The sequence below is a fragment of the Schistocerca gregaria genome, chromosome 5, assembly GCF_023897955.1.
Source record: "Schistocerca gregaria isolate iqSchGreg1 chromosome 5, iqSchGreg1.2, whole genome shotgun sequence".
Lineage (NCBI taxonomy): Eukaryota > Metazoa > Arthropoda > Insecta > Orthoptera > Acrididae > Schistocerca > Schistocerca gregaria.
In genome coordinates, this window is record NC_064924.1 from 71522605 (window position 1) to 71666783 (window position 144179).

At 43.3% G+C, this 144179-nt stretch overlaps 1 protein-coding gene across 1 annotated transcript; it reads right to left on the bottom strand.

The window, feature by feature from the left end:
* Nucleotides 1-9595: 9595 nt before the first annotated feature.
* On the bottom strand, nt 9596-92267 carry LOC126273228 (uncharacterized). The gene is made up of 6 exons (XM_049976772.1): nt 92065-92267; nt 63648-63815; nt 45951-46118; nt 16208-16240; nt 15098-15380; nt 9596-9691 (listed from the first exon to the last, which is right to left on the bottom strand). The coding sequence occupies exons 1-6, from the start codon at nt 92265-92267 to the stop codon at nt 9596-9598; spliced, it is 951 nt and encodes a 316-aa protein (XP_049832729.1).
* Nucleotides 92268-144179: the final 51912 nt, after the last annotated feature.

Sequence of the window (144179 nt, forward strand, 5' to 3'; positions counted from 1 at the left end):
GGTAGCATTAATCCCCATCTAGTATTATGTGAACTCAAATTGTCCAAAGCTCTTTTTCGTGAAAAAAACAGCACTGAGAACACACATATATAGTCAACAAAACGTAAAGGAAAATAGAATTTGTACAGTTAGATTCTTTTCTTTGTGTAGCTCTACTTTTTGTTAGTGGCACTAGGTATCTTACTGTGTGTGCGTCTTGACAAGAGAGATACCGAATTCGCATGACCCCCTTATAAGCAATAAGCAGCCCAGAGTCCTGATAAACATTTAATAAAACATAATGAATCAGAGTCTAATTTGGAAGAGGAAGTGTTCTTGAGATAATTACAGCCCACACCCATGAAACCAAAGTGGTAATTGTCTCAGACTGTAAGTCAAATCTCGTATTTTGTCATAACACGCCTCGAAATTCATAATCACTTTACGTACGTGTTAAATAACTGTTGCGTCGGAGACCCATCGTAGGTAATATCATACTGCCATTACCGATGTATAGTGGAATCGTAACATATCTCGAAGGACATTGTTTCCAGCAGCCATAGCTGTGAGGGCATTAGAAAGCTAGTTTCGCAAGCCTTTATTCTGTAGGAAGTACCACGGGCAGGTTAGATGGTTTCAATCATCCGTCGGAGTAACTCTGAATTACACCATCAGATTGGTTGTAAGTAGCTTTGTTTCTTTGCGTAATTGGCCTCCTATAGGCCAGAGGCATTAAATTTATACACCAACATAGATCATTACTGTCCTTCTGTTAAGCATTGTTTCGAGGTATTACATCCTGTCACTGCCGAATAATCTATTAAAGCAAGTCTTTCACGACGCGTTAACATCCATCAAAAAATACAGCACTTACATATTTGAATTTTAGGGTCATGAAACGCCTTATAATCAACGTCATCTAAGCTAGTATTACTTCCTGAGTAGACAAATTGCAGGATGATCTTAGGATTGCATAAACGATTATTTTAAAGACACTATGTGATCAAAAGTATCCGGACGCCTGGCTGCAAATGATATACAAGTTAGTGGCGCGCTCGATCGGTATTGATGGAATTAAATATGGTTGTGGCCCACCCTTAGCCTTCATGGCAGCATCCACTCTTGCTGTCATAGGTTCAGTCAGGTGCTGGGAGGTTTTTTGGGTATGGCAGCCCATTCTTCACGGAGTGCTGTACCGAGGTGAGGTACCGATGTCGGTCGGTGAGACCTGGCACGAAGTTAGGGTTCCAAAACATCCCAAAGGTGTTCTATAGGATTCAGGTCAGGAATCACTGTAGGCCAGTCCATTACAGGGATGTTATTGTCGTGTAACCAATCCGTCACAGGCCGTGCATTATCAACAGGTGCTCGATCGTGTTGTAAGATGCAATTGCCATACTCGAATTGATCTTCAACAGTGGGAAGCAAGAAGGTGCTTTAAACATCAATGTAGGCCTGTGCTGTTATAGTGCCATGCAAAACAACAAGGGGTGCAAAACCCCTTCATGAACAACATTACCACATCATAACAGAACTGTCTCTGAAGGAGTCGTTTGGCATTTGCTGGCGTGATGCGTGGCTTATGAGCAACCGCTCGACCATTAAATCCGTTTTCTCACTTCCCGCCTAACTGCCGTAGCACTTGCAGTGGATCCTGGTGCAGTTTAGAATTCCTGTGTGGTGGTCTGGACAGATGTCTGCCTATTACACAGTACGACTCTCTTCAACTGTCGGCGGCCTCTGTCAGTCAACAGGTGACATCAGCTTGTACGCTTTTATGCTGTACGTGTCCCTTCACGTTTCCACTTCACTATCACATCGGAAACAGTGGGCTTAGTGATATTTGGGGAGTGTGGAAATCTCGCGTACAGCCGTATGACACATGTGACATCCAATCACCTGACCACGTTCGAAGTCCGTGATTTCCGGGAAGCGCCCCATTCTGCTCTCTCGTCATGTCTAATGACTACTGAGTTAGCTGATATGGGGTACCTGGCAGTAGGTGGCAGTTAAATGCATCTAATATTGAAAACGTCTGTTTTTGGAGGGTTCCGGATACTTTTGATCACATAGTGTAGGCCTCCTCTACGTAATTATCTCCCTTACGCATCAGGAAGGTATAAATTATGCCTACTTCTGCCAGCAAGACAGTCACTTCCTCTTGAGACGAATAGTTGTTCCGTGGGTTCTCATATTTGATGTCACTAGACTCTCGTATATTCTTAACACTATCAGAACAGCCGCTGAGAAAGTAATGCGTCACATACTGGTTTGCTTTCGACAGAAAGACAGTCATCCATCCTACGTACAGTACACGGTAGAGGTGTCAGAAACGCTGCTTGGTGGCTCATGTAATGGGTTCCCACGTTAAATAATTAGAAATACAATCAAACAGAACATGGACTCTGATCCTATGGAACATAGCACTACCACACAGGTTACACTATTTAATACTCCGAAAAAAGACAGTCTGGACCTTACCTAAACCTATATTTGTGCTTCTAAAACTATGTAGGACAAACACTGGAATGCCTCTTTGTCAGGCAATACGACTACTAAGAGCAACTGCTTTTTACTAACGATGATTATTCACAATAACAGCAGAATAGTATCGGATATTGGTAATTTTAGCTACAATATCGATCAGTTAAACTTTTAAAAGTGATTGGACTCACACTATATAGTTTGCACCGTGAGTTGGGGGTGTAGCGTCCAACAGCAACGAACAACATTCACAGTGCTACGCAGCACACCAAAAAAAGCATACTTAGCTGCGTCCTCGGAGCTCAAGCGCAGCGACGGCGTAATTCGTAAACTAACTGATGCCTCGCATGTAGACTGCTACAGATGTCGCAAGCAGACAGGCAGATACAGCTATCTGACCGGCCCTGATTATTCAGCTGTGTGACAGACTGACCTCCTGTACAGAATCGTAGCGAGGAGTAGGCAAGCAGTCGGGGTTGTAATCATCTGAGGATCGCCAACCCTAATTCCCTCTCCCTCTCTCCCTCCCTCCCTCCCTCCTCTCTCTCTCTCTCTCTCTCTCTCTCTCTCTCTCTGTCTCTCTCTCTCTCTCTCTCTCTGTTCGCTCGTTCTCATCCATGGTACATGCATCCAAAGCAGTAAATCTCCCTCAACTGATACCAACTTATAGAACAATCTAAAAAAGTTCAATGTACACTAAATGGTATTATACATTACACATACACCAACAAATAACACAACAGCTTCCTCACAAATACAGAATTAGCGGGAGAGCGGCAGTTTCGTTTTCTATCTCTAGAATGGTCCATCGTTCCACTAGTAATACAAATGCGCTGTGGTTCCCTCTGTCTACTCCTTACAGGTACTATCGACCGATTACCCCATCTGTAAAGTGATTATGTTTTTTTTTGATACTTTAATAGCGGCAAGTATCTATTTATAGCTCATACAAAATAGATACATGTTTAAAAGTTTTACTGACCTTCAGAGTTGTCACTAGCATTGTGTATAACCCGTTGCCAGCGGTGTGGAAAGTGTACGATACTCTTAGTAGTGCAGGAGTGTTGACAGTTCGAGCGGCGAGGTCTATTGCCCGACGAATTTGTAACAGTTCTGAAGCGAATGCTGTGAAGTGTTTGCTTCAGTTAAGAAATCTAGTTAACTCACGAGGGCTTAAGTCAGGGGAGTGCAGTAGGTAGTATAGCACTTAGCAGCCCCATCAGTCAAATAAATCAGTAACAGCTTGCACTGTATGTGCTTGAGCATTGTCCTGCAAAATGATGATCAGGTCCTTCCGAAAATGTCAGCTGTTCGTAGTTTGTGATTTCTGCAAGATGACATGGATCAGAAAGTGTAAATGTCAGTTCGGAACCTGACACAGACCCCGAAGCCGGGGCGGAAAAAGAAAATGTTTGGCAATGTACAAATGGTATTAGAGCGGAACAAAACAATATTTCAGACAACAAGACAGAGTCACAGGATCTTGCGACTTGCAGCGTAATCCGTGAGATACGATCATCCTCTAACAGTACAGGTGATGAAACATTGAACTAGTCTGTGCAGTTGATCAATACCTCTATATTTAATAGTATTGGGAGGAGAGAGACACGGTTAAAATCTTATCGAGTTCTCTAGCAGATGAAAGTAGTGGAGCATTTATAGTTAGTAACTTTTCTCTCTTGGATGGTACAGAATAATGAAGATAGCATGTTGGGGAGATAGATGTGAATGGACACGGATCTGTTGTACTTGTATGTAGTTTGGGGGCACACAACACTGCAGAAGCAAAAATCGTTGTCCTCCAACCTGTTCCCGTTTCCATCGAATGGTCAAAACACAGTAATGTCACAGTATCGCAGCTTAGCCTGTTTCTACACGGGATGCAGAAGGTGGTAGATATAGCTTCCTCTGACTTCTGCTCAGTTCCGATTTTCATTGGAACTATCATATGCGCAAAGTTGCAGGAATGGTAGCGCAGAAGCTTAGGGGGCAGTTTCAGGATAAGTAGTGACTACCTAAAACGACACTGGAGTTATACTGTAGCAGATAGGTTCGAGAAAGGTGGTCCATTTTGAGGTATGAGAGTTTCAGAAACATGATTCACTAGTGACTGTAATCTTTAAAGGACTTCTCCATAGGATCCAACGCAGGTATGTGCTTGAATGGGAAGACTTGACTCCAAATCCCAGACAACATTTCTAGAGGACAGCATAGCATTAGAGATCTGAAAAGTTAGTGGAGATTTCTTATGACCTCTATCATCAGCACACCACCTACTGTTTGTGATCCTTCTCAATCAACCATCGCCTATAGCCCAGCGGACATATCACTGAACGTCTGACATGGCATCGAGACAGAATGCATTACAAATACTAGAGAAATATGTAGTGGAAGTGGCGCGAGGAAGTTAGAAATACTGGTTTCATTCCACGTTCCTTAGGCGAATCACTTTCTAAATGGGTAATTTTATTTCGAGGTTGCACCGTCGGCGACGTGTAACCACACTGCCGGTCTGATACTATATATTCCAGGGATCACCGTCTATACTCAGTGTCACGTTATTTGTCTGGACAAAAGAACCACCTCATGCAGAGGTTATGTCATACCTCGATTTATAAAGACAGAATAGCTTCTTCTAACATGGATACTTGTATGCACCTGCAGAAGCAAGACTGCTTGTGATGGTAATATGGTAGAGTTTTTTTAACATCTGGCGGTTTGTAAGACGATTACGACTCGCTTTCTAAGACACAGTGGTACCACTCGCAAGAAGAACTTACGAGACATGCCCAAAAATTGTTAATTTTCATCCAGTGTTTATTCTGTATCGTCAGCAATCAGCTACTGATTGTGTTCCAACATGTGCAGAGGAGATGACTATGTCCAGTCATAAGGAAGGTATGTAATTGACGTCAAATACTGTGATAACAAAGGGAAGAGAACGTCAAGTCATAAGAATGGTATAGACATTTCTATTTCCAAGGCCACAGCCGTCAACAGGGTGTATTTCCGATGCTTTGCTCATTGTTGAATGTCACTCAACTGAAACCGCAATGGTAACATTGAATTGTAAGTGTAGCTATCAAATATATGTGTAACAGATTTCATAGGATGATTCTGTCTATGGGTGGCTTTTGGAAGGAATGATTCACGTTTCCCGCTAATGGCAGGTGCTGTCCAAATGGAGAGTGCTGTTGCAATGCAGGAAATTAGTTAAGTTAACCGTGTAGTCTTCGAGACAGCCGAATAGCGAACTAATATTTAGTATGTGTAGGACAGCTTTCGTGATCAAGTAGAAATTTGAGAAGATTGAATATGGTTGTGTGTTGGCGCTAGGCATTATTCCCTCCCATGTAAATTGTTCTGCTGGCTGCTTCTTCGCATTTCATGTTTTTATTGAGCTGAGAGAAGATCCATGGTGGTGTGTGCATCTAGCACGTGGAAGGCACATTTGCTCTTTCTCTAGGTATGAGAAACATCTTATTTGACTTTGTAAATTATAGAGGTGATTTTGAATCTGTTACATCACCGGCATTAGTATTCGTGAGTGAAAATATCAGTTTTTTCTGGTTTCTCTATCGAGTTTCCATGTAAGTGTATTCCCAGACATGATACATTTCTCAGTCGAACGTGAAAAACTATACAGATTTTGCTCATAAAACTGAGTGAAACTGGACTTTGTCTACTTTCGTGGCAAGAGAACATTTATTATCATTGTGAATGTGTTTTTCCCTCCTTTTGTTGATAGCTGCTTTATTATAGGAGTTGAGTTGATGTTAAATAATCTCTCGCAGTTCTCTAGGATGCTGTGACTCTTGTCCAGTCCCTTCTGGAGTGCACTACATGACGTGAAACAAAAGTTTTTATTTTTCTCAGATCTAGAGGCGTTGGGGCTGTGATTGTACATGGTGGAGAACACATGTTCAACTGCAGTATTTTAGGACTACACTTTCCCCAGTACATGTGTGATGCATTATGACCCGTTCAGTACGTGTGTTAGTTTTTTACGCGAGAATTTCGAAGTATAGTTATACCTATGACGCATTTTTTTCCATCAGCTGTGATAGCGTGTATTGGCTTCGGTTATCCAGCCAGTACGGTGATATTTAGTAGGTGTGTGTAGTGAACTTTGATGTATAACAGCAAAAGAAGCTATATGCTTGCAGGTAACACACTTTTTTTAAGCTCATCTGTCCGACACCAGCATATAGACGGTAGAAAATATTTCTCCCCAAAAAGAATAAAGATTGTATCTTAAACCCGAGCCTTTGACCCCATAGCTTGTAGGTCTACAGTAGAATTTGAGTGTTTCTGTCCCTGGTTTCAAGTGGTATTGCGAGAATTTTTTTTCCCAGCAGGATAACACCAGTTGTATGGTATCAACAGATTTTGCGAAATCTTGCCATCCTTGTGAAGCGCTATGCTTATATTTGTGTAATTAGGTACGCTCTTTGTGATTAATTACGTAATTAGGATATATATCTGGGTACGTTTGGAGTGGTATTGTGAAATCGTTTCCCAGCAGGATAACACCAGTTGTACTGTATGGTCAGTTTTTGCGCTGTTAGCGATTTTAAGACATTCTTGTGCAGCTCTATGCTTAAAGTTGTGTAATTAGGGCGGAACTTTGTGATTAATTTCGTACTTAGGACGGATATATGAGACAATTTCCCGAGCAAAATAAATAAAGTACAGTAACCTAACATTCCTCTCCCGCGTCTGTACAGTTTCCATGTGTTTGGGGGGGGGGGGGTGCACATAGGCTTTCCATCCAGTATGATCAGTGTCCGAGTCGCTGATAAGTTGCGTTTCTTACGTGTTTGTGCTCTGAATTATTTTCGGATGCTTAAGCATTGGGAGCGTGTTTGCGTGTATTATTTCGCTTATCTAGGAGTAGTTGGCACTTCTGTAAGGGTTGTACTGGATTATTTGGAAATTTTACCAGTTCTCTGCGTCTTTGTACATCAGTGCAATGCTTTGTTTGTGACTAGTTTCCATGTTTGTAATCTCTATATTGTGACCCCAAACACATCAGAGTGAGTGTTTGTCATCAGTGTAATAAACAAACTAGGTGAAATCTGTCGCTAAATAAATTGTCCCAAAAATCAGGCCGGTTCCGTTTACCACCAGTTTTCCCCTCCAGATCGACGGAGGGTAGGGGGGGGGGGGATGAGATGGCTGTGGCAGATGTGCAGCTGCGAAAAACACGTGAGGTCATCATTATGATGTTCTCCTATGGACTGAACGCACGATCATCTGATCCATCGCCGCACCCTCTATCTATGAAGTCGCAAACTAGGTTAGTTCTTTGGTCTGGTGGATGGGAGGCAGTGGTGTCTTGTGTGTTGGGAGCTTATAAGTAGGTTTTAGAAATGACAGACAATTCCAGCAGACTCAGATGTTTCCATGCATTGTGTTATGCATCTTTAAAGCAAAGCATTGCAGGATGGTATTCTTATATTCTTTCTCTTCATATGTTCAAGCACTAATGCTTCCTCCATTCTTCATGCTGTGAGCTGTCGATACACTCCACATCTGAATGAGTGCATGTAATACAACTATAAAGACTCCCCCTGTCTGGTACCAACATCTCGCTAATTGAACACTGACAGCTCAACGAGAACTGATATCAAAGCCTCTTGTGGCGGTAACACGACACTAATGCTGTAAGTACATAGTAAATTTCAACAAATCTAACAAGATTTCAGTAAATTTATACACATTTAAAGATATTTATAGAAATTATATTCGAAATACTGAGGTGTCAAGTATGAAAGGAATGCCACTGATTCATGCCTGTGAGACCCCAACGGACACCTGTTCACTGCTTAGCAGCTGACAGACGCATCGTCACTTCGTGGGGCCTACTGGTGCACCCAGACTCTGCCAATGGTATCACACGTCGAGTGGTGGGATGTGTTTTTTTACTAGCGATCTTTTGTTTTAACTATATTCCATCGATTTAACTGATCAATAGGGTGCTACAATTTTTTTAAAAAAACTACCCCATACAAGTGAAGAATATCGATTTACTTAATTTGCATAATGTTTTGTATCAACGTGGTGTTAGTAGTACAAGAGTTAAGGGGACGGTGTGCGTGGTCGGGTGACATGGAGCAGAAGAGCAGGCTAAGTGCAGAACAATAGGTTAATTTGCATAATTTTTATGCAAGCAAGACATAGTACAATAGTTTAAGGGGGTTCAAAAGCATACTACCCTTCCTCCCCACCAAAGAGACACCAATTTCCATATATTCCATACACTGCCTTGAATCCTCTAAATTGTTGAAATAACCAATAATCCACAGATTGTCTAAATTGTTTAAACAATATTTCATACAACTATAGAGTCACATCTTGACCTTGAATATAACTCTCACAATTCCCGCTATGCTTCCCCTGTGTGACCTTGATCAACTCAAAGTTCCCCAGGGGAGAGGGAGTGGGAGAACCAAAGAGCAGAAATGTATAACCTGACAGCAGACGTTTTTATCTTATCTAGAGGTCACAAAACAGTTATACCTTATCTAGGGCCTCAACATGCAAAGCTGCAATACTCATGTGCAAAACTAAAAGTATACTCCTCCAGAACAGGCCATGGTAGCCCCACGGTACAGTCCAACTGCCGCTGCACCCTCAGCCCACAGGCATCACTGGACATGGATATGTGGGAGCATGTGGTCACCACACCGTTCTCCCAGCTGTATATCAGTTTATGAGACTGGAGCCGCTACTTCTCAATCAAGTAGCTCCTCAGTTTGCCTCACCAGGGCTGAGTGCACCCCAACTGTGCTCAGCAAACTTGATGGCCTCCCATCCAAGCGCTTGCCCATTCTGACAGCGCTTAACTTTGGTGATTTGATGGGAACTCGCAAGGCCCTTGGCACTCATATGCACATCATATAATAAACTGAATACTGTTGTTGCTTATCATAAAGGAACAAACACACAGCATAATGAATAACATGATTTCCTGTCCACCTGCTGCTCATTTGCCTGAGTATATCCTCCCATATATACATAAGTCATCGATTCTCATATCCCATCCATTCTTCCATGCAAAGATAATTTAACTTCTCCAACCCTGGACATTAAAGCTTGCGAGATGTCCCGAAATGCACTCCATAAGAAGTCAGAAAACTACTGATGATGTTTCAGGCTGCACACGATCTTCAGATGCCGTCGCTGTAAGAAGCTTCAAAACTTCAGCATGTTCTCTGTGCCGTCTCTGAAAAAATAGAGCACCACCTGGCATCGAAGCCACGTTACATGGTTCGTTTTAGTGCATGGAAAGTATGTCCTGTGTGGGAATGCTAGTCCAATGTCTTGTCGCACTCGCAGAAAGAAATTGATCATCTGTGTCATTAAGCTCCACATTTCTGCCTAGCTACTGGCTGTAATTCAGTGTTCATCATTGTCTAGAGTATGGCACATAGGGCATAATGATAAATCAATCAGATGAATCTCCAAGTCACAGGTATACCATGTATGACAGGTACAACACTAAACATGTCTGTGCCTCTGAGTCTAAGGAAACACACTGTACTGATCGGCATACCACATGCCAATTGGTGTGTGGATATCTCCTCAGAATGGGGTTGTTAGGCTGTCCTGTAGTTAGTATCTGATAGGCCATCACCTTGAGTCGCAGGTCTGTTTCCTGGCAGAACTATCTGAAAAAAGCTGTATTTGATATAAAAAAGACTGTGTATAGGGTGAAGTGACTGTTAAATGAGATGGAAAGCCACTGGTGGTAATTCTTCTGTTAAATTTCTAATCAGTCATGTCTCATATCTCCACAGTTATGACATTGTCCTGAAGCATATCACCACCACTCTTTCATGAACATGTATAAGACCCAATCAACTCATACTAAGACAGGGGTCTGAGATTTGTATCTCACTTTAAAAAGTAGAACTACACTCATAAAGGAACCAGAGGATGCCAATATGAATTGCGCTACTACCGCCAACATGTGAAGTACTTGGGCAAAGTGCAGAATCCGTAACACCAGATATGTGTTTACATGTCTGACCTGCTGGAGGATGTGTAAGGCCTGTGTGATGTTCCTTTGACACTTGTGTGGACTGCTTGTAGCAGTCTGTTGCATTTATACGCTGCTGTGCATCATGTGCCGTTGGTAACAACTAATTCTAGGCATTCCAAGGTATCAATGAGTCATAAACGTGCTACATATTCTTCCAATAGCCTGACACCGATACACATCACCAACCAACTTGTCCACATTTATATGGCTGCTAGTGGCTGTTACATATTTTTGGATCCAATCTAAAGCCACATGCATGTCGTTATCAGTCCACACTGCCACCAATAGCCCATTAGTATATGCTTTACACTTAAATGTATATCACCCCAAAGTCAATGCTGTCAATCAGTAGCAACAGCCACAGAGTAACCGATCAAAGGCTAGCGCATATAATATTATAGACGGGGGAAACAATTGTCTGTCGTATCTCGATATGATGAGGAATTTCGTCGTACACCCATTGAGAAATACTACGGAGAAATCATGGTGGAGTAACCACGTCACAACAGTGATAAATGCCATGGAAACCACATGTCCATCAAGACTCAGACTCACTCCATTGAAAGCTTGATCAAAACGTATTGACAATAGTGCTCCATAACGGCGGAACGTCTTTGCTAGGGCGATCATATCGTGATAGTCACCCAGCGCCTTCTAGATGCTGCTATGTCCGCCGCGCTCCATATGGTCGAGTGAGATAACATGGCGCAATTTTCATTGGAAACGCTCTGCTAACAGACTGTGATATTTTAAAGTCGCAGTTCATCAGCATCAGCTATCATTTGTCCGGAATCTAGGTGCCACTTGAAGATTTGTGTATCGCAATAATCAGCCCCTCCACAACGTTTACGGTAAGGGCACGTCAGGAGACATTATTTCATGGCAGATATCAGTCCATCGGGCTGCTGTCGTATAGCTGGTGATCCTATAAAATTTCAAAGGGGAGCCATGTGGTCCCAGTGATTTATTCACTGCTATCCCGTCAATAGTCTTCATCCTAAATAGCCTACTCCACACACACCGGTCATTAGGTAGGTATTCATATTAATGTGGCTGACCAGTGTACACTCCATCGAGACGACTATCGGAATGACTCCTTACGTGGGTGTATGCCGGATGTAGGCCATGAGCATGCCCAAAAAATGTATATTATGTGACAACATTCTTAGTTCTGGGCACGGTGTGCATCTTTCGGTGCAAGTAAAAAAATAAATCGCCGTCTAGGATAAAGTAGTTGTGCTGTCCTTGTAACAGCGAGGCAATGTTCTCTGTGAAATACATAGATGTAATGAGCCGTACGTGAAGCACCGTCGCGTCGCTGATAATCCTCCCCTCCCCCCCCCCCCACCACCGCCACCACAGCGAATGGTACAAGATATCTCATACCCTGATGCCTTCAGTAAGAAGTTTTGTAATGTTGCTGCCAGTTTTGAAGGTACGCAATACTATGGCTTTGTACCTGCACATGATGGGAAATTCGTCGATGTACACTTCTTGTAGGAGGAGGATGTCTATGTCGGCCCTTTATAGCACAACTTTAAGTAAAGATATCCTTTTTTGCGACTGAATGATGTTGATATCGAGAGATGCAAGCCAATATGCTTGTCATCGTTCCTATGTCTACATATCTATCGCACATGGAACCTTATGTCATTTGAATTTGAATTCACACATAGTGTTTCTCTGTCGTGTCTGTCAGCGTTGGTTATAGTTCTAACTTCAAGGTGCGCCGACCATGGCGAATTGCCTGTTGCTACCGTCAGCGGATCACCTTCACAGTCAGCCCAGTCTATTTTCGACAAGTTTGCCGTCAGCGTCGTCTTGGCAGCCTCATCTCTCTGTGCTGTCTTTTCTGGTACCATAGATTGGTAATAGACTGATGGTAGCTCTGCGTTATCGAGCTCTTTAGGGCTATTCTACTGTCTATATGGTCGTGTTCGGACTGTAAAGTCTCTGTTCCCTCTGTCATATAGCGCGCTTCTCATCCTTTTTTGACGCTCGCCCTTCGTACATAGCTTCTTTTAGTCACGTTGTGGCTTAGAGCTCTTCAATTCCCGAATCGCTGCAGCATATATTCATCGGTTACTCGACTTACCTACACTGGAGAGCTAAACAAACGGCTACACCTGCGTAATATCATGTAGGGCCTCCGCGAGTGTGCAGAAGTGCTGCAGCATGACGTGGAATAGGGTCGAATACGGTCTGAATTGGTAGTGGAGGGAACTGACACCAGGAATCCTGCTGGACGGTCCATAGATCCGTAAAAGGACGAGGAGGTGGAGATCTCTTCTGAACAGCACGTTGCAAGCCAGACATGCTCAATAATGTTAATGTCTCGGGAGTTTGGTGGCCAGTGGAAGTGTTTAAACTGAGATGAGTGTCCCTGGAGCCACACTGTAGTATTATGGACGTGTAGAGTGTCGCTTTGTCATGCTGGAATTGACAAAGTCCGTCGGAATGCACAATGGACGTGAAAGGATGCAGGTGATCAGACAGAATGTTTACGTACCTGTCACCAATTAGAGTAGTGCCTAGAAGTGCCAGGGGACCCATATCACTCCAACTGCACACGCCCCACACGGATACAGAGCCTCCGACAGCTTGAACAGTCCCCTGCTGACATTCAGGGTACAGTGGTTCATGAGGTTGTCTCCATACTAGTACCTGTCCATCCGCTCGATACAGAATCAGGTAACATGTTTCCATTCATCAACATCCAAAGTCGATGTTGACGGGCCCAGGCGACGCGTAAAGCATCGTGTCGTGAAGTCATCAAGGGTAGACCAGTTGTCCATATCGATGCTGTTTCGTGGAATAGGTCCCACGCTGACATATGTTGATCACCCAGCACTGAAATCTGGAGCAGTTTGAGGAAGGGTTGCAATTCTGTCACATTTAACGATTCACTTCAGTCGTCTTTGGTCCCATTCTTGCAGGATCTTCTTCCTGCTTCAGCCATGTCGGAGGTTTGATGTTTTACCGGGTTTCTGATATTCACGGTACACTCGTGAAATGGTAATACGGGAAAACTGCCACTTCATCGCTGCCTCTGAGTTGCTTTGCCGATGTCCAACTGATACTTCGGTGATCATAAGGGCCGTTACTAAGCGGCTCACAGAAAGGGGGTTGAGTTCACGACACCCCTTGCGCCGACCTCCATTGGCCTCTGTACACCAAAAGGTTGCGTTATCAGTGGTGTCGGGCCACTCTGCCTGGAATCTCACTGACTGGAGTAGAACTGTCTTCAGGAGGAGTACTCCTTGTAAAGAGGCCCCAATGACCAGCGAAGACTCGTCTAGAGCTCATACGAACGTTGACGTACCGTCGTACAAGTCGCCCGCCAACCAGTAGTCTTGCTATTTTATTTCATAGCAGGACTCCTTTGGTTGTCACTCTCGCCATCCTTACACCACAGCTGTAAGTCAGCGTAATGCTATCCCCCGTTTTGTTGCCCTCAATGGTCAGTCATCCTGGGATTACATTTCAGCAAAATAATGCCTGTCCGCACTCGGCAACAGTTTCTATTGTATGCCTTCGTGCTGCTTGCCAAAAGCTCTGATGGCGATTAGTGTCGCTGGATCTCTCCCCTGCTGAGAACGTTTGCATCATTATGGGCTACAAATAAGTGCTTCTTTGCATAAGCGCCAGAGGTGGACCAACGCGTTGTTGTCTTGCCCAATTACAGAGGCTGTTTCTCTAGAATAAACCTCGCAGTTTTCTGAAACTGTAATCAGTTGTCTGCCTGCACATCACATCTACAGATTTCCTTCAAATTTGCATAATTCTTCGTCGTGCATCGTTTATTTATTTTGTTGTCGTGATGTCTATTTCAGAAAAAAACAGTAACCTAGTCTAATACATTTACTGTCTCAGTTAACATCTTAGTACCCATGTTCACTTTTAGTTACCTTCACCTTGTAACCTATTTTCTACCCACTATGCATTTCGTTGCAGTGATGTTCCTAATGTTCACCGCCCTCTCTAACAGAGTGACAATATTATCGCAAGCCTTAAAGGTTCTCTTTCTTCTCCCCATCTTTAATTCAGATTCCAAATTATCTTTGGTTTGCTGTATTTCTTCCCCCATAAGTAGGTGAATAACATGGGCAGGGATCGATTACAAACATGTGCCAGACTTCTTTCAGCCGATGCCTGTATTTCGTGTTCTCTCACTTTTACAAGTAAAGTCTGATTTCTGTCCAAGCTGTACACAACGTTTCGCTCCCTGTATTTTATGGAACCTCACATCAACATTTAGTAGTCAATACTGCCAAAATATTATGCCATCATTTTGCTAAAAATTGAAATTAAAAGTGCTCAATTTCTCAATGAAATGTTTGCTCTTTTTTTCTTTATGTTATAATTTTTACACCCTTTCTTCAATTTCCATAGACGAACATGGCGACTGCATAGAGATGATAAAATGACGAAACGACTTCTAGTATTTTCTGGAAGCTGTACACAGAATATGTACATTACTACTCTTTACCACTAACCATTCGAACATGGAACTAATAAAAACAGTATCTAAAATTAAGAAACGTTATTTATTTCTTGACCTAGTAAAGACTCAATGAAAGTCATTACTTTACGTTTTGGAATTACAAATTCCTTTACACCAATGAAATGTATTCGTATGACGACGACTTCTCGCACAGGAGAAGCGTCTTTGTCCTCAACCATCTCCCTCACATCGGCTAACCAATCTTCCTCTGGCATCAGTTCGTCAATGCACCATAGATCTGTATCTGAATAATCCATCTCGTCCGGGAAAACCTCGAAGAGGTCCAGCTCTTCTGCCAGGTCAGCCTCGATGCCCAGTACATATTCCTCGAAACCCAACTCCAGCAAGTCCATTTCCAATCGCCATCTGAAAAAATGAAGACTAAATTTTTGGAAGATATTGCGTGGACAGCTATCCTAAAATACATTACCCTGAAACAGTGTCATTCTAGCGTGAAGAGATTTTTCAAACTTATAAAAATTTGTGACTGTGTCATGGCACGTCTTTTAAAGAGTACGTATAACAAACCAACTTATCAAAAGCATTATCAGCACCAAAATAACTTATTTCTAAAATACATTATCTGATGACCTCACGTTAAGCGTCTGCAGACTACAAGTAAATGGTGCCAAATACAAGAATACTGCAACATATCGGAAGTGTGAATTTGTCATGTACTACTTACTGTGCCACAAGCGACATTGAACATATGTTAAAACGATGCTTCAACACAATTTAAGGATGTACGTCGGTCTCTCATGCTGGTAGTTAACTACTACTAAAGTGATTAGCTGCATGCGTATAGTGACACAACTGGCGTATCTCGTGAACTGCATGTTGGTACCCTATACGACCGTGCTCCCCACATTGATCATTACATGACGTATGCTAAGGGGACTGAAATCGGTCGTGTTTTAATTTGCTATCATCACCAAGAAGACAGATATTGTCGCGTGTCACACTGCAATGTCAGAGTCAGTTACGGACTGCTTCTACGTCAGTCACGTCACCAGTGAGACGACCAGCCCCACCCTCCCTCTACCTCTGCGCTGTGTCCACCCTGAGCACTGTGGTTGGCGACCTTATCTGTACCTGCCCTCTTTGCAAGCACTGACGGGATATCGTAAACCATTATACGTAACATATATAACTAAAAACTTATATGCTATTATTCAGAAAGTCTTGGTACTTACATTTCAGTAGAGAGTATGAGCTGCCATACAAGCCTGAAATAGAAAAGAGAAGAACTTGCATTTTAATTACGCTTTACAAAGGGTAAGTAGTTAGGTTTACTAACATTAAGCAATACTAAGAGGACAAAGGAGCGAAAGGTTTTTCGAAACATGTATTTCGGAGTGAAACTTTGTAAGTACTTCGAGACGCGGGAGCAATTGGTGTCTGTATGCATCGCCAGCAACACGACAGCTCGACTACAGCCAAAACATGAAACTGACGCAGCGATTCCGGCATACAGCGTTTAGAGTGACGAGTGTGCGAGGATGCGAGAGCTGGCGGCGACTTACCAGCACAGAATCGCGAATGCGACGCTGTCGAGCGCAGTGATAAGCACGGGAACAAGCATGTTGTCTGACTGCTTAGCACCAAATTAGTGATTCCTCGGTTACCCCGGCTGTAGCTCCATTGTCGATACAGGAGACAAGGGAGTCTCACCACTCACGAGTGTCGCACGGAAAAACTGCTCAACGAATCACTGTTTTTATTCACATATTTATTTGGCAGCTGCGTGATAAGAAAATATATTTAATGGTTGTTGCATTGACTGACATAGGTTACATGCATTTTTTTCAATAGTTTAAAGAATATTCTTCATGAAACTTTCTGTTAGAATAAAACTATGTGCCCGACCGAGACTCGAACTCGGGACCTTTGCCTTTCGCGCGCAAGTGCTCTAAAGTGGTAGAGCACTTCCTCGCGAAAGGCAAAAGTCCCGAGTTCGAGTCTCGGTCGGATGCACAGTTTTAATCTGCCAGGAAGTTCCATATCAGCGCACACTCCGCTGCAGAGTGAAAATATCATTCTGGATTGTTCTTCATATATCCCTAAGCGCGACATAAATTTAAGGTGAAAATGCCAACACTTGATATATAAACGTTGGTTTTGATAGAAACTACGCAGATATTCCGAGGTTCCTCTTTCGGTCGTCTTTTGGTATCCACCCAGCGCGTTCCAAAAATGTAGGTAGGATGACGTGTTCCGCTGTACCTTCCTGGCAGAGCATTATCGTAATAGACGTGTGTAGACAAATTCCTGCAGTGACTAAAAATGTATCAAGCATTTTCCGCTTATCAAGTGGTCGAGGCCGGAAAGTTCGTCTGTGACACACAATACGAAAATGCCATACTTTTTAAGTTCTACAGCTCTGACGCGTAACAACTGTTTCCAGCCTGATGGAAACTACATTAGATGTTTGATGTTTAAATAATCTAGCTTGAGAGATTATGTTTTTAGATTATTCTATAGAGTTGTTTCTTTGCCATTGCAGCGACTATCGAATTTGTTTCCATTCCAGTAAAGGGTGCTACTTCAAGGCAGAGACAACGTCAGTCTTATCAAAGTACAATAACGGTCACGTCCTGTCACACTCCACTGTACCACTTGGCCTGTTATTTCATGCTGTGTGATAGCAGTGTGTCCTTTGATCAAATATAATTGTGGACCTCTATATTGTAGAGAAATATCGCTTATACTTTGAGGTCGATTCCTCATCTGCTAGTAAATCTACAGTACTTCTAGAACCAGTCACTATAAAGCCGGCGTCGTCAGCAGTTTAGACGCATAATGAGGCCTTCTTCGTCGCTTACACTTCCCGAACACAAATGCTGGTTTCCGCCAGGAGTTTGCACATTTTCCCAGCCTGCGTACATCCGTAATATAAGTCGCACGAAATGAAAGGGTTTTGAGCGTTTTTGTCCGCGTGGAAGTGGCGAGATGAGACGTATTACCAGCTATGGTAGTTGGTGTAGACTGTCCTCCACGCTGATACAAAAGATCTGGTACTACGACAATAGCTTCAGAATGCTAGCTAAACCTACGTTTACAGTTTCATTTGCTGCAAGCATGATCAGATGTCTCATCAGTATAGATTGATATTATGCCAAGATCTTACACCACGGTGTGTGAGTTCTCTGTCTCGCTTACTAAACAGTTCAAGGCACTACCATATACGTAAAATGCATAGACAACTGGACGACGATTGTATAATGCCGTTGTAAAGTGTAAATAAAACTAAAACCTCGACACCTGAGTTTCTGCACTCACTATGACGAGTAACAGTCCAACGTCGCTTGCTAAGCATTCAAGATGTAGGTGCCTCCTCGGTTCTCAGTCAACAAACAGGCGAAACTGTGAGGGGCCTAGCTGACCCGTTGGTGTTGTTATGGTGCAGTAGTTCCCTGTGAAGACCAGAACTGCACAGTTAATAACAACTTGACTACGAACCGTTTTGTTCTTTCAGACAATATGGTTCTGAGCAATATTGGACAACTTCTTAGGTCATTATTCCCCTAGGACTTAGATCTACTTAAACCTAACTAACCTAAGGATATCACACACATTCATGCCCAAGGCAGGATTCCAACCAGCAACCGTAGCGGTGGCGAGGTTCCGGACTTAAGCGCCTAGAACCGCTGGCCACTGCGGCCGGCTCTTTCACACAAAGAGACTGTTTAATCATCAATTCAGTCACTGAAGTGTCATCCTCAGATAAATCGAGTAAGTATACAGGCACATATAACCGGCACATATCAGTACTTTAAGAAACACGCTTAATGTCGTTACTAGGTACTCTGTATTTACCGTACACAAAAGGGAACTGAATGCTTTCCTAACGGTCCCGGCTCGCGGCACCTCTGAAGCCGAAGATGGTGTGGAAATAAATGTGTTGGTTAAAAATTTACATGTGATCGTTATTCCAGGCTTTATTATCGAAAAGCTTAAATATTTTCTTCAAAATAATTTTTATACATTAGACGTTCTGATAAAACCTTACACTCTCCTCAGTTGGTATATTGCAGCCTCTCACACGGATCTTGAGCAGGTCCTCTAATCGCTCCTTGATGCAGTCGTTTGACGATTGAAAATGCTTCCAACAAGTCACCATTAGAAAACACTGCCCTGTATCGCAATAACTCAGGATGTAAAGTAATACCACGATACTAAAAATATCAGGGAACACCTCATCACAGATAAGACTGTCCTTAAGGCTTGTAAACTCGCATTTATTGCAATAACTGACGTACCTAAAATGTTAGCACTCTCATTATTACGTCAAATAGGTAATGCACGTACTAAGTTCGACGTATTCATGATTTCCTCTTCAAACTAACATACTATACTTGTTATTTAACACAAAATGTCATTAAAAGTTAACGTTATTCACGAGCAGCTAGTTGAGAATATGTATGAACTTCAAATGACACGACGAACCGACTCGTTCTGCATATGGATTCCAACCCAGGTCATGCAAAATAAGATTTCGTGACTGACGGAACTTAACAGTCATTCCTGACTATGCATAAACATAGTGATATATCTCGATTTTAGACAATATCAGTTAACAAATATCAACTTTAAATTACATAATGTAAACATTTTTAACGGACGCGAATTCCTACACAGCATCTATTGTCCCTAGAATGAGATTTTCACTCTGCAGCGGAGGTGCGCTGATATGAAACTTCCTGGCAGAGTAAAACTGTGTTCCCGAACGAGACTCGACCTTGGGACCTTTGCCTTTCGCGGGCAAGTGCTCTACCAATTGAGCACGACTCACGCCCGGTACTCACAGCGTTACCTCTGCCAGTATCCGTCTCCTACCTTCCAAACTTTACAGGAACTCTCCTGCGAACCTTGCAGAACTAGCACTCCTGAAAGAAAGGATATCAGCGCACACTCCGCTGCAGAGTGAAAATCTCATTCTGGAAACATACCCCAGGCTGTGGCTAAGCCATGTCTCCGCAATATCCTTTCTTTCAGGAGTGCTAGTTCTGCAAGGTTCGCAGGAGAGCTTCTGTAAAGTTTGGAAGATAGGAGACGGATACTGGCAGAAGTACAGCTGTGAGTACCGGCCGTGAGTCGTGCTTCGGTAGCTCAGATGTGGTTTGGCTTCGCGCGTCGGGCGACTAGGTTGTGCTCTTAGTTCCGCCTCTACCGTAGCGCAGCGTGTTTTCCTCCTGTCAGTTTAGTGCCGTGTTGGTCTTCGTGCGCGTCGCATCGCTGGTTGTCGGCTGGTGTTTGGTGTTCGTGCGGCCCTTCTTGTCGCGGCGTCGTCTCTCGCCGTGATGTCCACCATGGTTCCCACGAAAGTTCCGCGTACAGGTACAGTCAGTTTTACCTTTGACAAATCCACGCGTCACGTCCAGCCCGGTTCTTTGGAGATACATGACTGGTTAGTCGATACAGTTAAGGTCACTACTGATCAGGTGCATACCGCATATTTCGACAGCGAATTATATGTGTTTTTTGTTAAGTTTCTTGACCCGCTCCAGGTTGATAGGCTACTTTCTCGTCATGGTTCTCAGGTACCCTTTACGCACCGTGATGGTTCCACTAGTATGGTTCTCTTGGCAAATGCAGAAGTGATATATACGAATGTTCGGGTATTTAACCTTCCGCCCGAGGTTGACGACTGTTTTCTGAAATCCGTTTTGCTTCCTTATGGGGACGTACGCCATATTCGAAAGGAACGCTGGTCTGCTCAGCACCGCTTACAGGTATATAGTGGTATTCGGTCGGTGGAAATGGTGGTCAAGAAACCTATTCCTTCTCACCTACAGGTATGTGGTTACAGGGTCCATATCACGTACAGTGGCCAGGAAGGAACATGTTATTATTGTAATGAAACTGGTCATTTCCGTACTAATTGTCCGCGGCGTGTGGTGGTATTAAAACCTACATACGAACAGCGTAAAAAATTGACTTTAGCTGATCTTCTCCCGCAAGGATCTCGGACTGAATCGCTCACTGTTACTGAGGGACGCAGTGATCCGTTGCCCGACAACGGCCGTGATTTTCCCCCGTTGTCCTTGAGTAGGGATGTTGCTGCCCTTAATTCCGATGTGCCCGCGCTGATTTCTCACAACAAGCGTCGGCGAACACAGGATGATGCGGCTGATGAATCTTCCTTATTGGCTCGCCCTTCCGATGGGCCTCCGGTAAAGGACTCTCTTTCTCAGTCGGAAATCGTGGATGAGGACGCCACAGGTGCTGTCACGCCTTTGCAGAAGCTCCCTGACACCTTATCTGCCGTTGTTCCTGCTGCCGCGGCAGCCTCTTCGGCGACGCCCGTGACGGAACCTGCTTCTGGTTGCCACGTGTCTTCTCCGGTTCTCTCTGACATTTCTCCTATTGACTCTGTTTCGCAACCCCCTTCTGGAATTTTTGTCGCCCCCTCTGGGTCACAGCCTCCTCCCATCAAACAACTGATTGATTCTCCAGAGCCAGTGGATCCCGTTGTTATTCACCAACTGTCCCACCGTGAACCCATGTCTGCGGACGAGTGGGATGTAGAGGCCTCTCTCCCGCAATCTGACACGGAATGTCTACATGATGCTCCCACGCAGCCGAACGCTGCAGCGTCGGCACCGCGGAGCCGCAGTCGAATCCGTAAACAGCCACAGAGAGCCGCGTCACGGCCGAAGAAAAAGCAGTGGGAAGATGAGGGTTCTGTTTCGTAGTTTTTTTCTCTGTGGTTCAGCGCTTGTTTCTGGTATGATTACTTGTATGTTGCTCCGTCAGCTGACGGCTCCCTACCGATCTTTGTTCTTCTTTCTGGGTTGAAGTTCCATGCAAGCATATACATTTCTTACTCTGCATGTTAACAGAATATGTTCTGAGCTTCGGCTCGCCGCTTTGCGACAGTTTATCTATCAGTCTGGGGCAGATGTTGTTTTTTTACAGGAAGTCCTATTCGACCAGTTTTCCATTCCTGGGTTCTCGACGTTTTTTAATGTCGCTTCCGAACTTTCTACGGGCACTGCCTTGTTTTATAGAGAAGGCATTCCGTTGATGAATTTCGAAGTACTCGACAGTGGAAGGGGGATCGGGTGCACGTTTTATGATCTCAGTTTACTCCTTCTTTATGCCCCTTCTGGTTCGGGTTGTACTACCACACGTTCGAGTTTCTATAAAGAAGAAGTCATTTACCTGCTTCGTAAATCCCCGACAAAGATAATTTTAGGTGGGGACTTCAATTGTGTTCTACGGCCAGTAGATCAGTCTCCTAATTTTAATTTCAGTAAAGAACTCGACGACCTTGTGCGCTCCTTGCACCTGCGTGACGTGTGGGTTTCTCGCTATCCTACACTTGTGCGACATACCTACTTTACTCCCACGTCTAGCAGTCGCCTCGATCGCTTTTACCTTTCCGATTCCTTGTGTGGGCAACTTCTGGCTGTTGATGTGATACCAGCCTGTTTTACTGATCATTGCGCTGTAGCCGTTACGTTTAATTACGAGCGACAACCGGTAAAATTGTTTCGTCCTCCTTGGATGCTCAATATCGCGTATTTGCAAGATACCTCCCTTGGCATCGTCCTGGAGGACATTTGGACTCGTTGTTCTCGTACTATGAACAGTACCCGTCTATCGTGGCATGGTGGACACTGTATGCAAAACCACACATCCGTAGGGCTCTCATGCGTTTTGGGGCTGCGAAGGTGGCAGAAGATCGACGAACGCAAGAATTTTACTATTCTGTCTTACGTCAACTGTACGATAGTGCTACGCATGATCCCCTACGGGTTACTGATATACAGCGCATCAAAGCCAAATTGCTGCAGCTGAAACGCATTCAAATGGAGGGCCTGCGGACGAGGTCTCAACCACGTTCCCTTCTACAAGAGGAACTGACGTCACTCTACCATCTAGTCCGTTTACGGTCGCGCCGGAAACGTGGGTGCCTTGCCTCCCTCACAACCGCTGACGGCCGCGTGTTCACCTCTCACCGTGACATTTCTGACTTCGTTTACACCTATTTTACTGATCTGTACGATACTCATGTCCCGGCGGAAACCTCTCTTGACGACTTTACCTCCTTGCTGCCTCGCGTCGTCACTCCTCAATTAAACGACGCCTTTCTGCGTCCCTTTCAGAAGGATGACATATATGATGTTGTTGCAGGATCGCAGTCCCACAAGTCGCCTGGATTAGATGGTATTCCTAAGGAGTTCTATGTTCAATTTTGGCCGCTCATTGGTGACACCTTAACGTCAATGGTAAATGAAGTGATGCGGGGAGTCTCACTTCCTGCTCCTTTTCAGGAAGGCAGAATGGTCCTCCTCCCGAAATCCACAGGTCGACCTGCAATTGATTCCCTCCGTCCTATTACTCTCCTTAACTTTGATTATAAACTTGTCGCTCGAGCAATTAATATCCGTCTCTCTAAGCTGCTCGATACCATTATTGCCGCCCACCAAAGCTGTGTGCCTGGACGCACGATACTGACTTCCGTTCTCGAATGTCGCGATGTAATCTCGGTGGCGGCTCCCGCTAATATCCCAGGGGCTTTGCTTTTTCTTGATTTCCAAAAAGCGTTCGATCGCGTCAGCCATGATTTTTTATCGAGAGTGCTCACCGCTGTCGGCTTTAATAATGATGCTCGACAAGTCTTAACTACTCTTTTTACCGGTATCAGTGTCTCGGTGATTGTGAACGGTCACCCTACCCCCCCCCCCCCCCCCCCCCCCCCCCCCGGATATCGATCAGACGGGGGTTACCCCAGGGAAGCCCCTTATCCATGTCACTTTTTGTTCTATCCTTAGAGCCCTTACTTCGCCATCTCACCATGCAATTACGTGGCTGGAATATATTGGGGGAAATTTTTGCAGTCCGTGCATACGCCGATGACGTCATGGTTTTAGTACGACATGCCGAGGACATACCGCGGCTTAAGGATACCTTTGATTCATTTTGTGGTCTTGCTGGTGCTCGCATTAATGATCGCAAATGCACGTTCCTGCCGTTGAGAGGCTTTGATCATGTCGTCATTCCTTGGGCGACATGTTGTCGATCGCCATAAGACCTTGGGGATCATAGTGGATCGTAATCCGATCAAAATGGCGGCACTAAATTGGCGTGAGGTTACGAGTCGTGTTCACGGGGCGATCCTTGAACATGACCGCCGTTCCCTTAGCCTCCTTCACAAGGCACGGGTTTTAGAGACCTATGTCTTCAGTAAAATATACTACGTCGCGCAGGTCTTCCCGCTTCCCACGATGATGGCCCGCAGGCTGAAACAGCTGTCTAGTCGATTTCTGTGGCGCCGCCATGTCTTCCGTGTCCGGTATGAAGTTCTGGCCAGGCCTCGGAAGCTTGGAGGATTGGGTCTTTCAGATATCAAAGTGAAGACGTCCATCTTATTTGCCCGCCGCAATGTTTTAACCTGTACGCGGGCTCCGCCTTCAGTCACCTCTCGTTTATTTTCCCGCCTCCGGCCGGCCAGTCTGACCCCTCCTGTTGATGTTGGACGGATTAATCCTAAATTGCGGCACATTCGTGAATACTTTGTACTTGTCGGTATTCTGGGTGCTGATATACTTTCTATGACGCATATTACTACCAACATGCTACAAATCCGTTGGGGTACAGCATGTTTCCCTTCTTCTGTTGAACTTGCTTCCCCGTCAACGTCATGGGAAACGGTCTGGTCTCATCTTAGTCTTCCCATTTTGCCGATGGAGATTGTTTCAACGTGGTATAAGGTCATTTACCGTCTGATACCTACTGGTGATCGTCTTTTTCGTATTGGCCTTCGTCCGACTGATCAGTGTGAGGAATGTCATCAAACTGACACCTTACTTCACAGGCTAGTTGCTTGCGGACGGGATCATTGGCTCTGGGTCCGCCGTCAATTAGCTTTTCTTACTAGAGGACCTGAAACCGCATTCCCAGACGACATCTTCTTACATCCGGACATCTCTTATTTTCCTCAGACGAAAACGAACACGATTGTCTGGCTCTTGGATTACTATGTCCACTACGTCATTGAAGGCGGTAATGACCCAGATCCCCGCGTTTTTCACCATTATTTGTCAACTGCGCATTGGAAATGGCAGCAGTTACCACAATACCGAACGCTTTTTGCGAATATGCTTTTTCTTGTGTTTAACCGTCAAGGTGTTGGTTAAGTTCCCCTTTGATTCCTGTTTCTTCCCTGAGCTTGAGTCCCCTCCCTTGTTGTATTTTTTCGTAATTTTTTTTCTCTTTTGCATGTATATATATACACCCAAAATTCGTACGGGTGGGATAACGGGTTGGTCTTCCCCTTCAGAAGAAATGTTTTATTTGTGTTTCAACTAATTTGTTGATTTTCTTTTTGCAGCTAATATTGAATGATGATTTGACTATGGTTGTCTGAATTCTCGTGAAATATACCAAGTCAATCTGATAATAAAAAAAAAGATGGTAGAGCATTTGCCCGCGAAAGGCAAAGGTCCCGAGTTCGAGTCTCGGTCGGGCACACAGTTTTAATCTGCCAGGAAGTTTCATCTATTGTCCCTGTTAACGAACTACGAGAGATGTTAAATACTGCTTTTTCACAAGTAACTTTCTTGGTATTCAGTGAGGTAAAGCTTTGTGTTGGACAGGGATTCGAACCCATAACCTAATCGGATTGTTATCGAAGCACAATCAAATTTGACATATCGAATTTTCTCGGCAATTAGCTAGATGTATTAAATGAAATGACGAGACGAAACATTATTTTTTTTCCTTCCCAGGACTCCAACACGGCACATATCGCTGTTATATTCTAGAGAAAATGAACGTTAAATATGGGTTTGGTACACCAGCAGCGACATGTGAGCATGTTTGAACTAGAAATAATATGACCAAGAGTTCAGTGGTGACTAGGAATCGGACCCCACCCATATCGTTGTTGACTACACACAAAGACACGTCATCTACCGAATTTTTCTCCACCAGCAGCTCGGAATAACATCCTTCACTTACAGTGATCTCGCAAATAGTTCTGTGTCTCACAGGGAGTCAAAAACGTCAGATACCGTTACTGTTGACAACGAATGAAAATGCATTAAAAATAAAAATTATTATCCACCAGCAGATAGGTGCTCTCATGCTAGAGCTTGATAATACATCGTGAAAAGTTAAGTGCTGGACCAGGATTCCAACCCATTCATGCGCAATATGTGGAAGTTGTAGTTGAGCTGTATTGTCACGAAGGGATCAAATTCCGCGTTAAGGGCGGTCTGAGTTGCTTTCCCAATTCAGAACCACTTGATCGACATACAGAAGCTCAAATAAAAGACGGAATAAGTGTCCTGTGACCATACACAGGATTTGTTTCGTCACTAGAAATAAATAACTAGGTTACTGGTGATAGAGTTTCTACGTGTCGTCACTCCTTACTTTATTGTGTTTCCACCTAACGTCTACTTGGTAGAAAAGGAATATGATGTTTAATGTGATTTTCAGACCAGAATGCCATTATACCTTCTACACTTGGCGTAGCCAGAAGAGAATACAATCTGCCTCTCCCTATCAAAAAAACATTGGCAGAAGCTGGAATCGAACCCAAACCGGCATTCTATGAAACTACAATCAGTCTACCTCTATTCTACAACTCAGTTCTCTATCACAACACCATTGCGGCACACAAGCTGAGAATTCTGACACACAGGCTAACTGTAGCGGTTTGCAGGATGTTCAGTACATTCCTTTCCATATGAGCTACTCTATTGCGCTATCTGTTTGTTGAAACCATCGTGCAGTGCAAAAGAAATGCTGTAACTGTCTGTCTCTATCTGACAGCACTGTGGAATCCCGAAGTTCTGGAGGAACTGTTGATCACTTGCACAGGCGCTGTATCTACGTCACAGCTAGTAGCGTAACGGTAAGTGTCGCGTGTTCTATTACACTCGCTACTAATTTTTTTTTAAACGCAATTTTGCTGTCTTCTGAGGTTATCAATTTAATGGAACTTGGAATATAATTCTCTTCACTTCTCAACCCAAAATAGTCGCATGTGGAAAAAAGGCTAACTTCTGTGTCATTTTGTTCTTTTCAGGTTTAATTGACGGCCAGGCGGTAGATGCGTCTCGAAGATTTTGTATTATGAATGGGGAGAATGTATCGTGCCAAAATAGTCAGAACAGTATTTTCTACGTTAGCTGTCGTCTGGTAGTGGCACTTTATTCTTCTTCAAACCTTGTTTGACAGCTTTAACTCAGAACAAGTTTTCTACATGCATGTAATCAATAAACTGCATGTGCATTGTCAGACTGTTATAGATAACATCAGAGAATTCGCATATACCGTTGATGATTAATTTTTGTCTCATATTTAGTATTGTTTTAACAACACTAAAAGAAACCTTACGAAAACTGTGCACTGTATTGTAAGAAATGAAATAAAACTACCCACAATAAACTTACGACGAAAGTCTGTTTTAACAAAACTGAGTATCTGTACACAAGCGTGCTTCTATCTGCACGAATTACTAAAACACTACTCACTTAGGTTTCAATTGTGTCTGCGTTTAAATGGTATGCTCTGTCATACTCAACAGGTATTCAAATGTGGCATTTCATAAATAAAGTTTCGTATTCCTAGAAACCCAAAATTTGCTTGTCAGCGGCGGAAATAGGCTTTACCTGTTGTGCAGCATTGAAAGTTTTTCCCCATTGCACTTTGAGCTGAAAATATTTTCTTACGATTTGGTTATCGATGTTTGATCTGACTGCTTGCAGCTCCTACACAGAAGCGATAAACCGTTAGATTCAGCGAGGTTGGAACCGCGAACCATAACAATCGCGTTTCCACAATTCAGCACGTCAACACAGAGCTAACGGATAAATATGGTTCGTGATCTCCACTTAGGAGGCCAGTAGTGGCTAGAACTCGTAAACCGCTTTTCACAGGACTAGATTAGTTGCGATTGCCACGTTCAATGATTTTGCTGAGTGAAAACCGTAAATTTACAATCTGCTGTTGCACCTCAAGCGATAACAATTCAGGTTATTTAATGGAAGTGAGACGAGAAATCAAGTGAACTTTGAGGCTTAATTCCGTGCACACCAGGAAGTAACTCGTCGATCACATAGTTGCCAAACATACCTTGCGTTGTTGCCAAATCTCAGTTACATTACCACCAGGAAGAAGACGAACCGATGTGATCCTACAGCGGGCTGGGAAGAGACCATAGCTGACGCCTCAAAGACGCAGCTGCTACGGCCTGGAATACGTAATGCTTCTGATTCGCATTTCTGTAACTAGGTTTAGGGGCTGGAGCTTATTTACTAATAATACTCAGAACTGACTGCTACTAAGCATCATAAATCAGTAACTCTCATTGTTGTTTTATATTTCTTTCGTAACTGTACTCAAAACTAAGAAACTCATTCACAGACGTTTTCGTGCCTCGCCGATAGTCGAGCACGACAAAAAAATAAAAATAAAAAGAGAATGTGTGTGTGTGTGTGTGTGTGTGTGTGTGTGTGTGTGACAGAGAGAGAGAGAGAGAGAGAGAGAGAGAGAGAGAGAGAGAGAGAGAGAGAGAGGTAAAAATTTGTTGTAAAGAAATTGAATAATGGTATGTAAAGAAATCTTTCATTAAAATGACTCGTTCCACATCATTACCAAATATCGTATTCATGATCTATGGAACAAGTATTAATCTAATCTAATCTAATCACATCATATTGCTGACTATCTATGAAGAGTCATGAAGTACCAAAATTTTCGCCTATATCAGTAACCAAATCTAAACTTGAAAATAAAAGACGACAGTTTTTGTAATAAACCGGGCTACTGTCAAGACCCTTTCATCCCTGTTAACTTACCATGAAAGATGTCTGATATACCCCAATTCAGAAGTAACGAAGTGTGTATGAATTTAAAGATGAAGCGCAAGATGTGAAGTTCTCCATCGGTGATAGGAACCCAAGACGTTATCAGATTATTAACTGAGTAAAATCAAATGTTACGCATCGGTTTTTCTTGCCAGCTGCTTGGTGTTTAATCTAAAATAAGGACACAAATTTTTGTGCCTGAGCGACCATCGAACCGCACTCCTATCGTTCTTCTTTATTGTCCACGAATATTACTTAAGTATCAATTGCGTACTCACCAACAGTAAGATGTGTGCGTGTTTGTCCAGAAATTGTTGGCAACATGAACAAACATTATAAATGCACGTTAATTTTCACTAGCAGGCCGGTGTGCACGTGATAGGGTTTGAAATGAAATTATGAATATTTTTGTACTTGATCAGTATTCGGACCCACATATTTACCTTTTGAGGAGACCTAGAGAAGACTGCAGTCTTGGAAAAAGGAATTAAATGATTGAACTATACTGTTCCGAGAGATTCAGATCCTCGAAAGAGGAGATACGAATTCGAATTACAGTCCAGCACCAAATTTTTCAACGTTCTAGTTCAATCAAGTACAAGTAAAATAAGAGCCCTGTTCCTTAAGACGGCTATCAGTTCATCAAATAAAATAAAATTTTCTAACGTAAGTAAGTTTACTGGTGACAGTATTTCTGTTTACCCTGACCTCCAACTATGTCATTTTCCAACGTAAACCGGCTCTGCCCAGTTTGGAATGAAGGAACGTGATGTTTAATGCGATTTCTGGATTATAACAGCTTTCTCTTGAGGTTACTAGAGGTAAAGTAAATCTGTTTCTGCCTCTTAAAAGTAAATACCTGAACCCACGCATTGGACTTGTGATAGTTCGTTCCACCAGACCATTGTGGCCACATTTCCCAGCCCCAGGAGCGTGCTGTAATGGATGATGTGCTTAGCTTACTAAACTAGTCACGGTGGAAAAAAACGCGAGTCTATTAAATGGTTAAGTAGAAGCAAGTTTCTGGTGTGGAGATTATGCTATTATCATGTCAGCAGGATGTAAAGACTCTTCTAGGCGTCATAGCCTCGATTTGAAGCTATTTTGAAATTTTCACTGATTCAGAAAATTTCTTAGTTCGAGAAAATCCACTGTGAAGTGTGAAGTTACCGGATAATTCGATTATCACCGTCATTATTACTATCATTTTCTTCATGCCGCTGCTGGAACACATGTGCTTGAAGATAATTTAAGTCCTTTTGGTCATTATAGAAGTAGTTTCCCAAGAACAAGTTCTTTCCCTGTCTACGGAATCCGTTTCATGTTAAATCAAATATTAGCAATTACTCGTAGATCACATTAAAACTAAAGTAATTGATGAAGAAGTTACTTGATAACGAAAACGCGCTGCCTTTCTTCATTTACTTGCGCCTAGAAATGACTGTCGAATACTGCCAAACCAAAAGCCAAGGGATCTTACTGTCTTCCAATATATGTCGCTGTCTGTTCTTCCATATGATTTGGTCGACGTAACCTGTTTCAAGTTGTGTATGACACAGAATGTTTTAGAAAATCAATTGTTTCCCTTTGCAATAAACAGATAGATTTTCATTCTAAGCTATCCAAGTAAAAAAATTTCGCAATATTAGTTCAAATTTAATATTCGCTCCCATAATGTAAGGAAAGTATTTCACATTTTCAAAACGCGAATCCGACTCACTGCCCTTACACTTAGTCGCTGGCCATAAATTCTAGCTCAAAGTGATGGCAGTTTAAGTAACCTAATGTAGTGAAGACTGTTTGGCAGTGCTCTTTCTCACAGGAAAATATACAACTCACTCATTGGGCTCCATAAATACACTGTAACAGTAATTTCTGTGTGTGTGCAATGCATACGGATTGCAGAATTTAGTGGTGCTCTCTCTTCCACTTCTGTGTACAATATGCCTGACCTAAACGGGCCCTTTATCATTACAGGCCCTGGGCGGTGAAACATCATATTGACAACAGTAAAGTGCTTATACTGACAACCTCATTGTTCGTTTTACCCGATTTTGTAATCATTTAAGTAAAATAACATGACCTTCGAATGGGAGACGTTTTGTCCCCCTTTTCCTTCTGTGAAATTTGTCAGTTAGCTTTTTGCCTTCGAACCAGCGAAATACGGCAGAATACGGCTGGTAAACGATTTACAAATCACGATTTAGAGCCGTTAACACGATTTCTTTAAACATTGGCGTAGCTGAAGGAATTTAGTTTCTTCTTAAATCGTCTTATACAGCAACGTTCACAGATATCTCAAATAGAAAAAGCTCTTTATCCAGGTACGAAGGTTCTAAAACAAACTTCCCACAGTTTGTGTCAGGTTGATCTTTTCGTCTGATAGCACTGAGTAAGTATTTTGTGTAAGAGGTATTAAAGTAGTGTTCCTGTAGCTGTGGGAATCCACGGTAGAAAACGAGTTTCACACAAATGGGTACAGTACAGATAAATATTCAAGATGATTATCAGTTTAAGTCTGCGTTCATCAACAAACTGCGGCGTATTTGTAACATTGAAGCTAGACTAGGTATCCTTGGCTTCCTTGAGTGGGCATTGGAAGGCGTTTACACACACGTATACGAGGGTAATGCCAAAGGTAAGGTTTCCTAAGGGACACGCAAGTGCCAACCCAGGCACACACGACAGATCCTTAATTTTAATGGCAAACAGAAACCACAGTGTTAGCTGCATGGTGGAAAGGTGATAAAGAGCAAGACTATAGATATGAAGGTTTCAGGATCGATTCCACACCAGTAACACAATTTTTATGTGCCGTTTTACCCATATTTCCCCTTGGGCAGTGTTTGTTGATGTGAAAAATGCCGAGTTGTACTGTAGTCCGAAATCCACGTAAAACTGTAGCTTCCCCTATTAACTGGCTACGTAACTCAACTCAAAGGTCGGATGAAAGCAACAGCATATCACCTCCAACAAGACCGTGCCTATTAAAGCACTGTGGCGTTCAAACCACTCTTGCGACTGACGACTGCTTTACTTTCTATGGGTTCCAAAACTAATGATCTTCGGGTTATTAACATTTTTGTGTTTTCATGCTGTAGCTTTGATACCAGTAAACGTAAGTAACCGGCCGAGCACTGACACCGTTCGAGTTGTCAAGGTGGAAGACGACGATGCTGTCGACCCCAGTCACAATTTTGGTCATGGCTATCGTTCAGTCGAATACCTCTATGGGACTTCCTGCATATTTCAAGATATACTTTTATACACTTGGTACGCTTCCTAATTGATATCTGTAGAGCTCTGTTTAGCAACATGAATAAGATATGTTTCCTGTGCAATATATCGGACAACACGTCAGTGCAGCGAGATTTTATTTATATGTTGCGCATGGTGCAACAAATATTTGTGTTTTTCTTGCTTCTGTGATAGGTTTCACCCCACTGAATGCGAGAAAGCTCACTAATAGACTGTCAATAACTGGAATTACGCAACAGCACGCTTAAAAGTTGTATTTTTGCATTATGTATCCCGATGAAAATATCAGTAAGTAGATTATACGCCTACTTGCTTATTATCGCGCTTCTCAGTGCTTTCCTCAAAAAATGAAAATAAAAATAAAAAGACACAGAGAGACATCGAGCGCGGTTCTAGGCGTTCAGTCCGGAACCACGCGACTGCTACGGTCGCAGGTTCGACTCGTGCCTCGGGCATGGATGTGTGTGATGTCCTTAGGTTAGTTAGGTTTAATTACTTCTAAGTTGTAGGCGACTGATGACAACAGATGTTAAGTCGCATACTGCTCAGACCGATTTGAACCATTTTGTAGAGACATCGAGAGAAAACAGAAATGTATTTCAAATATCAGCTCAGTGACGCCATGTTCGTCTCGTGATGTAAAGCAAGGATAGTTGATCTCGTTGTAATGGCTCTGAGCACTATGGGACGTAACATCTGAGGTCATCTGTATCCTAGAACTTAGAACTACTTAAACCTAACTAACCTAAGGAGATCAGACACATCCATGACCGAGGCAGGATTCGAACCTGCGACCGTAGCAGTCGCACGGTTCCAGACTGAAGTGCCTAGAACCGGACGGCCACCGAAGCCTAGCTTGCATGATCACCCCTTGAAGGATCAAAAGTTACAGCTAACCTACCCAAGTCTGTAGTACAAACAAACGCAGCTACATCTATTATGCTATAACATGTGCAGGCACACCTACAGTTGACGATTTATTCAAATATTTGACGAACAATACTTTCAAAAATACATTAATTTTAAACGTAGCTACCACAAAATATTTCACCTAGCTAGCAATAGTATGATGCAGGAAACTATACTTTCTTGTAAGCGCTGTCCATTAGATGTAGTCTTAAGAAAACCTGTATTCAACCACGACAACTAAGTGGAATGTAAAAGTAAACAAGTTTGGCGGCAGCTACTAAAAATAATAGTATATACTTAGTATGTAATACATGTTTTGCGCACTTATAACATGTACTCAGTGTCCCTGAAACAATACGTGCAGCACGACTGAAATTACTTTCTGCCGAGGCACTTCATTTACATCTCAATGATACCCGACTACTAGAGAACATTGCTTTTTAAGCAGTCAATCCACTTGTAAATTAACATCATGATATCGCAGATATTAGGCAACACGTTACTATGGATGTGTAAGGCCCCTAAGGTTTGCAACTAAACATGCTACTCCTAGCTACTACTGAATATGAAGCTGATTATTAACGTGTCTTCATAACCATGGGTGCGGCGTTCGACTATCAGTCAGCATAGACGCTTTCGTCATCTTACTTCTAGTTAAACGTGTGCACATCTCGCTCATGGTGAACCAACATTGGACATTTCTCGTCTGTTCCTGGTTGAACAACGACGGCGGTAGTCGCCGGGTTCGAATCCCGGTCAGGCAATACAACTTCAGTCGTCATTTAAGGTTCCAACCCCACTACTGTTGACAAACTGTGATATCTACATTCTGATTTTACGTACTTATTCAACAATCCGATTAGGTGCTGGGTTCGCATCCTTGTCCCCAGAATTACATGATGGAATTTCAATTTTAAACATGTGCATCCTTTATTCCTTGACAATGCAACACTATATAACATTTTTCGAGGTTAATTATCAAGAAGGTAATTGTCATGTTAGGGTTTCTGCTTTCGTACCAACATTATCGTCATTTACGTCCAACTTCAGAATTGATAACTGATACTGGTGCAAAGGTCAATATTTTACGTCTCTTTCTGCCTAGTGATCGAGTCTCGCTAAGGATCAAAGCTTTGCTTGGTTAACAATGGCTTTACGTTCTGGGTTTGCATCCGGATCCAGAACAAAGACGTTGGTCATGTCATTTAAAGTACAGCTTCGTGTACAAGTAACTGTTGATGAGTAATGTGAACAATGATATTACTTGTGATTCGCTGTTAATGTTGGGATTTCTGTACAGTGGTTGCCGCCGTTAATCACGTTTTGTTTTAACTTCTTAGTATTACATAAAGTTGATGCGAAACCACTCCCCATTGAACGTTGACCGACGTTCATCATGTGTTGGGTAAACCTTTTAGACAGCAAAGAACTTGTTTCCAATTGCCATACAGCTTTATAAATCCATATACTGTCTCAAATATTTAATTGTGCCTAAGGATTACTGAACGATTTCTGTGACAAACCTAGTTGTCCCATAACATTTGAAATGTCACTTATTGTAATTAAGTTTAGTTTACAGAAGTTAAGGACTGTCTGATCTCTTCTGTACTATCGTGGTGTTACTTTACTTCTAGACGGACTGTCATAAAGACCGGTGTTCTCTAGTAGTCTCTAGCGGTACCCATTGTGTATCTTACAACGATTGTACTGTGGAGGGTTGCGACTATGTGCAACACACATATGCTATTTTGGTTGCATACAATCAGGTGCAGCCTACACGATGGAATTCAGTGGTGACCCATTTTTGTTGTTGTCAAGTGTACCTTTTTTCAATGTCGGGCGGTACTGTACCCTTTCATTCTTACAAAATTTGGAAAACAAGCACTGTGTTTTCTACGTGGACTCTTTTCCTGCACTTACACACTCCTTTCCTAAAATGCAAATCTGCTTTTGTCAGATGGACAAGAACGTAACCGTTCACCCATTATTCTGCCATTTGCAACTTTTAAACGGCCTCATCACTCACCCTGTTCTGAATTCATGCACAAGCAGTTTGTCTAAGCATCACATTTTTTGTGTACCTGGTAGCGGTAAGTAACCTCCACAAGGCGTACCTTCCCTTTTGTCGTACCTATTTTCATTACCGGCCCTATATAGAATTCAAATAGCTTATCCTTATGGATGTATATGGGAACAACGGCTGTGTGAAAGGGCACGGCCACAGTGATGGTGGCAACACTTCCGCTGTTGCTGAAAAACTCTTCCGCAGATGGTGGGCAACTGGTGCAAATCAGCAGGTGGGTCTGGTCGGAAAACCAACGATACAAAATGCTTGGCCGCAAGTCCCACACTACCTGCGACACCTACAAAAAGGTCGGAAAGGTAAGCTACAGTTCACTATCCTTCGTGTATACGTGACGTCATTTTGACTTTCGTGATCGTTCTGTTTGCAGCACGTGAGGCGACCGTGGCGTTCAAAACAATAACATTCGCCTCAAGTTGAGAGGACGTTACGCTTTTTCTTTGCTGCGGGGTTAATTAACCTGGTGGTTACTTTGTTAATAAGATTTGTAAAGTTCTGCATTCATATCGACTAGAATCTGAATAAGGTGTGCATGCATCAACTCCGAAACTTATTAAAGAAATTTTACGAACTATTTTCCATAAAAATCTTCATCAGCCCTGAAAGTGAGACGACTTGCTAATTTACCAGCAAAAAACAATATAAAGGCTGATTGCGTTTAACTCAGTATCGTATATATTCAACGGTGTTCATTAAGTTAATTTTTAAAATTATGAAACCAGTTTCAGGATTGAACTGTAATTACACTCACTTTTAGACGAAACAGAACACCGTGAACGACTCGAGTTAGGACGCTGATATTCACAGGACAAGTACAATAGTATGCTCTGCAGAAATGAGTATAATTTGATCCATGTCGGCCGGCGGCTTCAAGGTCGACATCGATATCGCGGCACAACACCACCTACCAGTAAAATTTCCGTGCGTCTCTCGTTGTCGCTGTAAACCGAAGGTAATGGATCAGTGTGACTTGAGCAGAGATGCCGGGCGCCTCGCAGGTGTATGCTCGAACTGTAACTTCAGATCAGCGAGTTTAAAAGAGGGCGTATTATTAGCACGAAAGATTGTGACGCATCCATCCAAGAAATTGCTGCTCGTGTGGGACGAAGTGTTTCGGCAGTGCAGCTGGTGTGTGCAGAATAGTTCACAGAAAACCGTGGAATACTACCAAATGGGTGAGGTCACACCAGAATAAACCATACATCCGAGAAGATTGACGCCTCATCCAAACGGCGTTGCAGGACAGATCTGCTCTAGCGCAACCGTGGAACAGTATAACACATCGTAAACTATCAGGGATGACAGTCCGTCCCCAAATATTAAGACATCTGTTACATGCTCGTCGTCCACTTCTCTGCCTATCTTTGACGAATATAGAGAAACATGAAAGACGGCAATGGCATTAGGTAGTGTATTCGATCGAATCTATGACAGCACATTTTGAAGAGCTCTAAAACCCTTCGATGTTGGTAAGATTTTTGTAATGAAAGGACGATAAACCTAAAATTGATAGTGAAAGGTGCACTTTAGTTGAAGACATTATTGTTTGAAAAACAAGTGTTGTAAAACACTTAGGCAATATGTAAGTCACCTTTTGATCCACTTGTAAATGTGTCAGTCTTGTTATGCTTTTTATTGTGAGTGACACTTTTTTGCAGCAGATGATCAATGCGTCTTGAATATTTATTCGCATTTGCATGTCTGATGCTAAATTTGTAAATTATTGATAGTAACAGCTCACCCCTGAGAGCAGACAGAGACTGTGTGTTCACTCTTATATGAGGATAACATCGATTGTTACACAGCATATATTTTTGTGATTACAGAACGCCTTGTATTGCTGCATTGTATTTTATGTTCATAGACGCGTTTCGCCTTTTTTCAGTTTAAGGCACATCTTTAGAATTTTTATTTAAATAAGTGACTAACTATGGTTCTTCCTCTTTCTTGTCGGCATCGATGTCTCCTCTCATCTGGTCAAATGGCGCTCGCACTATTGTTCCATGTGTGTGTGTGTGTGTGTGTGTGTGTGAGAGAGAGAGAGAGAGAGAGAGAGAGAGGGAGAGAATATACATGCATGGATTTTATTCCATTTGATTGAGTTTTGCTTAAATGTTCGCGGGGACGATCATGAACCAGTTAGTAAGTGGAAATCGGGTTGGGAGGCATTATTGCCATGGTAATAGTGCTCTGTTCTAGCATTCCTCTATTATTTTATTTATTAGCGCAGACAATAAGTTTTTGGTATGTGTGCTTGACCATTCTACAGAGTTTTCTTTTCCGCTTCGGTTCTCTGAATGTGGTAATTTTCTTGCAAAGTTATGAGACGTATTTTATTAATGATTGTATTTATTTTCAGGTCTCCTTCTCTAGTGGTTGATTTGTGATGGTGTTGTCTTAGTCGTTCTGCAAATGTTGAGTACCTCCAGGCTCTCATGTGCTACTTGTATGTCACATCAACTGTTCTGCCTGATTGTCCTATGTATTTGCCACTGTAATTGAAATATACCTGCTTTCTGGTATATATCCGTGTATTTTGACAGTTTTGGGGTCTACTTCGTGATACATTTGTCTGTTGTGTATGATATGTTTATTCCATATCTTTTGAAAACTTTGGTGATATTTTGTGTGTGTTTGTGTTTGTATGTCATTATGTGCCATCTTCTGTTTTCTCTTATGTTTTCCTAATAATTTTGTGTAGTTGTTATGGTAATGAGTGGCTGTGATTGTGTATGGTCCTGTTGTGATACTGTCAGTGGTTTTGCCTTTTTTGATTACATTTTAATTTTGGTTTTGTTGTTAAGTTTTGTGACTATATCACCATTGTACTCATTGTTTCAGGCTGTCTACATTATTAACTCCAGTTCTTTTAAGTAGTTTTCGTTGTTGAGTGAAACTGTAATGTGTAGAAGTATTGATTGCTGTTGTGAATGTGTGTTATAAAATTCCTGGGGGGTAATAATGTCAGTTGCTGTGGGTGTACGGTAAATTTCAAACGTATGCATATTGGTTTGCTTTTTGATTGTTATATACAGTAAGGCGATTAGATTGTTCTCTTCTCATTCCATTGTGGTTTTTGTATTTTTATGTAGCTTCTTGATGTCTGTATGTAATTCTACAATTTTTCTTTGTGGTTCATCTATTAAGCAGAGGACGTCATCCATTACTTGTAACAGGATAGTATGTTGTGTTCGTTTGCTGCTGTTTTTCTAAACACTGGGACAGTTATAACTGGGTCCCTATCTCGAGACATAGACAACCGGTATCAGGTTATGCACTGGAGGTCCTTGTATCCCCATTCGCTATTCCCCAGAATCGACCGGAAATTTCTCATGGTCACCTAGGTGATGCAACCAGGCAACTGTGCAAGTGATATTCAAGATCATTACGTAATTCTTAAGTCATCACATGTCATAAAAATGGCGGAAACCCCGTCTACATTTCCACACCCCACGCCTTTGAAGCATGAGGATTAAGCGCTTTTTTAACTGGGAGACTTAAGTGTGAGGCGTTGTTATGGAGGTGGACTGCAGAGGAAGAGCATGTGGCTATCTCTCAATAACATATTATGCCACCTGAGTTCTGTTTGTTAATTAGCGTGATACGCGACACTTGAAGAGGCCATATCGAGTGAGATCTGTGAGTACTCTCATTATACCACATTTTACGTATTTTTCACCTATTTCCCACATTGTTCCTGTTTTATAACTGAATGCATTCTGGAGCTGGGTAGCGTAGGGAGACGAGTTGTAGCCTGCGCCTTTTTATAACGTTATGTCACATCAATTGTGTTATATTTGTTAACAAGAGTTTTGTTTTAGCTGGAACCAGCAGAGACTGAACCCAGGTAGATATGTAAGTACTATAATTACTCCGTATAATCTCACAATTTTCACAAATTTTACCTATTTTCACTCTTTTCCGGATTTTCTTTTGTCCAATTACTCAAGATACACTGCTCTCTTCCCAAGGTCGCGACGACATCATGATGCTCTCAGGCAATCACAATGCAATATGGGCTTTAATTAGATATTACTGATATTAAAGCACAATTTCCGAAATCCATCTGTTAGAGTTGTGACACTCTGGAGTTGAACAGCATACCGTTAGGTTGTATTCAGTGTCCGTTCGTTAATAAAAAATTATGTTACTTGAGATGTATTTCATTTGTAACAGATCAATGTTTCGTCCTTACAACCACTAGCAGAAACGACACTGACACACATACGTAAGTAATCTCATTCATCCATATTTTATTAATTTTTTCCGTATTTTTCGCAGCTTTAAACATTGTACCCAATGGTGCGAGCTATGTGTCAACATGGTGTTAACGTCGCCTCGCGTCAAGAGAAATTGTGACGTCACATATGTCACGTCACGTCATGACGTCACATCACAGTGGCGCACCGTGTTGTGGCACGTCGTGATGCGTTGCGTAGACGTCGTGAATTTGTCAGTCGATAACAATACAGCACGTTGCCCATTTATTTTTCGTTGCTGAGACACCATTCTATTACTGGTGTTTGACCTCATAGTGTTATAAAAGTAATCATTCGTACAAATAGTGACTTGATAAAGAACTCTATACACGCTACCGATTTCTAGACAGAGATGCTTTATGTAATACACATATCACACAGCAAGAGGTAAAGCACCACTACACTAGTAGGTGGGACGTCAAGGTAACATTGGGTGCTTCCAAGCGAAGTGGTTGTTTGTGTGTAGCACAGTGCTACAAAATACACCTCTAGAGCTATAAGAAACGAAACTGAATTTGCCCACAGGGGGATCCGTCCCTCAGACTCGGTTGTGTTGGCGTGTAGCCGAGAACTCCGACGTTTGCGGATACACTACCCACGACCCTCTCCGGTCTGGCCCCAGACATTGCTGCTGCATCAGTTCTGTCCGACAGATCTCCTCCCCACGTTTATAACGGCAAGCAGATCATGACGCATCCATGAAAATATGTACGTCTGGCACCCACCTAGATAACGGAGAACTCTCCCAAGCATTTGCATATCGAACGAGTCAAGCGATATCCTGGTAGGATATACCACTCATCGTGCGACTGTGACCAACAGGTCGCGAATAACAGAGCTCCACATGCTTTCCTGACATTACACCAGACCATCTCAGCAGGCGAGGTAGAGAGATTTGCATAATATATGTGTAACATTCTCCACTCTGCCGGCTGGCATAGATGGTGCTCAATGGTTCAGTGAGAGGGTATCCCGCCACAGAAAACTTGCTGTAACTCGCCGGCGTCTTTGCAGACAAACGTTGCTAATAGTTGAAGCGCCAAGCACTGCCCTCCCCGCTGCATCAACTTTTCTCTCTGGACGACCTAGGCGAACCAGTCGCAACTCGCAGGCACTCACACGCACAGCAGATGACATTGACCTAAGTGGTTATAAGGTTGTAGCAGTATAAGGATCGTAGCAGTAAGGTTGTAATAATATAAGCTTTGTAGCAGCGAATTCCTTGTCGCTGTAACAAACTCCTTAGTGAGCGGAAGACTTCTGCAAGGCACTAGTAACGTAATGCTGGACTTGTTTCTGATAGGATTAATCCACATGCTAGTATTATGTGAACTCAAACTGGCCAAAGCTGTTTTTCCTGAAAAACAGTACTGAGAACAGACGCACCCAGTCAATATAACGTAAGGGAAAATAGAACCTGTATAGTTAGATGCTTTCCTCTCTGTAGCCCTACGTTTTGTTAGTGGCACTAATTGCCTTACTGTGTGTGCATCTTGAGAAGAGAGATAACGAATTCACATGATCCCCTCTATAAGTAACAAGCTGCCAAGAGTCTGGATAAGCATTTAATGAACCTGAGTCTAATTTGGAAGCGGAAGTGTTCTTGAGATGATTACAGCCCGCATGCATTAAACCAAAGTGGTAAGTGTCTCAGACTGTACGTCAATCCTCGTATTTTGTCATAACACACCACGAAATTCTTTAACAAATTACGTACGTGATGAGTCACTACTGTTTTGGTGACCAATTGTGGATAATACCATACTGCTTTTATCGCTGTGTAGTACATATCTGGAGGGACGATATTTTTTATCAGCCATAGCTGTGAGTACATAAGAAAGCTAGTTTCAGAGACTTGATTCTGTGGGAAGTGACATGGACAGGTTAGATGGTTTCAATCTTCCGGCGGAGTAACTCTGAATTACACCGTCAGATCGAGCATAAGTGGCTTTGTTTCTTTGTATAAGCGGCCTTCACGTTGAAATTATAGGCATGCAGCGAATAGTTTTATACACCATCATAGATCACGACTGTCTTTCTTTAAAGTATAGTTTCGAGGTATTACACCCTGTCACTACCGACTAATCTACACTGCTGGCCATTACAATTGCTACACCACGAAGATGGCATGCTACAGACGCGAAATTTAACCGACAGGAAGAAGATGCAAATGATTAGCTTTTCAGAGCATTCACACGATGTTGGTGTCGGTGGCGACACTTACAACAGTGCTGACATGAAGAAAGTTACCAACCGATTTCTCATACACAAACAGCAGTTGACCGGCGTTGCCTGGTGAAACGTTGTTGTGATGCCTCGTGTAAGGAGTAGAAATGGGTACCATCACGTATCAGACTTTGACAAAGGTCGGATTGTAGGATCGTGCAGCTACGTCTCTATCTCTGAGTCAACAGATGTGGCAAGACAACAACCATCTGCACGAACAGTTCGACGACGTTTGCAGCAGCATGGACTATCAGCTCGGAGACCATGGCTGCGGTTACCCTTGACGCTGCATCACAGGCAGGAGCGCGTGCGATGGTTCACTCAACGACGAACCTGGGTGCACGAATGGCAAAAAGTCATTTTTTCAGATGAATTCACGTTCTGTTTACAGCATCAAGATGGTCGCAACAGTGCTTGGCGACATTGCGGTGAAAGCACATTGGAAGCTTGTATTCGTCATCGCCATACTGGCGTATCACCCGGCGTGATGGTATGGGTTGCCATTGGTTATACGTCTCGGTCACCTCTTGTTCGCATTGACGGCACTTTGAACAGTGGACGTTACATTTCAGATGAGTTGCGACTCATGGCTCTACTCTTCATTCGATCCCTGCGAAACACTACATTTCAGCAGGATAATGCACGACCGCAAGTTGCAGGTCCTGTACGGCCGTTTCTGGATTCAGAAAATGTTCGACTGCTGCCCTGGCCAGCACATTCGCCAGATCTCTCACCAATTGAAAACGCCTGGTCAGTGGTGACTGTCACAATACGCCAGTCATTACTCCTGATGAACTGTGGTATCGTGTTGAAGCTGCATGGGCAGCTGTACTTGTACACGCCATCCAAGCTCTGTTTGACGCAATGCCCATGCGTATCAAGGCCGTTATTACGGCCAGAGGTGGTTGTTCTGGGTACTGATTTCTCAGGAAATATGCACCCAAATTGCGTGAGAATGTAATCACATGTCAGTTTTAGTATAATATATTTGTCCAATGAATACCCGTTTATCATATACATTTCTTCTTGGTGTAGGAATTATAATGGCCCGTAGTGTATTAAAGTTAGTCTCACAACAGGTTAAAATCCAGCAAAGGTAAAGCGCTTATGTATTTGAGTTTTAGGCCTTATAGTCAACGCCATCTAAGGTAGTATTACTTCCTCAATACATTCGTAGTTCTGGGCACGGTGTGCATCGAGAAAACTGATCTTTCGGTGCAAGTACAAAAATAAATCGCCGTCTTGGATAAAATAGTCGTGCTGTCCTTGTAACAGCGAGGCAATTTTCTCTGTGAAGTACATAGATGTAATGAGCCGTGCATGAAGCACCGTCGCTGATAATCCTCCACATAATCCTCAACCTACCCCCCCCCCCCCCCCCCCAAGCGACAGGTACAAGATATCACATACCCTGATGCCCTGGTGCCCTGATGCCTTCAGTAAGAAGTTTTGTATTGCTGCTGCCAGTTTTGAAGGTACGCAATACTAAGGATTTGTACCTGCACATGATGGGAAATTCATCGATGTACACTTCTTGTAGGAGGAGGATGTCTATGTCCGCCGTTTATAGCACAACTTTAAGTAAAGTTATCCTTTTCTGCGACTGAATGGCGTTGATGTCGAGAGACGCAAGCCAATATGCTTGTCTTCGTTCCTATGTCTACATATGTACCGCACATGGAAGCTTATGTCATTTGAATTTGTATTGGCACGTTGTGTTCCTCTTTCGTGTCTGCCAGCGTTGGTTATAGTTCTAACTTAAAGGAGCGCCGGCCCTGCCGGATTGCCTGTTGCTACCGTCAGCGGATCACCTTCACAGTCAGCCCAGTATACTTGGGACAAGTTTGCCGTCGGCGTCGTCTTGGCTGCCCCATGTCTCTGTGTCGTCTTTTCTGGTACCATAGATTGGTAATAGACTGATGGTAGCTCTGCGTTATCGAGCTCTTTAGGGCTATTGTAATGTCGATATGGTCGTTTTCGGGCTGTAAAATGTCTGTTCCCTCTGTCATATAGCGCGCTTCTGATTTTCTGTTGACGGTCGTCCTTCGTACGTAGCTTCTTTTAACACGTTGTGGCTTAGAGCTCTTCAATTCCCGAATCGCTGCAGCGTATATTCCTTGGTTACTCGACCTACCTTCACTGGAGAGCTAAACAGACGGCTAAACTTGCGTAATATCGTGTAGGACCTCCGCGAGTATGCAGAAGTGCTGCAGGATGACGTGGAATAGGGTCGGCTACCGTCTGAAGTGGTGTTGGAGGGAAGTGACACCATGAATCCTGCTGGATGGTCCATGCATCCGTAAGAGGACGAGGAGGTGGAGATCTCTTCTAAACAGCACGTTGCAAGCCAGACATGCTCAATAATGTTCATGTCTCGTGCGTTTGGTGGCCCGTGGAAGTGTTTAAACTCATATGAGTGTCCCTGGAGCCACACTGTAGTATTATGGACGTGTAGAGTGTCGCTTTGTCATGCTGGAATTGACGAAGTCCGTCGGAATGCACAATGGACGTGAAAGGATGCAGGTGATCAGACAGAATGTTGACGCACGTGTCACCAGTTTGAGTAGTACCTAGAAGTACCAGGGGACCCATATCACTCCAGCTGCACACGCCCCAAACGGATACAGAGCCTCCGCCAGCTTGAACAGTGCTCTGCTGACATGCAGGGTACAGTGGTTCATGAGGTTGTCTCCATACTCGTACACGTCCATCCGCTCGATACAGAATCAGGCAACATGTTTCCATTCATCAACATCCGAAGTCGATGTTGACGGGCCCAGGCGACGCGTAAAGTATCCTTTTGTGACGTCATCAAGGGTAGACCTTCTAAACAGGCCCAAATGACCAGCGAAGACTCGTCTAGAGCTCATACGAACGTTGACGTACCGTCTTACAAGTCGCCCACCTTGTGGACCCACAACCAGCAGTACTGCCGTTTTATTTCATAGCAGAAGTCCTTTGGTTGTCACCCGCGCCATCCTTACATCACAGCTGTAAGTAAGCGTAATACTATCCCCAGTTTTGTTGCCCTCAATGGTCAGTCGTCCTGGGATTACATTTCAGCAAAATAATGCCTGCCCGCACTCTGTTCTGTGCATTCGTCCTGCTTGCCAAGAACTATGATAGCGAGTAGTGTCGCTGGATCTCTCCCCTATTGAGAACGTTAGGAGCATTATGGGCGGGGCAGTCCTGTCAGATAGTATTATGGCGGTAAAACGAGCCAACCGGACGGAATTTGGCACGATATCCCTCAGGAAGTCAGCTCTCTCAATCAGTGCCCTACAAATAAGTGCTTGCTTGCAAAAGCGCCAGAGGTGGACCAACGAGTTGTTGTCTTGCCCAATTACAGAGGCTCTTTCTCTTGAATAAACCTCGCAGTTTTTCTGAAACTGTAATCAGTTGTCTGCCTGCACATCACTTCTATAGATTTCCTTCCCATTTGCATAATTCTTCGTCGTGCATCGTTTATTTATTTTATTGTCTTAAAGTGTATTTCTGAGAAAACAGTAACCTAGTCTAATAGTTTTAGTGTCTTAGTTAACACCTTACTACCCATGTTCACTTTTAGTTACTTTCATCTTGTAACCTATTTCCTAGGCAATATACAATTCGTTCAAGTGATCTTCCTAAAGTTCACCGCCGCCTCTGACAGAGTGACAATGTTATCGCAAGCCTTAAAGGTTTTCTTTCTTCTCCCCATCTTTAATTCACATTCCAAATTATCTTTGGTTTGCTTCATTTCTTCCTCCATAAGTAGGCTAAATAAATTGCGCAGGGGTCGATTACAAACATGTGTCACACTTCTTTCAGCCGATGCCTGTATTTCGTGTGCCGTGTGCTTTCACTTTTACAAGTAAGGTCTGATTTCTGTCCAAGCTGTATACAACGTTTCGCTCCCTGTATTTTATGTAACCTCACAACAACATTTTGTAGTAAATACTGCCAAAATATTATTCCATTATTACACTAAAAACTTGAAATTAAGAGTACTCAACTTCTCAATGAAATGTTTGCTCTTTTTTTCTTCATGTTATAATTTTTACACCCTTTCTTCAATTTCCATTGACGAACATGGCGACTGTATAGAGATGAAAACATGACCAAACGCCTTCTAGTATTTTCTGGAAGCTGAACACAGAATATGTACATTACTACTCTTTACCACTAGACGTTCGACCATGGAACTAATAAAAACAGTTTCAAAAATTAAGAAACGTTATTTATTTCTTGACCTAGTAAAGACTCAATGAAAGTCATTACTTTACGTTTTGGAATTACAAATTCCTTTACACCAATGAAATGTATTCGTATGACAACGACTTCTCGCACAGGAGAAGCGTCTTCGTCCTCCACCATCCCCATCACATCGGCTGACCAATCTTCTTCTGGCATCAGTTCGTCAATCCACCATAGATCGGTATCTGAATAATCCATCTCGTCAGGGAAAACCTCGAAGAGGTCCAGCTCTTCTGCCAGGTCAGCCTCGATGTCCAGTGCATACTCCTCGAAATCCAACTCCAGCAAGTCCATTTCCGAACGCCATCTAAAAAAAACGAAGATAAAATTCATTATGTTTTTGGAGATCTTGAGTGGATAGCTATCCTAAAATATATTACCCTTAAACAGTGTCATTATTCTCTGAAGCGATTTTTCAAACTTATAAAAATTTGTGACTGTGTCATGGCACGTCTTTTAAGGAGTACGTATAGCAAACCAACTTATCAAAAGCATTATCAGCACCAAGTTAACTTATCTCTAAAATACATTATCTGATGACCTCACACTAAGCGTTTGCAGACTACAAGTAAATGGTGCGACACACAGGAATACTACAACATGCCGCATGTGTGAATTTGTCATGTACTACTTACTTTGCCACAAGCGACATTGAACATATGTTAAAACGATGCTTCAACACAATTTAAGGAAGTACTCGGTCTCTCATGCTGGTAGTTAACTACAACTAAAGTGATTAGCTGCAAGTGTATAGTGACACTACCGGCATATCTCGTGGACTGCATGTTGCTACCCTATACGACCGTGCTCCCCACATTGATCATTACATGACGTATGCTAAGGGGACTGAAATCGGTCGTGTTTTAATTTGCTATCACCACCAAGAAGACCGACATTGCCGCGTGTCACACTGCAGTGTCAGAGTCAATAACGGACTGCTTCTACGTCAGTCACGTCACCAGTGAGACAACCAGCCCCTCCCACCCTCTACCGCTGCGCTGTGTCCACCCTGAGCACTGTGGGTGGCGATCTTATCTGTATCATCCCTCTTTGCAAGCACTGACGAGCTATCGTAAACCATTATACGTAACATATATAACTAAAAACCTTATCTGCTATTATTCAGAAAGACTTGGTACTTACATTTCAGTACAGAGTATGAGCTGCCACACAAACCTGAAATAGAAAAGAGAAGAACATGCATTTTAATTACGATTTACAAAGGGTAATTATTTAGGTTTACTAACATTAACAAATAATAAAAGCTCAAAGCAGCAAAAGGTTTTCCGAAACATTTATTTCGGAGTGAAACTTTGTAAGTACTTCGAGATGCGGGAGCAGTTGGTGTCTGTATGCATCGCCAGCAACACCAATGCTCGACTACGACCAAAACACGAGACAGGCGCAGCGACTCCGGCCTACAGCGTTTAGAGTGACTAGTGTGCGATTATGTGAGAGCTGGCGGCGACTTACCAGCACAGAATCGCGAATGCGACACTGTCGAGCGCAGTGATAAGCACGAGAACAAGCATGTTGTCTGACTGCTTAGCACCAAATTAGTGATTCCTCGGTTACCCCGGTTGTAGCTCCATTGTCGACACAGAAGACAAGGGGGTCTCACCACTCACGAGTGTCGCTTGAAAAAACTGCTCAACGAATCACTGTTTTTATTCGCACATTTATTTGGTAGCTGCGTAATAAGAAAATATATTTAATGATTGTTGCATTGACCGTCATATGTTACATGCAATTTTGTAGTAGTTTAAAGATTATTCTTCATGAAATTTCCTGGCAGATTAAAATTGTGTGCCCGATCGAGACTCGAACTCGGGATCTTTGCCTTTCGCGCGAAAGTGCTCTAGAGTGGTAGAGCACTTGCCCGCGAAAGGCAATGGTCCCGAGTTCGAATCTTGGTTGGGCACACAGTTTTAATCTGCCAGAAAGTTTCATACCAGTGCACACTCCGCTGCAGAGTGAAAATCTCATTTTGGATTGTTCTTCATGTATACCTAAGCGCGATATAAAGTTAAGGTGAAAACGCCAACACTTGATATATAAACGTTGGTTTTGATAGAAACTACGCAGATGTTCCGAGGTTCCTCTTTCGGTTGTCTTTTGACATCCACCCAGCGCGTTCCAAAAATGTAGGTAGGATGATGTGTTCCGCTGTGCCTGCCTACCAGGTCATTATCGTAATAGACGTGGGTAGAAAAATTCCTGCAGTGACTAAAAATGTATCAAGCATTTTCCGCTTATCAAGTGGTCGACACCGGAAAGTTCGTCTGTGACACACAATACGAAAATGCCATACTTTTTAAGTTGTACAGCTGTGGCGTGGAACATCTGGTTCCAACTGATGGAAAATGTTTTAGATGTTTGAAGTTTGAATCATCTAGCTAGAGAGATACATGGTTTCTAGATGCAGGAAGCTGTACTATTTTATGGAGTCGTAACTTTGGAATTGCAGCGACTATCAAATCTCTTTCCATTCCAATAATGTCTGCTATTTCAATGCAGAAACATGCAACTCCCACGCTAACTGCGACAGCTACAAAAGGATCGAAATTCCACAGTCAGCATCGTACAGTTCACGATCCTTCATGTAAATGTTACGTCATTTTGACTTCACACCCTGTACTGAAGAAGATAAGGGTGCCCATCGACTTTTATGATAGTTCTGTTTGCAGCAAGTGTGGCGAACATGACGTTCAAAACAATAACATTCGCCTCAAGTTGAGAGGGGGTTACACCTTTTCTTTACTAAAGGGTTCGTTAATCTGGTAGGTAAATTGTTAATAAGATGTGTAAAGTTCCGTATTCATATAGACTAGTCTCTGAATAAGGGAGAGATTGAAAGGTCTGCATGAATCAGCTCCGAAACTTACTGAAAACGTTGTACTAACTATTTTCCGTGAAACGTCTCCATCAACCCCAAAGTCAGACGACTTGCTAAATTATAAGCAAAAAAAAGATAAAGCCATTCAGCGTTGAACTCAGTTAGCATATATTAAAGGGTGATCATTAAGTTTATTTTAAAAATTCTGAAACCAGATTCACGATTGAACTATAATTACACGGAACACCTTGAATTATTCGATTTAGGACGTTGATATTCACAGAACATGTCCAATAGTTGTCCTGAAGAAATGAGTGGAATTTGCTGCATGTCGACCTGCAGCTCCAAGGTCAACATCGATATCGCGGTGCAACACCACCTACCGGCAAAATTTCCCTGCGGCTCTCATTGTCGCTATAAACCATAAGTAATGGATCAGTGTAACTTGAGCAGAGCTGCTGGACGCCTCGTAGCTGTATGCTGTAACTGTACCAACAAATCAGTGAGTTCGAAAGAGGGCGCATTATTGGCATGAAACGCTGTGTAGCATCCATCCAAAAAATTGCTGGTCGTGTGGGATGAAGTGTTCCGGCGGTGCACCTGGTGAGTGCAGAATGGGTCACGGAAGACCTTAGAACACTACGAGATGGGTCATGTCGCACCAGAACAGACCACACCCCCGAGAAGATTGACACATCATGCAAATGGCATTGCTTTACAGATCTGCATCCTCCTCGGCTCTACCGCAACGGTGGAACTGTTTAACATATCGTACACCATTAGGGATGACAGTCCGTCGACATATATTAAGACATGGGTTAGTTGCTCGTCGTCCACTTCTCCGCCTACTTTTGACGAATGTGGAGAAACATGGTAGACAGCAATGGCATCAGGTAGTGTATTCGGTCGAATCCAACTTCTGCTTGTATGGAAATGGTGGCCGCATATCCCCTCACTGCAGCACGGGTGAGGGGGGAGAGGGGGACAGCATCACAGTGACCACATTCACACTAGACAATCAGCGCCCACTCAAGGCCTTGTGGTGTGGGGTGCTGTTGAGTGCAGCCACAAACCACAGCTGCTGTGTGTCCAGGGCACTGCGGCCAGTGTCATCTATGTGAGTGACATCTTGTTTTTTACTGTGAGTGATAGATGTTCACAGACGCGTTTCGTCTTTTCTCATTTTAAGGCACATCATTGGAATCTAGCATGATACACTTATGGTATTTTTGTTTTTTGATAGTGATCTCGCTTTTCAGGTAGATACTAACTATAATTCTTAGTATTTTCAGTTGGCATAGGTGTTTCCTCTCATCTGGTCAATTGGAGGTCGCACTACCGTTCATTTGACAAAACATGAGCATATTTTGATGTTGCGAACATTTTACTTCCCATTTTTCATTTTGTTTGCGCATGTTCTTGAGATGTACTATCACTCTCAGTATTCTGTCAGTTGTATAGACAGTTATATAAACGTATAGATGTATCCATAGCTATTTTGAGTTCACTGTGTACCTCATTCTGTTTGGTTTATTTACGTACACGTACATGTCGCCAACCGAACGATGTATATGCTGAAGCTAACGGCCATTCGTTTCTATTACGCTTATATCTGTCGGTTGTGTGTGTGTGTGTGTTTGTGTGTGTGTGTGTGTGTGTGTGTGTGTGTGTGTGTGTGTGCAGGAGAGAGAGAGAGAGATAAAGAGAGAGAGAGAGAGAAGACAGATGCAATAATTTCTTTTCCATTTAATTTGAGTTTTGGTTTAAATGTTTTACGGAGACGTTCATGGACCAGTGAATGAGAGGAAAGGGGGTTGGGAGGCGTTATCGTTATGATAATAGTCCACTGTTGCAGCAATCTCTATTATTTTATTTATTACCGTAAAGAATGAGTCGTTTGGTGTGTGTGCTTGATCATTCAGCAGGATTTTCTTTCCTGCTTTGGTTCTCTGTATGTGGTAATTTTCTTGCAGAGTTATGCTATGTATTTTATTGTTGATTCTAATTATTTTCATGTCCTCTTCTGTAGTGGTTGGTTTGTAATTTTGATCTATTAGTTGTTCTGTAAATTTGGAGTGATTTGTTCATACTTTCAAGCTCTCATTGTTTTTTCTATGTCACATCAAATGTTCTTCGTTTTTGTCTTATGTATCTCCCATTGCAAGTGTTACACTGAAACAGAAATAAACCTACTTTCTGGTATATATCTGTCTTTTTGTCAGTTTTGGGGTGTATTGTTTAATAAAATTGCCTGTTTTTGCTATGTTTATTCAGTGTCTTTTGAAAATGTTGGTGATTTTTTATGCTTGGTTGCGTTTGTGTGTTATTATCATCCATCTTGTTTTTTCTCTTATATTTTCCTAATAATTTATTGTAGTTGTTATGGTACTGAGTGGTTGTGATTGTGTATGGTTCTGTTGTGTTGTTGTCAATGGTTTTTACCCTTTCTGATTATATGTTACTTTTGGTTTTGTTGTTTAGCTTTGTGACTATATCACTGTTGTACTCACTGTTTCAGGCGATCTGCATTATTATCTTCAGTTCTTTCTAGTAGTTTTATTTGTAGAGTGAAATTGTATTGAGTCTGTGGAGATTGTTTTGAATTATTGTCTATTTTTTTCGAGACATAGACAACCGGTCTCAGGCTATACACTGGAGGTCCTTGTATCCGCATTCCCTATTCCCCAGGATCGACCTAAATTGCTCAAGGTCACCTAGGTGATGCACCCAGGCAACTGTGCAAGTGATATTTAAGATATGACGTAATTATAAAGTCGTCACATGTCACAAAAATGGTGGCAGATCCCTCTACCTCTTCTCACCTAGTCTTGTTTAACTGGGACACTTAAGTGTTAGGCGTTGTAATGGAGCTGGACTGCACAGGAAGAGCACGTGGCTATCTCCCAATAACAAATTATGTCACCTGAGTTCTATTTGTTAACAACAGTGTTACGTGACACCAGCAGAGACCATATCGAGACAGATCTGTGACTACCCTTATTATAGCACATTTTACGTATTTTTCAGTTATTTCCCGCATCTTTCCTGTTTTATAACCGGATGAATTCCGGAGCTAGGTAGCGTAGGTAGACAAGTTGTAGCCTGTGCCTTTTTTTTACAACGTTATGTCGCACATTGGGGTCTCTTTCTTTACAACAGTTTTGTATTAGCTGGAACCAACAGAGACTGCACCCAGGCAGACATGTAAGTACTCTTATTAGCGTATGTAATTTCACATTTTCCCAAATTTTACCTATTTTCACCCTTTTCCGGATTTTCTCTTGTCCAATTACGCAAGATACACTGCTCTCTCTCCGACATCACAACAACGTCATGATGATCTCAGGGAATCACAATGCCGTATGGGTTTTAACTGATATTGAAGCACACTTTCCCAAATCCATCTGTTATAGTTGAGACACTGTGGAGCTGAACAGTATAGGGTTTGTTTGTATTCCGTGTCTGTTAATCAAAAACAAATTATGTTACTTGAGATCTATTTCTTTTATAACAGGTTAATATTTCGTCCTCACAACCACTAGCAGAATCGTCACTGACACAGATACGAAAGAAATCTCATTCACCCATATTTTATGAATTTTTCCGTGTTTCACGCAGTTTTACACATTGTACCCAATGATGGGAGTTATGTGATAACATGGTATCAACATCGCCTCGCATCGAGACAAAACGTCACGTCACACACGTCACGTCACGTCACGACGTCACATCACAGTGGCGCACTATGTCGAGGCACGTCGTGATGCGTTGCGTAGACGTCGTGAATTTGTCAGTCGATAACAATGCAGCATGTTGCCGATTTATTTGTCATTGCAGAGACACCACCCCATTACTAGTGTTGGACGTCATAGTGTTATAAATGAAATCATTCGTACAAATAGTCAGGTCATAGAGAACTATATACGCGCTACCGAATTGTAGCCACAGTTGCTTTATATAAGACAAATACCACACAGTAGTAGGTAAAGCACCACTGCATTATAAGATTATCGGACGTCACAGTAATATTTTGATGCTTAAAACCAAAGTTTCTATATGTATGTAGCAAATAGTTCAAATGGCTCTGAGCACTATGGGACTTAACTTCTGAGGTCCCATAGAACTTAAATCTAACTAACCTAAGGACATCACACACATCCATGCCCGAGGCAGGATTCGAATTCCAGAGTGTAGCGCCTAGAACCACTCGGCCACTCCGGCGGGCTGTATGTAGCACAGGGCTACAAAATACACCTCTAGAGACCTAAGAAACGAAAATAATTTTCCCACAGAGGAATCCGTCCCTCAGACTCGGTTATTTTGGTGTGTAGCCGAGGACCCCAATGTTGGCCGACTCACTGCACACCAACTGCCAAAAAAGTTTCGGTATAGTCCCATCTGAGATCAGTAGTCCCCTAGAACTTAGAACTACTTAACCTAACTAATCCATGCCCGAGGCAGGATTCGAATCAGCAACTGTAGAGGTGGCACGGTTCCAGACTGAAGCGCATAGAACCGGTCGCCGACACCGGCCGGCGAGGCTATCAGCAAGCACCTATGACAAGACCTCGATCGTTTGGACACGATATGGGGGTCACTCACCGGTGAGTCTGGGAGGTTTCAAGGGATGACGGCCAGCATCCATTCACTTTCCACCTTGTCCAAGACCTAAATCCTGTGGCGGACTGTGAACACAGGCTACGGTTTTGCCGGTAGTTTCTGCGACGTGTTGCACAAGATCCCGACTTCCCCGCCATTGTGTTGTTTACCGACGAGTGAACCTTCTATTGGGATGGCCCTTACAACACTCAAAACATTCATTACTGGGAAAGGGGACATCCTCACTTCACGTACGTTCACGGACATCAGGAAACATTTTCGCTCAACATTTGGACAGGCGTTGTGTGTGACCGTCAAATACAATAGTCAAATAGCGTGTATCACAGGTACTTGAATAGACACACAGTATAGTGCTGCCTCGATGGAAAAAATTGACTGCTACCCTGATCCCTTTCGCTTCCATGTCGACGTTTTCTCGGATTCCTCTAGCTGCCGCATACTTGTTCCCATGTACAAGTTATTCTGCACCAACTAGAAATATACAAGTACTTGCTCAATTTTTCCACATTTCGGTGTATATTCGGTTAATTTATACCTATTCTCCCGACATTTTTCGCAATTCTATTGATTTTATGAAACTTCCATCCATACGTTCATGACATAACCTCTCGTTCAGTAGTCTGAAGTTGCTTGTCAATGTAGTACAGCTGCCAACTCTTAGCCCAAATGCACTAATCGGGAGGCTTAGTATAATACTGTACTCGAATGTATCCAGTTGCGTACATCGATTTTGCTCATAAATGAAGCTGCACTTTGCCTGTTTTTGTGGAAAGAGAACGCTTATTATCGTCGCGAATGTTTCTCCCCCCCTTTTCTTAATAGTTCCTCTACTACAGGTGTCGAGTTGATGTTAAATAATCCCTTGCAGAACGGCGGGTGAGTTCTCTACAGTACTGTGGCTCTCGTCCAGTCGCTGCTGGAGCGTCCTACGTGACGTAAAACAAAAGTGTTTCCATCTCAGAACGAGAGGCGTTATGGACCTGTCTAGACTGTGACAGCGGCGCCTCCTAGCCATTAGGGGCGGCCGCGCCACTATACTTTAGACAACCAAAATGTATTTGAGGAACGTTGCACTTTTTATCTCCTAGTTAACTATACCTGCTTTTTTATTGGCAAAGCACTATCATATCAATGTAGGTTTCGGACAGCACCGCTGTTGCCTGTCGGCTGAGTAGCTCCATCCCATAGTTTGTGATTGTACATGGAGGCGAATGCACATTCAACTGCAGTCTTTTAGTATGACGATTTTTTCTAGTACATGTGATGCATTATGACCTGTTCAATACGAATGCTGTTTTTTTTTTTTTTTTCACGACAATTTCTAAATGTAGTTATGTGACGCATTTTTTCCATAAATTGTGATAGTGTGGTTAGCTGGGCTGTAGGGTAATTTTTAGTAGGCGCGTGTAGTAAACTTCGACGTCAAACATCGAAAGATGCTACATGCTTGCAGGTAATACGCTTTTTTTTAAAAACAAAATCCTCTCGGTCCAACACCAGCATCTAGCCAGTTGAACTTATTTCCCACTAAAAAGAATAAAGACTGTATCTTAAAGCCGAGCCTTTTTCCCCCTAGCTTGTAGGTGTAGGGTAGAATTTGAATGTTTTTGTCATTGGTTTCGAATGATATTGCGACATTTTTTTTCCCAGCAGGATAACTGCAGTTGCATAGTATCATCAGTTTTTGCGGAGTTCTGCCGTCCTAGGAAGATCTATGCATGTAGTTGTGTTATTAGGTCCGATGTTTCTGATTAATTAAGTAATTAGGATAGATATTAGGTTACGTTTGGAGTGGTATTATGAATTTTTTTTCTCAACAGGATAACACCTGTTGTATGGAATAGTCAGTTTTTGCACTATATTGCAATTTTAGGCCTTCCTTGTACAGCGCTTTGCATATAATTGTGTAATTAGGACCGATCTTTGAAATTAATTATATAATTAGGATCGATATTTGCGTAAGTTTGAAGAGGTATTGCGAACTTTTTTTCCCAGTTGTATGGTATAATTAGTTTTTGCGATTTTAATCCACCCTCGTACATGCTATGCATGAGATGGCTGGGGCAGATGTGCAGCTGAGAAAAACATGTGACGTCATCATGATGATGGACTGAACGCACGATCATGTGCCCCATCGTCACGCCCTCTAGCTATGAACTCGCAAACTAGGTTAGTGCCTTGGTCTGGTCAGTCGGAGGCAGTTGTGTCTTGTGTAGTGAGAGCTTATAAGTAAGTTTTAGAAATGACAGACAATTTCAGCAAACTCAGATGTTTCCATGCAATGTGTAATGCATCTTTAATGCAAAGCATTTATTTGCAGGATCGTGTTCTTCCTCTTCAGTTGTTCAAGCATTAATGCTCGCTTCCATTCTTCATACACTGAGTTGTGGATGCACTCCTCAGCTGAATGACTGCATGTAATACAGCTATAAAAACTCTCCCTGCCTGCTACCAACATCTCGCTAACTGAACACCAACAGCACAACAAGCACTGGTATCACAGCACCTTGAGGCGATATCACAACACTAATGCTGTAGGTATATAATAAATTTAAACAAATTTCCACAATTTTATACAAATTTTAACCACTTATATTCGAACTGAATGACATCATGAGCAATCTGAGTTAATTCTCAGGTGTCAAGTATTAAAAGGGATCCTGACGCCTTATGTTTGTGGGACCCATGCATCAATTCACAGCTGACGGCTGCATCATCAAATCGCAGGGGCTGCATCCGGACTCTGGCAGTGACATTTGGTGTCGAGTGGTGGAACGTGTTTTTTTGTTAGTAATCTTTTGTTTAAGATATATTCCATCGATTTCACTGACCAATAGGATGCTGTGAATTAAAAAAACTACCCCATACATGTGAAGAATATCGGTATAATTAATTTGCGTCAACGTGGTGTTAGCAGTACAATAGTTAAGGGGTGTATGTGCGTGGGTGCGTGACATGGAGCAGAACAATAGGTACAAACTTTAAGGGTGTGGGTGACAAAGAAGGATGCGCCATAAATGGCGTTCAAAAGCATGTGAAATTCGGTAAGTGTACCAGAAAATGGTGGGAGAACATAACTAACTACTTAATTTGGTATCAAAGGCGGTATAATAGTTTAAGGAAATGTGAGTGACATGGAAAACCGCTTAACAGAACAACAGGTTAAAAGGCCGAACATTAAGACACTGAGAGTACATTGACGGACATTAGGTGTTATGCAACATGTTTGTCCCATGCAATTGCTTCTTACAAGACCTAGATGTTTCCAAATAGCAGAGAATGATGAGCAAGAGAAACCAATCCCTCACAAACTGAATTTTTTATAAATAAACAATATAGCCTTGAATTACCTATCTGAGATACTTCCTCTCTACCAAACAGTCACGAATTTCCATGTATTCCGCCTGCCGCGGCGGTCTCGCGGTTCTAGGCGCGCAGTCCGGAACCATGCGCCTGCTACTGTCGCATGTTCGAATCCTGCCTCGGGCATGTATGTGTGTGATGTCCTTAGGTTAGTTAGGTTTAAGTAGTTCTAAGTTCTATGGGACTAATGACTACAGCAGTTGAGTCCCATAGTGCTCAGAGCAATTTTTCCCATATTTTCCATACGCTGCCTTGAATCCCGCAAATTGTTGAAACAAACAATATTACCCACATTGTTTAAATTGTGTAAACAATATTCCATACACAGCAGTCGATTTCCCTCCAAACATCCAATCAACTGAGTATTTTTCCCAACAATTTCCAGGAGGGAAGGTGGGAGGGGATTCAGGTTTACCAGAGATGGAGAGGTTAATTAATTTACTAACTTAATTAAGTAGTCAATCAAAATGATTAGTGTGAGAGATGCTATACCAATAACTCAAACTTGAAAGTTTGCCTGTATCAGCGAGGAAGACGGGCGGCTTGGAGATTTCCTGAGGAGGGAGGGTAGTGGCAGAGGGTGGGGGAACAATAGGTTAAGTGCCTGTCAATCAAAAGGAAGGATCCTTTTAGCACAACAATAGGTTAACTACCTGTCAATCAGAGAAGAACAATAGGTTTGACTCTAAGTGCCTACCTGCCCCTGACTTAGGGAAGCTGCACTAACAAAATGCTCTATAAATGGCCTAGCCCACCTACCTATGTTTAACATCAGGAGTCCTGGGAACTGGGCTGATGCAAAAATTTTGTTGATGTTTGTAAATAGACAAATAGATACAGCCTTTGACCTCTCTCTATGCTACTCAGTACCAGACAGCCTCCAGTTATAATATAGGAAAATATGATAAATGCTTGGAAACTATATAAAATATAGTGTAATGAGAGTACTTACATATCTGTTTCAACGTGGATTCTGCACGTGTAACGTAATACTGAACTCTTGTCAAGAACAGAACACAAAAGATGGAATTTGTTATTTACAAATAGACACAGGCTCTCTTATGCTGCCCAGCTCCATAGTAACTCTTTCCAGTGCTCCAGTTATTTAAGGTATGAAGGGAGTGCTCATTGGTCCTGAGGGGTTGGGAGGGGGGGGGGGGAGAGATGGGTTGCTGCCATTTTCATTACACTTGACAACTATAGAGTCACATCATGACCTTAAATAACGTCTCACACAATTCCCTTTATGCTTCCCCTGGGTGACCTTGTTCAACTCCTAAGGGATTCCCCAAGGGGGAGGGAGTTTAGAGACCAAGGAGCATAACTGTATAACCTGACAACAGATGTTTTTATCTTGTATACATGTCAGAAAACAGTTATGACTGATCTGGTGCCCCAACGTACAATGCTGCCCTACTCATGTGCAAAACTTAAACTCCTTCCAAACAGGCCATGAGGGCCCAACGGTTCAGACCGACCATCACGTTATCCTACGCCCACAGCTGTCACCAGATGCAGATATTTAGGAGCATGCAGTCATCACACCGCTCTTCCCAGTCACATGTCAGTTTATGACACTTAGAGCCACTACTTCTCAATCAAGAAGCTTCTCAGTTTGCCACACAAGGGCTGAATGCACCCCACTTGGTAATGGTGCTCGGCAGACCAGATGGAAACCCATGCAAGTGTTAGCCCAGCCTGACAGCTCTAACTTTGATGATCTGACGGGAACTGTCAAGGCCGTTGGCACTGATGTGCACATCACATAATAAACTGATTACTATTGTCACCTATCATAAAGAAACAAACACACAATCACCCTGCTGCTCATTCGCCTGAGTATATCCTGTCATTTATATATATATATATATATATATATATATATATATATATATATATATATATGTCGTCCTTGTAAGAAGCCCCAAAAGTTCAGCTTGTTCTTTGTCCCATCTTTAAGCAAATAGAGTACCATCTGGCATTGAAGCCATGTTACTGCGTTTGTTGTAGTGCCTGGATAGTATTTACTATCTGGGAAGAGTACAATTGCTGTTCAACTTGTCCCACCCATAGAAAAAAAGGATCACATGTGTTATCAAACTCCACACTCCTGCCTACTTTGTGCAATTCAGTATTCATCATTGTCTAGAGTTTGCACATAATGATCAATCAATTAGATGAATCATGTGGAGTCTGCATCATGTCGGAGGTATAGCATTTGTGTCAGATACAACATTGCACTTTCCAGTGCCTCTGTGTCGAAGGAAACACAATCTACTGATCGCCATACCAGATGGCAATTGATTTCTGGAAATCTCCTCATAATGGAGTTGCTAGGCCGTCCTGTAGTTAGTATATGATAGGCGTCTTCTAGAGTCGCAGGTCTGGTTCCTGGCAGCTATTTTTATATAGGGTGAAGTGACTGTTAAATGAGTTGGACAGCCACTATTAAATTTCTAGTCAGTCATGTCTCATGCCATCTCCACTCTTTTGTGAACATGTCCAAGACCCGGTCAATTCATTCCAAGACAGGGGCCTGGGAATAGTATCTGACTTTAAAAAGTCGACCTGCACTCATGAAGGAACCAAAGGATGCCCATAAGAATTGCGCTACTATCGCCAACGTCGGGAGAACTTGGGCAAAATGCAGAATCTCTAAGTCTGGGTAGGTGTTTACATGTGTGACCTGCTGGAGGATGTAACAGATCAAGGGGTGTCACACATAATATTATAGACAGGCGACACAATTAACAAAAGTGCTCCTTGGCGGCGGAACGTCTTTGCTAGGGCGATCATATCGTGATAGTCAACCAGCACCTTCTAGATGTCGATATCTCTGCCGCGCCCCATATGATCGAGTGAGATAATCTGGAGCAATTTTCATTGGAATAGTTCTGCTAATATACTATGATATTTTAAAGTCTCAGTTCAGCAGCGTCAGCTGTCGATAGTCCGGAATCTGGGTGCTACTTGATGTTTTGTGTATCGCAATAATCAGCCCCTCTACAAAGCTGACAGTAAGGGCACGTCAGGAGACATTATTTCATGGCAGATATCACTCCATCGGGATGCTGTCGTATAGCTGGTGATCCTAAAAAATTGCAAAGGGGAGCCATGTGGTCCCAGTGATTTATTCACTGCTATCCCGTCAATGGTCTTCATCCTAAGTAACCTACTCCACACACACCGGTTATTAGGTAGGTATTCACATTGATGTGGCTGACCAGTGTACACTCCATCGAGACGACTATAGGAATGACCCCTTAGATGGGTGTATCCCGGATGTAGGCCATAACATGCTCCCACAAGTCAAATAAATGCAGATTATGTTTCAACATTCGTAGTTCTGGGCACGGTGTGCATGGAGAAAAGTGATCTTTCGGTACAAGTACAAAATTAAAATCGCCATCTAGGATAAAATAGTCGTGCTGTCCTTGTAACAGCGAGGCAATTTCCTCTGTGAAGTACATAGATATAATGAGGCTGATAAACCTCCCACCCCCCCCCCCCCCCCCCCCCCCCCCAGCGAATGGTACAAGATACCTCATACACTCTGATGCCCCGATGCCTATAGTAAGAAGTTTTGTAAAGCTGCAGCTAGTTTTGAAGGTACGTAATACTAAGGCTTTGTACCTGCACATGATGGGAACTTCTTCGATGTACACTTCTTGTAGGAGGAGGATGTCTATGTCCGCCGTTCATAGCACAACGTTAAGTAAAGATAAACTTTTCTGCGACTGAATGGCGTTGATATTGAGAAAGGCAAGCCAATATGCTTGTCTTCGTTCCTATGTCTACATATGTACCACACATTGAAGCTTATGTCATTTGAACTTGTATTGGCACATTGTGTGTCCTCTGTCGTGTCTGCCAGCGTTGGTTATAGTTCTAACTTAAAGGGGTGCCGACCCTGCCGAATTGCCTGTTGCTACCGTATGCGGATCACCTTCACAGTCAGCCCAGTATACTTGGGACAAGATTGCCGTCGGCGTCGTCTTGGCAGCCCCATGTCTCTGTGTCGTCTTTCCTGGTACCATAGATTGGTAATGGACTGATGGTAGCTCTGCGTTATCGAGCTCTTCAGGGCTATTCTACTGTCGATATGAACGTGTTCCGGCTGTAACGTCTCTGATCCCTCTGTCATATAGCGCGCTTCTGACCCTTTCTTGACGGTCATCCTTCGTACGTAGCTTCTTTCAGTCACGTTGTGGCTAAGAGCTCTTCAATTCCCGAATCGCTGCAGCATACATTTATTGGTTACTCGACCTAGCTACACTGGAGAGCTATACAAACTGCTACACCTGCGTAATATCGTCTAGGGCCTCCGTGAGTATGCAGAAGTGCTGCAGCATGAAGTGGAATAGGGTCAACTACCGTCTAAAGTGGCGCTGGAGGGAACTGACTCATTGAATCCTGCTGGACGGTCCATACATCCGTAAGAGGACGAGGAGGTGGAGATCTCTTCTGAACATCACGTTGCAAGCCAGATATGCTCAATAATGTTCATGTCTCGGGGGGTTTGGTGGCCAGTGGAAGTGTTTAAACTCAGACGAGTGTCCCTGGAGCCACACTGTAGCATTCTGGACGTGTAGAGTGTCGCTTTGTCCTGCTGAAATTGACGAAGTCCGTCGGAATGCACAATGGACGTGATTGGATGCAGGTGATCAGACAGAATGTTGACGTACGTGTCACCAGTAAGAGTGGTACCTAGAAGTACCAGGGGACCCATATCACTCCAGCTGCACACGCCCCACACGGATACAGAGCCTCCTCCAACTTGAACAGTGCCCTGCTGACATGCAGGGTACAGTGGTTCATGAGGTTGTCTCCATACTAGTACACGTCCATCTGCTCGATACAGAATCAGGGAACATGTTTCCATTCATCAACATCGAAATTCGATGTAGACGGGCCCAGGCGACGCGTAAAGCATCGTCTCGTGAAGACATCAAGGGTAGACCAGTTGTCCTTTGGCTCTGAAACCCCATATCGATGCTGTTTCGTGGAATGGGTCTCACGTTGACACATGTTGATCACACAGCACTGAAGTCTGGAGCAGTTTGAGGAAGGGTTGCAATTCTGTCACGTTTAACGATTCACTTCAGTCGTCTTTGGTCCCATTCTTGCAGGATCTTCTTCCTGCTTCAGCAATGTCGGAGGTTTGATGTTTTACCAGATTTCTGATATTCACGGTACACTCGTGAAATGGTAATACGGGAAAATTGCCACTTCATCGCTGCCTCTGAGTTGCTGGGTCCCGTCACTCGTGCGCCGACTATAAAACAACATTCAGACTTACTTAAATCTCAATAACCTGCCATTGTAGCTGCAGTAACGCATCCAAATACTGCGCCGGACACGTATTGTCTTATATGAGCGTTGCCACCTGCAGGGCCATACTTTGCCGATGTCCAACTGATGCTTCGGTGATCATAAGGGCCGTTACTAAGCGGCTCACAGAAAGGGGGCTGAGTTCACCACACCCCTCGCGCCGACCTCCTTTGACCTCTGTACACCAAAAGGTTGCGTTATCAGTGGTGTCGGGCCACTCTGTCTGGAATCTCACTGACTGGAGTAGAACTGTCTTCAGGAGGAGTACTCCTTCTAAAGAGGCCCCAATGACCAGCGAAGATTCGTCTAGAGCTCATACGAACGTTGACGTACCGTCGTACAAGTCGCCCACCATGTGGCCCAACAACCAGTACTCTTGCCGTTTTATTTCATAGCAGGACTCCTCTGGTTGTCACGTGCGCCCTCCTTACAGCACAGCCCTCAATGGTCAGTAACCCTGAGCTAAATTTCAGCAAAATAATGCCTGTCCACACTCGGCAACAGTTTCTATTGTATGCCTTCGTGCTGCTTGCCAAAAACTCTGATGGCGATTAGTGTGGCTGGATCTCTCCCCCGCTGAGAACGTTTGGATCGTTATGGGCTACAAATAAGTGCTTGCTTGCATAAGCGCCAGAGGTGGACCAACGCGTTGTTGTCTTGCCCAATTACAGAGCCTCTTTCTCTTGAATAAACCTCGCAGTTTTCTGAAACTGTAATCAGTTGTCTGCCTGCACATCACTTCTACAGATTTCCTTCCCATTTGCATAATTCTTCGTCGTGCATCGCTTATTTATTTTGTTGTCTTGTGTATTTCAGAAAAACCAGTAACCTAGTCTAATACTTTTACTGTCTCAGTTAAGATGTTAGTACCCATGTTCACTTTTAATTACCTTCACATTGTAACATATTTCCTACGCACTATGCATTTCCTTGCAGTGATGTTCCTAAAGTTCACCACCGTCTCTAACAGAGTGACAGTGTTTTCGCAAGCCTTAAAAGTTCTCTTTCGTCTCCCCATCTTTCATTCAGATTCCAAACTATCTTTGGTTAGCTGTGTTACTTCCCCCATAAATTGGAGAATAACATGGGCAGGGCTCGATTACAAACATGTGCCAGACTTTTTTCAGCCGATGCCTGTATTTCGTGTTCTCTCACTTTTACAAGTAAAGTCTGATTTCTGTCCAAGCTGTACACAACGTTTCGCTCCCTGTATTTTATGGAACCTCACATCAACATTTAGTAGTTAATACTGCCAAAATATTATGCCATTTTTTTCTAAGACATTGAAATAAAAGAGTACTCAACTTCTCAATGAAATGTTTGCTCTTTTTTTTCCTCATGCTGTAATTTTTACGCCCTTTCTTCAAAATCCATTGACGAACATGGCGACTGCCTAGAGATGAAAAAATGAAAAAACGACTTGCAGTATTTTCTGGAAGCTGAACACAGAATATGTACATTACTAGTCTTTACCACTAGCCGTTCGACCATGGAAATAATAAAAACAGTTTCAAAAATTAAGAAACGTTATTTATTTCTTGACCTAGTAAAGACTCAATGAAAGTCATTACTTTACGTTTTGGAATTACAAATTCCTTTACACCAATGAAATGTATTCGTATGACAACGACTTCTTGCACAGGAGAAGCGTCTTCGTCCTCCACCATCTCTCTCACATCGGCTAACGAATCTTCCTCTGGCATCAGTTCGTCAATCCACCATAGATCGGTATCTGAATAATCCATCTCGTCCGGGAAAACCTCGAAGAGGTCCAGCTCTTCTGCCAGGTCAGCCTCGATGTCCAGTACATATTCCTCGAAATCAATCTCAAGCAAGGCCATTTCCGATCGCCATCTATAAAAACCAAGACAAAATTAAATTGTTTTGGAAGATATTGCGTGGATAACTATACTAAAATATATTACCCTTAAACAGTGTCATTCTTGTGTGAAAAGATTTTTCAAACTTATAAAAATTAATGACTGTGTCGTGGCACGTCTTTTAAGGAGTACGTATAACAAACCAACTTATCAAAAGCATTATCAGCACCAAGTTAACTTATCTCTAAGATACATTATCTGATGACCTCACACTAAGCGTTTGCAGACTACAAGTATATGGTGCGACACACATGGATTACTACATAATACCGCATGTGTGAAATTGAACATACGTTAAAACGATGCTTCAACACAAGTTACGAAAGTACGTCGGTCTCTCATGCTGTTAGTTAACTACTACTAAAGTGATTAGCTGCATGTGTATAGTGACACAACCGGCATATCTCGTGGACTGCATGTTGGTACCCTATACGACCGTGCTCCCCACATTGATCATTACATGACGTATGCTAAGGGGACTGAAAGCGGCCGTGTTTTAATTTGCTGTCATCACCAAGAAGACAGATATTGCCGCGTGTCACACTGCAATGTCAGAGTCAGTTACGGACTGCTTCTACGTCAGTCACGTCACCAGTGAGACGACCAGCCCCACCCTCCCTCTACCTCTGCGCTGTGTCCACCCTGAGCACTGTGGTTGGCGACCTTATCTGCACCTCCCCTCTTTGAAAGCACTGACGGGCTATCGTAAACCATTATACGTAACATATATAACTAAAAACGTATCTGCTATTATTCAGAAAGGCTTGGTACTTACAGTTCAGTCGAGAGTATGAGCTGCCACACAAGCCTGAAATAGAAAAGAGAAGAACATGCATTTTAATTACGATTTACAAAGGATAAGTAGTTAGATTTACTAACAATAAGCAATACTAAAAGCTCAAAGCAGCAAAAGGTTTTCCGAAAAATGTATTTCTGTATGAAACTTTGTAGGAACTTCGAGACGTTAGAGCAGTTGGTGTCTGTATGCCTCGTCAGTCACACTACAGCTCGCCTGCGATCAAAAAGCGCAACTGACGCAGCGATTCCGGCCTACAGCGTTTAGAGTGACGAGTGTGCGAGGATGTGAGAGCTGGCGGCGACTTACCAGCACAGAATCGCGAATGCGATGCTGTCGAGCGCAGTGATAAGCACGAGAACAAGCATGTTGTCTGACTGCTTAGCACCAAATTAGTGTTTCCGCGGTTACCCCGGCTGTAGCTCCATTGTCGACACAGGAGACAAAAGAGTCTCACCTCTCACGAGTGTCGCGCGAAGAAACTGCTCAACGAATCACTGTTTTTATTCACATATTTATTTGGTAGCTGCGTGATAAGAAAATATATTTAATGATTGTTGCATTGACCGTTATAGGTTACATGCAATTTTGTAATAGTTTAAAGATTATTCTTCATGAAACTTCCTGGCAGATTAAAATTGTGTGCCTGACCGAGACTCGAACTCACGACCTTTGCCTTTCGCGCGAAAGTGGTCTAGAGTGGTAGAGCACTTGCCCGCGAAAGGCAATGGTCCCGAGTTGGAGTCTTGGTCGGGCACACAGTTTTAATCTAGCAGAAAGTTTCATATCAGTGCACACTCCGCTGCAGAGTGAAAATCTCATTCTGGATTATTCTTCATGTATCCCTAAGCGCGATATAAAGTTAAGGTGAAAACGCCAACACTTGATATATATAATCTTTGGTTTTGATAGTAACTACGCAGATGTTCCAAGCGTCCTCTTTCGGTTGTCTTTTGACATCCACCCAGCGCGTTCCAAAAATGTAGGTAGGATGACGTGCTCCGCTATGCCTGCCTACCAGGGCATTATCGTAATAGACGTAGGTAGACAAATCCCTGCAGTGACTAAAAATGTATCAAGCATTTTCCGCTTATCAAGTGGTCGACACCGGAAAGTTCGTCTGTGACACACAATACGAAAATGCCATACTTTTTAAGTTGTACAGCTGTGGCGTGTAACATCTGGTACAAACTGATGAAAAATGTTTTAGATGTTTGAAGTTTGAATCATGTAGCTTGAGAGATACATAGATTCTAGATGCAACAATCAGTACTATTTTATGGAGTCGTATCTTTGGAATTTCAGCGACTATCTCATCTCATTCCATTCCAATAATGTCTGCTACTTCAAGGCAGATACACGCAACTCCCACGCTAACTGAGACAGCTACAAAAGGGTCGAAAATTCACAGTCAGCATCGTACAGTTCACGAGCCTTCATGTAAATGTGACGTCATTTTGTCTTCACACCCTGAACGTTAAGGGGTGCCCATCGACTTTCGTGATAGTTCTGTATGCAGCACGTGAGGCGAACATGACGTTCAAAACAATAACATTATACCGCACGTAGAGAGGGTGTTACACCTTTTCTTTACTAAAGAGTACGTTAATCTGGTAGTTAAATTGTTACTAAAATGTGTAAAGTTCCGTATTCATATAGACTAGTCTCTGAATAAGGGAGAGATTAAAAGGTCTGCATGAATCAGCTCCGAAACTTACTGAAAACGTTTTACTAACTATTTTCCATAAAACGTTTCCATCAACCCCAACGTCAGACGACTTGCTAATTTACAAGAAAAAAAAAACAAGATAAAGCCAGTCAGCGTTGAACTCAGTATGGCATAATTAAAAGGTGATCATTAAGTTTATTTTAAAAATTCTGAAACCAGATTCACGATTGAACTATAATTACACAGAATACCTTGAACGACTCGATTTAGGACGTTGATATTCACAGAACATGTCCAATAGTATGTCCTGAAGAAATGAGTGGAATTTGCTCCATGTCGGCCTGCAGCTCCAAGTTCAACATCGATATCGCATCGATATCGCGGTGCAGCACCACCTACCGGCAAAATTTTCCTGCGACTCTCATTGTCGCTATAAACCATAAGTAATGGATCAGCGTAACTTGAGCAGAGCTGCCGGACTCCTCGCAGCTGTATGCTCTAACTGTACCAACAAATCAGTGTGTTCGAAAGAGGATGCATTATTGGCATCCATCCAAGAAAATACTGGTCGTGTGGGATGAAGTGTACCGGCGGTGCACCTGGTGTGTGCAGAACAGGTCACGGAAGACCTCAGAACACGACCAGATGGGTCATGTCGCGCCAGAACACACCACACCCCCGAGAAGATTGACACATCATCCAAATGGCATTGCATTACAGATCTGCGTCCTCCTCGGATCTACCGCAACGATGGAACTGTTTAACACATCGTACACCATTAGGGATGACAGTCCGTCGCCATATATTAAGATATGGGTTACTTGCTCGTCGTCCACTTCTCCGCCTACTTTTGACGAATAAGGAGAAACACGCTAGACAGCAATGGCATCAGGTAGTGTATTCGGTCGAATCCAATTTCTGCTTGTATGAAAATGATGGCCGCATTTCCCCTCACTGCAGCGGGGTGGGGTGGGGGAGGGGGGGTGGAAGGGGATGGAGGGGGGGACAGCATCACAGTGACCACATTCACACAAGACAATCAGTGCCCACTCAAGGCTTTGTGGTGTGGGGCGCTGTTGAGTGCAGCCACAAACCACAGCTGCTGTGTGTCCAGGGCACTGCAGCCAGTGTGATCTACGCCAGTGACATCTTGCGAATCATTGCTATACCATGTCTGCTCAACATACCAGATGCCATTTTTGAGCAAGACAATGCACGATCACATGTTGTGGTGCAATGTCATATCTTCTGAGCATCACAGGATGTTCTGCTTTTGCAGTGGCCTGTCAGATCACCAGACTTGTCGCCAATTGGAAAACTGTGGGGTTTGGTGAAGCGAAAGTTTCAGTGCTGTTCCCAATTGCCAAACACCACAGGTGAACTTTGGAAGCAAGTGAATGAACACAAATGGCTGTACCACAGGACGCCATTCGCACCTATTATGAGTCGATGCTATCACGCATGGAACAAATTATTAGCGACAATGGCGAAACATGTGCCTATTCGACAACAGGGCACCTGCTGAACTGAGGTGACTCAATTGTAGTCGTAGTCGTAGTCTGTAGTCGTTGAAGGTGTTGTGATTGTTCTGAACATGAGTGTACAAATTGTGGGTAGCATTTCTAAGAGACTAATTAAACTAGCACGTCTTTTTCATATGTCCTTTCAATAAATCGTGCTACAAAATGCCAGCACATTTTGAACAGCTCGAAAACGCGTTCGTGTTGGTAAAGTGTTTTGTAATGAAATGATGAGAAACCTAAAACTGGTGTTGAAGTGTGCATTTTTATTGAAAGCATTATTGATTGAAAACAATTGCCCTAAAAGAATTAGGCAAAATGTAAGTCACCTTTTAATTCCTTTGCAATTGAGTCAGTCTTGTTATGCTTTTTACTGTGAGTGATAGATGTTCACAGACGCGTTTCGTCTTTTCTCATTTTAAGTCTCACCTTTGGAATCTAGAATACAGTTGTGGTATTTTTGTTTTTTGATATTGATCTCGCTTTTCATGTAAATATGTGACTAACTATGGTTCTTAGTATTTTCAGTTGGCATAGTTGTTTCCTCTCATCTGGTCAATTGGATGTCGCACTACCGTTCTTTTGACAAAACATGAGCATATTTTGATGTTGCGAACATTTTACTTCCCACTTTTCAGTTTGTTCGCACTTGTTCTTGTGATGCACTATCACTCTCAGTCTTCTGTCAGTTATATAGACAGTTATATAGACGTATAGATGTATCCATAGCTACTTTGAGTTTACTGTGTACCTCATTCTGTTTGGTTTGTTTACGTGCACGTACATGTCGCCAACCGAACGATGTATATGCTGAAACTAACGGCCATTCGTTTCTATTACGTTTATATCTGTCGGTTGTGTGTGTGTGTGTGTGTGTGTGTGTGTGTGTGTGTGTGTGTGTGTGTGTGTGTGTGTGTGTGTGTGAACACGAGAGAGAGAGAGGGAGAGGGAGAGGGAGAGAGAGAGAGAGAGAGAGAGAGAGAGAGAGAGAGAGAGAGAAGACACATGCAAGGATTTCTTTTCCATTTAATTTGAGTTTTGGTTTAAATGTTTTACGGAGCCGTTCATGGACCAGTGAGTGAGTGGAAAGGGGGTTGGGAGGCGTTATTATTATGACAATAGTCCTCTGTTGTTGCATTCTCTGTTATTTAATTTATTAGCGTAAAGAATGAGTCGTTTGGTGTGTGTGCTTGATCATTCAACAGGATTTTCTTTCCTGCTTTGGTTCTCTGATGTGGTAATTTTCTTGCAGTGTTATGATACGTTTTTTATTGTTGATTACAAATATTTTCATGACTTCTTCTCTAGTGGTTGGTTTGTAATTGTGTTCTCTTAGTTGTTCTGTAAATGTGGAGTGATTTGTTTATACTTTCAAGCTCTCATGTGATATTTGTATGCCACGTCAAATGTGCTGCCTCTTTCCCTTATGTATCTCCCATTACAAGTGTTACACTGTAACTGAAATATACCTACTTTCTGGTATATATCTGTGTTTTTTTGTCAGTTTTGGGGTGTATTGTTTAATAGAATTGTCACCAGAGTGGCACTATCGATATGAGCCTCCACGGCTCAGGGAGATTAATGTGTCTGCATGAATCAACTCGGAAACTTACTGAAAAATTTTTAAAACAATGTTCCCTAAACGTCTTCATCAACCGCAAAAGTGAGACGACTTGCTAATGTAGAAGAAAGAAACAAGCTAAAGCCAGTCAGCGTTGAACTCAGTATCGTATATATTCAACGGTGGAAATTAAGTTGATTTTTAAAACTCTGAAACCGGTTTCAGGATTGAACTGTAATTACACTCACTTTCAGAAGAAACAGAACGCCGTGAACGACTCGAGTTAGAACGCTTATATTCACAGCACATGTAGAACAGTATCATCTGCAGAAATGCGTAGAATTTGATCCATGTCGGTCTGCAGCTGCAAGGTCAACATCGATATGCGCTGCAACACCACCTACCGGTAAAATTTCCCTGCGTCTCTCGTTGTCGCTCTAAACCGAAGGTAATGGATCAGTGTAACTTGAGCCGAGTTGCCGGACCCCTCGCAGATGTATGCTCCAACTGTAACGTCAAATCAGTGAGTTTAAAAGAGGGCACAATGTTGGCATGAAAGACTGTCATGCATCTACCCAAGAAATTTCTGCTCGTGTGGTACGAAGTGTTTCGGCAGTGCAGTGGTTCACAGAAGACCTTGGAACACGACGAAACGGGTCAGGTGGCACCGGAAAAGACCGCACATCCTGAGAATATTGACGCTTCATCCAAATGCCATTGCAGGACAGATCTGCTCTAGGGCAACAGTGGAATAGTGTAACACATCGTATACTATCAGGGATGAGAGTCCGTCGCCGTTTATTAAGGAATAAGTTAGATACTCGTCGTTCTACCTTTGACGAATGTGGAGAAACATGAAAGACGCCAATGGGATCAGGTAGAGTATTCGGTCGAATCCAGGTTCTGTTTTTTTGATTGTGACTGCCACAGTTTGGTTCACTGCAGGCAGTGAGAGCATTCACACAAGACAATCAGCGCCAACTCAAGGACTTGTGGTGTGTGGAGCTATTGGGTACATCCACGAATCACAGCTGGTGTGTGTCCAGGTCACTGCGACCAGTGTGATCTACGTCAATGACATCCTGTGAACCATTGCCATACCATTTCTGCACAACATCCCAGATGCCATTTATTAGCAAGACAATGCACGATCACATGTTGCTGAAACATCTCGTGTCTTCTTAGCATCACAGGATGTTCCGCCTTTGCAGTGACCCTCTCAGATCACCAGACTTGTCACCAATTGGAAAACTGTAGGATATGATTTAACGACAGGTGTAGCCCTGTGCCCAATTGCCAACCATCAGAGATGAACTTATGAACTTCAGGACCAGTTTAATGTTGCGTAGATGTCTATACCGGCCCTCTGTTGTGACCGAGCGGTTTAGGAGCTTCAGTCTGGAACCGCGCAACCGCTACTGTCGCAGTTTCGGATCCTGCCTGGGCATGGATGTGAGTGATGTCCTTAGGTTAGTTAGGTTTAAGTAGTTCTAAGTTCAAGGGACTGATGACCTCAGATGTTAAGTCCCATAGTGCTCAGAGCCATTTGAACCATTTGTCTATACCAAAGGATGCCTTTCGCACCTTATACACGACAATGCCATCTTGCATGAAACAAGTTACTAGGAACCATAGCCGAACGTGCGCCTATTAGACAACAGTACACATGCTGAACTGAGGTGACTCGGTCGCTAATCATTTCTACAAAACATACTAATGCACATTTCCTGAGACTATGATTGTCCTATCTCTAGTCGCTGAACGTGTTCTGTTTGTTCTCAACTTCAGTGTACAAATGGTGGGTAGCCATCCTAGGAGACGAATTAAACCAGCAGCTCATTAATGTCCTACGAATAAATGCTGCTACAAAATGCCATCAGATTTTGAACAGCTGAGAAACGAGTTCGTGTTGGTAAAGTTTTTTGTAATGAAATGACAAGAAACCTAAAATTGGTGGTGAAAGGTGCACTTAAATTGAAGACATTACCGTCCTACTGTGTGTGTGTGTGTGTGTGTGTGTGTGTGTGTGTGTGTGACAGAGAGAAAGATGTAGATGCAGAATTAGGCAAAAAGTAAGTCCTCTTTTCATTCTTTTGCATATGTGTCCCTATTTTTATGGTTTTTATTTTGAGTGATAGTCTGTTGCAGGAGACGATCAATGTGTCTTGAATATTTACTCGCATTTGCTTCTTTGATGCTTAATTTATTCATAATGACAGCTCACCCCTGAGAGACAGAGAGACAGAGACTGTTAAATGTGCGTAACATTGAATGTTAAACAGCATATTTGTTTTGTAAGCAAAAACGGCCTTCTGTCGCTGCATTGTATTTTATGTTCACAGTCGCGTTTCGCATTTTTCCATTTTAAGAAACATCTTTGAACTCTATAATGGTACACTTATAGTATACTTTTGTTTTGATATGTATCTCGCTTTTTATGTAAATAAGTGACTACTTATCGCTCTTCCTGTTTTTAGTTGGCATCGATTTTTCCTCGTATCTGGTCAAATGGAGGTCGCACTAGCGTTCCACGGACAAAACATAAGCATCTTTCGGCGTTGCAAACATTTTTCCTCCCACCTTTCATTTTGTTTGAACTTTTTATACACACGTAACATTAATGTACTCATAACTATTTTGAGTTCACTGTGTATCTCATCCCGTTTGGTTTGTTTCCATACACTTACGTTTTGCCAACCGAATGATCTATATTCTGAAACTGACGCATATTTGTTGGTATGACGTTTATATCTGTGTGTGTGTGTATGTGTGTGTGTGTGTGTGTGTGTGTGTGTGTGTGTGTGTATGTCTGTGTGTGTGTGTGAGACAGAGAGAGAGACAGAGAGAGAGAGAGAGAGAGAGAGAGAGAAAGAATACACATGCATGGATTTTTTTCCATTTGATTTGAGTTTGGTTAAATGTTCATGGAGATGTTGACCAGTGAGTGAATTGAAATTGGGCTGGGAGGCATTATTGTCATGATAATAGTCATCTATTCTGGCGTCCCTCTATTTTTTTATTTATTAGCGTAAACAACGAGTTGTTTGGTATGTGTAATTGATCATTCAACACGGTTAATTTTCTGCTTCGATTCTCTACATGTGATAATTTTCTTGCAGGGTTATGAGATGTCTTTTATGGTTGTTTCTAATTATTTTGATGTCTTCTTCTCTTGTGTTTGGTGTGTGATTGTGTTCACTTAGTCGTTCTGCAAATGTGGAGTGGTTTGTCCATGCTTCCAGGCTCTAATATGTTCTTTTTATCCCGCATAAAATGTTCTGCCTTTTTGTGCTGTGTATCTGCCATCACAATTGTTACACTGTAATTGAAATATACCTGCTTTCTGATATATATCCGTGTATTTGGTCAATTTTGGGGTGTATTTTTTGACAGAACTGTCTGTTGTGTATGCCATGTTTCTTCCCTGTCTTTTGAAAATGTTCTTGATTTCTGTGTGAGTTTGTGTTTGTATGTCATTATGTGCCACCTTCTGTTTTCTCTTATGTTTTCCTAATAATTTTGAGTAGTTGTTATGTTAATGAATGACTGTGATTGTGTATGGTCATGTTGTGATGTTGTCAGCGGTTTTGCCCTTTTTGATTATATTTTACTTTTGATTTTGTTGTTTAGCTTTGTGACTACAGCACTATTGTACTCATTGTTTTGGGCTACCTGCGTTAATATCTCAAGTTCTTTTTGGTAGTTTTCATTGTTGAGTGAAACTGTATTGAGTCTATGAAGATTTTGTCTATGCAATATGTATTGAAGTATTGCTTGCTTTTGTGAATGTGGATAGTTCATGTACTGTGGGGTAAGAGCGTCAGTGGCTGTGGGTGTATGGTGAATTTCAAACGTATGCTTATCGTTTTGCTCTTTGATTGTTATATCGAGAAAGTTTATTTGGTTGTTCTCTTCTCTTTCAATTGCTGATTTCATAATTTTATGTACCTTGTTGCTGTCAGTATGTAATTTTTCAATTTTTGTTTGTGGTTCATCTATTAATCAGAAGATGTGATCGTGAACCATTATAGTATGTTGTACTCTTTTGCAGCTGTTTTTTTTTGTTATCACTAGATCAGTTATAACTGCTTCCTTACATCGAAGTAAGGACAACCGGCCTCAGGTAATACACTCCTTGTTTCGCCATTCCGTGTTCCCTGGAAACGACTGGAAATTGGTCAAGGTCACTTAGGAGATTCACCAAGGCAACTGTGCAAGTTACACTCCTGGAAATTGAAATAAGAACACCGTGAATTCATTGTCCCAGGAAGGGGAAACTTTATTGACACATTCCTGGGGTCAGATACATCACATGATCACACTGACAGAACCACAGGCACATAGACACAGGCAACAGAGCATGCACAATGTCGGCACTAGTACAGTGTATATCCACCTTTCGCAGCAATGCAGGCTGCTATTCTCCCATGGAGACGATCGTAGAGATGCTGGATGTAGTCCTGTGGATCGGCTTGCCATGCCATTTCCACCTGGCGCCTCAGTTGGACCAGCGTTCGTGCTGGACGAGCAGACCGCGTGAGACGACGCTTCATCCAGTCCCAAACATGCTCAATGGCGGACAGATCCGGAGATCTTGCTGGCCAGGGTAGTTGACTTACACCTTCTAGAGCACGTTGGGTGGCATGGGATACATGCGGACGTGCATTGTCCTGTTGGAACAACAAGTTCCCTTGTCGGTCTAGGAATTGTAGAACGATGGGTTGGATGTCGGTTTGGATGTACCGCGCACTATTCAGTGTCCCCTCGACGATCACCAGAGGTGTACGGCCAGTGTAGGAGATCGCTCCCCACACCATGATGCCGGGTGTTGGCCCTGTGTGCCTCGGTCGTATGCAGTCCTGATTGTGGCTCTCACCTTCACGGCGCCAAACACGCATACGACCATCATTGGCACCAAGGCAGAAGCGACTCTCATCGCTGAAGACGACACGTCTCCATTCGTCCCTCCATTCACGCCTGTCGCGACACCACTGGAGGCGGGCTGCACGATGTTGGGGCGTGAGCGGAAGACGGCCTAACGGTGTGCGGGACCGTAGCCCAGCTTGATGGAGACGGTTGCGAATGGTCCTCGCCGATACCCCAGGAGCAACAGTGTCCCTAATTTGCTGGGAAGTGGCGGTGCGGTCCCCTACGGCACTGCGTAGGATCCTACGGTCTTGGCGTGCATCCGTGCGTCGCTGCAGTCCGGTCCCAGGTCGACGGGCACGTGCACCTTCCGCCGACCACTGGCGACAACATCGATGTACTGTGGAGACCTCACGCTCCACGTGTTGAGCAATTCGGCGGTACGTCCACCCGGCCTCCCGCATGCCCACTATACGCCCTCGCTCAAAGTCTCTCAACTGCACATACGGTTCACGTCTATGCTCTCGCGGCATGCTACCAGTGTTAAAGACTGCGATGGAGCTCCGTATGCCACGGCAAACTGGCTGACACTGACGGCGGCGGTGCACAAATGCTCCGCAGCTAGCGCTATTCGACGGCCAACACGGCGATTCCTGGTGTGTCCGATGTGCCGTGCGTGTGATCATTGCTTGTACAACCCTCTCGCAGTGTCCAGAGCAAGTATGGTGGGTCTGACACACCGGTGTCAATGTGTTCTTTTTTCCATTTCCAGGAGTGTATTTATAAGATCATGACGTAATTCTTAAGTCGTCACACGTCATAAAAATAGCGGCAACACCCTGTACCGCTCCTCACCCTGCCTCTTTGAAGGATGAGGATTAAGTATCCTGTAAGTGTGAGGTGTTATTATGGAGCTGTACAATATAGGAAGAGGATGTGTCTATCTCTTAATAACAAACTACGTCACCTGAGCTCTATTTTTCAACAACAGTATTATGTGACACCTGCGGAGACCACATCGATTCAGATATGGAATTTCTCACATTATCCCACATTTTACGTATTTTTCACCAATTTCCCACAATGTTCCTGTTTTATAACTGGATGTATTCTGGAACTGGGTAGCGTAGGGAGAGAGGTTGTAGCCTCTGTCTACTTGTTTATAACTATGTTATGCCACATCAAATGGGTTGTATTTGTTAACAACAGTTTTGTATTACATGGAACCACCAGAGACTACACCAAGGCAGATTTATAATTACTCTTATTATTCTATTTTATACCACAAAGCCCCAGTTTTACCTATTTTCACCCTTTTCCGTATTTTCTTTTGTCCAATTACACAGGATACACCTCTTCCCAACATCGCAACGACGTAATGATGCTCTCAGACAAAAACAATGCAGTATGGGCGTTAATTAGCCCCCTCTCATATTTCTATCTTACTCTGAGTAATTCGATTTTCCTCTCTAATTGCATGCGTTCAAAAGTTGCTATTCCTTCACACGCGGACTTCCCACGCAGTGTCTCCGGTCACCCGGGTGGTCCGGTGACAGGCGGGCTCTGCTGATATTGAAAGGGTTAAGCCGACGGGTGTGAGGGAGTCGACTGAATGCTTTCCAGACGCCAACATGGTCATAATAGCGGCGGAGACACGACCGCAGGGGCCTGAAGGAACAGCTGGGCTAGAGGTTCCGTTACTTCTCAGAAACTTAGCGAAAACACTTTCTGGCGGGCTAACAGCGAGGCGTGGGAATGACTTGTGTACCCAGGCAGTCTTGGCGGGCAAATTCCAGCGTTTTCTGCAAAATCTTAACTGTGATTGGCTTGCTCACTGGTCAACATCACCGTGACGTAGCAAAATTGGCGCAGAAATTGGCGCCAAGAATCTCCATTGGTGGAATGGTAGTGCTTCAGCAATACAATGGAATTTTCCGCCGGTTTTCGAGTTGCTGATTGGAACGTTTAACCACAGCCACTGTCGTGGGGGCGAGAATGTTGTGTACTCGGTTTGTACAGGTGCTCTTGTGAGAGTTGGCTCTCGCCTTTCGGTCGGAGTAGGTTACAAGACTCAGATCAGAATATAGTAGTGATGAAGAGTAGGCTGAAGTTCAAGACACTAGTCAGGAAGAATCAATACGCTAAGAAGTGGGATATGGAAGTTCTAAGGAATGACGAGATACGTTTGAAGTTATCTAACGCTATAGATACAGTAATAAGGAATAGCGCAGTAGGCAACACAGTTGAACAGGGCCATCACAGAAGTTGGGAAGGAAAACATAGGTACAAAGAAGGTAGCTGCGAAGAAACCATGGGTAACAAAAGAAATACTTCAGTTGATTGATGAAAGGAGGAAGTACAAACATGTTCTTGGAAAATCAGGAATACAGAAATACAAGTCGCTGAGGAATGAAATAAATAGGAAGTGCAGGGAAGCTAAGACGAAGTGGCTGCAGGAAAAATGTGAAGACATCGAAAAAGATATGATTGTCGGAAGGACAGACTCAGCATACAGGAAAGTCAAAACAACCTTTGGTGACATTAAAAGCAACGGTGGTAACATTAAGAATGCAACGGGAATTCCACTGTTAAATGCAGAGGAGAGAGCAGATAAGCGGAAAGAATACATTGAAAGCCTCTATGAGGGTGAAGATTTGTCTGCTGTGATAGAAGAAGAAACAGGAGTCGATTTAGAAGAGATAGGGGATACAGTATTAAAATCGGAGCTTAAAAGAGCTTTGGAGGACTTACGGTCAAATAAGGCAGACGGGATAGATAACATTCCATCAGAATTTCTAAAATCATTAGGGGAAGTGGCAACAAAACGACTGTTCACGTTGGTGTGTAGAATATATGAGTCTGGCAACATACCATCTGACTTTCGGAAAAGCATCATCCACACAATTCCGAAGACGGCAAGAGCTGACAAGTGCGAGAATTATCGCACAATGAGCTTAACAGCTCACGCATCGAAGCTGCTTACAAGAATAATATACAGAAGAATGAAAATAAAATTGAGAATGCGCTAGGTGACGATCAGTTTGGCTTTAGGAAAAGTAAAGGCACGAGAGAGGCAATTCTTGTTAAAATCAATCACTGTACCGTCAGTGATTGTGTGGCGAGCCTTTTCGTCTCCCTCAGAGGCGCATTTGTACTGATAGGAAGTCTTTAATCTGGAACAAGCGGACCAGGATAATTTGTTTCGGTCTATACTCGCGACATTATCATCACCACGACGGGACGTCGCAGCAACCAGCCATCGATTCCAGTAAGCCAGATCGTGTTGTTGCAGTGAAGAATACAGCTTGGTAATGTATGTCCGCAGCACCGGCAGCTTAGGGAGTTTTGCTAGGTGATAATCAGAGCTCAACAGAGCGCCCCTGCTCGTCTTTTCATTGTCTGAGTTCTCACTACTGTAGCAGCAATTAATGTTGGGTTGGCTGTGTGTTTCTCTTAAGATTTGAGTGGCAAGGAATTGGCTCCACATACCAGTTCGTCATAAATGTCACAATCTAGTTTACGGACAACTTCACTTTCACAGCATTTATTTGAGTATCGAATTTGATGTACTACAAATGTTTCATGCGTTATGTTTATTATTTTGAGTTAGGCATAATAAATCTAATTGTTATTTTGGGCAGAACTTTCATTCTGTTAATTGGTAGAGCAAACCTTTCATTTCTCACCACATTAATGAAATTTTTCTTTATTTAATTAATTTCTAACAAATTACATTATTGCAGGTGCCAAACTCTTTTCTACTCCACTTGCAAGGTCGATTACAGGCAGTTCACGTTTCTTCTTAATCCACGTGCAACAGCAAAAGTTGGAGTTAGAGCAAGGGAGGGCTTAGAGCATCATTTACACATGAAAATTCTAGAAGAATTTCGTGTTAAATACACTGCTAGCCCCGGAATCTCGCAAGCACACTTTCTCAAATTCATTTGTTCTGGTTGTGACACTTTGGAGCTGGACAACATAGGGTTAGGTTGCATCCCAGAAGTATGTTACTTGAGATCTATTTCTTTTACAACTGTTTAATATTCCGTCCTTATAACCACTAGCAGAAGCCTCACTGAAACAGATGCGTCAGTAATCTCATTCACGTACGTTTTATAATTTTTTTCCGAATTTTAGGCAGTTTTACACATTGTAGCCAATGATGTGAGTTATGTATGAACGTGGTGTCAACATCGCCCCTCATGGGACAAAATTTCACATCACATACATCACGTCACGTCATCACATCATATCACAATGGCGCACTGTGTTATGGCACGGTGTGATGCGTTGCTTAGAAGTCTTGAATATGTCATTCGAGAACAGTGCAGCATGTTGCCGATTTATTTATCATTGCTAAGACACCACTCCATTACTAGTGTTGGACGTCATAGTGTTAGGAATGAAAACATTCGTACAAATAGTGACGTCATAGAGAATTCTACACTCAGTATCGATTTCTAGCCAGAGGTGCTGTATATAAGACAAATACCACTACATTACTAGATTATGGGACGTAACATTAGAATTTTGATGCTTAGAGCTAAAGTTCCTGTATGTGTGTAACACAACGCTACAAAATACAACACTAGAGACATGAGAAACGAGAATGAATTTTCCCACGGGGGAATTCATCCCTCAGACTCGGTTGTGTTGGCATGTAGCCGAGAATGCTGATTTTTGAGGTCACACTGCACACCAGCTGCCAAAAAGGTTTCGGTATAGTCCTCTCAGGTCTGGCGCCAGACATTGGTGCTACCCCAGTTCTGGCCGAGAGATCTTCTCCCCAAGTTAATAACGGCAAGCAGATCACGACGTGTCGATGAAAATATGTAAGTCTGGCACACGCCTAGATAACGGACAACTAGCCCCAGCATTCGCCTATCGAAGGAGTCAAGCGAGATCCTGGTAAGTTATGCTACTCATCGTGCGATTGTGACCTCCAGTTAGCGAATAACAGAGCTCCACATGTTTTCCAGACATTACAACAGGCCATCTCACCAGGCGAGACAGAGAGGTTTGTACAGTGTATGTGTAATCGATTCCACTCTTGCGGCTGGCACAGAAGGTGCTCACTGGGTCAGTGAGAGGGTATCCCGCCACAGGAAAAGCGTGTAGTAATTCACCGGCAGACAAACGTTGTCAACAGTTGAAACACCAAGCACTGCCCTCGCCCCCCCCCCCCCCAAAAAAAATTCCTTTTTGGACCACCTAGGAGAATAAGTCGCAACTCGCAGTCTCTTACACGCACACCAGAGGAAATCTACCTAAGTGCTTATAATGTTGTAGCAGTATGAGGTTCGTAGCAGTAAGGTTGTAGCAATATAACCTTCGTAGCAGTGAATCCCTTGTCGCTGCAGCACACTCCTTATTAAGCGGAAGACTTCTCCAATGCACCAATATAATAATGCTGGACTTTTTGCTTGTAAGATAAATCCACATGCTAGTATTATGTGAACTCAAATTGGCCAAAGATCTTTCTCGTGAAAAACAGTACTGAGGAAAGCTCGTTCAAATGGCTCTGAGCATATGGGACTTAACATCTAATGCCATCAGTCCCGTAGAGCTTAGAACTACTTATGCCTAACTAACCTAAAGACATCACACACATCCATCCCCGCGGCAGATTCGAACCTGCGACCGTAACAGTCGCTCGGTTCCGGACTGAACCGCCTAGAACCGAAACTCAGGAAAGATATAGATAGTCAGCGAAACATAAAGGTAAGTAGAACTTGTACGGTTAGATGCTCTCCTCTCTGTTGCTCTCCTTTTTGGTAGTGGCACTAGGTGGCTTACTGTGTGTGCGGTTTGACAAGAGAGATACCGAATTCACATGATTACCTTATAAGCAATAAGCAGCCCAGAGTCCGCATAAACATTTAATAAAACACTGAAAATCTGTGTCTAATTTGGAAGTAGAAGTATTCTTGAGATAATGAAATCCCACATCCATTAAACCAAAACAATAAGTGTCTCAACCTGTAAGTCAAACCTCTCATTTTGCCATTTTTTTTTTTTTTTTGTTGTCATCAGTCTACTGACTGGTTTGATGCGGCCCGCCACGAATTCCTTTCCTCTGCCAACCTCTTCATCTCAGAGTAGCAACCTACGTCCTCAATCATTTGCTTGACGTATTCCAATCTCTGTCTTCCTCTACAGTTTTTGCCCTCTACAGCTCCCTCTAGTACCATGGAAGTCATTCCCTCAAGTCTTAGCAGATGTCCTATCATCCTGTCCCTTCTCCTTATCAGTGTTTTCCACACATTCCTTTCCTCTCCGACTCTGCGTAGAACCTCCTCATTCCTTACCTTATCAGTCCAACTGATTTTCAACATTCGTCTATAGCACCACATCTCAAATGCTTCGATTCTCTTCTGTTCCGGTTTCCCACAGTCCATGTTTCACTACCATACTATGCTGTACTCCAGACGTACATCCTCAGAAATTTCTTCCTCAAATTAAGGCCGGTATTTGGTATTAGTAGACTTCTCTTGGCCAAAAATGCCTTTTTTGCCATAGCGAGTCTGCTTTTGATGTCCTCCTTGCTCCGTCCGTCATTGGTTATTTTACTGCCTAGGTAGCAGAATTCCTTAACTTCATTGACTTCGTGACCATCAACCCTGATGTTAAGTTTCTCGCTGTTCTCATGTCTGCTACTTCTCATTACCTTCGTCTTTCTCCGATTTACTCTCAAACCATACTGTGTACTCATTAGACTGTTCATTCCGTTCAGCAGATCATTTAATTCTTCTTCACTTTCACTCAGGATAGCAATGTCATCAGCGAATCGTATCATTGATATCCTTTCACGTTGTATTTTAATTTCACTCCTGAACCTTTCTTTTATTTCCATCATTGCTTCCTCGATGCACAGATTGAAGAGTAGCGGCGAAAGGCTACAGCCTTGTCTTACACCCTTCTTAATACGAGCACTTCGTTCTTGATCGTCCACTCTTATTATTCCCTCTTGGTTGTTGTACATATTGTATATGACCCGCCTCTCCCTATAGCTTACCCCTACTTTTTTCAGAATCTCGAACAGCTCGCACTTGTCAGCTCTTGCCGTCTTCGGAATTGTGTGGATGATGCTTTTCCGAAAGTCAGATGGGATGTCGCCAGACTCATATATTCTACACACCAACGTGAATAGTCGTTTTGTTGCCACTTCCCCTAATGATTTTACAAATTCTGATGGAATGTTATCCATCCCGTCTGCCTTATTTGACCGTAAGTCCTCCAAAGCTCTTTTAAATTCCGATTGTAATACTGTATCCCCTATCTCTTCTAAATCGACTCCTGTTTCTTCTTCTATCACTTCAGACAAATCTTCACCCTCATAGAGGCTTTCAATGTATTCTTTCCACCTATCTGCTCTCTCCTCTGCATTTACCAGTGGAATTCCCGTTACACTCTTAATGTTACTACCGTAGCTCTTAATGTCACCAAAGGTTGTTTTGACCTTCCTGTATGCAGAGTCTGTGTTCCGACAATCATATCTTTTCGATGTCTTCACATTTTTCCTGCAGCCATTTCGTCTTAGCCTCCCTGCACTTCCTATTTATTTCGTTCCTCAGTGACTTGTATTTCTGTATTCCTGATTTTCCCGGAACATGTTTGTACTTACTCCTTTCATCAATCAACTGAAGTATTTCTTCTGTTACCCATGGTTTCTTTGCAGCTACCGTCTTTATACCTATGTTTTCCTTCCTAACTTCTGTGATGGCCCTTTTTAGAGGTGTCCATTCCTCTTCAACTGTACTGCCTACTGCGCTATTCCTTATTGCTGTATCTATAGAGTTAGAGAACTTCAAACGTATCTCGTCATTCCTTAGAACTTCCGTATCCCACTTCTTTGCGTATTGATTCTTCCTGACTAATGTCTTGAACTTCAGCCTACTCTTCATCACTACTATATTGTGATATGAGTCTATATCTGCCCCTGGGTACGCTTTACAATCCAATATCTGATTTCGGAATCTCTGTCTGACCATGATGTAATCTAATTGAAATCTTCCCATATCTCCCGGCCTTTTCCAAGTATACCTCCTCCTCTTGTGATTCTTGAACAGGGTATTCGCTATTACTAGCTGAAACTTGTTACAGAACTCAATTAGTCTTTCTCCTCTTTCATTCCTTGTCCCAAGCCCATATTCTCCTGTAACCTTTTCTTCTACTCCTTCCCCTACAACTGCATTCCAGTCGTACGTATGTACGTGATAGATAACTATTGATTCGGAAACCCTCGTAGGTTATACCATATTGCCATCTGCGTTATGCAGTGGTATCGTAAAAGATCTGGAAGAGTGATGTTTCCACCAGCCATAGCTGTGAGGGCGTAAGAAATCTAGTTTCAAAGACTTAATTCTGTAGAAAGGAACATGGGCAGGTTAGATGGTTTCAGTCATCCGGCGGCGTAATTCTGAATTACAGCGTCATATTTATAGAAAGTAGCTTTGTTTCTTTATGTAATCGACCATTACGTTAAAACTATAGGCATACAGCGAGTAACTTTGTACAACATCATAGATCATGACTGCCTTTCCTCCAAATACAGTTTCGAGGTATTCTTTCTGTCACTGGCGAATAATCTGTTATGGCGAGTCTTTAACAACACGTAAATATCCACAAAAATAAAGCACTCATTTACTTGAATTTTAGGGGTCATGAAAGGCGTTGTAATCATTGCCATCTAAGCTAGTATATCTTCCTCAATAGACAACTTGTAGGATGATCTTAGGATTGCTGATAAGATAATTTTGATACACTATGTCATCAAATGTATCCGGACACTTGGCTGAAAATGATTTATCTGTGGTTACCTCCTCAGAATGGGTCTGCTAGGGTGTCCCATAGTTAGTATCTGATAGACGTTTGGTCTAGTTCCTGGCAGAGCTATGTGAATACAGCTACGTTTGATATGAAAAAGAATGTGTATAGGGTGAAGCGCTGGACAGACACTGTTGGTAATTCTTCTATTAAATTTCTAATCAATCATATCTCATGTCATCTCCACAGTTTTAACATTGTGCTGATGCATAGCACCACCACTCTTTCATGAGCATGTACAAGACCCGGTCAACTAATACCAAGACATGGGCCTGGGGTTTGTGTTTGACTTTAAAAAGTATACCTGCAACTCATGAAGGAACCAAATGATGCCCATAAGAATTGCGCTACTACGGCCAACGTCGGAAGTACTTGGGCAGAATCTGTAAGTCTGGGTAGGTGTTTACATATGTGGCCTGCTGGACGATGTCGAAAGCCCATGTCAGGTTCCTGTTGACACCTGTCCAGAATGCTTGTAGCAGTCTCATAGAGTTGTAACTGCTGCACGACATATGCCATTCGTAACAACAATTCCTAGGCATTCCAAATTACCAATCAGCTATAAACGTGCTACATATTCTTCCCATTGCATGACACTGATAAATATTAACAACCAACTTGTCCACATTCATGTACCAATGTCAACAACACGAGATCAGCAACTATGACTGAAATGGGCACCTGACCATCGGCACTGGAAGGTGGCGCAGTGACGGAGCATTGTATGGTCTGATGAATCCCGATACCTCTCTCACCAAGCTGATGCTAGGACCAGTATGCTTCGTCTTCCAGGTGAGCAGTTCCTTGACACCTGTACTGCAGGATGGAGACAAGCTGGTGGCGGTTCTATTAAGGTCTCGCGAACATTCACGTCTAGGGCACCATGATGGCTTATGAGTGTTATAAACTGATTGCAGACGACGTGCCCGATTTCATTATGGTTATGTCCCCCATGAACCATGGACCTTGCCGTTGGTGGGGAGGCTTGCATGCATCAACGATACAGATAGCGGTACCGTAAGTGCAACCGCAACGGAGGGGTATCTGTTGAGAGGCCAGACAAACGTGTGGTTCCTGAAGAGGGCCAGCAACCTTTTCAGTAGTTGCAGGGGCAACAGTCTGGATGATTGACTGATCTGGCCTTGTAACAATAACCAAAACGGCCTTGCTCTGCTGGTACTACGAAAGGCTGAAAGCAAGGGGAAACTACAGCTGTAATTTTTCCCGAGGGCATGCAGCTTTACTGTATGATTAAATGATGATGGCATCCTCTTGGGTAAAATATTCCGTAGGTAAAATAGTCCCCCATTCGGATCTCCGGGCGGGGACTACTCAAGAGCATGTCGTTATCAGGAGAAAGAAAACTGGCGTTCTACGGATCGGAGCGTGGAATGTCAGATCACTTAATTGGGCAGTTAGGTTAGAAAATTTAAAAAATGAAATGGATAGGTTAAAGTTAGATATCGTGGGAATCAGTGAAGTTCGGTGGCAGGAGGAACAAGACTTCTGGTCAGGTGACTACAGGGTTATAAACACAAAATCAAGTAGGGGTAATGCAGGAGTAGGTTTAATAATGAATAGAAAAAGAGGAATGCGGGTAAGATACTACAAACAGCATAGTGAACGCATCATTGTGGCCAAGATAGATACGAAGCCCACACCTACTACAGGAGTACAAGTTTATATGCCAACTAGCTCTGCAGATGACGAAGAAATTGAAGAAATGTATGATGAAATAAAAGAAATTATTCTGATAGTGAAGGGTGATGATAATCTAATAGTCATGGGTGACTGGAATTCGGTATTAGGAAAAGGCAGAGAAGGAAAAGTAGTAGGTGAATATGGATTGGGGAAAAGAAATGAAAGAGGGAGCAGCATGGTAGAATTTTGCACAGAGCACAACTTAATCATAGCTAACACTTGGTTCAAGAATCATAAAAGAAGGCTGTACACATGGAAGAAGCCTGGAGATACTGACAGGTTTCACATAGAGTATATAATGGTAATACAGAGTTTTAGGAACCTGGTTTTAAATTGTAAGACATTTCCAGGGGCAGATGTGGCCTATGACCACAATCTGTTGGTTATGACCTGTAGATTAAAACTGAAGAAACTGCAAAAAGGTGGGAATTTAAGGAGATGGGACCTGGATAAACTGAAAGAACCAGAGGTTGTACAGAGTTTCAGCGAGAGCATAAGGGAACAATTGACAGGAATGGGGGAAATAAATACAGTAGAAGAAGAATGGGTAGCTTTGAGGGATGAAGTAGTGAAGGCAGCAGAGGATCAAGTAGGTAAAAATACGAGGGCTAGTAGAAATCCTTGGGTAACAGAAGAAATATTGAATTTAATTGATGAAAGGAGAAAATATAAAAATGCAGAAAATGAAGCAGCCAAAAAGGAATACAAACGTCTCAAAAATGAGATAGACAGGAAGTGCAAAATGGCTAAGCAGGGATGGCTAGAGGACAAATCTAAGGATGTAGAGGCTTATCTCACTAGGGGTAAGATAGATACTGCCTAGAGGAAAATTAAAGAGACCTTTGGAGATAAGAGAACCACTTGTATGAACATCAAGAGCTCAGATGGAAACCCAGTTCTAAGTAAAGAAGGGAAAGCAGAAAGGTGGAAGCAGTATATAGAGGGTCTATACAAGGGCGATGTACTTGAGGACAATATTGTGGAAATGGAAGAGGATGTAGGTGAAGATGAAATGGGAGATACAATACTGCGTGAATAGTTTGACAGAGCACTGAAAGACCTGAGTCGAAACAAGGCCCCGGGAGTAGACAATATTCCATTGGAACTACTGACAGCCTTGGGAGAGGCAGTCCTGACAAAACTCTACCATCTGGTGAGCAAGATGTATGAGACAGGTGAAATTCCCTCAGACTTCAAGAATAATATAATAATGGAGAGTTGCATCAAACCAGTCTCAGGCCTGAAGACCACAACAACAACAAAGGGCGGACATAGACATCGTCGTTCTACAAGAAGTGTACATCGACGAATTTCCCATCATGCGCAGCTACAAATCCTGAGCATTACGTGCCCTCAAAACTGGCAGCGGCATCACAAAACTTGTTATGGAAGGCATCACGGTAGGGGATTTCTTTTACCATTCGCTATATCTATGTATTGTCGAGTACAGACGGAAAGGAAGAGCGTTCCCGCTTCTGCACCGAGGATATTTCCTGGCTGTTACAATGATGGCACGACTATTTTATGCTAGGCGGCGGTTTTAGTTGTGTACTTGCACCGAACGGTCACTTCTCTCGCTGCACCCAGTGCCCAGAACTACGAATTTTGACACAGAATATGCATTTCTTTGACTTATGGGACCTTTCCCATGTCCTCCATCCCTGATACACCCATGTAACGAATCATTGCGATAGTCACCTCAATCCACTGTATCCTGGTCAGCCACATCATTATCAATATCCACCTAATAACCGGTATATCTGCGTTTGACAACGATAACAATAGCGATGTGTCGTCGCGTGGAAGCAGTGACGCCTTGGTAGGTCGCTGGAGGAAGTTGGCACCACATCTGCACACACAGGTCACTTACTTCTCGTAAATTCCGCGGAGGGGCCTATGAACTCTGACATCGTGGTTCACATTCTAGATGTGTTCGACCGGCTTCAGATCTAGTGAGTTGAAAAGTCGTCACATCAGCTGAAACTCGCCACTGTGTAGCTCGAAACTATCTATCACTCTCCTGGCCTTGTCGCATGGAGCAAAATCATGTTGAAAAATGCCACAGCCGTCAGATGACATTGTTGTTGTTGTGGTCTTCAGTCCTGAGACTGGTTTGATGCAACTTTCCATGCTACTCTGTCCTGTGCAAGCTTCTTCATCTCCCAGTACCTACTGCAACCTACATCCTCCTGAATCTGCTTAGTGTATTCATCTCTTGGTCTCCCTCTACGATTTTTACCCTCCACGCTGCCATCCAATACAAAATTGGTGATCCCTTGATGCCTCAGAACATGTCCTACCAACTGATCCCTTCTTCTGGTCAAGTTGTACCACAAACTTCTCTTCTCCCCAGTCCTATTCAATACTTCCTCATTAGTTATGTGATCCACCCATCTAATCTTCAGCATTCTTCTGTAGCACCACATTTCAAAAGCTTCTATTCTCTTCTTGTCCAAGCTATTTATCGTCCATGTTTCACTTCCATACATGGCTACACTCCATATAAATAGTTTCAGAAACGGCTCCCTGACACTAAAATCTATGCTCGATGTTAACAAATTTCTCTTCTTCAGAAACGCTTTCCTTGCCATTGCCAGTCTACATTTTAGATCCTCTCTACTTCGACTATCATCAGTTATTTTGCTCTCCAAATAGCAAAACTCCTTTACTTCTTTAAGTGTCTCATTTCCTAATCTAATATCTTCAGCATCACTCGACTTAATTCGACTACATTCCATTATCCTCGTTTTGCTTTTGTTGATGTTCATCTTATACCCTCTATTCAAGACACTATCCATTCCGTTCAACTGCTCTTCCAAGTCCTCCTGTCTCTGACAGAATTACGATATCATCGGCAAACCTCAAAGTTTTTATTTCATCTCCATGGATTTTAATACCTACTCCGAATTTTTCTTTTGTTTCCTTCATTGCTTGCTCAATATACATTTTGAATAACATCGGGGAGAGACTAGAAACCTGTCTCACTCCCTTCCCAACCACAGCTTCCCTTTCATGTCCCTCGACTCTTATAACTGACATATAGTTTCTGTGCAAATTGTAAATAGCCTTGCTCACTAGATGGTAGAGTTTTGTCAGGACTGGCTCTCCCAAGGCTGTCAGTAGTTCCAATGGAATATTGTCTACTTCCGGGGTCTTGTTTCGACTCAGGTCTTTCAGTGCTCTGTCAAACTCTTCACACGGTATTGTATCTCCCATTTCATCTTCACCTACATCCTCTTCCATTTCCATAATATTGTCCTAAAGTACATCGCCCTTGTATAGACCCTCTATATACTGCTTCCACCTTTCTGCTTTCCCTTCTTTACTTAGAACTGGGTTTCCATCTGAGCTCTTGATGTTCATACAAGTGGTTCTCTTATCTCCAAAGGTCTCTTTAATTTTCCTCTAGGCAGTATCTATCTTACCCCTAGTGAGATAAGCCTCTACATCCTTAGATTTGTCCTCTAGCCATCCCTGCGTAGCCATTTTGCACTTCCTGTCGATCTCATTTTTGAGACGTTTGTATTCGTTTTTGCCTGCTTCATTTTCTGCATTTTTACATTTTCTTCTTTCATCAATTAAATTCATTATTTCTTTTGTCAAGCAAGGTTTTCTACTATCCCTCGTCTTTTTACCTACTTGATCGACTGCTGCTTTCACTACTTCATCCCTCAACGCTACCCGTTCTTCTTCTAATGTATTGCTTTCCCCCATTCTTGTGAATCGTTCCCTTATTCTGTACCTAAACCTCTGCTTTAGTCAGTTTATCAAGGTCTCATCACCTTAAATTCTCACCCTTTTACAGTTTCTTCAGTTTTAATCTACTGTTCATAACCAAGAGATTGTGGTCAGAGTACACATGTGCCCCTGGAAATGTCTTAAATTTATAACCAGGTTCCTAAATATCTGTCTCACCATTACATACTCTATGTTAAACCTGTCAGTGTCTCCAGGCTTCTTCCATGTATACAACGGCAAGGTCTATGGATCTGGGTACGGTTCGCCGTTTATAGGACAAATTTAAGCAAATACATCTTTTTTTGTGGCAGGCCAATATGCTTGTCTTCGTTCCTATTTCTATATCTCTATCGCACATGGAAGCTTATGTCATCTGCATTTGTATTGCCACATTGTGTGGCTCTGTCGTGTGTGCCGGCGTTGGCTATAGTCCTAACTTAAAGGGGCGCCCGCCTACCGTATTGCTTGTTGCTACCGTTAGCGGACGACCACAGTCAGCCCATTCTGCTTGGGACAAGTTTTCTTTCGGCTCGGTGTTGCCAACCCAATCCATCTGTGTTGTCTTTTCTAGTACCGTAGATTGGTAATGGACTGACGGTACCTCTGCGTTATCGAGCTCTTCAGGGCTATTCTACTGACGATATCGTGGTGTTCTGGCTCCAAGGTCTCCACTCCCTCTGTTACGTAACGCGCTTCTTGTCCCATTGTTGATAGTCGCCCTTCGTACTTAGCTTCTTTTAGTCTTGCTTAGAGCTCTTCTATTCCCGAATCGCCGCAGCACATCTTCATTGGTTACTCAACCTACCTACAATGGAGAGCTAAACAAACTGGTACACCTGCGTAAAATCGTGTAAGATCTCCGCGAGCATGCAGAAGTGCCGCAACACGACGTGGCATAGAGTTCACTAATGTCTGTAGTGGTAATGAAGGGAACTGAGACCATGAATCCTGCCGGACTGTCCACTCTGAAGCAATTCTGGACGTATGGGGTTTCGCATTGTCCTGCTGGAATTGCCCACGTCAGTTGGAATGCACAATGGACGTGAATGGATGCAGGTGATCAGACAGGATGTTTACGTACGTGCCACCTGTTAGAGTCGTATCTAGACGTACCAGGGGTCCCATACCACTCTACCTGCACACGCCCCACACTGATACCGAGCCTCCACCAGCCTCTACCAACCTCCCAAGCAGGGTCCAGTGATTCTTTTGGTTGTCTCCATACTGGTGCACGTCCGTCCGCTCGATACAATTTGAAACGGGATTCGTCCGATCAGGCATTAAGTTATCAGTCATCAAAAGTCCAATGTCTGTGTTGACTTGCCCAGGCGAGGTGTAAAGCTTTGTGTCGCGAAGTTATCAAGGGTATACAAGTGGGCCTTTGGCTCTGAAAGCCCATAGTGATGATGTTTCGTCGAATAGTTGGCACGCTGACTCTTGTTAATGGCCCAGAATTGAAATCTGCAGCAGTCAGTTGTAAGCTCTCAGGAAAATCCAACATCTTCCATGAAAACCCTGACATCATAAGCAAATCCAGTAGTATGTGACATAGCTCCGAATAAATCGTGACATTAAACTAACCAAAGTAATACGAGTAACGAGTGAGCAAATGGAATACCACAGACTAACACTAGAATGTCATACCTTCCCACCATGAGACAGACGCAGTTCCGAGGGGAGAAACGAGAACAGAAGCCGAGAGCAGAACCGTGTTAAGCTAGAAGGCCCTACGATAAGGGACGGACTGGACACCTACGTCGCCAGCTAACCACTAGGGCCACACCACCTGCAAGTTTTAGCGTGAGCCTTTTTCGCGTCTCTGTTACGTTAGAACCACCCCCCAGCCCATGGTAAAAGCTACAGCCCTCCAGAAGAAAGGCATAGATCTTACGATAAAACTAAAAGGACCACAACAGCTGCAAGTTTTAGCGTGAGACTTTTTCGCGTTTCTGTTACGTTGCAAACTTTAAAAACATTGCCCCACCACGAAAAGTATAACGTTTCTCATTGGATAGACAGAATTTCTGTAGGCGGAGCTTAAGGTTAACATTGAGACCCTGATTGGTCAGATGAAAACACAGCCTGATAGTTCTTTTTAAACCAACTCCGGCAAATTGTAGTAATGAGAAGTTAGGAGAAGCAGTTAGTTCCGAGACGGCGAGCTGGTTGGCTGCTGCGCCGGCCACTGCCGCCCTGACGCTGCCTAAACACCGACAAGGTAACGAACGCACGCGATGCCGCATTTTTGAGCGCATAAGGCTTCACTCAGAACTGCAGAAGTCTCATCTGTTACACCCCCTTGTTGCGTAATACTAGTGTCGATCGTAAATTAAAGCTCATGGTGTTCACATTTGCCACTTGAACTAAAAATCTGAAACGCGATGATTTCTCTGTTATATAATTTTTTAGAAGCCACATCAGCCACTGTAATTTACGACAAGTTAGATAAGTAATAAAAAATAATTGAGGGTCACTGTAGACCATTTTGATAGTTTTCTCTCTTGTGGAACTTAATTTAAACCTAGATTATAGATGTGATATGGCATAGGTCATCCTTCCATCCATTGTAGAACTTGGAAATCCATTCAGGGAATATTCGTTCACATTTTTGTGGAACGTAGTTGGTTTTTACCATCCTGTATTAAAACACTTCCTTCTATCAATAGTGCAATTTATAAACAATGTTTTGTGAGCTGAATAAAATTTCCAGTGGTAAACTTAACTGCTTTTTCGACGTAATTTTACCAGCTAACTAAAAATAAGAAACCCTTGAACCCCTTCGACTAAATTTAGTTAGTATTAAGATTCTTTTACAGGGAGTGCAGTGGAGCTGACGCTGAAACCATTAAGTATTTGGTCATATCATCGCTAGTCTCACTGAACTCTTCTGAATTCTACATGTCATGTGTGGTCTGGCGTCTCCTTACCAGCAACAGGTCCCAGGTTCAAACTAGTCAATTACCTAAAAAACACGCTCAGAGCGTCGCTGCGCGAAAGTGGTAGGAAGACACCATACAGAACAAACAGACACCACCCAGAACGTTAGAAATAACATCGGCAGGGGTAGATTACAAATATGTGTCACACTTCTTTCAACCGATGCCAGTATTTCCTGTTCTCTCACTTTTACTAGTAAAGTCTCATTTCTGTCCAAGCAGTATACTGAAAAAATATTATTCCATTATTTTGCTAAAAAATTGAAATTAAGAGTAAACAACATCTTAATGAAATGTTTGCTCTTTTTTTTCTTCATGTTATAATTTTTACACCCTTTATTCAATTTCCATTAACGAACTTGGCGACTGCATAGAGATGAAAACATGACCAAACGACATCTAGTATTTTCTGGAAGCTGAACACAGAATGTGTACATTAATAGTCTTTAATACTAGCTATTGACCATGGAACTAATAAAAACAGTTTCAAAAATTAATAAACATTTATTTCTTGACCTAGTAAAGACTCAATGAAAGTCATTACTTTACGTTTTGGAATTACAAATTCCTTTACACCAATAAACGTATCCGTATGACAACGCCTACTCGCACAGGAGAAGCGTCCTCGTCCTCCACCACCACCCTCACATCGGCTAACCAATCTTCTTCTGGCATTAGTTCCTCAATCCACCGGAGATCTGAATCTGAATAATCCATCTCGTCAGGGGAAACCTCGAAGAGGTCCAGTTCTTCTGCCAGGTCAGCCTCGATATCCAGTACATATTCCTCGAAATCAATCTCAAGCAAGTCCATTTCCGATCGCCATCTAAAAAAATGAAGGCAAAATTGATTTGTTTTAGAAAGATATTGCATGGATAACTATCCTAAAATATATTACCCTCAAACAGTGTCATTCTTGTGTGAAGAGATTTTTCAAACTTATAAAAATTTATGTCTGTGTCATGGCACGTCTTTTAAGGAGTACGTATAACATACCAAGTTATCAAAATCATTATAAACAGCAAGCTGGCTTATTTCTAAAACACATTATCTGATGACCTCACACTAAGCGTTTGCAGACTCCAAGTAAACGGTGCGACACGCTGGTATACTACACCATATCGGATGTGCTAATTTGTCATGTACAGCCACAAGCGACATTGAATATATGTTAAAACCATGCTTCTACACAATTTAATGAAGTACGTCGGTCTCTCATGCTGGTAGTTAACTACTACTAAAGAGATTAGCTGCATGTGTATCGTGACACTGCTGGCGTATCTCGTGGTCTGCATGTTGCTACCCTATACGATCGTGCTAGCCACATTGATCATTACTTGACGTCTGCTATGGGGACTGAAATCGGCTGTGTTTTAATTTCCTGTCATCACCAAGAAGACAGATATTGCCGCGTGTCACACCACAATGTCAGAGTCAGTTACGGACAGCTTCTACGTCAGTCACGTCACCAGTGAGACGACCAGCCCCACCCACCCTCTACCTCTGGGCTGTGTCCACCCTGAGCACTGTTGTTGGCGATCTTATCTGTACCTCCCCTCTTTGCAAGCACTGACGAGCTATCGTAAACTATTATATTTAACATACATAACTAAAAACTTATCTGCTATTATTCAGAATGACATGGTACTTACATTTCAGTAGACAGTATGACCTGCCATACAAGCCTGAAATAGAAAAGAGAAGAACATGCACTTTAATTACGATTTACAAGGGGTAAGTAGTTAGGTTTACTAACATTAAGCAATACTAAGAGCTCAAAGGAGCGAAAGGTTTTTCGAAACATGTATATCGGTGTGAAACTTTGTAAGAGCTTCGAGAGGCGAGAGCAATTGTTGCCTGTATGCCTCGTCAGTCACACGACAGCTCGCCTCCGATCAAAAAGCGCAACTGACGCCGTGATTCCGGCCTACAGCGTTTAGAGTGACGAATGTGCGAGGATGTGAGAGCTGGCGGCGACTTACCAGCATAGAACAGCGAATGCGACGCTGTCGAGCGCAGTGATAAGCAAGAGAACAACCATGTTGTCTGACTGCTTAGCACCAAATTAGTGTTTCCGCGGTTACCCCGGCTGTAGCTCCATTGTCAACACAGGAGACAAAGGAGTCTCACCTCTCACGAGTGTCGCGCGAAAAAGCTGCTCAACGAATCACTGTTTTTATTCACATATTTATTTGGTAGCTGCGTGATAAGAAAATATATTAAATGATTTTGCATTGACCGACATAGGTTACATGCAATTTTGTAGTAGTTTAAAGATTATTCTTCATGAAATTTCCTGGCAGATAAGACTCTGTGGTAGAGTGGTAGAGCACTTGCCCGCGAAAGGCAAAGGTCCCGAATTCGAGTCTCGGTCGGGCACACAGTTTTAATCTGCCAGGAAGTTTCATATCAGTGCACACTCTGCTGCAGAGTGAAAATCTCATTCTGGATTATTCTTCATGTATCCCTACGCGCGACATAAAGTTAATTTGAAAACGCCAACACTTGATATATAAACGTTGGTTTTGATAGAATCTACGCAGATGTTCAGAGGTTCCTCTTTCGGTTGTCTTTTGGCATCCACCTAGCGCGTTCCAAAAATCTAGGTAGGATGACGTGCTCCGCTGTGCCTGTCTACCAGAGCATTATCGTAATAGACGTGGGTAGACAAATTCCTGCAGTGTCTAAAAATGTATCAAGCATTTTCCGCATATCAAGTGGTCGACATTGGAAAGTTCGTCTGTGACACACAATACGAAAATGCCATACTTTTTAATTTGTACAGCTGTGGCGTGGAACATTTGGTTCCAACTGATGGAAAATGTTTTAGATGTTTGAAGTTTGAATCATCTAGCTTGAGAGATACATGGTTTCTACATGCAGGAAGGTTCTCTATTTTATGGAGTCGTATCTTTGGAATTGCAGCGACTATCACATCTCTTTCCATTCCAATAATGTCTGCTATTTCAAGGCAGAGACATCGTTAGTGGTTTTAAAGTAAAGAAACGGTGGCCTCCTGTTACACACGAATTTTCCACTTGGCCTATAATCTCATGCTGTGTGATAGCGGTGTTGAAATTGTTTCAAATGGCTCTGAGCACTATGGGACTTAACTTCGGAGGTCATCAGTCCCCTAGAACTTAGAACAACTTAAACCTAACTAACCTAAGGACATCACACACATCCAGGTCCGAGGCAGTATTCGAACCTGCGACCTTAGCGGTCGCGCGGTTCCAGACTGTAATGCCTAGAAACGCTCGGCCCGTTCGGCCGCCTGATAGCGGTGTGTCCTTTGATTCAAAGTAATTTTGGACAATTATGTTGTAGAGAAATATCGCTTACATTTTGAGGTCCATTCCTTACCTTCCAGTAAATCTACAGTCACTATAAAAACGATGTCGGCGCCAGTTTAAACGGATAATGAGGTCTTCTTCGTCGCTTACACTTTCCCGATACAAATGAAAGTTTCTCCAGGAGTTCACACATTTTCCCAGCTTGCATACCTCCACAATACAAGTCACACGAGAAGAAAGATTTATGAGCGTTGCTGTCTACGGGGATGGGACGAGGTGAGGCGTATTACCAGCTGAGGTTGTGTCCTCCACACAGATCTGGTTCTACGACAATAGCTTCACAATCCTAGCTAAACTTAGGTTTAGAGTGAAGATCGATATTATGGCAAGATCGTACAGCACGGTGTGTGAGTTCTCTGTCTCGCTTACTGAATAGTTCAAGGCACTACCATATACGTAAAATGCATCGATAACAGGACTACGATTGTATAATGCCACGGTAAGGTGTAAATAAAACCAAATCCTCCACACCTGACTTTCTGCACTCTCATCAACAAACGGCTCTAGCAATTTAGCCGAACTCTAGGCGAAACTGTGAAAGGGCCTGACTAACACGTTGGTGTTGTTATAGTCCAGCACTTCCTTGTGAAAACTAGAACTGGATAGTTAATAACAGATTGACTATGTGCGGTTTAGTTCTTTCACACAAATAAACTGTTTTACCCACGTTTCAGTCAGTACTTTTAGAAACATGCTTAATGTCGTTACAAGATACTCTGTATTTACTGCAGACAAAAAGGGACTCAACACAGATCCGTGTGAGAGACTGCTATATACCAAACATGATTTTGAAGAAAATAGTTAAGCTTTTCGGTAATAAAGCCTGGAATAACTATCACATCTAAATTGTTAACCAACACATTTATTTCCACACTGTCTTCGGTTTCAGAGATGCCGCCAGCCGGGCTGTTAGGAAAGTATCCAGTGTCGTTGGCTTCCCGACAGTGGGCTTTACGAGCTGTTACGCCTACGTGGTGTTTCCGAGGACAAATATTTTAGCCGTGGCTGTACCGACCGTCAATGAAAGCTGTAATAGTGGTCGATCCTCTGCTGACCGTTTTTCAATAAGAACAGCCCATTTCACATTCTATCCAGGCTTAGGACTGCCTAATACAGAGGCATGCTCAATATTTTTTTATTTTGTTTGTCTATAACTTTTTATTTTATTTTTACCTACGCCTTTGTTCCTTTCTACAACATCACTCGATAAAGCCATCATCATCATTTCATTTGGGCCTTTGTCTCACTTCACCGCGGCGTCGGCCTTGTGACTATAATTGGATGCCCTTCCTGTCGCCACCACGAACCCTCCAGGACGGAATTAGTGTACCCTATCTTTCTGCGTCCAGTGTACGCCATAATATGATGCGAATTCTTTCAAACGTCTGCAAGTCGTGTAAGTGGGGCGGTGCGTGTGGACCAGCCCGGTATTCACCTAGTGGGATGTGGAAGACCGCCCAAAAGCCACATGCAGGCAGATTCTTGTTGCCACGTTAGGTGTGTACCATGTGTCTGTGCATGTATCAGGGCTCTTCGTCGTCTTTTGCTTTTTTGATGGTGTTATACATTAATGGGTGTTCTCCTGTAAGCTAGTTTAGTGTCATTGCCTGCAGCATAATGGCTTGAATTTCGGCCTTAGCTCGTTGTATCCCGACTTGCCACTCTGGAGAAAGTGCTTGGTCAGTGCACTCATATAGCACTGTGAAATAAAGTCCATAGCATGACGTCGTCACACTGCCTGCTCACGGCCATATGTCATCATTTCACAGCATAGCACCAGTTTGGCAAAAACCATGCGCTAATGCATGGTCGCGGGATACGCCGAAAGGTGTCGTTCGCAAAATTTCCAATTAAGGACTATCTCTGAGGTCGGCGACATTCAATTCCCAAAGACCGCAACTCCGGCACGCCCGCTGCTGCTGGTGGGAGGTCATACATTAAATGGCTTTCTGTCGACGTAGGCTACAGGCTACAGTTCCCCATTTAGGACCTCGGTGTTAACATTATGTGTAACAAACTCTGATCAGCCAGAACATACCGACTAGTGACTTGCAGTCGATATAAACCCGTAACGGCCATAGCAGCGTCACCTGGCTGGAATGACTGCTAGTCATACACACGCATGTTGCATGTAGCATTGCTGAGTATGCTGTTCAAGTGGGGGATTGCGCGCAACCTGTCTGAGTCTGGCCGAGGGCATATGTGACGGCTTGGAGTCTCAGCACGAATATTTAGGAAACTGCAAGACTTGTCTGGTGTACGAGAAGTGCTGTGGTGTGTTTCTTCACTACGTCCTGAAACAATGGGAAACTACGTCCTGATGTCGTGGGATTGGGTGGTCACCACTCATTACAGTTGTCTCACGTCGTAGACTGTGCAGACTGGTGAAACAAGACCGGCAGCAAACTGTGGCGGAATTAAGATCAGATTTTAATGCTATGCAGAGTACAAGTGAGTCTGAACATTCCTAACGATAGGCCTCGGCAGGACGACCCATGCGTGTATCAATGTCAACAACACAACATCAGGAACTATGACTGAAAAGGGCACATGAGTATCGGCACTGGAGGCTGGCGCAGTGACAGAGCGTTCTATTGTCCAATGAATCCTGACACCTTCCTCATCAGGCCGCTGCTCTGCAAAGAAGGCTTCATCTTCCAGGTGAGCAGTTCCTTGACACCTTTACTGCAGGGTGGAGACAAGGTGGTGGTTTTTCCATTATGGTCTGGTTTATTTATTTATTTATTTATTTATATGTGTCCGGAACATAACATATTAAATATAACTTATAGTACATAGCATATCATACATAGCATATCATACATAGCATATCACATAGCATATCATACATAGCATATATATTACATGTTTTACAGAGAATATGTGCGTCTTTATATTCCATGTGCTGCCCAGTATTCCGCTGCAAAGACTGCCTTATCATTGGCGATAATCAGATCGTCCATGGACACAGGTTCCGACAGTTTCCTGCAGTTGAGTAGGTGCTGATGGTCTTGAGGTTCACCACATTCACATAGTTCGTCCCCTGAGATGTATCCCCATTTCTGCATGTTCTCCTTACATCGAGATACGCCAGTTTTAAGTCTATTGAGTACCTTCCATGTTGTGTATGGGAGATGATGACCTATAGCAAGTTCTTCCTTGGGGTTGTCCCAATATTTCTCTGATGATGAACTACGCCAGAGTTGTCTCCTATGGTCTGCAGGTGATGTCTTGATTGGTCACGTTGTCTGGAGAAAACATTTTCTCGACTTGAGTCTTGGCGTTTGATTTTCGCATCCAAACAGGGGGTGTCTCTGATCTGTCTCCTGCTTCTTTCTTTCCACTTCAGCTACTGTTCTCCTTCGGATGTCTGGCGGTGCTACGCCCATGAGGTGATAGATTTTGTCAACAGGGGCTGCCCGCAAGCAGCCGGTTACAATTCGTCCTGTTTCATTTAGGGCAATATTTACCTGTTTGGCATGGCTGGAGTTCTGCCATACAGGTGCTGCACATTCAGCAGTGGAGGAGCACAAAGCGAGGGCAGATGTGCGGAGGACCTGTGGGTGTGCTCCCCAGTTGTTGCCGGTCAGTCTCCTAATAATGTTGTTCCTAGCACTGACTTTCATTTTTGTATCTGTACAGTGGTCCTTGAAGGTGAGGGACCGGTCCAACTTCACTTCGAGGTACTTTGGGGTGTCACAGTGGGCCAGCTGTTGACCTCTCCAGGTTATTCTCAGTTTCCTCCGTGCCTCTCTGTTCCGTAAGTGAAATGCACACACTTGTGTTTTGGAGGGGTTTGGCTTCAAATAGTTGCTGTCGTAGTAGTTAGATAATGCCTTAAGACTTGTTGTGAGTTTTTCTTCCACCTCCTCAAAGGTTCTTCCTTGAGCTGCAAGTGCTGTGTCATCTGCATAAATGAAAGATCTTGTGACAGAATTAACAGGCTGGTCATTAGTGTAAATATTAAACAGCAGTGGGGCTAGCACACATCCTTGTGGGATACCATTTCTCTGTGCCCTCCACCGGCTCCTCTTATTTTGTAGGGTAACAAAGAAACGTCTGTTTTGTAGCAGGCATCTTATAAACTGTGTTAGGTGGAAGTCTTTCGTGATGGCATAGATCTTTGTTAACATTTTCCTGTGATTAATGGTGTCATATGCAGAAGTAAGATCCACAAAGGTGACACCGGTGATCTGCCCGCATTCATATCCATCCTCTATGTGCTGTGTCAGGTTCAAGATCTGTCCACAACACGACCTCCCGGGCCGGAACCCAGATTGTTCTCTGATCAGTCTTTGATCGACTTGGTCCGAAATGCGATTGAGGATCATTCTCTCTAAAACTTTGTATAGATGACATAGGAGTGATATGGGTCGGAAATTTTTGACATCTGTGGGCTGTTTCCCCGGTTTCAGTAAGGCCACAACTTTGGTATTTCTCCAGATCTTTAGTATTTGCAATGTTGAGACACAGGTGTTAATCATATCTAGAATCCACTTCTTGGTTGTTGGTCCAAACATTTTTATCTGTTCCGTCCTCAAGTCATCTAACCCCGCAGCTTTATTGTTCTTCATTGAGCATATTGCGGTTTCTAATTCTTCCAATGAGAATGGTGTACCAATATAGTTATTCTACTCAGTAATTCTCTGTATCTTTGGAGTTGCCGATTTTTTATTAACTTTGCCATTCAGCAGTAACTGATGTGCTATCTGGTTAGGTGTTATATCAGAGATGGCCGAGGGAATAGCTGTTGGGTCGTTTCCAAGATTTTTCAGCAGTTGCCATGACTTTCTACTATTTTGTCTGGTGAACATTCATGATGGCAAATGAGCATCATAAACTGATTGCAGAAGTAAGTGAATTGTGTGTGCAGATGTGGTGCCAACTCCCTCCAGCTACCTACCAAGACCTCACTGCTTCCACGACACAACACTTCGCTGTTGTTATCCGTGTCAAAGGTAGACATACTGGTTATGAGGTAGGTGTTCATAATTATGTGGCTGAGCAGTGTACACTCGACTGAGACTACTATCGGAATGACTCGTTACATGGGTGAATCCGGGATGGAGGACATGGGCAAGCTCCCACATGTCAAAAAAATGCTTATTCTGTGTCCACATTCGCAGTTCTTGGTACGGGGTGCTTCGAGAAAAGTGATTTTTCGGTGAAAGTACACAACTAAAATCGCCGCCTCGGATAAAATAGTAGTGCAGTTCTTGTAACAGCGAGGCAGTTTCCTCTGTGAAGAAGCGAGACCGCTCTTCTGTTCCGTCTGTACTTCACAGTACATGGATATAATGACCCGACACCGAGCACCGTCTCTGCTAACCCCTCCTGTCGGAGCCTACAAGATATCCACCACATTGATGCCACCGTAAGAAGTCTTGTAATGCCACTGCCAGCTTTGACGGCACGTAATACCTAGGCTTTCTACCTGCACATGATGGGAAATTCGTCTATGTGCACTTTTTGTAGGAGGAGGATGTCTGTGTCCACCGTTTATAGCACAACTTTATGTAAAGACGTATTATTCTGCGGCTGTATGGCGTTGATATTGAGAGAGGCAAGCCAATATGCTTGTCTTCATTACTATTTTGGACGTTGATATTCACAGAACATGTCCAATAGTATGTCCTGAAGAAATGAGTGGAATTTGCTCCTTTTCGGCCTGCAGCTCCAAGGTCAACATCGATATCGCGGTGCAACACCACCTACCGGCAAAATTTTCCTGCGGCTCTCATTGTCGCTATAAACCTTAAGTAATGGATCAGCCTAACTTGAGCAGAGCTGCTGGACGCCTTGAAGCTGTATGCTCTAACTGTACCAACAAATCAGTGAGTTCGAAAGAGGGCGCATTATTGGCATAAAAGACTGTGTAGCATCCTTCCAAAAAATTGCTGGTCGTATGGGATGAAGTGTTCCGGCGGTGCACCTGGTGTGTGCAGAATGTGTCACGGAAGACCTTAGAACACGACGAGATGGGTCATGTCGCGCCAGAACACACCACACCCCCGAGAAGTTTGACACATCATCCAAATGGCATTGCATTACAGATCTGCGTCCTGCTCGGCTCTACCACAACGATGGAACTGTTTAACACATCGTACATCATTTGGGATGAGAGCCCGTCGCCATATATTAAGACATGGGTTACTTGCTCGTCGTCCACTTCTCCGCCTACTTTTGACGAATGTGGAGAAACATGCTAGACAGCAATGGCATGAGGTAGTGTATTCGGTCGAATCCAATTTCTGCTTGTATAAAAATGGTGGCCGCATTTCGCCTCACTGCAACGGGGGGAGGGGGGGGGGGGCGCATCACAGTGACCACATTCACACAAGACAATCAGCGTCCACTCAAGGCCTTATGATGTGTGGTGCTGTTGAGTGCAGCCACAAACCACACCTGCTGTGTGTCCAGGGCACTGCGGCCAGTGTGATCTACGTCAGTGACATCTTGCTATACCATGTCTGCTCAACATACCAGATGCCATTTTTCAGCAACACAATGCACGATCACATATTGTGGTGCGATGTCGTATCTTCTTAGCATCACAGGATGTTCTGCTTTTTCAATGGCCCGTCAGATCACCAGACTTGTGGCCACTTGGAAAACTGTCGGGTATGGTGAAACGAAAGGTGCAGTGCTGTTCCCAATTGCCAATTGATTTTTGGCAGCAGGTGAATGAACACAAATTGCTGTACCACAGGACGCCATTCGCACCTATTATGCATCGATGCTATCACGCATGGAACAAATTATCAGCGACAATGGCGAAACATGTGCCTATTCGACAAGAGGACACCATCTGAACTGAGGTGACTCCATTGCTAATAATTTGTACAGAATGTACATTTCCTAAAACTGTGAACGTCCTATCTGTAGTCGTTGAAGGTGTTCTGATTGTTCTGAACATGAGTGTACAAATTGTGGGTAGCATTTCAGAGAGACGAATTATACTAGCACCTCATTTTTCTTATGTCCTTACAATAAATCGTGCTACAAAATGCCAGCACATTTTGAACAGCTCAAAAACGCGTTCGTGTTGGTAAAGTGTTTTGTAATGAAATGACGAGAAACCTAATACTGGTGTTGAAGTGTGCACTTTAATTGAATACATTATTGATTGAAAACAATTGTCCTAAAAGAATTAGGCAAAATGTAAGTCACCTTTTAATTCCCTTGCAAATGAGTCAGTCTTGTTATGCTTTTTACTGTGAGTGATAGATGTTCACAGACGCGTTTCGTCTTTTTTCATTTTAAGGCACATCATTGGAATCTAGCATGATACACATATGGTATTTTTGTTTTTTGATATTGATATCGCTTTTCAGGTAGATATTTGACTAACTATAGTTCTTAGTATTTTCAGTTGGCATAGGTGTTTCCTCTCATCTGGTCAATTGGAGGTCGCACTACCGTTCATTTGAGAAAACATGAGCATATTTTGGTGTTGCGAACATTTTACTTCCCACTTTATAATTTGTTTGCACTTGCTTTTGTGATGTACTATCAGTCACAGTCTTCTGTCAGTTATATAGACAGTTATATAGACGTACAGATGTATCCATAGCTACTTTGAGTTCACTGTGTACCTCATTCTGTTTGGTTTATTTACGTACACGTACATGTCGCCAACCGAACGATGTATATGGTAAAGCTAACGGCCATTCGTTTCTATTACGCTTATATCTGTCGGTTGTGTGTGTGTGTGTGTGTGTGTGTGTGTGTGTGTGTGTGTGTGTGTGTGTGTGTGTGAGCAGGAGAGAGAGAGAGAGAGAGAGAGAGAGAGAGAGAAGACACATGCAAGGATTTCTTTTCCATTTAATTTGAGTTTTGGTTTAAATGTTTTACGGAGACGTTCATGGACCAGTGAGTGAGTGGAAAGGGGGTTGGGAGGCGTTATTGTTATGATAATAGTCCTCTGTTGTAGCATTCTCTGTTATTTTATTTATTAGCGTAAAGAATGGTTCGTTTTATGTGTGTGCTTGATCATTCAGCAGTATTTTCTTTCCTGTTTTGGTTCTCTGTATGTTGTAATTTTCTTGCAGTTTTATGATATAAATTTTATTGTTGATTCTAATTATTTTCATGTCTTCTTCTCTAGTGATTGGTTTGTAATTGTGTTCTCTTAATTGTTCCGTAAATGTGGAGTAATTTGTTCATACTTTCAAGCTCTCATGTGTTCTTTGTATGTCACGTCAAATGTGCTGCCTGATTGTCTTATGTATCTCCCATTACAAGTGTTACACTGTAACTGAAATATACCTACTTTCTGGTATACATCTGTGTTTTTGCTGCTGTATTGTTTTATAGAATTGCCTGTTTTCTTTGCTACGTTTATTCCCTGTCTTTTAAATGTTGGTGATTTTTTATGCTTGTTTGTGTTTGTGTGTTATTATGAGCCATCGTGTTTTTTCTCTTATATTTTCCTAATAATTTAGTGTAGTTGATATGATACTGAGTGGTTGTGATTATGTATGGTTTTGTTGTGTTGTTGTCAATGGTTTTTACCCTTTCTGATTATATGTTATTTTTGGTTTTGTTGTTTAGCTTTGTGACTATATCACTGTTGTACTCACTGTTTCAGGCGATCTGCATTATTATCTTCAGTTCTTTTTAGTCGTTTTATTTGCTGAGTGAAATTGTATTGAGTCTATGGAGATTGTTTTGAATTATTGTTTGATTTTTTCGAGTGTGGGTGGTCCTAATATGGGGTGGGGGTGGGGGGTAACAATGTCAGCTGCTGTATGTGCACAGTGAATTTCAAACATATGCTTACTGTTGGAACTACTGACGACCTTGGGAGAGCCAGTCGTGACAAAACTCTACCATCTGGTGAACAAGATGTATGAGACAAGCGAAATACCCTCAGACTTCAAGAAGAATATAATAATTCCAATCCCAAAGAAAACAGGTGTTGACAGATGTGTAAATTACCGAACTATCAGTTTAATAAGTCACAGCTGCAAAATACTGACACGAATTCTGTACAGACGAATGGAAAAACTAGGAGAAGCTGACCTCGGGGAAGATCAGTTTGGATTCCGTAGAAATGTTGGAATATGTGAGGCAATACTGACCCTACGACGTATCTTAGAAGCTAGATTATGGAAGGGCAAACCTACATTTCTAGCATTTGTAGACTTAGAGAAAGCTTTTGACAATGTTGAGTGGAATACTCTCTTTCAAATTCTGAAGGTGGCAGGGGTAAAATATAGGGAGCGAAAGGCTATTTACAGTTTGTACCTAAACCAGATGGCAGTTATAAGAGTCGAGTGACATGAAAGGGAAGCAGTGGTTGGGAAGGGAGTGAGACAGAGTTGTAGTCTCTCCCCGATGTTATTCAATCTGTATATTGAGCAAGGAAACAAAAGAAAAATTCGGAGTAGGTATTAAAATCCATGGAGAAGAAATAAAAACTTTGAGGTTCGTCGATGACATCGTAATTCTGTCAGAGACAGCAAAGGACTTGGAAGAGCAGTTGAACGGAATGGATATTATCTTGAAAGGAGGATATAAGATGATCATCAACAAAAGCAAAACGAGGATAATGGAATGTAGTCGAATTAAGTTGGGTGATGTTGAGGGAATTAGATTAGGTAATGAGACACATAAAGTAGTAAAGAAATTTTGGTATTTGGGGAACAAAATAACTGATGATGGTCGAAGTAGAGAGGATATAAAATGTAGACTGGCAATGGCAAGGAAAGCGTTTCTGAAGAAGAGAAATTTGTTAACATCGAGTATAGATTTAATTGTCAGGAAGTCTTTTCTGAAAGTATTTGTATGGAGTGTAGCCATGTATGGAAGTGAAACATGGACGATAAATAGTTTGGACAAGAAGTGAATAGAAGCTTTCGAAATGTGGTGCTACAGAAGAATGCTGAAGATTAGATGGGTAGATCACATAACTAATGAGGAAGTATTGAATAGGATTGGGGAGAAGAGAAGTTTGTGTGGCACAACTTGACTAGAGGAGGGGATCGGTTGGTAGGACATGTTCTGAGGCATCAAGGGATCACCAATTTAGTATTGGAGGGCAGCGTAGAGGGTAAAACTCATAGAGGGAGACCAAGAGGTGACTACACTAAGCAGATTCAGAAGGATGCGGGTTGCAGTGGGTTCTGGGAGATGAAGAAGCTTGCACAGCATAGAGTAGCATGGAGAGCTGCATCTAACCAGTCTCAGGACTGAAGACCACAACAACAACATGCTTAGTGTTTTTCTATTTGATTGTTATATCCAGAAAGTTGATTTGGGTGTTCTCTTCTAGTTCCACTGTGAATTTTATGTATTTATGTAAGGTTCTTGATGCCAGTATGTAATTCTTCAATTTTTGTTTGTGGTTCATCTATTAAGCAGAAGATGTATTCCATATACCTGATCCAGTGTAACACGTTGTATTCTTTTACTGCTGTTTTTGTGATCGCTGGGCCAGTTATAACTGGTTCCTTATCTCGAGACATAGACAACCCGTCTCAGGCTATACACTGAGGTCCTTGTATCCGCATTCTTTATTCCCCAGGATCGACCGTAAATTGATCACTGTCACCTAGGTGATGCACCCAGTCAACTATGCAAGTGATATTTAACATTGACGTAATTCTAAAGTCGTCACATGTCACAAAAATGGTGGCAGGCCCCTCAACCTCTTCTCACCCTGCCCATTTCAAGCATGAGGAGGAAGCACCCTCTTTAGTCGCTGGTCTCGTATAACTGGGACACTTAAGTGTGAGGCGTTGTTATGGAGCTGGACTGCATAGGAAGAGCACGTGGCTATTTCTCAATAACAAATTATGTCACCTGAGTTCTATTTGTTGACAACAGTGTTACGTGACATCAGCAGTGACCATATCGAGACAGATCTGTGAGTACCCTCATTATACCATATTTTACGTATTTTTCACCTATTTCCCACAACTTTCCTGTTTTATAACCGGATGAATTCTGGAGCTGGGTAGCGTAGCCTGTGCCTTTTTTTTATAACTTTACATTACATGTTTCCCAAATTTTACCTATTGTCACCCTTTTCCGGATATATGTTACTTGAGATATATTTCTTTTATAACAGGTTAAGATTTCGTTCTTACAAACAGTAACAGAATCGTCACTGACACAGATACGAAAGTAATCTCAATCACCCATATTTTATGAATTTTACAGTGTTTTAGGCAGTTTTACATATTGTACCCAATGATGGGAGTTATGTGTTAACATGGTATCAACGTCGCCTCGCATCGAGACAAAACGTCACGTCGCATTATTTGTGTACATGTTGCCGATTTATTTGTCATTGCTGAAACACCACTCCACTACTAGTGTTGGACGTCATAGTGTTATGAATGAAATCATTCGTACAAATAGTCACGTCGTAGAACACCATACGCGCTACCGATTTCTAGCCAAAGATGCTTTATATAAGACAAATACCACACAGCAGTAGGTAAAGCACCACTACATTATAAGATTACCGGACGTCACAGTATAATTTTGATGCTTAGAACCAAAGTTTCTCTATGTATGCAGCACAGCGCTACAAAATACAACTCTAGAGACCTAAGAAACAAAAATGAATTTGCCCACAGTGGAAACCGTCCCTCAGACTCAGGTGTGTTGGTGTGTAGCCGAGGACGCCAATGTTTGCCGACTCACTGCACACTAACTGCCAAAAAAGTTTCGGTGTAGTCCCCTCCGGTTTGCCGCCAGATATTGATGCTACATCTGTTCTGGCGGATAGATCTCCTCCCCACGTTAATAACGGCAAGCAGAGCCCGACGCGTCGATGAAAATATGTAAGTCTGGCACACACCTAGATAAGGGAGAACGAGTCAAGTGAGATGCTGGTAGGGAAGCCACCCATCGTGCGATTGTGACCACGAGGACACGAATAAGTGAGCTCCGCTTGTTTTCCTGACATTACACCAGACCATCTCACCAGACGAGCTAGAGTGATTTGCACAATTTATGTGTAATCTTCTCCATCCTGGCGGCTGGCATAAATGGTGCTCAGTTCTTCAGTGAGCGGATATCCCGCCAGAGAAAAGCCTGTCGTAACTCACCGGCGTCTTTGATGACAATCGTTGCTAACAGGTGAAGCGCCAAGACCTGCCCTCCCCTCCCCTCCATCCTTTCTCTCTAGACCACCTAGGCTAACCAGTCGCAACTCACAGACTCTTACACTCTCACCAGAGGAAATCGACCTAAGTTTTTGTAAGTTTGTAGCACAATAAGGTTTGTAGCAGTAAGGTTGTACCAATATACGCTTCGTTGCAGTGAATCCCTTGTCGCTGTAACACACTCCTTATTAAGCCTAAGTAAGACTTCTCCAGGGCACCAGTAACGTACTGCTGGACTTGTTGCTGGTTGCATTAATCCAGATTCTAGTATTATGTGGACTGAAATTGGCCAAAGCTGTTTTACGTGAAAATAAGTACTGAGAACAGATATAGATAGTCAACATAATGTAAGATAAAATAGAACTTGTACAGTTACATACTTTCCTCTCTGTAGCTCTACATTTTGTTAGGGGCACTAGGTGTCTTACAGTACATGTGTCTTGAGAATAGAGATACCGAATGTGCATGATCCCTTAATAGGCAATAAGCACCCCAGACTCCGGATAAGCATTTAATAAAACATAATGGATTAGTGTCCCATTTGGAAGTGGAAGTGTTCGTGAGATAATTACTGCCCACTCCCATTAAACCGAAGTGATAGTGTCTCAGACTGTAAGTCAAACCTCGTATTTTGTCATAGCACGCCACGAAATCCCTAAACAATTTATGTACGTGATAAATAACTATTGATTCGCAGACCAAACATAGGTAAAACCATACTGTCATTACCGCTGTGTAATGGAATCGCAAAAGATCTGGAAGGACGATATTTTCACCACCCATAGCTGTGAGGGTATGAGAAAGCTAGTTTCACACACTTTATTCTGTAGCAAGTCACATGGGCAGGCGGAGTAACTCTGAATGACACCGTCAGATTGGTTGTAAGTAGCTTTGTTTCTTTGTGTAATCAACCTCCACGTTAAAACATCCCTGAGGTATTCTGTAGGATTCAGGTCAGGACTCTGTGTAGGCCAGTCAATTACAGGGATGTTATTGTCGTGTAACCACTCCACCACAGCGCGTGCATTTTAACAGGTGCTCCATCTTATTGAAAGATGCAGTCACCATCCCCGAATCGCTCTTCAACAGTGGGAATCAAGAAGGTGCTTAAAACATCAATTTAGGCCAGTGCTGTGATAGTGCCACACAAAACAACAAGGGTTGCAAGCCCCCTCCATAAAAAACATGACCACACCATAACACCACCGCCTCCGAATTTTAGTGATGGCGCTACACATGCTGGCAGAAGATGTAAACCGGACATTTGTCATACCTATACCATGCCATCGGATAGCCACATTGTGTACCGTGATTCGTTACTGCACACAACGTTTATCCACTGTTGAGTCGTCAAATGTTTACGCTGCTTGACGTTGCGAGCTGGCTGCTGTGACCCAGTGGTTCTAGGCGCTTCAGTCTGGAAGCGCGACCACTACGGTCTCAGGTTCGAATCCTGCCTCGGGCATGGGTGTCTGTGATGGTCTTTGGTTAGTTAGGTTTAAGTAGTTCTATGTTCTTGGGACTGATAACCTCAGATGTTAAGTCCCATAGTGCTCAGAGCCATTTGAACCATTTGGACACCAAGCGAGGTTTTTTTTGGCATTTACCGGTGCGATGTGTGGTTTCTGAGCAGCAGCTCGACCATGAAATCCAAGTTTCCTCACCTCCCATCTAACTTTCATAGTACTTGCAGTGGATCTTGATGTAGTTTTGAATTCCTTTGTGATAGTGTGCGTAGATGTCTGCCTTATTACACATTACGACCATCTTCAACTGTCGCCCGTCTCTGTCAGTCAACGGATGAGATCGGTTGTACGCTTTTATGCTGTACTTGTCCCTTCAGGTTTCCACTTCACTATCACATCGGAAACAATGGGCCTAGGGATGTTTCGGGAGTGTGGAAATTTCGCGTTCAGACGTATGACCATGTTCGAAGCCCGTGATTTCCATGAAATACCCCATTCTGCTCTCTCACCATGTCTAGTGGCTAATGAGGTCGCTTATACGGTGTACCGGGCAGTAGGTGGCAGTTCAATGCACCTAATATGAAGAACGTATGATTTTGGAGGTTTCTGGGATACTTTTGAACACATAGTGTAGGTATGCTCAACGTAATTATCTCCCTTACTCATCAGGAACCTGTAAATTCTTGCCTACTCCTGCCACAAAGACACTCCCTCCTGGGATGAATAGGTATTCCGTGAGTTCTCATATTTGATGTCACTAGACACTCACTTATTCTTAACACTATCAGAACAGCCACTAAGAAAGTAATGCGGCCCACACTGGTTTGTTTTCGACAGAAAGACACTCATCCATCCTACGCACAGTAGACGGTAGAGGTGTCAGCATCGCTGTTTGGTGGCTCATGTAATGGGTTCCCATGTTAAATAATTAGAACTACAATCAAACAGAGCATGGACTTTGATCCTATGGAACATAGCACTACCACCCAGTTTACACTATATAATACTCCGAGAAAAGCAAGTCTAGACCTTATATAAATCTGTATTTGTGCTTCTAAAACTATGTAGAACAAACACTGGAATACATTTTTGGCAGGCAATACGACTACTAAGAGCAACTGCTTTTTACTATTGATGAGGATACACTGTAGCAGCAGAATACCATCGGATATTGATTATTTTAGCTACGCTATCGATCACGCAAATTTTTAAATGTGATTGGACTCACATTATATTGTTTGCGCCGTGAGGTGCATACGCCATAGTTGTGAGTTGGGGTGTAGCGTCCAACAGCAACATGCACAGTGCTATGCAACACACTAAAAACGCATACTTAGCTGTGTCCTCAGAGCTCAAGCCCAGCGACGGGGTGGTTTGTAAACTAACTGAACCCTCGCAAGTGGACGGCTACAGATGTCGCAGGCAGACAGGCAAATACAGCTACCTGACCGACCCTGATTATTTAGCTGTGCGATGGACACGACCTCCCATACAGAGTCGTAGCGAGCAGTAGGAGAGCATTCGGGATTGTAAACATCTGAGGATCGCCAACCCTGATTCCCTCTCCCTCTTCCCCCCTCCCTCTCTCTCTCTCTCTCTCTCTCTCTCTCTCTCTCTCTCTCTCTCTCTCTCTTCGCTCGTTCTCGTCCATGGTACACGCATCCAAAGCAGTAAATCTCCCTCAACTGATACCAACAGATAGAACAATCGAAAAAAGTTCAATGTCCACTAAATGGGAATAAACATTACACATACACCAACAAATAACACAACAGCTTCCTCATCAATACAGAATTAGCGGGAGAGCGGCATTTTCGTCTTCTATCTCTAGAATGGTCCATCGTTCCACTAGTAAGACAAATGTTCTTTGGTTCCCTCTAGCTACTCCTTACAGGTACTATCGACCGATTACCCCATCTGTACAGTGATTATGTTTTTTTCTAATTACGAATGTTGGAACTTTAACAGAGGCAACTATTTATTTATAGCTCATAAAAAATAGATACGTGTTTTAAAGTATCACTGACGTTCAAAGTAGTCACCATCATTGTGTATAACCCGTTGGAAGCGATGTGTAAGTCGTAGGATACTCTTAGCAGTGTTTACAGTTTTAGCGGCTTGCCTGAAAAATCCCTAACAGTTCTGACCCATATGCTGTGAAGTGTTTCCTTTAGTTTAGAAATCTGGACAAAAGAACCACCTCATGCAGAGGTTATGTCATACCTCGATTTATAAAGACAGAATAGCTTCTTCTGACAGGGATACTTGTATGCCCTGTAGAAGCAAGACTGCTTCTGATGGTAACATGATCGCGTTTTTTTAACATTTGGCAGTTTGTAAGACGATTACGCCTCGCTTTCTAAGACACAGTGGTACCACTCTCAAGAAGAACTTACGAGACATTCCCAAAAATCGTTAATTTTCGTCCAGTATTACTTTGTATCGTCAGCAATCAGCTACTGACGACGTGTTATACTTAGTAGTAGGGGATGTATGGCAGGTTCACCATGAACATCAGGATTATGAAGTATGTGTTTGTGTTCCAACATGTGCAGAGGAGATGACTATGTCCAGTCATAAGGAAGGTATGTAACTGACGTCAAATATTGTGATAGCAAAGGAAAGAGTATGCCAAGTCACAAGAATGGTACAGACATTTCTATTTCCAGAGCCACAGCCGTCCACAGGGTGTATTTCCGATGCTTTGCTCATTGTTGAATGTCACTCAACTGAATCCGCAATGAATTGTAAGCATAGCTATCAGATATATATGTAACCGATTTCATAGGATGATTCTGTCTATGGGTGGCCTATGGAAGGAATGATTCACGTTTCCCGCTAATGGCAGGAGCCGTCCAAATAGAGAGTGTGGTTGCAGTGCAGGAATGTAGTTCAGTTAACAGTGTAGTCTTCCAGACAGCCGAATAGCGAACTAATATTTAGTATGTGTTGGACGGCTTTCTTGATCAAGTGGAAATTTGAGAAGATTCAATATGGATATGTGTTGGCGCTAGGCATTATTCCCTCCCGGGTAAATTGCTCTGCTGGCTGCTTCTTCGCATTTCACGTCTTTATTGAGTTGAGAGAAGATCCATGGTGGTGTGTGCATCTAGATCGTGGAAGACACGTTTACTGGTTCTCTAGATACGAGAAACACCTTATTTTACTTTGTAAATTGTAGGGGTGATTTGGAATCTGTTACATCACCGACATTAGTATTCATGAGTGAAAATAACAGTTTTTTCTGTTTTCTTTTTCGAGTTTCCATGTAAATGAATTCACAGACTCGCAGAACGGCGGATGCGTTCTCTACGATGCTGTGACTCTTGTCCAGTCCCTGCTGGGGTGTACTACAGACGTGAAACAAAAGTTTTTATTTCATGTCAAACTGCAGTCTTTTAGGACGACACTTTCCCCAGTACATGTGATGCATTATGACCCGTTCAGCACGTGTGCTAGTTTTTTTCGCGAGAATTTCGAAGTATAGTTATAAGTATGACGCATTTTTTTCTTCAGCTGTGATAGCGTGTATTGGTTTCAGTTATCAAGGCAGTAAGGTGATTTTTCTTGGCGTGTGTAGTGAATTCTGACGTCAAACAACGGAAGTTGCTGTATGCTTGCAGCTAATACACTTTTTTTTTAACTCCTCTCTGTTCAACACCAGCATCTAGTCAGTTGAACTTCTTTCCAAAGATCGTATTTTAAACCCGAGCCCATTCCCCCTAGCTTGTAGGTCTGGAGTACAATTTGAGTGTTACTGTCCCTTGTTTCGAGTGGTATAGCGAGATTTTATTCCCAGCAGGATAACACAAGTTGTATGGTATAGTCAGTTTTTGCGTTATATAGCGATTTTAAGCCGTCCTTGTAGAGCGCTGTGCATAAAGCTGTGTAATTAGGGCGGATCTTTGTGATTAATTACGTATTTATGACGAATAATTGTGACAGTTTCCCGAGAAAAATAAATAAAGTGCACTAATATGACCTTCCTCTCTCCCATCTGTACAGTTTCCATGTGTTTTGGGGGGTGCACATAAACTTTCCATCCAGCACAATCAGTGTCCGAGTCGCTGATAAGTTGCGTTTCTTTCGTGCACTGACTGTTTGTGCTGTGAATTATTTTCGGATGTTTAAGCATTGTGAGCGTGTTTGCATGCATTATTTCGGTGATCTTCGAGTAGTTGGTACGTCTGTATGGTGTGTACTGGATTATTTGGGAAATTTATCAGTTCTCTGCGTCTCTGTACATCAGTGCAATGCATTATTTATGAGTAGTTTCCATGTTTGTAATATGTATATTGTGACCCCAAGCACGTCAGCGTCAGTGTTTTGTATCAGTGTAGTAAATAAACTAGGTGAAATCCGTCGCTAAATAAATTGTTCCAAAATGCAATAAATTACAATTGTTTCTTTCTTCAGCAGACCAGAACAGGCTGATTCCATTTTCAGTCATTTTTCCTCCTTCAGACCGCCGGCAGGGTAAGTGTTTTGTATCAGCATAATAAATAAAGTAGATGAAATGTATGCCTTAAAAATGTTCAAAACATAAATAAAGTACACTCCTTCCTCTCTCCAGCAGCCCAGAACAGTCTGATTCCTTTTCCCATTAGTTTTCCCCTCCAGGCCGCCAGGGGGATAAGGAGACTGGGGCAGTTGTGCATCTCAGAAAAACACGTGACGTCATGATGATGATGTGCTCCTATGGACTGAACGCACGATCATGTGACCCATTGCTGCGCCCTCCAGCTATGAACTAGCGAACTAGGTTAGTTCTTTGGTATAGTGGATCGGAGGCAGCTGCGTCTTGTGTGGTGGGAGCTTATATGTAGGTTTTAGGTATGACAGACAATTCCAGCAGACTCAGATGTTTCCATGCATTGTGTAATGCATCTTTAATGCAAGGCATTTATTTGCAGGATCATATTCTTCCTCTTCATATGTTCAAGCACTATTGCTCGATTCCATTCTTCATGCTGTAAGCTGTCGATACACTCCTCACGAAATGAGTGCATGTAATACAACTATTAAGACTCCCCCCAACATCTCGCTAATTGAACACCGACAGCACTGATATCAGAGTCTCTTGTGGCGGTAACACGACACTAACGCTGTAGGTACATAATAAATTTAAGCAAATTTCAACAAATCTAACAAAATTTCAGAAAATTTATACAAATTTAAAGATATTTAAACAAATTACACTCGAATTTAATGGCATCATGAGCAGTCGGAGAAAATACTATGGTGTCAAGTATGAAATGGATGAGACTGCCTCATGCCTGTGGGACGCGAACGGACACCTGTGCATTGCTTAGCAGCTGACAGTTGAGTCGTCACTTCGTGGCTGCCACTGGTGCATCCAGACTCTGGCAGTGGCATAGCACGTCGACTGGCGGGATGTGTTTTTTTACTAGCGATCTTTTGTTTTAACTATATTCCATCGATTTAACTTATCAATAGGACGCTACAAATTTAAAAAAACTACCCCACACATGTGAAGAATATCGATTTTCTTAATTTGCATAAATTATTTGTATCAACGTGGTGTTAGTGGTACAAGAGTTAAGGGGATTGTGTGCGTGGTCGGGTGACATGGAGCAGAACATCAGGTTAAGTGCATAACAATAGGTTAATTTGCATAATTTTTATGTAAAACATAGTACAATAGTTTCAGGGGGTTCAAAAGCATGTGAAATTCGAAAAGTGTACCAGAAAATGGTGGGAGGACATAACTGATTACTTAATTTGATATCAAAGGTGGTACAATAGTTTAAGGAAATGAGGGTGACATGGAAAGCCACTAATCAGAACAGTAGATTAAGTGCCAACAAAGAGCCAAACATTAGGCTAAAACACCCAGAGTACAGTGTGGGAACATTAGATTATGCAATGTGTCTTCCCCATGTAGTTACTTCTTACAGCACCTACTTGCTTCCAAACATAAGAGCATGATGAGCAAGAGAAATCCAACCTACACAATCTGAACTCTTTTATATAAACAATATAGCCTTGAATTTTGTGTTATGCGATCCTTCCTCCCCACCAAATACTCTCTTGTACTGCCCAGCTCCATAGTAACCCTTTCCAGTGCCCCAGTTATTTAAGGTATGAAAGGAGTGCTCATTGGTCCTGCTAGCTCACTCATTTGTTACATAGTTTTATTCTTAATTTCTTTGCGTGTTTTTGGTACTTGCATTGCTTAATTCATAAATATCGGGCGTATTATAGTACTTGAGAGTTGTAGCATCGCGTTTTTAGTACCTGAATAGTGTAAAATCGCGTAGTCTCCTTCCGCCGCCAAGCAGTGTGTCAGCAGTGCGCAAGTAGTAGCATTACTGCATTTACTAGGCACTCTTGTATTTTAATAACCGTTTAAATTTTGTGTCGAATTGTTTGTGCTCTCTGTAGATTAATTCAGACGTTCTTTGCACAACAGTTTTTGGCATGGATAGACACTGGAACTGCTGTGTTCGGATGCAGACTGAGTTGGCATCTCTTCGTTCCCAGCTTCAGGCAGTGTTGGCTTCGGTCACACAGCTTGAGGCTGTTGCCAATGAGCATCACTGTGGGGGTCCGGATGAGGGTTTGTCGGGGACGGCCAGCTCGTCCCACGCATCCCCCGATCTGACTACGACTGTGGCTGCCCGGGATACTGCCCACATTGAGGCTTATCCCTCACCTGTGGTAGAGTGGGAGGACGTCTCGAGGAGTGGCAGGGGGCGAAAGACATTCCGGAGGGCTGAACGGAAGGCCTCTCCAGTTTGTCTGACGAACCGGTTTCGGGCTCTGTCTCCGGCTGATACTGATGTTCGGCCGGAGATATGTGCTTGTCCTGTTCCAGAGGTTGCCCCTGCCTGCAAGATCCGGGCAGTCGCAGAGGATGGGCTTACTGGTAGTTGGGAGCTTCAATGTCATGCGCGTTATGGGGCCCCTTAGGGATATGGCAGCAAGAGAGGGGAAGAAAACCAATGTGCACTCCGTGTGCATACCGGGGGGAGTCATTCCAGATGTGGAAAGGGTCCTTCCGGTTGCCATGAAGGGTACAGGGTGCACCCATCTGCAGGTGGTCGCTCATGTTGGCACCAATGATGTGTGTCGCTATGCATCGGAGGAAATCCTCTCTGGCTTCGTGCTTGTCCTGTTCCAGAGGTTGCCCCTGCCTGCAAGATCCGGGCAGTCGCAGAGGATGGGCTTACTGGTAGTTGGGAGCTTCAATGTCAGGCGCGTTATGGGGCCCCTTAGGGATATGGCAGCAAGAGAGGGGAAGAAAACCAATGTGCACTCCGTGTGCATACCGGGGGGAGTCATTCCAGATGTGGAAAGGGTCCTTCCGGTTGCCATGAAGGGTACAGGGTGCACCCATCTGCAGGTGGTCGCTCATGTCGGCACCAATGATGTGTGTCGCTATGCATCGGAGGAAATCCTCTCTGGCTTCCGGCGGCTATCTGATTTGGTGACGACTTCCAGTCTCGTTAGCGGGACGAAAGCAGAGCTCACCATCTGCTGCATCGTCGACAGGACTGACTGCGGACCTTTGGTACAGAGCCGAGTGGAGGGTCTGAATCAGAGGCTGAGACGGTTCTGCGACCGTGTGGGCTGCAGATTCCTCGACTTGCGCCATAGGGTGGTGGGGTTTCGGGTTCTTCTGGATAGGTCAGGAGTCCACTACACGCAGCAAGCGGCTACACGGGTAGCAGGGGCTGTGTGGCTTGGACTGGGCGGTTTTTTAGGTTAGATGGCCTCGGGCAAGTACAGAAAGGGCAACAGCTTCAAAGGGTGCGGGGCAAAGTCAGGACATGCGGGGACCAAGCAGCAATCTGTGTTGTAATTGTAAACTGTCGAAACTGCATTGGTAAAGTACCGGAACTTCAAGCGCTGATATAAAGCACCGAAGCTAAATCGTTATAGGTACCGAAAGCTGGCTGAAGCCAGAGATAAATTCAGCCGAAATTTTTACAAAGGCACAGACGGTGTTTAGAAAGGATAGATTGCATGCAACCGGTGGTGGCGTGTTTGTCGCTGTTAGTAGTAGATTATCCTGTAGTGATGTAGAAGTGGATTGTTCCTGCGAAATATTAAGGGTGGAGGTTACACTCAACACCCGAGCTAGGTTAATAATTGGCTCCTTTTACCAACCTCCCGACTCAGCAGCATTAGTGGCAGAACAGCTACGAGAAAATTTGGATTACATTTCACATACATTTTCTCAGCATATTATAGTCTTAGGTGGAGATTTCAATTTACCAGATATAGACTGGGATACTCAGATGTTTAGGACGGGTGGTAGGGACAAAGCATCGAGTGACATACTGAGAGTACTATCCGAAAATTACCTCGTGCAATTAAACAGAGAACCGACTCATGGAGATAACATCTTGGAGCTACTCATAACAAACAGACCTAAACTTTCCGACTCTGTAAGTGCAGAACAGGGAATCAGTGGTCATAAGGCCGTTGCAGCATCCCTGAATATGGAAGTTAATAGGAATATAAAAAAAAGGGAGGAAGGTTTATCTGTTTAACAAGAGTAACAGAAGGCAGATTTCAGACTACCTAACAGATCAAAACGAAAATTTCTGTTCCGACACTGACAATGTTGAGTGTTTATGGAAAAAGTTTAAGGCAATTGTAAAATGCATTTTAGACAGGTATGTGCCGAGTGAAACTGTGAGGGACGGGAAAAACCCACCGTGGTTCAACAACAAAGTTAGGAAACTACTGCGGAAGCAAAGAGAGCTTCACTCCAAGTTTAAACGCAGCCAAAACCTCTCAGACAAACAGAACCTAAACGATGTCAAAGTTAGCGTAAGGAGGGCTATGCGTGAAGCGTTCAGTGAATTCGAAAGTAAAATTCTATGTACCGACTTGACAGAAAATCCTAGGAAGTTCTGGTCTTGCGTTAATTCAGTAAGTGGCTCGAAACAGCATATCCAGACACTCCGGGATGATGATGGCATTGAAACAGAGGATGACACGCGTAAAGCTGAAATACTAAACACCTTTTTCCAAAGCTGTTTCACAGAGGAAGACCGCACTGCACTTCCTTCTCTAAATCCTCGCACAAATGAAAAAATGGCTGACATCGAAATAAGTGTCCAAGGAATAGAAAAGCAACTGAAGTCACTCAACAGAGTAAAGTCCACTGGACCTGACGGAATACCAATTCGATTCTACACAGAGTACGCGAAAGAACTTGCCCCCCTTCTAACAGCCGTGTACCGCAAGTCTCTAGAGGAACGGAAGGTTCCAAATGATTGGAAAAGAGCACAGGTAGTCCCAGTCTTTAAGAAGGGTCGTCGAGCAGATGCGCAAAACTATAGACCTATATCTCTGACGTCTGGTGTAGAATTTTAGAACATGTGTTTTGCTCCAGTATCGTGTCGTTTTTGGAAACCCAAAATCTACTCTGTAGGAATCAACATAGATTCCGGAAACAGCGATCGTGTGAGACCCATTTCGGTTTATTTCTTCATGAGACCCAGAAAATATTAGGTACAGGCTCCCAGGCAGATGCTATTTTCCTAGACTTCCGGAAGGCTTTAAATACAGTTCCGCACTGTCGCCTGATAAACAAAGTAAGAGCGTACGGAATATCAGACCAGCTGTGTGGCTGGATTGAAGAGTTTTTAGCAAACAGAACACAGCATGTTGTTATCAATGGAGAGACATCTACAGGCGGTAAAGTAACCTCTGGCGTGCCAAAGCGGAGTGTTATGGGACCATTGCTTTTCACAATATATATAAATGACCTAGTAGATAGTGTCGGAAGTTCCATGCGGCTTTTCGCGGATGATGCTGTAGTATACAGAGAAGTTGCACCATTAGAAAATTGTAGCGAAATGCAGGAAGATCTGCAGCGAATAGGCACTTGATGCAGGGAGTGGCAACTGACCCTTAACATAGACAAATGTAATGTATTGCGAATACATAGAAAGATGGATTGTTTATTGTATGATTATATGATAGCGGAACAAACACTTGTAGCAGTTACTTCTGTTAAATATCTGGGAGTATGCGTGCGGAACGATTTGAAATGGAATGACAATATAAAATTAATTGTTGGTAAGGCGGGTACCACGTTGAGATGCATTGGGAGAGTCCTTAGAAAATGTAGTCCATCAACAAAAGAGGTGGCTTACAAAACACTCGTTCGACCTGTACTTGAGTATTGCTCGTCAGTGTGGGGTTGACGGAGGAGATAGAGAAGATCCAAAGAAGAGCGGCGCGTTTCGTCACAGGGTTATTTAGCAACCGTGATAGCGTTACGGAGATGTTTAGCAAACTCAAGTGGCAGACTCTGCAAGAGAGGCGCTCTGCATTGCCTTGTAGCTTGCTCGCCAGGTTTCGAGAGGGTGCGTTTCTGGGTGAGGTATCGAATATACTGCTTCCCCCTACTTATACCTCCCGAGGAGATCACGAATGTAAAATTAGAGAGATTCGAGCGCGCACGGAGGCTGTCAGACAGTCGTTCTTCCCGCGAACCATACGCGACTGGAACAGAAAAGGGAGGTAATGACAGTGGCACGTAAAGTGCCCTCCGCCACACACCGTTGGGTGGCTTGCGGAGTATGAATGTAGATGTAGATGTAGGGAATGGGAGTGGAGGGAGAGATGGGTTGGCGCCATTTTCATGACACGTAGCAACTATAGAGTCACATCATGACCTTGAATATACCTCACACATCATGCTACTGCCAGTGTTTCCCCACGAGAGAGGGAGTAGGCGAACCAAGGAGCACAAGTGTATAAACAGACTTCAGATGTTTATACCTTATTTAGAGACCAGTAAACAGTTATGACTTATTTGGGGCCTCAACCTGCAAAGGTGCCCTACTCATGTGCAAAACTAAAACTAAACTCCTCCTTAACGGGCCATGGTAGCCCAACTGTACAGACCGACCGTCACGTCACTCTCAGCCCACATGCACCACCAGATACAAGAATGAAGGAGCATGTGGACAACACACCATTCTCCCAGCTGTATGTCAGTTTACGAGACTGGAGCTACTACTTCTCAGTCAAGTAGCTCCTCAGTTTGCCTCACAATGGCTGAGTGCACCCCACTTGCCACAGTGCTCAGCAAACTGGATGGCCATTCATCCCAGCGCATGCCCCGCCTCACTCCGATGACTTTGGCGATCTGACGGGAACCGGCAAGGCCGTTGGCACTCATGAGCACATAGCATAATAAACTGAACACTATTGTCACTTATCATAAAGAAACAAACACACAGCATTATGAATAACATGATTTCCATTCCCCCTGGTGCTCATTTGCATGACCATATCCTCTCATATATATATTACTCATCAATTCTCATGGGACGTTAAAGCTACGCGAGAGGTCCTGAAACGCATTGCACAAGAATTCAGAGAACTACTGTTGGTGTTTCAAGCTACACACAATCATCAGATGTTGTCCCTGTAAGAAGCCCCAAAAGTTTGGCATGTTCTCTGTGCCGTCTCCGAAAAAATAGAGCACCACCTGCCATCGAAGCCACGTTACTGCGTTCGTTTTGGTGCATGGATAGTATGTTCTATCCGGGAAGAACACTATCGCTGGTCCAATGTCTTGTCCGATACAAAGAAAAAAAGCGATCTTCTGTGTCATCAAGCTACCCACTTCTGCGTAGAGACTGCCTGTAATTCAGTGTTCATAATTGTCTAGATTTTGGCGCATAGGGCATAATGATCAAACAATCATATGAATCATATCGAGTCTGCATCGAGTCACAGGTATACCATTTACGTCAGGTACAACATTGTACCTGTTTGTGCCTCTGCGTCTAAGGAAAGATAGTGTACTGATCACTATACCACGTGCCAATTGATTTGTGGATACCTCCTCAGAATAAGGTTCCTAGGCCATCCTTGAGTTGCAGGTCTGGTTCCTGGCAGAGCTATCTGAATACAAATATGTTTGATATTAAAAAGACTGTGTTTAGGGTGACTGTTAAATGTGCTGGACAGCCACTGGTGGTATTTATTGTATTAAATTTCTAATCAGCCATCTACACAGTTTCAACATTCTGTTGAAACATAGCGTCACCACTCTTTCGTGAACATGTGCAACACCCGGTCAATTCATACCAAGACAGGGGCCTGGGAGTAGTATCTGTTTAAAAAGTAGACCTGCACTCATGAAGGAACCAAAGGATGCTAATATGAATTGCGCTATTATAGCCAACGTCGGCAGTACTTGTGCAAAGTGTAGAATCCGTAACCCCAGATAGGTGTTTACATGTGTGACCTGCTGGAGGATGTCTAAGGCCTGTGTGAAGTTCCTGTTGACACCTGTCTGGACTGCTTGTAGCAGAGTATTAGTTGTACAGTGCTGAGCGACAAATGCTGTTGGCAACAACAATTCCTAGGCATTCCAAGGTACCAACGAGCCATAAACGTGCTACATATTCTTGCAATAGCCTGACCCCAATACACATCAACAACCAACTTATCCGCATTTATATGATCGAGTGAGATAACGTGGCACAATTTTCATTGGAAGCGTTCTGATAATAGACTATGATATTTTAAAGTCGCAGTTCAGCAGCGTCAGTTGTCGTTAGTCCGGAATCTGGGTGCCACTTGAAGTTCTGTGTATCGCAATAATCAGCCCCTCCACAAAGCTGACGGTAAGGGCACGTCAGGAGACATTATTTCATGGCAGGTATCAGTCCATCGGGATGCTGTCGTACAGCTGGTAATCCTATAAAATTTCAAAGGGGAGGCATGTGGTCCCAGTGATTTATTCACTGCTATCCCGTCAATGGTCTTCATCCTAAGTAACCTACTCCACACACACCGATTATTAGGTAGGTATTCATAATGATGTGGCTGACCAGTGTACACTCCATCCAGACGACTATCGGAATGTCTCCTTACATGGGTGTATCCCGTATGTAGGCCATGGGCATGCTCCCACATGTCAAAATAATGCAGATTATGTGTCAACATTCGTAGTTCTGGGCACGGTGTGCATCGAGAAAAGTGATCTTTCGGTGCAAGTACAAAATTACAATCGCCGTCTAGGATAAAATAGTCGTGCTGTACTTGTAACAGCGAGGCAATTTCCTCTGTGAAACACATAGATATAATGAGCCGTACGTGAAGCACCGTCGCTGATAATCCTTTCAAGCCCCACCCCACAGCGAATGGTACAAGATACCTCATACACTGATGCCCTGATGCCTACAGTAAGAAGTTTTGTAATGCTGCTGCCAGTTTTGAAGGTACGTAATACTAAGGCTTGGTACCTGCACATGATGGGAAATTCGTCAATGTGCACTTCTTGTAGGCGGAGGATGTCGATGTCCGCCCTTTATAGCACAAATTTAAGTAAATACATCCTTTTCTGCGACTGAATGGCGTTGATGTCGAGAGACGCATGCCAATATGCTTGTCTTCGTTCCTATGTCTACATATGTACCGCACATGGAAACTTACGTTATTTGAATTTGTATTGGCACATTGTGTTCCTCTGTTGTGTCTGCCAGCGTGGGTTATAGTTCTAACTTAAAGGGGCGCCTACCCTGCCGGATTGCCTGTTGCTACCGTCAGCGGATCACTTTCACAGTCAACCCAGTCTACTTGGGACAAGTTTGCCGTCGGCGTCGTCTTGGCAGCCCCATGTCTCTGTGTCGTCTTTACTGACACCATAGATTGGTAATAGACTGATGGTAGCTCTGCATTATCGAGCACTTCAGGGCTATTCTACAGTCGTGTTCGGGATGTAAGGTCTCTGTCATATAGCGCGCTTCTTTCCCTTTGTTGATGGTCGCCCTTCGTATATAGCTTCTTTTAGTCACGTTGTGGCTTAGAGCTCTTCAATTCCCGAATCGCTGCAGCATATATTCAATGGTTAATCCACCTACCTACACTGGAGACCTAAACAAACTGCTACGCTTCGTAATATCGTGTAGGACCTCCGCGAGTATGCAGAAGTGCTGCAGCATGACGTGGAATAGGGTCGACTACTGTCTGAAGTGGTGCTGGAGGGAACTGACACCAGGAATCCTGCTGGACGGTCCATACATCCGTAAGAGGACGAGGAGGTAGAGATCTCTTCTGAACAGCACGTTGCAAGCCAGATATGCTCAGTAATGTTCATGTCTCGGGAGTTTGGTGGCCAGTGAAAGTGTTTAAACTCAGATGAGTGTCCCTGGAGCCACACACTAGTATTATGGACGTGTAGAGTGTCGCTTTGTCCTGCTGGAATTGACGAAGTCCGTCGGAGTGCACAATGGACGTGAATGGATGCAGGTGATCAGACAGAATGTTTACGTACCTGTCACCAATTAGAGTAGTACCTAGAAGTACCAGGGGACAAATATCACTCCAACTGCACACACCCCACACGGATACAGAGCCTCCGCCAGCTTGAACAGTCCCCTGCTGACATGGAGGGTACAGTGGTTCATGAGGTTGTCTCCATATTTGTACACGTCCATCCGCTCTATACTGAATCAGGCAATATGTTTCTAGTCATCAACAGCCCGAAGTCGATGTTGACGGGCCCAGGCGAGGCGTAAAGCATCTAAATACTGCGCCAAACACTTATATGAGCGTTGCCAACTGCAGGGCCACACTTTTCCGATGTCCAACTGATGCTTCGGTGATCATAAGGGCCGTTACTAAGCGGCTCACAGAATGGGGGCTGAGTTCACGACACCCTTTGCGCCGACCTCCATTGGCCTCTGTACACCAAAAAGATGCGTTATCAGTGGTGTCGCGCCACTCTGCCTGGAATCTCACTGACTGGAGTAGAACTGTCCTCAGTAAGGAGTCCTCCTTCTAAACAGGCGCCAATGACCAGCAAAGACTCGTCTAGAGCTCAGACGAACGTTGACGTACCATCGTACATGTCGCCCACCATGTGGCCCAACAAGCAGCAGTACGGCCGTTTTATTTCATAGCAGGACTCCTTTGGTTGTCACCCGCGCCATCCTTACAGCACAGCTGTAAGTCACCGTAATACTATCCCCCGTTTTGTTGCCCTCAATGGTCAGTCATCCTGGGATTACATTTCAGCAAAATAATGCCAGCCCTCACTCGGTCACAGTTTCTATTGTATGCCTTCGTGGTGCTTGCCAAAAACTATGATGGCGAGTAGTGTCGCTGGATCTCTCCCCTATTGACAACGTTTGGAGCATTATGGGCTGGGCAGTCCTATCAGATACTATTATGGCGGTCAAACGCGCCAACTGGACGGAATTTGGCACGATATCCCTCAGGAAGTCAGCTCTCTCAATCAGTGCCCTACAAATAAGTGCTTGCTTGCATAAGCGCCAGAGGTGGACCGACGCGTTGTTGTCTTGCCCAGTTACAGAGCCTCTTTCTCTTGAATAAACCTCGCAGTTTTTCTGAAACTGCAATCAGTTGTCTGCCTGCACATCACTTCTATAGATTTCCTTCCCATTTGCATTCCAAATTATCTTTCTTTTGCTTTATTTCTTCCTCCATTAGTAGGATAAATAACATGGGCAGGGGTCGATTACAAACATGTGTCACACTTCTTTCAGCCGATGCCTGTATTTCGTGTGCTTTCACTTTTACAAGTAAGGTCTGATTTCTCTCCAAGCTGTATACAACGTTTCGCTCCCTGTATTTTATGTAACCTCACAACAACATTTTGTAGTCAATACTGCCAAAATATTATTCCATTATTACACTAAAAACTTGAAATTAAGAGTACTCAACTTCTCAATGAAATGTTTGCTCTTTTTTTCTTCATGTTATAATTTTTACACCCTTTCTTCAATTTCCATTGACGAACATGGCGACTGCATGAGATGAGATGAGATGAAAACATGACCAAACGCCTTCTAGTATTTTCTGGAAGCTGAACACAGAATATGTACATTACTACTCTTTATCACTAGCCATTCGACCATGGAACTAATAGAAACAGTTTCAAAAATTAAGAAACGTTATTTATTTGTTGACCTAGTAAAGACTCAATGAAAGTCATTACTTTACGCTTTGGAATTACAAATTCCTTTACACCAATGAAATGTATTCGTATGACAACGACTTCTCGCACAGGAGAAGCGTCTTCGTCCTCCACCATCCCCCTCACATCGGCTGACCAATCTTCCTCTGGCATCAGTTCGTCAATCCACCATAGATCTGTATCTGAATAATCCATCTCGTCCGGGAAAACCTCGAAGAGGTCCAGCTCTTCTGCCAGGTCAGCCTCGATGTCCCGTACATAATCTTCGAAATCCAACTCCAGCAAGTCCATTTCCGATCGCCATCTAAAAAAACGAAGACAAAATGCATTTGTTTTTGGAGATCTTGAGTGGATAGCTATCCTAAAATATATTATCCTTAAACAGTGTCATTCTTCTGTGAAGAGATTTTTCAAACTTATAAAAATTTATGACTATGCCATGGTACGTCTTTCAAGGAGTACGTATAACACACCAACTTATCAAAAGCATTATCAGCACCAAGTTAACTTATTTCTAAAATACATTATCTGATGACCTCACACTAAGCGTTTGCAGACTACAAGTACACTCCTGGAAATGGAAAAAAGAACACATTGACACCGGTGTGTCAGACCCACCATACTTGCTCCGGACACTGCGAGAGGGCTGTACAAGCAATGATCACACGCACGGCACAGCGGACACACCAGGAACCGCGGTGTTGGCCGTCGAATGGCGCTAGCTGCGCAGCATTTGTGCACCGCCGCCGTCAGTGTCAGCCAGTTTGCCGTGGCATACGGAGCTCCATCGCAGTCTTTAACACTGGTAGCATGCCGCGACAGCGTGGACGTGAACCGTATGTGCAGTTGACGGACTTTGAGCGAGGGCGTATAGTGGGCATGCGGGAGGCCGGGTGGACGTACCGCCGAATTGCTCAACACGTGGGGCGTGAGGTCTCCACAGTACATCGATGTTGTCGACAGTGGTCGGCGGAAGGTGCACGTGCTCGTCGACCTGGGACCGGACCGTAGCGACGCACGGATGCACGCCAAGACCGTAGGATCCTACGCAGTGCCGTAGGGGACCGCACCGCCACTTCCCAGCAAATTAGGGACACTGTTGCTCCTGGGGTATCGGCGAGGACCATTCGCAACCGTCTCCATGAAGCTGGGCTACAGTCCCGCACACCGTTAGGCCGTCTTCCGCTCACGACCCAACATCGTGCAGCCCGCCTCCAGTGGTGTCGCGACAGGCGTGAATGGAGGGACGAATGGAGACGTGTCGCCTGAGCGATGAGAGTCGCTTCTGCCTTGATGCCAATGATGGTCGTATGCGTGTTTGGCGCCGTGCAGGTAAGCGCCACAATCAGGACTGCATACGACCGAGGCACACAGGGCCAACACCCGGCATCATGGTGTGGGGAGCGATCTCCTACACTGGCCGTACACCTCTGGTGATCGTCGTGGGGACACTGAATAGTGCACGGTACATCCAAACCGTCATCGAACCCATCGTTCTACCATTCCTAGACCTGCAAGGGAACTTGCTGTTCCAACAGGACAATTCACGTCCGCATGTATCCCGTGTCACCCAACGTGCTCTAGAAGGTGTAAGTCAACTACCCTGGCCAGTAAGATCTCCGGACCTGTCCCCCATTGAGCATGTTTGGGACTGGATGAAGCGTCGTCTCACGCGGTCTGCACGTCCAGCACGAACGCTGGTCCAACTGAGGCGCCAGGTGGAAATGGCATGGCAAGCCGTTCCACAGGACTACATCCAGCATCTCTACAATCGTCTCCATGGGAGAATAGCACCCTGCATTGCTGTGAAAGGCGGATATACACTGTACTAGTGCCGACATTGTGCATGCTCTGTTGCCTGTGTCTATGTGCCTGTGGTTCTGTCAGTGTGATCATGTGATGTATCTGACCCCAGGAATGTGTCAATAAAGTTTCCCCTTCCTGGGACAATGAATTCACGGTGTTCTTATTTCAATTTCCAGGAGTGTATATGGTACGACACACAGGAATACTACAACATACCGCATGTGTGAAATTGTCATGTAATACTTACTTTGCCACAAGCGACATTGAACATATGTTAAAACGATGCTTCAACACAAATTACGTAACTAAAGTGCTTAGCTACATGTGTATAGTGACACAACCGGCATATCTCGTGGACTGCATGTTAATACCCTATACGACCGTGCTCCCCACATTGATCATTACATGACGTATGCTAAGGGGACTGAAATCGGTCGTGTTTTTATTTGCTATCATCACCAAGAAGACAGATATTGCCGCGGGTCACACCACAATGTCAGAGTCAGTTACGGACTGCTTCTACATCAGTCACGTCACCAGTGAGACGACCAGTCCCACCCTCCCTCTACCTCTGGGCTGTGTCCACCCTCAGCACTGTGTTTGGCGACCTTATCTGTACCTCCCCTCTTTGCAAGCACTGACGAGCTATCGTAAACCATTATATGTAACATATATAACTAAAAACCTTATCTGCTATTAATCATAAAGACTTGGTACTTACATTTCAGTAGAGAGTATGAGCTGCCACACAAGCCTGAAATAGAAAACAGAAGAACATGCACTTTAATTACGATTTACAAAGGGTAAGTAGTTACATTTACTAACAATAAGCAATACTAAAAGCTCAAAGGAACAAAAGGTCTCTCGAAACATGTGTTTCGGAGTGAAACTTTGTAAGAACTTCGAGACGCGGGAGCACTTGTTGCCTTAATGCCTCGTCAGTCACACGACAGCTCGCCTGCGATAAAAAAGCGCGACTGACGAAGCGATTCCGGCCTACAGCGTTTAGAGTGACGAGTGTGCGAGGATGTGAGAGCCGGCGGCGACTTACCAGCACAGAATCGCGAATGCGACGCTGTCGAGCGCTGTGATAAGCAAGAGAACAAGCATGTTGTCTGTCTGCTTAGCACCAAATTATTGTTTCCGCGGTTACCCCGGCTGTAGCTCCATTGTCGACACAGGAGACAAGGGAGTCTCACTACTCACGAATGCCGCGTGTAAAAAACTGCTCAGTGAATCACTATTTCTATTCATATATTTATTTCGCCGCTGCGTGATAACAAAACATATTTAATGATTGTTGCACTGACCGAAAGAGTTTACATTCCAGCATTATAATAGTTTAAAGGTTGTTCTTCATATATCTGTAAGCGCGCAATAAGTAAACGTGAAAATGCCGAGACTTGATTTAAAAACGTTGGTTTTATAGAAACTACGCAGATGTACCGAGGTTCCTTTTTTGCTTGTCTTTTGGTATCCACCCAGCGCGTTCCAAAAAAGGTAGAATAACGTGCTCCTCTGTGCCTGCCTACCATAGCATTTTCGTAATAGACGTGGGTAGACAAATTCCTGCAGTGTCTAAAAATGTATACCAAATTCATCTGTTCTGGTTGTGACGCTTTGGAGCTGGACAACATAGGGTTAGGTTGCATCCCGTGTCGGCTTGTTAATTAGAAATATGTTACTTTTACAACTGTTTAATATTCCGTCCTTATAACCATTAGCAGAAGCCTCAATGAAACAGATGCGTAAGTAATCTCCTTCACGTACATTTTATAATTTTTTTCCGAATTTTAGGCAGTTTTACACATTGTAGCAAATGATGTGAGTCATGTGTCAACATGGTGTCAACATCGCCTCTCATCGGACAAAATGTCACATCACATACGTCACGTCACGTCATCACATCACATCACAATAGCGCACTGTGTTATGGCACGGTGTGGTGCGTTGCTTAGAAGTTTTGAATTAGTCATTCGAGAACAGTGCAGCATGTTGCCGATTTATTTATCATTGCTAAGACACCGCTCCATTACTAGTGTTGGGCGTCATCGTGTTAGAAATGAAAACATTCGTACAAATAGTGACGTCATAGAGAATTCTACACGCAGTATCGATTTATAGCCAGAGTTGCTGTATATAAGACAAATACCACTACCTTACTAGATTATGGGACGTAACATTAGAATTTTGATGCTTAGAGCTAAAGTTCCTATATGTGTGTAACACAACGCTACAAAATCCAACTCTAGAGACATGAGAAACGAAAATGAATTTGCCCACGGGGGAATTCATCCCTCAGACTCGGTTGTGTTGGCATGTAGCCGAGAACGCTGATTTTTGCGTTCACACCAGCTGCCAAAAAGATTTCGGTATAGTCCTCTCAGGTCAGGCGCCAGACGTTTGTGCTACCCCAGTTCTGGCAGAGAGATCTTCTCGCCAAGTTAATAACGGCAAACAGATCCCGACGCGTCGATGAATATATGTAAGTCTGGCACACTCCTAGATAACGGACAACTAGCCTGAGCATTCGCGTATCGAACAAGTCAAGCGAGATCCTGGTAAGTTATGGTACTCATCGTGCGATTGTGACCTCCAGTTAGCGAATAACAGAGCTCCACATGTTTTCCTGACATTATAACAGGCAATCTCAACAGGCGTGACAGAGAGGTTTGCACAGTGTATGTCTAATCTTTTCCACTCTTGCGGCTGGCACAGAAGGTGCTCACTGGTTCAGTGAGAGGGTATCCCGCCACAGAAAAGCGTGTCGTAACTCGCCGGGAGACAAACGTTGTCAACAGTTGAAACACCAAGCACTGCCCTCGCCCCCCCCTCCCCCCCCAAACTTCCTCTTTGGACCACCTAGGAGAATCAGTCGCAACTCGCAGTCTCTTAAACGAACGCCAGAGAAAATCTACCTGTAGCGGTATAAAGCACCAACATAATAGTGCTGGACTCTTCGCTGGTAAGATAAATCCACATGCTAGTATTATGTGAACTCAAATTGGCCAAAGCGCTTTCTCGTGAAAAACAGTACTGAGGAAAGATCGTTCAAATGGCTCTGAGCACTATGGGACTTATCATCTAAGGTCATCAGTCCCTTAGAACTTCGAACTACTTATACCTAACTAACCTAAGGACATCACACACATCTATCTCCGAGGCAGGATTCGAACCTGCGACCGTAACAGTCGCGCGGTTCCGGACTGAACCGCCTAGAACCGAAACTCAGGAAAGATATAGATAGTCAGCGAGACGTAAAGGTAAATAGAACTTGTACGGTTAGATGCTCTCCTCCCTGTAGCTCTGCGTTTTGTTAGTGGCACTAGGTGCCTTACTGTGTGTGCGTCTTGGCAAGAGAGATACCGAATTCACATGATCCCCTTACAAGCAATAAGCAGCCCAGAGTCCGGATAAACATTTAATAAAACATTGAAAATCTGTGTCTAATTTGGAAGTAGAAGTATTGTTGAGACAATAAAAGCCCACATCCATTAACCCAAAATAATAAGTGTCTGTAACTGTAAGTCAAAACTCTCATTTTGCCATAACACGCCACGTAACTCCTATAAAACGTATGTACGTGATAGATAACCATTGATTCGGAGACCCTCGTAGGTTATACCATATTGCCATCTGCGTTATGCAGTGGTATCGTACAAGATCTGGAAGAGTGATGTTTCCACCAGCCATAGCTGTGAGAGCGTAAGAAATCTAGCTTCACATTCTTAATTCTGTAGGAAGTAACATGGGCAGGTTAGATGGTTTCAGTCATCCGGCGGGGAAATTCTGAATTACAGCGTCATATTTAGAGTAAGTAGCTTTGTTTCTTTGTGTAATCGAATATCACATTTAAACTATAGGCATACAGCGAATAACTTTGTACAACATCATAGATCATGACTGTCTTTCTTCCAAATACAGTTTCGAGGTATTCATTCTGTCACTGGCGAATAATCTGTTACAGCGAGTCTTTAACAACACGTAAATATCCACAAAAATAAAGCACTCGTATACTTGAATTTTAGGGGTCATGAAAGGCGTTGTAATCAATGCCATCTGAGCTAGTATATCTTCCTCAATAGACAACTTGTAGGATGATCTTAGGATTGCTTATAAGATAATTTTAATACACTATGTCATCTAATGTATTCGGACACTTGGCTGAAAATGATTTATTTGAGGATACCTCCTCAGAATGGGTTTGCTAGGCTGTCCCATAGTTAGTATCTGATAGGCGTCTGGTCTAGTTCCTGGCAGAGCTATGTGAATACAGCTATGTTTGATATGAAAAAGAATGTGTATAGGGTGAAGTGCCTGTTAAATGTGCTGAACAGCCACTGTTGGTAATTCTTCTATTAAATTTCTAATCAATCATATCTCATGTCATCTCCACAGTTTTAACATTGTGCTGATGCATAGCACCACCTCTCTTTCATGAACATGTACAAGAACCGGTCAACTAATACCAAGACATGAGCCTGGGGTTTGTATCTGACTAAAAAGTAGATCTGCAACTCATGAAGGCACCAAATGATGCCCATAAAGATTGCTCTACTACCGCCAACGTCGGGAGTACTTGGGTGGAATCTGTAAGTCTGGGTAGGTGTTTACATATGTGGCCTGCTGGACGATGTCTAAGGCCCATGTCAGCTTCCTGTTGACACCTGTCTAGACTGCTTGTAGCAGTCTCATAGAGTTGTAACTGCTGCGTGCAATATGCTATTCGTAACAATAATTCCTAGGCATTCCAAATTACCAATGAGCCATAAACGTGCTACATATTCTTCCAATTACATGACACTGATAAACATTAACAACCAACTTGTCCACATTCATGTACCAATGTCAACAACACGAGCTCAGCAACTATGACTGAAATGGGCATTTGACCATCGGCACTGGAAGGTGGCGCAGTGACGGAGCATTGTATGGTCTGATGAATCCCGATACCTCTGTCACCACGCCGATGCTAGGACAAGAATGCTTTGTCCCCCAGGTCAGCAGTTCCTTGACACCTGTACTGCAGTATGGAGACAAGCTGGTGGCAGTTCTATTAAAGTCTCGCGAACATTCACGTCCAAACTTGTGGTTCCTGAAGAGGGGCAGCAGCCTTTTCAGTCGTTGCAGGGGCAACAGTCTGGATGTTGACTGATCTGGCCTTGTAACAATAACCAAAACGGCCTTGCTGTGCTGGTACTGCTAACGGCTGAAAGCAAGGGGAAACTACAGCTGCAATTTTTCCCGAGGGCATGCAGCTTTACTGTATGATTAAATGATGATGGCATCCTCTTGGGTAAAATATTCTGGAGGTAAAATAGTCCCCCATTTGGATCTCCGGGCAGGGACTACTCAAGAGGAGAAAGGAAACTGGCGTTCTACGGACTGGAGTGTGGAATGTCAGATCACTTAATCGGGCACGTAGGTTAGAAAATTTAAAATGGGAAATGGATAGGTTAAAGTTAGATATCGTGGGAATCAGTGAAGTTCGGTGGCAGGAGGAACAAGACTTCGGGTCAGCTGACTACAGGGTTATAAACACAAAATCAAATAGGGGTAATGCAGGAGTAGGTTTAATAATGAATAGAAAAACAGGAATGCGGGTAAGCTACTACAAACAGCATAGTCAATGCATCATTGTGGCCAAGATAGATACAAAGCCCACACCTACTACAGTAGTACAAGTTTATATGCCAACTAGCTCTGCAGATGACGAAGAAATTGAAGAAATGTATGACGAAATAAAAGAAATTATTCCGATGGTGAAGGGTGATGATAATCTAATAGTCATGGGTGACTGGAATTCGATAGTAGGAAAGGCGGAGAAGGAAACGTAGTAGGTGAATATGGATTGGGGAAAAGAAATGAAAGAGGAAGCCGCCTGGTAGAATTTTGCACAGAGCACAACTTAATCATAGCTAACACTTGGTTCAAGAATCATAAAAGAAGGCTGTATGCATGGAAGAAGCCTGGAGATACTGACAGGTTTTAGACAGATTATATAATGGTAAGACAGAGATTTAGGAACCAGGTTTCAAATTGTAAGACATTTCCAGGGGCAGATGTGGCCTATGACCACAATCTATTGGTTATGACCTGTACATTAAAACTGAAGAAACTGCAAAAAGGTGGGAATTTAAGGAGATGGGACCTGGATAAACTGAAAGAACCAGAGGTTGTACAGAGTTTCAGGGAGAGCATAAGGGAACAATTGACTGGAATGGGGGAAATAAATACAGTAGAAAGAATGGGTAGCTTTGAGGGATGAAGTAGTGAAGGCAGCAGAGGATCAAGTAGGTAAAAATACGAGGGCTAGCAGAAATCCTTGGGTAACAGAAGAAATACTGAATTTAATTGATGAAAGGAGAAAGTATAAAAATGCAGTAAATGAAGCAGGCAAAAAAGAATACAAACGTCTCAAAAATGAGATCGACAGGAAGTGCAAAATGGCTAACCAGAGATGTCTAGAGGACAAATGTAAGGATGTAGAGGCTTATCTCACTAGGAGTAAGATAGATACTGCTAACAGGAAAATTAAAGAGACCTTTGGAGATAAGAGATCCACTTGTATGAACATCAAGAACTCAGATGGAAACCCAGTTCTAAGTAAAGAAGGGAAAGCAGAAAGGTGGAAGGAGTATATAGAGGGACTATACAAGAGCGATGTACTTGAGGACAATATTATGGAAATGGAAGAGGATGTAGGTGAAGATGAAATGGGAGATACAATACTGCGTGAAGAGTTTGACAGAGCACTGAAAGACCTGAGTCGAAACAAGGCCCCGGGAGTAGACAACATTCCATTGGAACTACTGACAGCCTTGGGAGGGCCAGTCCTGAAAAAACTCTACCATCTGGTGAGCAAGATGTATGAGACAGGCGAAATTCCCTCAGACTTCCAGAAGAATATAATAATTCCAATCCCAAAGAAAACAGGTGTTGACAGATGTGAAAATTACCGAACTACCAGTTTAATAAGTCACAGCTGCAAAATACTAACACGAATTCTTTACAGACGAATGGAAAAAATAATAGAAGCTGACCTCGGGGAAGATCAGTTTGGATTCCGTAGAAATGTTGGAATACGTGTGGCAATACTGACCCTACAACTTATCTTAGAAGCTAGATTAAGGAAGGGCAAACCTGCGTTTATAGCATTTGTAGACTTAGAGAAAGCTTTTGACAATGTTGACTGGAATACTCTCCTTCAAATTCTAAAGGTGGCAGGAGTAAAATACAGGGAGCAAAACGCTATTTATAATTTGTACAGAAACTAGATGGCAGTTATAAGAGTCGAGATACATGAAAGGGAAGCAGTGGTTGGGAAGGGAGTGAGACAGGGTTGTAGCCTCTCCCCAATGTTATTCAATCTGTATATTGAGTAAGCATTGAAGGAAAGAAAAGAAAAATTCGGAGTAGGTATTAAAATACAGGGAGAAGAAATCAAAACTTTGAGGTTTGCCGATGACATCGTAATTCTGTCAGAGGCAGTAAAGGACTTGGAAGAGCAGTTGAATGGAATGGACAGTGTCTTGAAAGGAGGGTATAAAATGAACATCAACAAAAGGAAACCGAGGATAATGGAATGTAGTCGAATTACGTCGGGTGATGCTGAGGATTAGATTAGGAAATGAGACACTTAAAGTAGTAAAGGAGTTTTGCTGTTTGGGGAGCAAAATAAATGATGATGGTAGAAGTAGAGAATATATGAACTGTTGACTGGCAATGGCAAGGAAAGCGTTTCTGAAGAAGGGAAATTTGTTAACATCGAGTATAGATTTAAGTGTCAGGAAGTCATTTCTGAAAGTATTTGTATGGAGTGTAGCCATGTATGGAAGTGAAACATGGACGATAAATAGTATGGACAAGAAAAGAATAGAAACTTTCGAAATAAGGTGCTACAGAAGAATACTGAAGATTGGATGGGTAGATCACATACCTAATGACGAGATATTGAACAGAATTGGAGAGAAGAGCAGTTTGTGGCACAACTTAACTAGAGGAGGGGATCGGTTGGTAGGACATGTTCTGAGGCAACAAGGGATCACCAATTTCGCATTGGAGGGGTAGTATGGAGGGCATGTTAGTGACCGACAACGGAGGGTGACAGTATGTCCTTCCTGTCTATGTCCCCAGGCTATGTTAGTGACGGATAACAGAGGGTGGCAGAATGTCCTTCCTGTAACCACCCCAAACCACCCCCGTGGCTATGTTAGTGACAGATAACAGAGGGTGGAAGTATGCCATTCCTGTCTATGTCCCCTGGCTATGTTAGTGACGGATAACAGGGGGTTCACAGTGTGAACTTCCTGTAAGCACCCAAAACCCACCCACCCAGCTATGTTAGTGACTGATACTGTATGTCTTTCCTGTAACCACTACAAACCCACCCTGGCTATGTTAATAACTGATAACGGAGGGTGGCAATATGTCCTTCCTGTAACCACCACAACCCGCCCCCCCCCCCCCTCCGGCTATGTTCATGATGGATAACAGACGGTGGCAGTAAGTCCTTTCTGTCTATGTCCCCTGGCTATGTTAATGACAGATAACGGAGGGTGGCAGTATGTCCTTCCTGTAACCACCACAACCATCTCCACCAACTGGCTATGTTAGTGACAGATAAAATAGGGTTGCAGAATGCCCTCCTTGTCTATGTCCACTGGTTTTTTAATGACCAATAGTGGTGGGTACCAGTATGTCCTTCCTGTAACCACCTTAAGTGGCAGTATGTCTTTCCTGTCTATGTCCCCTATCTATGTTAGTGATGGATAATGGGAAGTGTCAGTATGTCTCTCTTGTCTATGTCCCCTGGTTATGTTAGAGATGGATAACGGAGAGTGGCAGTATACCCTTTCTGTCACCATCATAAACTGTTAACCAACACATTTATTTCCACACTGTCTTCGGCTTCAGATATGCCTGAAGCCAGAACTGAAAGGAAAACATTTGGTGTCATTGGTTCCCCGACCCTGTGCTTTGCGGCCTGTTACATCAACGTGGTTTTGCTGAAGACAAATATTTGGGGCATGACTATACCAACCATCAATGAAAGCTTTAATAGTGATCGAGCCTCTGCTGAACTTCTTCAATAAGAACAGTCCCTTTCACATATTATCCAGGCTTATGACTGGCTAACACAGAGGCATGCTCAATACTTTTGTTTTTTCTTTTTTTTTTTTGCCTTCAAGTTTGTTCCTTTCTTCAAGACTACTGTAGAAAATCATTATCATTTCAATTGGGCCACTACCTAACTTCAGCATGGCGTTGACATTGAGACCATGTATTTGGCTATGTTAGTGACTGATAACGGAGGGTGGCAGTATGTCCTTCCTGGCTATGTCCCCTAGCGGTGTTAGTGAGGGATAATGGAGGATGGCAGTCTGTAACCATCACAACTACCCCACCCTCCCTGGCTATGTTAGTGACGGATAACGGAGGGTGGCAGTATGTCCTTGCCGTCTATATCCCTTGGCTATGTTAGTGACGGATAACAGAGGGTGGCAATATGTCCTTCTTTTAACCACCACAACCTACCACACCCCCTTCACAACTATGTTAGTGTCGGATAACGGTGGGTGGCACTACATCCGTCATGTCACCACCACAAACTGTTAACCAAAACATTTATTTCCACCCTGTCTTCACCTTCAGATATGCCTGGGGCAGGAAATTTTAGAAAAACTTTAGGTGTCGTTGGTTCCCCAACCCTGGGCTTTGCGACCTGTTATGGCAACGTGGTATTGCTGAGGACAAATATTTTAGCCATGACTATACGAACCGTCATTGAAAGCTGTAATTGTGCCCGAGCCTCTGCTGAACTTCCCGAATAAGAACAACCCCTTTCACATATTATCCAGGCATAGGACTGGCTAAAACTGAGGCATGCTCAATATTTTTTCTTTGTTTTCATTTACCTTCATGTTTGTTACTTTCTTCAACATTACTGGAGAAAACCATTATCATTTCAAATGGGCCATTGTCTAATTTCAGCATCGCGTCAGCCTTGAGACTATGTATTTGGCTATGTTAGTGACGGATGATGTAGGATGGAAGTATGTCCTTCCTGTCTATGTCCACTGGCTATATATGTGACCAATAATGGAGGATTACAGTATGTCTTTCCTGTACCACCACAGATCCCACCGTCCTGCCCTGGCTATGGTAGTGATCGATAATGGAGTGTGGCAGTATGTCCTTCCTGTATATATCCCCTGGTTATGTTAGTGATGGATAACGGAGGGTGGCAGTATGTACTTCCTCTCTTTGTCCGCAGGCTATGTTAGTGACGGATAGCGGAGGGTGGCAGTATGTCCTTCCTGTAACCACCACAACCCCTCCTCCCCCTTGCTATGTTAGTGACAGATAATGGAGGGTGGCATTATGCCCTTCCTGCCTATGTCCGGAGGCTATGTTAGTGACGGAAAACTGAGGGTGGCAGTATGTCCTTACTGTCACCACCACAAACTGTTATCCAACACATTTATTTTCACTTTATCTTCAGCTTGAGATATGTTTGGAGCTGGTACTGATAGGAAACCATTCGGTGTCATTGGTTCCCCGACCCTGGGTTTTGCGACCTGTTACGTCAATGTCGTTTTGCTGCTGAGCTTCTTCAATAAGAACAGTCCCTTTCACATATTGTCCAGGCTTAGGACTGGCTAACACAGAGGCATGCTCAATATTTTATGTTTGTTTTCTTTTTACATTCATGTTTCTTCCTTTCTTCAACATTACAGCAGAAAGTCATTATCATTTCAATTTGGCCATTGTCTAACTACAGCATGGCGTCGGCCTTGAGACTATGTATTTGGCTATGTTAGTGACTTATAACGGAGGGTGGCAGTATGTCCTTCCACGAACCACCGCAATCCCCCCCCCCCCCCCCCCCCCCCGGCCAAGGATATGTTAATGACAGACAACAGATTGTGGCAGTATGTCCTCACTGTAACCACCACATACCACACCCCTGGCCACATTAGTGACCGATAAAAGAGGGTGGCAGTATGTCCTTCCTGACTATGTCCATTGCTGTGTTAGTGACAGATAACTGAGGGTGGCAGTATGTCCTTCCTGTCACCACCACAAACTGTTAACCAACACATTTATTTTCACACTGACTTCAGCTTCAGATATGCCTTCAGCCAGAACTGACAGGAAACCATTCGGTGTCATTGGTTCCCCAAACCTGTGCTTTCCGGCCTGTTACATCAACGTAGTTTTGCTGAAGACAAATATTTTAGGCGTGACTATACCAAACGTCAATGAAAGCTTTAATAGTGATCGAGCCTCTGCTGAACTTCTTCAATAAGAAGAGTCCCTTTCACATATTATCCAGGCTTACGAATGGCTAACACAGAGGCATGCTCAATACTTTTGTTTGTTCTTTTTTTTTACCTTCAAGTAGGTTCCTTTCTTCAAGATTAATGTAGAAAATCATTATCATTTCAATTGGGCCACTACCTAACTTCAGCATGGCATTGACCTTGAGACTATGTATTTGGCAATGTTAGTGACTGATAACGGAGGGTGGCAGTATGTCCTTGCTGTCTATATCCCCTGGCTATGTTAGTGACAGATAACGGAGGGTGGTAGTAAGTCCTAACTGTCACCACCACAAAATGTTAACCAACACATTTATTTCCACGCTGTCTTCAGCTTCAGATATGCTTGGAGCCGGAACTTATAGGAAAACTTTCGGTGTCGTTGGCTCCCCGACCCTGGGCTTTGCGACCTGATACATCAACGTGGTGTTGCTGAGGCCAACAATTTCAGCCATGACTGTACTAACCGAAAATGAAAGCTGTAATACTGCTCGACCCTCTGCTGACCCTTTTCTATAAGAACAGTCCCTTTCACATTTTATCCAGGCTTAGGACTGGCTAACGCAGATTCATTCTCAATTTTGTGTTTGTTTTTTCTATCTTCACGTTTGTTCCTTTCTTCAACATTACTGGAGAAAACAATTATAATTTCAAATGGGCCCTTGTCTGACTTCAGTGTGGCGTCGGCCTTGAGACTATGTATTTGGCTTTGTTAGTGATGGATAACGGAGGGTGGCAGTATGTCCTTCCTGTCTATGTCCCCTGGCAATGTTAGTGATGGATAACAGAGGGTGGCAGTATGTCCTTCTTGTAACCACCACAAGCCCCCCCCCCCCCCCCCCCCACCCACTATGTTAGTGACGAATAACGGAGGGTGGCAGTAGATTGTTCCTGTCACCACCACAAACTGTTAACCAACACACTTATTTCCACGGTGTCTTCAGCTTCAGATATACCAGGAGCCGGAACTGATAGGAAACCATCTGTGTCGTTGGCTCCCCGACCCTGGGTTTTGTGTCGTGTTACGTAAACGTTGTTTTGCTGAGGACAAATACTTTTGTCAATACTATACCAACCATCAATGAAAGCTGTTATAGTGCTCGAGCTTCTGCTGACCTTTTTTTAATATGAACGGTCCCTTTCACATTTTTCCTGGCTTAGGACTGGCTAGCACAGAGGCATGCTAAATACTTTTTGTTTTTTTTTTTTTTACCTTCAGGTTTGTTCCTTTCTTTAACATTACTGGAGAAAACCATTATCACTTCAAATGGGCCATTGTCTAACTTCATTATGGCTTCGGCCTTGAGACTATGTATTTGGCTATGTTAGTGACAGATAACAGAGGTTGGCAGTATGTCCTCCCTGTCACCACCACAATGCCGCTCCCCTGGCAATGTTAGTGACAGATAACATTGTGTGACAGTATGCCCTTTCTGTCTATGTCCCATGGCTATGTTAGTGATGGATAACGGTGGGTAGCAGTTCGTCCCTCCTGTAACCACCACAAGTCCCCTCCCCCACCCATTGCCTATGTTAGTGACGGATAACACAGGGTGGCCGTATGTCTATCCTGTCTATGACCCCTGGCTATGTTAGTGACGGATAACGGGGAGGTGGCAGTATTTCCTTACTGTAACCACCACCAACCATTCCCCTGGCCATGTTAGTGACGGATAATAGAGGGTGGCAGTATGTCCTTCCTTTCTATGTCCCATGGCCATGTTAGTGTCTGATATCGGAGGGTGGCAGTATGCCTTTCCTGCCTATGTCCACTAGCTATGTTAGTGATGGATAATGGAGGGTGGCAGTATGTCCTAACTGACACCACCACGAAATTTTAACAAACATATTTATTTCCATGGTGTCTTCAGTTTCAGATGTGCTTGGAGCTGGAACATATAGGAAGCCTTTTGGTGTAGTTGGCTCCCCGATCGTGAGCTTTGCGACCTGATACATCAACGTGGTTTCGTTGAGGCCCACTATTTTAGCCATGACTATACCAACCGAAAATGAAAGCTGTAATAGTGCTCAAGCCTCTGCTGACCCTTGTCAATAAGAACAGTCCCTTTCACATTTTTCCCACTCTTAGGACTGGCTAACGCTGATTCATGCTCAATTTTGTGTTTGTTTTCTTTTTATCTTCACGTTTGTTCCTTTTTTCAACATTACTGGAGGAAACCATTATAATTTCAAAAGGGCCCTTGTCTAACTTCAGTGTGGCGTTGGCCTTGTGACTATATATTTGGCTATGTTAGTAATGGATAACGGAGGGTGGCAGTATGTCCTTCCTGTCTATGTCACATGGCAATGTAGTGATGGATAACAGAGGGTGGCAGTATGTCCTTCTTGTAACCACCACAAGACCCCCCCACCCCTATGTTAGTAACAGTTAATGGAGGGTGGCAGTAGATTGTTCCTGTCACCACCACAAACTGTTAACCAACACATTTATTTCCACAGTGTCTTCAGCTTCAGATATACCATGAGCCGGAACTGATAGGAAACCATCTGTGTCGTTGGCTCCCCGACCCTGGGTTTTCCGTCGTGTTACGTCAACGTTGTTTTGCTGAGAACAAATACTTTTGCCAAAACTATACCAACCGTCAATGAAAGCTGTTATAGTGCTCGAGCCCCTGCTGACCTTTTTTTAATATGAACATTCCCTTTCACATATTTCCTGGCTTAGGACTGCCTAGCACAGAGGCATGCTAAATACTTTTTGTTTTTCTTTTTACCTTCAGGTTGGTTCCTTTCTTCAACATTACTGGAGAAAACCATTATCATTTCAAATGGGCCATTGTCTAACTTCAGTATGGCTTCGGCCTTGAGACTATGTATTTGCTATGTTAGTGATGGATAACGGAGGGTGGCAGTATGTCCTTCTTGTAACCACCACAAGCCCCCCTCACCCCTATGTTAGTAACAGATAATGGAGGGTGGCAGTAGATTGTTCCTGTCACCACCACAAACTGTTAACCAAAACATTTATTTCCACAGTGTCTTCAGCTTCAGATATACCAGGAGCCGGAACTGATAGGATACCATCTGTGTTGTTGGCTCCCCGACCCTGGGTTTTGCGTAGTGTTACGTCAACGTTGTTTTGCTGAGGACAAATACTTTTGCCAACACTATACCAACCGTCAATGAAAGCTGTTATAGTGCTCGAGCCTCTGCTGACCTTTTTTTTTTAATATGAAGAGTCCCTTTCACATTTTTCCTGGCTTAGGACTGGCTAGCACAGAGGCATGCTAAATACTTTTTGTTTGTTTTCTTTTTACCTTCAGGTTTGTTCCTTTCTTCAACATTACTGGAGAAAACCATTATCATTTCAAATGGGCCATTGTCTAACTTCAGTATGGCTTCGGCCTTGAGACTATGTATTTGGCTATGTTAGTGATGGATAACAGAGGGCGGCAGTATGTCCTCCCTGTCACCACCACAAACACCCCCCTTCTCCCGCCCAGCGTCAGAAGCAATGTACACCAGCTGTTTGCATCCAGTGTAAACCTTAAAAGTCGTGATACTAAGGCGGGACATTGGGACCATTCTGGTATTCATCTAGTGGGATGTGGAAAAGTGCCAAGAAACCACATTCAGACTTGCCAGCATACCGGCCTCGTCGTCATGTTGCCAGGCGTATTCGATCCGGGACATGCTCACCTACGCGAGTCAAGGAAGCAGCACATTAGTGCTCTCGGGTAACCTGGCGAGTCTACATTGCTGGATAAAATGATTGAACTTATCATCCTATTTTCGAATCCTTCCTTGGCCATGGATGTATGTGACGTCCTTAGTTTAATTTGGCTTAAGTAGTTCTAAGTTCTTGGGGACTGAACACCTCAGGTGTTAAGTCCCATAGCACACAGAGCCTTTTGATCCATCATCTTAATATCGTCTAATGTCACCCCATTCGTTATTGCAATATCGTTTCTTCTTTTGTCTAGATATATCTGTCTTTTATTTTCTGAAGGCCCAGGGTAATGAAATTCTTCTTTTATTTCAAATGTTGCATTTATTGCTTCCTCCTTCATACGTTCTGTTGCTTTTGATTTATTGGAGGGTTTACTTTCGTACCATAAGCCAACCTTCGTCAGAATTTTTTGGTCCTGTGTCGATGGTTATAAACATTCTACATTTCAGTTGGTATACTAGCATGTTTCGTGTACTGATTGACCATAGAGTCAGCTAACTTCATTACTTTTTCTCCATTATGCATTTTTTTTCATTATTAACAACCACAGACGCTTGCAGTACGTTTTATGACCTTTCTCTGGGAGCAAAATAAAATCCCTTTGTTTCTTCTTCTGTGATTTCGATGCCAGCGTGTAATGTGTATAGATGACCCCTCCGCCCTCGCGCAATACTAGGTCCCTTTTCACTTCTAATTTTCCCAGCTTCTACATAATCGAACACCAGGATTAATTTGTCAAAAGTGGGGCCATCGTCAGTTTTCAAAAAACTGTTACCTCCTGTCAGTACGAAAACGTCTTTGCTCATCTGAATCTGCGAACTATAGCGAGGGATTTTGGTCGTCCCAACAGCTTCCCTCCTTGCTTTACACAATGAAGTCTTGCTGTTGTCATAATGCGTCGAGATTAAAACTTGGTCGTTCAAATCTTGAAATACATCCTTAAAAAATTTGTAAAACAAGCACTGTGTTTTCTTTGTGGACTATTTTCCTGCTCGTACAGATTCCTTTCTTAAATTGCTAATCTGCTTTGTCAGATGGGCAAGAACGTCGCTGTTCACCCATGGTTCTGCCATCTGCAATTTTTGAATGGCCTCAGCACTCACCCCATTTGGAATTCATGCACAAGCAGTCCGTATAAGCATCACATTTTCTTTTTACCTTGTAGCAGTAACTAATCTACAGTAGGCATACCTTCCCTTTCGTCGTAATTATTTTCATTACCGACCCTATATAGAATTCAAGTAGCTTAGCTCTATGGAAGTATAGGGGAACAAATGCTACTGGCGAGGACACTGCCACACTGACGGTGGCAACTCTTCCGCAGCCGGTGGACAACTGGTGTGAATCAGTAGGAGGCTCTGGTCGGAAAACCCACTGTGCGAAAATGTTTAGTCACAAACACCACTCTACCTGCATCACCTACAAAAGAGTCGAAACCACCACAGTCGAAAAGGGCAACCTGCAGTTCACGAGCCTTCGTGTAAACATGACGTCATTTTGACGTCATACTGTGTACTGAAGACGAAAAGTGTTGCCTATCTACCTTCGTGATCGTTTTGCTCGCAGCACGTGAGGCGAACATGGCGTTCAGAAAAATCACATTCGCCACAATTAGAGAGGACGTTACCCTTTTTTTTTAGAGCGGGGTTCGCTAACGTGGTAGTACTATGTTAATAAGGGCGAGATTGAAATGTCCGTGTGACTCAACTCCGAAACTTACTCACAAAGTTTTAAAAACTATTTTCACTAAATGTCTTCATCACCCTCGAAAGTGTCAGCAGCTCGTGGTCGTGTGGTAGCATTCTCGCTTCCCATTCCCGTGTTCCCGGGTTCGATTTCCGGCGGGGTCATGGATTTTCTCTGCCTCGTGATTACTGGGTGTTGTGTGATGTCCTTAGGTTAGTTAGGTTTAAGTAGTTCTAAGTTCTAGGAGACTGATGACCATAGATGTTAAGTCCCACAGTGCTCAGAGCCATTTGAACCATTTGAACCAACCTCGAAAGTAGGATGACTTGCTAATTTACAAGCAAAAAACAAGCTACAGCCAGTCAACTTTGAACCAAGTATCGTATATATTCAACGGTGTTCATTAAGTTAATTTTTAAAATTCTGAAATCAGTTTTGGGATTGAATTGTAATTGCACCCTCGTTCAGAAGACCATGGAACACGACGAGACGGATCTGGTCGCACCAAAACATATCACACCCCCAAGAAGGTTGACGCCTCATCCAAAGGGCATTTGCAGGACAGATCTGTTCTAGCGCAATGGTGGAACAGTGTAACACATCTTACACTATCAGGGATGATAGTCTGTCGCATGGGTTACACGCTCGACGTCCACTTCTCCACCTACCTTTGACGAATGTGGACAAACATGAAAGACGTCAATGGCATCAGGTAGTATATTCGGTCGAATCCAGGTTCTGTTTGTTTGAAAATGATGGCCGCATTTTGGTTCACTGCAGCCAGGGGGAGCGGCATCAGAGTGGGGTACTATGGGGCACAGCCACAAATCCCAGCTGGTGTGTGTCCAGGGCACTGTGAACAGTGTGATCTACGTCAATGGCACCCAGCGAACCATAGTCATACCCTTTCGCACAACATCTCAGACGCCACTTTCACCAAGACAGCGGACGATCACATGTTGCTGAATTATCACGTGTCTTCTTAGCATCACAGGATGTTCCACTTTTGCCGTGGCCCCTCAGATCACCAGACTTGTCGTGAATTGGAAAACTTTGGGATATTGTGAAATGATAGTTGCAGCCCTGTGCGCAACTGCCAACCTGAGATGAACTTTGGAATGCAGTATGGATGGCTATACCATAGGTCACCATACGCACCTAATACTCGTCGATGCAATGAGGTATGGAACAAGTTAATAGGGTCCGTGGCAGACAGTGTGCCTATTACACAACAGGACACGTGCTGAACAGAGGTGACTCAATTGCTAATAATTTCTACAGGAATACTAATGCAAATTTCCTGAGACTATAAACGTCCTATCTGTAGTCGTTGA

Coding starts and splice junctions, on each gene's coding strand:
- LOC126273228 (XM_049976772.1), bottom strand. CDS start 92,267: ATGGACTTGCTTGAGATTGATTTCGAGGAATATGTACTGGATATCGAG. Junction 16,241..45,950: donor CTGATGCCAGAAGAAGATTG/GTCAGCCGATGT, acceptor TTTCTATTTCAG/GCTTGTATGGCAGCTCATAC. Junction 15,381..16,207: donor CTCATACTCTCTACTGAAAT/GTAAGTACCAAG, acceptor TCATTTTTTCAG/ATGGCGATTGGAAATGGACT.